Source organism: Schistocerca cancellata, chromosome 1 (genome assembly GCF_023864275.1).
Source record: "Schistocerca cancellata isolate TAMUIC-IGC-003103 chromosome 1, iqSchCanc2.1, whole genome shotgun sequence".
Classification (NCBI taxonomy): domain Eukaryota; kingdom Metazoa; phylum Arthropoda; class Insecta; order Orthoptera; family Acrididae; genus Schistocerca; species Schistocerca cancellata.
In genome coordinates this window covers 421,306,733-421,450,911 of record NC_064626.1, presented here as the reverse complement: position 1 = coordinate 421,450,911, position 144,179 = coordinate 421,306,733, and the positions used below count along the sequence as shown (strand labels likewise).

The 144,179-nt window shown below is 39.4% G+C and overlaps 1 protein-coding gene across 3 annotated transcripts; it reads right to left on the bottom strand.

Annotated features, from left to right (window-relative positions):
- Window positions 1-50,507: 50,507 nt before the first annotated feature.
- On the bottom strand, window positions 50,508-138,964 carry LOC126176019 (uncharacterized). 3 transcript variants are annotated; one of them, XM_049923152.1, is made up of 13 exons: window positions 138,839-138,950; window positions 136,528-136,651; window positions 135,729-135,816; window positions 128,656-128,731; window positions 128,390-128,482; window positions 122,173-122,274; window positions 121,985-122,080; window positions 103,236-103,344; window positions 74,614-78,962; window positions 71,090-71,213; window positions 70,778-70,930; window positions 59,805-59,960; window positions 50,508-51,700 (listed from the first exon to the last, which is right to left on the bottom strand). In XM_049923152.1, exons 5-13 carry the CDS (start codon window positions 128,465-128,467, stop codon window positions 51,501-51,503), a joined length of 5,367 nt encoding a protein of 1,788 aa, XP_049779109.1. In that variant the 5' UTR covers window positions 128,468-128,482; window positions 128,656-128,731; window positions 135,729-135,816; window positions 136,528-136,651; window positions 138,839-138,950; the 3' UTR covers window positions 50,508-51,500. The 3 variants fall into 3 exon arrangements, with proteins under 3 accessions (XP_049779109.1, XP_049779117.1, XP_049779102.1); XM_049923160.1 differs by lacking the exon at window positions 136,528-136,651 and having other exon boundaries at window positions 138,839-138,857; XM_049923145.1 differs by lacking the exons at window positions 135,729-135,816; window positions 136,528-136,651 and having other exon boundaries at window positions 138,839-138,964.
- Window positions 138,965-144,179: the final 5,215 nt, after the last annotated feature.

The following is a 144,179-nucleotide window of genomic DNA, read 5'->3' as shown; positions in this document are numbered from 1 at the left end:
TCTAGGACGATCATCTGTAGCTGAAAGCCACACAGCTCTTTTTATGCTGAAAGATATTCAAAGATCTTTGAAAAGTTGTATAGTATATTAACTTACTGCAGCCATCTAGAAGCACTCATTGTTCACATCATAAGTGAACTTCAGAATATTGGAGTAAAAGTAGCTTTCACCATATGTCATCAGAACTTTCAACAAAAGAATAATTGTATGAACAAAATTTGTCAAAGCACAGTATATTTAATTTTCTTGTAATTAATCAATCTATTGTTACTATTTTCAATATATCACATATGCACAAACACAACAAATGCTCTGATATATAATGAAATGTAATTTTGAACATTATAAGGAAGCAAAATTTGAGTACATTTGTACACTTTTCTTTTTGGGTAAAAACACAGTTCCTATACTACCTAAAATAAAATCACAACACTAACTGTCTTGATTCCTATGTCAAAATGAATGTACAAGTTTCTGCTACACAAGTGTGCCATAAAGTTGCAGCAGCAATTGACACACATGCATATATACAGATATGACTACCTCTGGCTATAAACAGCTAAGTGCACAGAAGAGACAGTCAGAAAATTTGCTGCACATAGGAATGTAGTATACCATACCGAAGGAAATAGGCAGCTGCCAAAATAGATTTTAAAACAGTGAGAAATAAGGCCTAAAATATTTGATTTTTGGCAGATTACATGAGAGTGTTATTTTTTTGTGGTTGAAGTACTTAAAGGCCTTGAATCAGGAAACTCTAGTAAATGTAGTTTTTTTTTGTATATGGTAATACAAATCCAACTTGTTTTCAGTTTATACCAGATGTTTCAAATCAGTTGGTTTTGCCTTTCAAAACTATCCATGGAAATGATGATTATACTCCAGTGCACATCTATCACTCTTTGGGAAGTAATGGTAATGCTAATAAGAAACATTTAAATTAAAGTGAACAGTATTATGAAACTGATGTGTTTCAATGAATTTTAATTCTTACTCAGATGATGTAAATGGGTCTGTAGAAGCAACTAGTCCTTAGCTTATGTTGCTTGCTACATACTGAAAAACTGGTGTACTAGACAATTGTGGAATGTTTAAAACCTGTTTCTCCTCATCTATTATGACTGATATGATTTATTTACATCATTTAAACAAATAGTGAAATATCCTCACTTGCAATATTCAAGCACAGCTACAATACATATGCAGCTGTGGGTTCATTTATACGCAAGCAAGCCCAATTCATGCTCAGAGATATGAGCCATACTTTCTAATGCACTACCAGTATATAACAAGTGGTTGGAGGAAGAAACGGATTTTAGACAAGCAGAGTTTAAAGAAAAAAATCTTCTTAAGATGTGTTTCTACCATTTAAGTAAATATGCTGGCTCACAGAAGGAACAAGTCCTCATGAAATTGCTGACAATATTTTAAGCTGATAGTGGGTGTACTGTTTATGCTGTATGTACTTTTGCAAAAGAATGTTTCTGTTATTGGCTTTCTGTTTCTCATGCAGCTATAAATACAACTCAATGATGGAAACATTATACAAGAGAAATTGCGAATCTAATGGCAGTAGCAGTGTTGGCACAATTTCATATGTTAATTTTCAGAATTGTACAGAACAAAGTTTTCATGTTACACTAGTGTTATTGTTTATAGTTATACCATAGTACTTATCCGTAGTGTAAGGTGACTGTAGGTTCCATGTGTGTGTGACATTATTTACTGTTTCATTCATAAATTAATTACCAAGTGAGGTTGTGCATTGTGTTTGCATTCAGGTAGTCTGTGGTTGAATCCTCATCTAGCGATCCTAACTCACGATATCATTGTGTTCCTGTGTCTCTAAGGTGAGTGAGGAGGGATTCCATTCAAAAGCCCATAGCGAAGTTCTTACGGTAAGCTTCAGAAGGCTTTTGGAAAGGAGGTTATGTCAAGAGCTCAAGTTTTTCGTTGGCATAAAATGTTTAGTGAAGGCAGAACGAATGTTGAAGATGAAGACCACAGTGGACGACTACCAACCTCACGGACAGATGTCAGCATGGCCAGGGTGCGTGAACTCATACAATCTGATCAAAGATCATCCGTGAAAATGATTGCAGAAGAACTGAAAATCAATCAAGAAACGGTTTGTCTAATAATAATTAAAGATCTTGGTATGAGAAAGATCTGTGCAAAAATGGTCCCCAAAAATCTCACATCACAACAGCGAGGAACATGGAAAAATGTGGCAGCCGATCTCTTAGAGCAAATGGAAATCATTCCAGAATTGTTGAGCCTTGTTATCACTGGTGATGAAAGTTGGTTTTTTCAGTATGATCCAGATACAAAATGCCAAAGTTCGCAATGGTGCTCAAAGGGATCACCCAGACCAAAAAAGCTTGCATGTCAAAGTCAAAAGTGAAATGCATGACTGTGTGCTTATTTTATTCCAAGGGAATTGTTCATAAAGAGTGGGTGCATCCTGGACAAACAGTTAACCAATATTACTACAAAGAAATTTTAGAAAGACTTCGTAAAAGAGGCTTTCGTGTCCATGCCAACATTGCTGATAATTGGATTCTGCATCACGATAATGCGCCATCCCATACTGCTCTGTCAGTACAGCAATTTTTAACCTCAAAACAAATTTCAGTCCTACCATAGCCACCTTACTCACCAAATATCGCTCTGTGCAACTTTTTTCTATTTCCAAGAATCAAAACGGCGATCAAGGGACACCATTTTCAAACAACACAAGATGTCCGAAAAGCTGTGATGAGGGTCTCGGAGGATGTTACAGAAGATGAGATCTAGAAATGTTACCATAAATGGCAGAAGCTCTGGAAAAAGTGGGTGCCATCAGAAGGGAACTACTTTGAAGGAGACAACACTACACTTGACTAAAACGGTAAGCAACATTTTTTTTCCCCATCAGTCTCATTACTTTATTGTCGCACCTCGTATACTAAAACTACGAGCTACTTATATAAGGATAACGAGGAAAAAGTTAGATTAATCTACAGAGCACACAAAGACATTTAAACAGCCATTCTTCCTGTGCTTCACACCTGAATGGAATGGGAAAAAATCCTAATAACTGATACAATGGTAAGTATCCTCTACCACACACTTCACAGAAGTTTGCAGACTGCCCTGTGGCAGGCTATTCATTAGCCTTCTCCAGAGATTGCACTGACCCTGTGAGTTGACACAGAAAAACCAGTTCTGTAAAAGGATGGCAAAAAGTTTTGTGAGTCTGAAGTATCTAGTTTATGTTTATGTAGCAGAATTTGATGATGTACAGTATCTCAGGCACACTAAACTTCCACTAATTCCACACCTATTATCTTACAGGACTTGAAATAACCTATTTATTGTGACAGCTCTATTATTTGAATTACACATTTCTTGCCTGAGCTAAAGCCAGTCTGTTAAAAGATTAGAAATAGCCCAATAAGAGCTGTAAGATGGGGTCAGGAGCACTCCTTTGACGATGTTACACTGATAATATAAGAAGCAGATTAGTCAAAGTTTCTTCAGACTATACGGTACCTTGCCAGGTCGAAGAATGCTTACTACTGTAATCTTTCTCCCTATTTTTGGAATGGTAAAGCATTTGAAACAGGCGCTGAAAAGTTCCAGTATCATACTTTTTCTGACTTTTCCAAGCCATTTGATCTTTTTTGTATGTGTCACTTCAACGTGATGCTTTTCCATTCTTAAACATTGTGCTGACATTTCTCAGCTCCTTCCTAACAAATGGCTGTAGCAGATCTCTGGTTCCCTGCCTGTTATATATTTGGAGGTCATGTGATATGTTATGGGCATTTCATTACTAAATGTTTGCTGAGTTACTTATGTATATCACCATTACATTATGTATACCAAGTTTGTTTGAATACATTTCATGACTCCCTATTGTCAACCACACCCCTGGGGTTAAATGTCATCTATATGTAACCAATTACCCTAACAACCTAAAAAGCTGTGAATTTGAAACTTAATATTGGTAGTTTTCAATTATTTTTAAATGGCATACTCCATTTACACCTCCACTCCCCTTCCAAGGATGTCTTACCCTAACAATACTGCTTCTCAGAGACATACATGGACAAAGTTTGGTTGAAATTGATCCAAGTGTTCCAATTATACTTCTAACCCCATAAATGGGTGCTAGAGATGTCTTAAACCCACAGCAATTGTCGCCTGGTATTAAGTATTACATGTAACATTACTGGCTAATAGAGGGAAACATTCCACATGGGAAAAATATATCTAAAAATAAAGATCATGTGACTTACCAAACAAAAGCACTGGCAAGTTGATAGACACACAAAATTCAAGCTTTCGCAACCAACAGTTGCTTCATCAGGAAAGAGGGAAAGACGAAAGGATGTGGGTTTTAAGGGAGAGGGTAAGGAGTCATTCCAATCCCGGGAGCGGAAAGACTTACCTTAGGGGGAAAAAAGGACAGGTATACACTCGCACACACACACACATCCATCTGCACATACACAGACACAAGCAAAATGTCTGCTTGTGTCTGTGTATGTGCAGACGGATATGTGTGTGTGTGTGTGTGTGTGTGTGTGTGTGTGTGTGTGTGTGTGTGTGTGTGCGCGCGCGCGCGAGTGTATACCTGTCATTTTTTCCCCCTAAGGTAAGTCTTTCCGCTCCCGGGATTGGAATGACTCCTTACCTGCTCCCTTAAAACCCACATCCTTTCATCTTTCCCTCTCCTTCCCTCTTTCCTGATGAAGCAACCGTTGGTTGCAAAAGCTTGAATTTTGTGTGTATGTTTGTGTTTGTTTGTGTGTCAATCAACCTGTCAGTGCTTTTGTTTGGTGTCACATCATCTTTGTTTATATATAGAAAGAAACATTCCACATGGGAAAAATATATTAAAAACAAAGATTCCATGACTTACCAAACGGGAAAGCTCTGGTAGATGGGCACAATAAAATAAACACACAAACACACACACAAAATTTCAAGCTTTCGCAACCCACGGTTGCTTCGTCAGGGAAGAGGGAAGGAGAGGGAAAGATGAAAGAATGAAGAAGTCATTCCAAACCCGGGAGCGGAAAGACTTACCTTAGGGGCATCCATCCTTCATGAAATCCTCCCCACTCCACCAAGAGTGTCTTTCTGCCGTCCATCTAACCTTCCTAATCTCTTGGTTCATCCCTATGAAATCCCCAAACCACCTTCCCTACCCTCTGGCTCCTACCCTTGTAACCACCCCCGATGTAAAACCTGTCCCATGCACCCTCCCACCACCACCTACTCCAGTCCTGTAACCCGGAAGGTGTACACGATCAAAGGCAGAGCCACGTGTGAAAGCACCCATGTGATTTACCAACTGACCTGCCTACACTGTGACGCTTTCTATGTGGGAATGACCAACAACAAACTGTCCATTCGCAAGAATGGACACAGGCAGACAGTGTTTGTTGGTAATGAGGATCACCCTGTGGCTAAACATGCCTTGGCGCACGGCCAGCACATCTTGGCACAGTGTTACACCGTCCGGGTTATCTGGATACTTCCCACTAAAACCAACCTATCCAAACTCTGGAGATGGGAACTTGCCCTTCAATATATCCTCTCTTCCCGTTATCCACCAGGCCTCAATCTCCGCTAATTTCAAGTTGCCGCCACTCATACCTCACCTGTCATTCAACATCATCTTTGCCTCTGCACTTCTGCCTCGACTGACATCTCTGCCCAAACTCTTTGCCTTTAAACATGTCTGCTTGTGTCTGTATATGTGTGTGCGTGTGTGTGCGAGTGTATACCTGTCCTTTTCCCCCCTAAGGTAAGTCTTTCCGCACCCGGGATTGGAATGACTCCTTACCCTCTCCCTTAAAACCCACATCCTTTCATATTTCCCTCTCCTTCCCTCTTTCCTGACGAAGCAACCATGGGTTGCGAAAGCTTGAAATTTTGTGTGTGTGTTTGTGTGTGTGTGTTTTTTTTTATTGTGCCTATCTACCAGCGCTTTCCCGTTTGGTATATACACTAAAAAAATGCTGTGACTTATTGCTTCATCAGGAAAGAGGGAAGGAGAGGGAAATCGTCTTTCGTCTTTCCCTCTCCTTCCCTCTTTCCTGATGAAACAACTGTGGGTTGCGAAAGCTTGAAATTTGTGTGTGTGTTTGTGTGTTTTTTATTGTGTCTATCTACCAGCGCTTTCTCGCTTGGTAAGTCACAGCATTTTTTTAATATATTTTTCCCATGTGGAATGTTTCTTTCTATTATATACATTCATTTATATCTACACAAGCAATTTGTAGGCAATCTGATAGGTGTCACATAAAAATTATAGGTCATGGGTGGTTTCAGTAGAACAATAATGTTCCCATACAAAAACTTTTAAAATGACAATAATGTTTCTTCTGAAGAGGAAGAAATTACAGCAATACGATGAAAAGAAGCTGGCTCCAGCACTTGCTGGAAAAAATGTTGAATCCTACAAGCATTAAAAGATCAAGTTGTTCAGTGGCTTACACAATTGTACAATGAATGCTCACTTTAAGGAAAATACCACAACATGGAAAATATTGATCACCATACCAAAAACAGTGAGAGGATAAAGGATTCAACCATAGCTAAATCATACTGTCCACTACGTCTCTTATTAAACTTAATTTTTAAAAAAACTTAAGAAAAACTTTTGTGTAAGTGACTCAAAACTCCCACGATTCTTACTGATGTAAACCTCAAACAATATGTACACAGGAAGGAAAAAACAATAAAAGATAACAGAAATATTTAGGAGACCTCTATAACTGTCTGAACAGATTACTACAGAGTCAGAAGAACCAACTTAGAGTTGTCACAGAAAACATTTTCTGAGAACTACTGAAAAGATGCATGCATGGCTCAATACGCGCCCAGTCTTTTGGGATGATGTGCTTTTGCCAGTGTAAGAAAAGCTGGGAGCTGCAAGAGAAGCAAGAAGTTGCACTGCTTATGCAGATTACTTACTACTGGTTACAACATGAGATTCAACAACATGCTAAGTATGTTGCAAGATCATTGTTGGGGGGGTGGGGGATGGGGCGGGGGGGGGGGGGGGGGGGGGGGGAGAACCACACACACATGATAGTTTACATACTGCTTAAAGAGAAGCTCTCATGAAAAATAAATATTTCAGTAACAAATTATGAGCAACTAAAAGGACTTACCTGTGGTTGTTGTTATATGAGGAAGAAAGTGTTTCCTCCAATATTCACCACAACCCTTGAAGGTCATTACATAATGATCAAATTAGCAAATGTAGGCAAGAAAAGGTGTGGACTTCTAGCACACAGGCTACAATATAATTATGAGAAATCAAATCTTTGAATGGGCCTATGAGGAATACTCAGATAATGCAATTGTGTAGCACACTGTTCACAAATGGCAGAATCTAAGTTTTAATTTTAGACTGCCACAGAGTAATAAATGTCATAAACACTTAAGTTCATGCCTGTCTGTAGCAACTGATCTTGTCTCATGCAGCAGAAGACAAAACACTTGCTAGAAAATTATTCCAAAATCCACAATGTCAGCAAGGAGGTGGATTTAATTTTACGTTTGGGACTTATTTGTGTTTGCCTAGAGGGCAATTCTGGTGTTACAGCACTTATTTACACGAGACAAACCAAACTAGTTTTTTTTATTATTTATTTATTTTTATTTTATATATATAGAAATTCACGTGGTTGACTTCATAGTTCTGCTGGCAGAATAAAATTATTAATACTCATGATATGGTGACCCATTCTTTGGCAGATCTTTGACAGCCTCAGTGTACAGATGAACACTTGACTGCATGGAGTCCAAATGGACTTACTGAACATCCATTCAAACAATGGAAAATCCACAATGGAATGTAAAAATGAAATGAGAAGTGTAGTTGCTACTCGCCATATAGTGGAGATGCTGAGTCACAGAAAGGCACGATAAAAAGACTGTCATAAGGCCTTTGGCAAGAATAGACAACTCACACACACACACACACACACACACACACACACACACACAACCACAGTCTCTGGCAGCTGGAGTTAAACTGCGAGCAGCAGTGCATTATGGGATAGGCAACCAGGTGGGGGTAAGGAGAAGGCTGGGGTAGGGAGGGGAGGGATAGCACAGTAAGGGTGAGGAAAGGTGAAGTGCTGCTGGGAGCATGCAGGGATGAGGTGGAGAGTAGGGCAGCTAGGTGCAGTTGGGATAGGGTTGCCTTACGTCGCGGACAGTGCGCGATTTTATGCTCGAAGACGGGTGTCCTGGACGAAGATGAAAATGTCCGCGAAAAAAGTGGCTAGTAAGTAAAAAAAATTTTTTTATGCAAGTTCTGCCACTGGCCACCGATCAAGTGTTTCATAACCCCTGCAATCTTGACGATAGCCGTTGAAACCTGTACTGATATTCCGTGTCACTTCAGAATCGCTCGGCTATTTTCAGAACAGACTGTGGAAGCAGTGCAATAATCGATTCTTTGCGATTGTTTCAGTTTTCCGCTGTTGGTTTACAGCGTCTCTGCTGTCGGTATCTGATATTCTTTGGTCATGTAAAGTTAACATTCAGCTGTGCGGAGTGTACTTCGGGTGTTGTTATTGCACAGAATTTGAAATATAAAATGTCGAGGCAAAAAGTACATTTTCGAGAAGAATATATTGATGTGTTTCCAAGTATTGAACGTGGAAGTAACGAACATGAGGTTATTTGCAAAGTGTGTGCAGAAAGGTGAAAGGACAGTGTGTGATTCCAGGTCTCAACCACATCTTCGTAATTACCACTGTAAAGTAATGATGAATATTCAACTGAAATGCAAACCAACGGTCACTTGCACAACATATCAGTCTTTGTTTCAACCAAATCTTTATAATAACCAAATTTTATCCTTGATTTTCGTCCTTGGATTATGGCAACCCTAAGTTGGGAGGTTAGAGGAAGGCTGGGAGAGAGGGGGAGGGCAGAGGAAAAGGAGAGAAGTAAAAAGACTGGGTGCATTGCTGGAATAGAGGGCTGTGTAGTGCTGGAATGGGAACAGGGAAGGGGCCAGATGGGTAATGACAAGGACTGATGAAAGTTGAGGCCAGGAGGGTTCCCACATGTGCAATTCAGAAAAGCTGGATTTCGTGGAAAGAGTCCAGATGGCACAGGCTTTGAAGGAGTCAATGAAATGAAGGACGCCATGTTGGGCAGCTTGCTCAGCAACAGGGTGGTTCAAGTTGTTTCTTGGCCACAGTTTGTCAGTGGCCATTCATGCAGACAGACAGCTTGTTGGTTGTCATGCCCACATAGAATGCAGCAGAGTGGTTCAGCTTAGCTTGTAGATCACATTATTGGTTTCAAAGGTAGCCCTGCCTGTGATGGGGTAGGTGATGTTCATGAACGGACTGGAGTAAGTGGTGGTGGGAGGATGTATGGGACAGATTTTGCATCTAGGTCTATTACAGGGATACGAGCCATGAGGCAAGTGGTTGGGATAAGGGGTTGTGTAGGGAAGGGGACGAGGATACTATGTAGGTTCGGTAGGAGGCAGAATACCACTGTGGGAGAGGTGGGAAGGATAGTGGATAAGTCATATCTCAGTTCAGGGACAATGAAGAGGTAGTCAAAATCCTGACAGAGAATGGAATTCAGTTGCTGCAGTCCTGAGTGGCACTGAGCACGAGGGGACTGCTCCTCTGTGGCTGAGCAGTGGGGCTTTGGAAGGTGTTGAATGACTGGGAGATCTGTTCTTGTACATGGTTGGGAAGGTAATTACAATCTGTAAAGGTCTCAGTGAGTGCCTTGGTGTATTTTAAGAGGGACTACCTGTCACTACAGATGCAATGGGCACGAGTGAGCCTGTATGGAAGAGACTTCTTGACATGGAATGGGTGACAGCTGTCGAAGCCGTGGTGGTATTGCTGGTGACAGGTAGGTGTGACATGGACAGACTTATTGATGTAGCCGTCTTTGAAGTGGAGGTCAAAATCGAGGAAAGTGGCTTGATAGGTCGAGTAGGACCAGGTGAAGCGAAAGGGGGAGATTTTCAGGTTCTGTAGGGATGTGGATAGGGTGTCCTCAAATTCGATCCAAATCACGAAGATGTCATCACTGAATCTGAAGCAGGTGATGGGTTTTGGATTCCGTGTGTTTAAGAAGGTTTCCTCTAGATGGTCAATGAGTAGGTTGGCATTCGATGGTGCCATGGAGGTGCCCATAGCCATACCTTGTATTTGTTTGTGGGTACTTCACAGGAGAAGTAATTGTGGGGGAGAATAAAGTTGGTTGAAGTGACTATGAAGGAAGTAGATAGTTTGGAATCCATTGGGCATTGGGAAAGGTAGTGTTCAATAGTGGTAAGGTCTTGCACATTAGGCACCGCTCCTCACTACTGATGTCACCCCCCCTTTACACTAACATCCGTAATCCCCTTGGCCTAACACTATTGAGCACTAACTTTCCCATTGCCTGATGGATTCCAAACCAACACCCTCCTTCCTAGTCGCCAGGACCAACTATACCCTCATCCACAATTAGTTCTCCTTTGAAGGAATTACCTACAAACAAATTCAGGGTATGGCTGTGGGCACCCACATGGTACCATCCCTTACCAACCTATACATGGGCCATCTAGAGGAATCCTTCCTAAACACCCGGAATCTCAAACCCCCCACATCGTTCAGATTCACTGATGACATCTTCATGTTCTGCATCAAGTGTGAGGACACCCAGTCCACATTCCTCCAGAATCTCAACAGCTTCTCCCCCATTTGCTTCACCTGGTCCTACTCAACCCATGAAACCACCTTCTTCAATGTTGACCTTCATCTCAACAATGGCTACATCATTACCCCCATCCATATCAAACATAACAACTTCGACAGCTACCACTCAGTCCATATCAAGAAGTCCCCTCCATTAAAGCCTCACCCATGGCCGTCACATCTATAGTGATGAACGGTCCCTCTGAAAATACACCAAGGATCTCACTGAGACCTTTACAGATTGTAATTCCCCCCCCCCCCCCCCCCCCCCCCCCCCCCCCCATCCTTGTACACAAACAGATCTTCCGGTCACCCAATACCTCCAAAAGTCCCACCATCCAGCCACAGAGGAGTATTCCCTCATAACTCAGTACCACCCAGGACTGCAGCAACTGAATTACATACCCCACCAGGCTTTCGACTACTTCTCGTAATGGCCTGAAATGAGGAATGTCCTACCCACTGTCCTTCCACCCGTCCCACATGGTATTCCACTGCCCACCGAACTTGCACAATATCCTCGTCTGTCCCTACACAACCCCTGCTCCCAACCACTTGACTCTTGGCTCATATTCCTGTAATAGACCTAGGTCCAAGATCTGTCCCATAAATCCTCCCACCATCACCTACTTCAGTCCAGTCATGAACTTCGCCTTTCCATCAAAGGCAGGGCTACCTGTGAAACCAGTCATGTGATCTATAAGCTAAGCTGCAACCACTCTGCTGCATTCAATGTGGGCATGACAACCAACAAGCTGTCTGTCCGCATGAATGGCCACCGACAAATTGTGGCCAAAAAACAACTGGACTGCCCTGTTGCTGAGCACACCGCCCAACAAGATGTCCCTCATTTCAATGACTGCTTCACAGCCTGTGCCGTCTGGATCCTTCCAACAACCACGAGCTTTTCTGAATTGCACAGGTGGGAACTCTTTCTGTAATATATCCTGCGATCCCTTAACCCTCCTGGCAAGAACCTTTGGTAGGCATTGTCCTTACCCATCTGGCCCCTTCCCTGTTCCCATTCCAGAACTACACAGTCATCTACTCTAACAATGCACCCAGTCTTTTTAATTCTCTCCTTTTTTGCTAACCAACTGCCCCCATCTAACCTATGGAATGCACTGCACTTAGCAGCCCTACACTCTATCTCGTCTCTGCGTGCTCCCAGCAGCAGTTTACCGTCCGTCACCCCTACTCTGCTAGGACTCCCCCCTCCCCACCCCAACTTCCTCCTTACCCCTAACGCTTGCCTCCAGCTGCCACAGACTGTGCTTTTTGTTTGTTTGTGTGTGTGTGTTTTGTCCTATTCTTGACAAAGGCCTTGTTGGCCAAAAGCCAACTTCCCAACAGTCTTTTTGTAGTGTGTTTCTGTGACTCAATGTCTCCACTACGTGATGAGTAGCAACTGTTCTCCTCATTGTACTGAACATCTATTCGGTGGCTTTAAATTCTATACTTCTTCAATACCTAGCAAATCAAGAAATGGTCCCTGAAACACATGTCTGGGTCAGATTAGAGGAGCGTAGAGGGAAGTCAGTTACTGAAGATACTTTTCTCCATCACCAGATACAAATTCTAACAAACTTACAGAAGTTTTATTTAGTATGGTTAGATTTTATCTGCAATGTATGAGAGTGGATTGAGAAATCCATGAATAAGAGTGGACTGAAAGGTCCAGCAAGCTTCTATATCACATTGTGAAATTTACTTCAACATAATTCTTGGAATGTTTTCATTTAAACTTGCAAACACATTTAACACACAGTTATTTATTGGTAGTTACATGAAGTGTGATCAAAAAGTAACGGGAATTTTTGTTTTCCTTAAGGAATCTTTATTTGCTCATAATATAAAAAAAAATGGCTCTGAGCACTATGGGACTTAACATCTATGGTCATCAGTCCCCTAGAACTTAGAACTACTTAAACCTAACTAACCTAAGGACATCACACAACACCCAGCCATCACGAGGCAGAGAAAATCCCTGACCCCGCCGGGAATCGAACCCGGGAACCCCGAGCGCGGGAAGCGAGAACGCTACCGCACGACCACGAGCTGCGGGCGTTCATAATACCAACTTTGTCCCCTTCAAAGTAGTCCCCCTCAGATATCAGGTATAAAACGCTTGTGCCAGCGCTTCTTCCAATCTCGGAATCATTTCTGGAACCCACTTTTCATTATGGTGTTCAGTACTCCTTCAGTGATTCTGTTTTTACCTCATCAATGACGGCAAAATGATGTTCTTTCATGGTTCTCTTCATCCTCAGGAATAGAGAGAAGTTGCAGGGACCCACATCTGGTGAATACAGTGGCTGAGAAATCAAATGTTTTGTTTTTCTGTCAGAAAATCACAAACAAGCATTGAGGTGTGAAGGAGCATTATGATGATGCTATTTCCATGAGTGGTTTTGCCACAATTCTGGTCATTTTCTTCAGATTGCTTCATGCAAATGGCACATACCTTCCAAGTAGTATTCCTTATTGACCGTATGACCACCATGAAGGAACTCATGATGCACTAACTCATAGTAGTTGAAGAAAACAGTGAGAAGGACCGTCCATATGTGATCAAACTTGTTGAATTTTTGTCTGTCTTGGCTTTTCCAGCAGTTTCCACTGGGACAACGGTGCCTTTGTTTCGACATCACACCCATGTACCCATGTTTTGGCATCTGGTATAACCTTCTATAGTAGTTCTGGATCCTTGTTGGCTTAATTCAGCAGTTCCTGAGCAATGTCTACATGACACCTTTCTTGGTCGAAATTCAGCAATTTCAGAACAAACTTTGTGCTACATGTTTGAAGCACAAAACATTAAAAAAAAAAAAATTCTTGTCGTGAGCAACCTCTCCAATGGCGATCTGGTGATTTTCCAAAATCATTTTCTTTTTGTCTTCCACACTGTCATCATTAATTGATGTGCTAAGGCGCCCAGCATGGTCAACGCCTTTAACATCTTCTCAACCCTCTTTGAAATGTTTATACCACTTGTAAACTTGTCTTTCTCACAGCAGATTCACCAAAACTCACAGTCAACCTTCTGAATGCGGTGCTGCGCTTCATTCCATTTTCCAAGCAAAATTTAAAGCAAATTCTTTGATCCATCTTTTTTTAAAGTAAAAAGTCACTGAGCACTTGAAAACATTAATAACCTTTTCGACTGTCAACAATAAACTAAATATTTAAAATGCTTAAAATTGGATTTATAAAGTCCTTAAAATTAAAAAATTCCCGTTACTTCTTGAGCACGTCTCTTAAATACTGGAGTCATTTATTCAGCAGAAACTGATGGTGTAGTGATCTTTATTTGAAAATGTTGACCACAGGCACAGGTACAGGTACAAACAAAATAGAAGGTTCGTCTCTACAGCACCACGCAAGATGTTTATCATTTGATCAGTGACATACACGATTATAAGTGCACTATACATTTTACATTCCTGTCATGAAACCGAGTTTCCTTTAAAGAATTGGTTGATCAAATTCATGCCATTGTGACAGAAGCCTATCAAATTACATTCTGTGAAACTGTTAAATTGTTAGGGATCTCTCGTGAGCAGATGCATAATATTACAAACGAAATTCGGAATATGGAGAAAATGTGCACAGTGCTTCGTATATTTGTTGATTGCACACTAACAATTCTCAAAAATTGATGTTTCAAAGTGTTTACGAAAGTTGTAGTTTAACCCACTGTGACTACACACCAGTACACACCAGAGGCATAACAGCAATCAAGCAATAGAATGGTGAAAGTGAAATTCACTGAAAATAGTAAAAACGATTTTATATGTAGGATAAGTAATAGGTTTTAGTTTGCATAGCAAGCTGAAACAGAAATGACCATAATTAGAGGGCAAAATGTCCTTGCTTAAACATCAGCGAATGATGGCAAAACTGCAAACGCTGGGCTTTAATAGTTTTCCACTGTTCCTATTCCCCCGATTTGGCACCAGGTGACATTTTCTGTTTCTTAATCTAAAGAACTTACTTGGGAAGAAGAATTTTTTGTTGAATGAACTGCCGTCTGTGTCACGTCTGCTGTGCAGTGAGCTATGTTAATTGAAGTATTAACTGTATTTTTCTTACTTGTCACTTCTTCCTTGTATTTTTGCTTTTAGGAAGCTTTAATTGTCGAGTACTAGTAATAGTATTCCATAGATTTCGTGTTTGTTTTGAATACAGTCAGAGAGAGTCCCTTTAGTCAGCCACAGTGCCAGTAGTGCTAGTGTTTGTTTTCAATACAGTCCATAGACAGGTAGTGCTATTTTCATTGTTTTCTACAAGAAGTGTCTAGAAACCACAGTTTAGTCAACTATCAGCCGCCTTTAGTGAATTAGTAGTCTAGTTAAAAGTTGATTAACACTCTACAGTAAATTGATTTCTTAGGATGGATAGGATGTGTGACTGCTGTGTACGGACGCAGGAGGAGCTGGCCACGGTCAGTCGTCTTCAGGCTGCTGCCTCGGTCTGTAGCGGCAGTGGGGAGTCTGGTGTGTCGCATGGTGCACCCCAGGTGTTACATGCTTCACCCACTGTCCCTGCTGTCGAGACATCTTTGCGGGTACCGGGCGCAATTGGGCCACCCTCTCCTCAAGGGGAGTGGCGGGTTCAGCGGCGTTCGCGGCGCACGAGGCGGAGGGTCAATGTCGAGGCTGGCCATGTGGCATCGCCCGCTCTGCCTGTGGTTGGACATGTGGCCGCTCCTTCAGCAAGGTCCTAGCAGGCACACGGGGGAAGGGGTTTATTAGTTATTGGGAGCTCCAACGTTAGGCGGGTGATAGAGCCCCTTAGGGAAATAGCGGAAAGGTCGGGGAAGAAGGCCAGTGTTCACTCTGTCTGCTTGCCGGGGGTCTCATCCGAGATGTGGAGGAGGCCCTGCCGGCAGCGATAGAGAGCACTGGGTGCATCCGACTGCAGATTGTTGCTCATGTCGGCACCAATGACTCCTGCCGTCTGGGTTCAGAGGTCATCCTCAGTTCATATGGGCAGTTGGTGAAGTTGGTGAAGGCGGAAAGCCTCGCTCGCAGGGTGGAATCTGAGCTAACTATTTGTAGTATCATTCCCAGAACCGATTGCGGTCCTCTGGTTTGGAGCCAAGTGGAAGGCTTAAACCAGAGGCTCAGACGATTCTGCGGAGACCTGGGGGTGCAAATTTCTCGACCTTCGCTATCGGGTGGAGAAATGTAGGGTCCCCCTGAATAGGTCAGGCGTGCACTACACCCAGGAAGCGGCTACAAGTGTAGTGAATATGTGTGGAGTGCACATGTGGGTTTTTTAGGTTAGAGAATTACCCCGCTAGGCCCGACAAGACGTCTCCTGAGACGCGGCAAGGTAGGAGTAGGCAAAATGCAACAACAATATTAATCTGCTAATAGTAAACTGCAGGAGCGTCTATAGAAAGGTCCCAGAACTGCTCTCAGTAATAAACGGTCACAATGCCCACATAGTACTAAGGACAGAAAGTTGGCTGAAACCAGATGTAAACAGTAATGAAATCCTAAACTCAGATTGGAATGTATACCGCAGAGACAGGCTGGACAATGAAGGGGGAGGCGTGTTTATAGCGATAGGAAATTGACGGAGATCCGAAATTGGGTGAAGGTCACGGTTAAAGCAGGCTCAGACATGGTAATTGGATGTCTCTATAGGCCCCCTGGCTCAGCAGCTGTTGTGGCTGAGCACTTGAAGGATAATTTGGAAAATATTTCGCGTAGATTTCCCCACCATGTTATAGTTCTGGGTGGAGATTTTAATTTGCCAGATATAGACTGGGAGACTCAAACATTCATAACGGGTGGCAGGGACAAAGAATCCAGTGAAATTTTTTTAAGTGCTTTATCTGAAAACTACCTTGAGCTGTCAAACAGAGAACCGATTCGTGGCAATAACATATTAGACCTTCTGGTGACAAACAGACCCGAACTATTTGAAACAGTTAACGCAGAACAGGGAATCAGTGATCATAAAGCGGTTATTGCATTGATGATTTCAGCCGTAAATAGAAATATTAAATAAGGTAGGAAGATTTTTCTGTTTAGCAAAAGTGACAAAAAGCAGATTTCAGAGTACTTGATGGCTCAAAACAAAAGTTTTTCTCAAGTACAGATAGTGTTGAGGATCAGTGGACAAAGTTCAAAACCATCATACAATATGCGTTAAATGAGTATGTGCCAAGCAAGATCGTAAGAGATGGAAAAGAGCCACCATGGTACAACAACCGAGTTAGAAAACTGCTGCAGAAGCAAAGGGAACTTGACAGCAAACATAAACATAGCTAAAGCCTTGCAGACAAACAAAAATTACGTGAGGCGAAATGTAGTGTGAGGAGGGCTATGCGAGAGGCGTTCAATGAATTCGAAAGTAATGTTCTATGTACTGACTTGGCAGAAAATGCTAAGAAATTTTGGTCTTATGTCAAAGCAGTACGTGGATCAAAACAAAATGTCCAGACACTCTGTGACCAAAATCGTACTGAAACAGAAGATGACAGACTAAAGGCCAAAACACTAAATGTCTTTTTCCAAAGCTGTTTCACAGAGGAAGACTGCACTGTAGTTCCTTCTCTAGATTGTCGCACAGATGACAAAATGGTAGATATCGAAATAGACGACAGAGGGATAGAGAAACAATTAAAATCGTTCAAAAGAGGAAAGGCCGCTGGACCTGATGGGATACCAGCTCGATTTTACACAGAGTACGCGAAGGAACTTGCCCCCCTTCTTGCAGCGGTGTACCGTAGGTCTCTAGAAGAGCGTAGCGTTCCAAAGGATTGGAAAAGGGCACAGGTCATCCCCATTTTCAAGAAGGGACGTCGAACAGATGTGCAGAACTATAGACCTATATCTCTAAGGTCGATCAGTTGTAGAATTTTGGAACACATATTATGTTCGAGTATAATGACTTTTCTGGAGACTAGAAATCTACTCTGTAGGAATCAGCATGGGTTTCGAAAAAGACGGTCGTGTGAAACCCAGCTCGCGCTATTCGTCCACGAGACTCAGAGGGCCATAGACACGGGTTCCCAGGTAGATGCTGTGTTTCTTGACTTCCGCAAGGCATTAGATACAGTTCCCCACAGTCGTTTAATGAACAAAGTAAGAGCATATGGACTATCAGACCAATTGTGTGATTGGATTGAAGAGTTCCTAGATAACAGAATGCAGCATGTCATTCTCAATGGAGAGAAGTCTTCCGAAGTAAGAGTGATTTCAGGTGTCCCGCAGGAGAGTGTCATAGGACCGTTGCTATTCACAACATACATAAATGACAAACGTCATCCACAAGTCACCTTATGGATGACACCACAAGTTCACTGAGGCTTTTTGCGGATGATGCTGTGGTATATCGAGAGGTTGTAACAATGGAAAATTGTACTGAAATGCAGGAGGATCTGCAGCGAATTGACACATGGTGCAGGGAATGGCAATTGAATCTCAATGTAAACAAGTGTAATGTGCTGCGAATACATAGAAAGAAAGATCCCTTATCATTTAGCTACAATATAGCAGGTCAGCAACTGGAAGCAGTTAATTCCATAAATTATCTGGGAGTACGCATTAAGGGTGATTTAAAATGGAATGATCATATAAAGTTGATCGTCGGTAAAGCAGATGCCAGACTGAGATTCATTGGAAGAATCCTAAGGAAATGCAATCCGAAAACAACGGAAGTCGGTTACCGTACACTTGTTTGCCCACTGCTTGAATACTGCTCAGCAGTGTGGGATCCTTACCAGATAGGGTTGATAGAAGAGATAGAGAAGATCCAACGGAGAGCAGCGCGCTTCGTTACAGGATCATTTAGTAATCACGTTGCGTTATGGAGATGATAGATAAACTCCAGTGGAAGACTCTGCAGGAGAAACGCTCAGTAGTTCGGTATGGGCTTTTGTTGACGTTTCGAGAACATACCTTCACCGAGGAGTCAAGCAGTATATTGCTCCCTCCTACGTATATCTCGCGAAGAAACCATGAGGATAAAATCAGAGAGATTAGAGCCCACACAGAGGCATACCGACAATCGTTCTTTCCACGAAGAATACGAGACTGGAATAAAAGGGAGAACCGATAGAGGTACTCAAGGTACCCTCCGCCACACACCGTCAGGTGGCTTGCGGAATATACATGTGGATGTAGATGTAAATGTAGATTATCTATGTTCTAAACAAGTACTGCATAGCACTGCAAATAAATTTCTTTTCTGAAGCATACAAATGAAACAAAAACCTCCCAGAAACAAATTAATAGTATGCTTTGGAGATTACACTGAGAAATAAATTTTTGTTACTGCATACAAAATAAAAAAATGTTATTTAACTCAAACAATGGAAAATCCATAAAATCCAGGATGGAATGTGACAATATTATGAAAAGGAAAGTAGCTACTCACTATATAGCGGAGATGCTGAGTTGCAAATAGGCACAACTAAAAGACTGTCACAATATAAGCTTACACACACACGTGCATTTGTGTGTGTGTGTGTGTGTGTGGGCGCGAGCACGTGTGTGTGTGGGCGCGTGCATGTGTGTGTGTCTGTCGTCTATTTTTGACAAATGCTTTGTTGGCTGTAAACTCATATTGTGACAGTCTTTTTGTTGTGCCTTAACTGCGACTCAGCATCTCTTTCCTTTTCATAATAAAATTATTTAACTTTTTTCAACACACACATCAGACAAGCACCAGGTGGGTGGGCAGCCAGCTATACTATATGAAGATTCTGAATGGAACACTGCCTCTAAGCTATCTTATATTCCTGTGATTCTCATCCTCCAGATTAGTCCTCTAATTATATCTGTTCTGAGGGCTTACTGAAAATCCCCTCCCCCCTTTCACATGCCCACACACACACACACACACACACACACACACACACACACACACACACACACACACGTATTTTGCTTGATGTTAACCTTTATCCATCAGGTAGTTACGTCTGCCTCAGTTTCATGCCTTGGACTGTGTGAAAGACAGATTTATCTCTTTCCAAACCTCACACATTACCTACAACTTATGACAAAACCTGCATCAAATTTCCTGCACCTTTAGTCTCGTCCAAGTACACTCTTTGACATAAAACTCGACCGGCGGCCGGCCGCTTCAGAGGCTAAGTCCGCGCCGATCGCGACATGGGACAAAAAAACTGGCCAACTCGCTAATTCTCTAAGTCCGGTTATCTGCACAATCTGGCAACACTGTAGACTGCGGCACTTCCTGGAGGAAAACTTGTCCCAAGATAGAGAGACTCTAGGCTGATTACGCCTGTGGTCTAGCGGTAGCGTGCGTTGTTTCTGTTCATAATGTCAGTGGATCGAGAGCAGCTGGCAAAAAATATTTTTATAGCCTCTTCTGTCTGAATGCTGAAGACGTGAATGTAATGGTAGCGCAGATTCAATCTATTTCGCTTTGTGACACACCGATATAAAAATTTTATCTAGTAACGATTTTGCGGCAGATTTCCTGCAGACTGTCCTCCTCTGGACGCCGTATGCGGCAAAGCTCCGGGATCCATTTGCTGGCTACTGGCAGCGGCCGTGGCGACAGCAGCGGCGCTGCACTCCCCCGTTCTTTATCGAAAGCGCTTGCTACCGCTCATCGCTTTTGATGATTTAAAACGCTTTATTATTAAATGTTGCTCCACAGAAAATTTCTACAATTTCCATTCACGCTCAAAAGCAACGGAGACAGACGCCCTGATTAGTAGGCGGGTAATCGGCAAGAGCTGAGTATGGCCCGAAATTAATTTTATAGACTGGGACGAAATTAAACCACCTCACTACATTCGATGAATTTATAAATGCTTCATACCTCGTTTCTTTTCCTTTCAAACTTAATTATTTGTGCAACTTTTGGTCAATGTTTGGATGTTTTCGTCAAGCCAGAGTGAGCGTCTGTGGTGTAAAGTGTATTACAGTTCTTGTTTCATTCCTTATGGTAAGTCTATGCGATAAACTGTGTGAATACCTTGCAATGCATGCTCTGTAGCAGTGCAGGCACACTGCACATTTGGAGTTCCATGTATGGGTTCATGAAGTATTTATTGTTGATCGGAAGTGATAATTAAGGTCATCAGATTTAAACCAGAAAAATTTGTCGTTTTGAAGGTTTCAGAGAACGGAAAGGAATTGCTAACGCCGGTGTTAGAAAACGTCTACAGTTAAATGCTATTGCAAAAATTTAGAAGATGGGAACTATATTAATGAACATGTGCACTTCATAAACAACCTTCTGACATGTTAGACCTATATGACGAACAAAGCTCAAATTTATATCGTTGACAGTCGGTTTGAATCTTTTCAGGACCTATTTTACAGTGAAGCACCTTGGAATTTGCAAAGCAGAAATCCATGATATTAACTTAATTTACTAAGTCGAAATCGGACGAAGATTGATGTTTAAAGGCATTCTTCAGATTTCGCATAAGAAATTTTTACTAGCAGTTTGCAAATCCATTAATTAAAATGGAAAATAAAAGGTTGTAGTCAGCGGCTTCTACCGTGATTCGAACTTATAGTACAAGCACTGCAACGCACAAGGGAACCTCTGAGCTAACGACACACTGGCGGCCAGAGGCGGACTATAGTCACTGCGATGTTGCCTGAGCCTCAAAACGCAACCTTAAACACACAAACAGAGGAGGTGGAGATTACTGTTTTAACGTCCCGTCGACAACGATGTCATTAGAGACGGAGCACAAGCTCGGATTAGGGAAGGATGCGGAAGGAAATCGGCCGTGCCCTTCCTAAGGAACCATCCCGGCATTTGCCTGAAGCGATTTAGGGAAATCATTGAAAACCTAAATCAGGATGGCCGGGCGCGGGATTGCACCGTCGTCCTCCCGAATGCACACACAAACAGGTGTTACTTATGTGAAGAACGCCGTTCTTGGAGTCCAGAAATTAAATATACTTTCTAATTGTGTCATCTTGCAGTGGATTATATCGTACGAGTCTTCGATGTGGAAAACGAATGTCAAGTGAATTTAGCGAGGTAACGCCGACCTACACCCGGAAGTAAATGCACTATCAGTGTGTTGACAAATACTTGCTACGGCGCTGCCATTTCTCGGCTCTCTGACGAGGCAGCTCTTCAGCGAAATGCTTGCCGTGATTCTCCGATACGGTTCTTCAGAGTGGAGACGCGCGCGCACGTTTGGTTTTTATGCGGCGTTCTCCCCTGATGGTTTCTGACGTCGCCTTGTGGGCTATGTATACATATGAGACATTCAATTATCATTAATCCAGAATGATACAAGTTTCAGCTTCCGGCGTGGAATAAGGCTGTTGACGCCGACATTATATCATTTCAACGTAGGGAAAGCAAAACGGATCATTCAACGTTTCTCATTCAACATAAAGCATGTGAGATAAATTTCCGTAACGTTCATAATCATCTAAAAATACAAACGAAGTAAAAATACACCGGAAGCTTATTCGAATTGAATATAATGTAAGATACCAAACGCTTTGCACCTCGATGTCGAATTTGTCCACTTGCAATCGTTTGCAGCATGCACATAGAATGTCATGATTACCACAAGAATGAAGAAATATGTTGGTAAGGATGGAAGCAAGAAGAGACGCAGTCAACAAATATTCTATTCCTCATGGCATTCATTTCATTTGACACGTAAGAAGAGGTAAAGCGGGAATTTACTTTCGTTAACACGAAAGATATGCCGCACATATTGATAACGAGGAAGTATGCGTCTTCATACGTTTCCTCCTTGAAATCTGTATGCTCTATTATGTACTAAGTAGCCCGATCATTGTTTTAGTAATGTTACCCTCTTGTTTGATCCCGTAACGATGAACAGATTCCAAATGCATGTCTGTGCGTGAAAGTAGCTGTTCGAACCCTTCCTGGGTTGTTTTTTGTGTTTTATTGCTTGGAATTTTGAAGCAGACCACTGTGCCTTCCCCCCTCGTGGGTTAGGTCTCAAAACTAAACCGCTTTGTATCCAATGGCATAATTTATTCATACTGCATCAGCATAAGACTCTTGCGAGTGAGAGAATGACAATAACAATCGTAACAAGAACAAGCAAATAATGAATGAGGTTTATTCCAACGCAGAACTAGAATGGCTTTAAATATAAAAATCTATATCTATATCCATATCTATTGATCTTTGAGTTGGCACAATGCAAATATATTCTTAGCATTTAGTTACTGAATTTAGTTCTGGATGTTTGCAGAGAAAAGGAAAAGTCGGTACTTCTCGCTAGTGTAATATAATGTGAACCAGCAACTACCCTTTCCTTAGAACACGACTCAAGCAGGTCCTCAAGTAGGCACTGCTGCATTCTGTTCCCTGACATTGCTCTGATGACGGTTAATGCAGATAGTTCCGATTATGAAATACAAAACGTATTGCAGGTTAGTTCCTAGGATAGTAACATTAAATTTGCGTTGTAGACGGCACATGAACGTGACGACTATCCATATTACTCATCAATATAAAAAGACAATATTTTGGGAATTTAGCAGGATTACTCAAAATGAATTCTGAAATTGGGTGACTGACCGCACAGGTGCTAAACGTCGGCAAGAGTATACGATGTCCTAATCGCATTAGGAATATGAAGATCGTCTTCGACAGCTCGCAACTTTCACATTGCTATCTCCACCCTACTCCAGACAGCTCTCGGTGGAGTTGCACTACGTTGCCGATGTTATGGAAGGCCTTCAAACCGACAACAGACCACATATTGAAAAATACAAGCGAATTCTCTTGCAGCGTAAGCTTATTGTAACTAATCTAAAAATTATTGGAGAGGAACATTGTCCTATTCAAAAAAAGTAAAATGTTACACACTGTTGACGTCAAACGGACATTATCTATGTCCTGTCTTGTGTCCTACTCAACTATAATATCAAGTGTACTATGAAAATGATTATATATAATGGATTATAAGGTAATGCATTGATACCAGATGGTGGGGGCCGGCCGATGTGGCCGTGTGGTTCTAGGCGCTTCAGTCTGGAACCGCGTGACCGCTACGGTCGCAGGTTCGAATCCTGCCTCGGGCATGGATGTGTGTGATGTCCTTAGGTTAGTTAGGTTTAAGTAGTTCTAAGTTCTAGGGGACTGATGACCTTAGAAGTTAAGTCCCATAGTGCTCAGAGCCATTTGAACCATTTGAACTATTTAACACAAAATGACATTAAAAATTTAAGTTATTCACGAGCAGCTAGTTGAGAATATGTATGAACATTAAATGACACGACGAACCGTCTTGTTCTGCATATGGATTCAAACCCAGCTCATACAGACTAAGCAAAGATTTCGTGACTGACGGAAACTAACAGTCATTCCTGATTAGGCATACAGAGAGTGATATACCTCGATTTTAGACAGTATCAGTTAGCAAATATCAACTTTAAATTGCATAACGCAAACAATTTTAACAGACGCGAATTCCTACCCAGCATCTATTGTCCCTGTTAACGAACTACGAGAGATGTTAAATATTGCTTCTTCACAAGTAACTTACTTGAAATGCCGTGAGGTAAAGCTGTGTGTTGGACACGGATTCGAACCCGGAACCTAATTGGATTGCTATCGAAGCACAGTCAAATGTGACATATCGGAATTTCGCGGCAGTAACTAGATGTTTTAACTGAAATGACGAGACGGAACATTAATTTTTTCCTTCTCAGGACTCCAACCCGGCACCTATCGCTGTTATATTCTAGAGAAAACTAACGTTAAATATGGGTTTGTTGCACCAGCAGTGACATGTGAGCATGTTTGAACTGAAATAATATGACGAAAAGTTCAGCGCTCACTGGGAATAGAGCCCCACACATATCGTTGTTGACTACACACAAAGAGACGTCAGCTACCGAAGTTTTCTCCACCAGCTGCTCAGAATAGCATCTTGAACTTACAGTCATCTCGCAAATAGTTCTGTGTCTCACTGGGAGTTAAAAACGTCGGATATCGTTACTGTTGACAGCGAATGAAAATACATTAAAAATCAAAATTATTATCCACCAGCAAATAGGTGTTCTCATGCTAGAGCTTGATAATACATAATTAAATCTTTGGTGCCGGGCCAGGATTCGATCCCATTCACGCATAATATGTGAAGGTGTTGAGGAATCTGCAGTTTTGAACAAACAACAAATTGTAGCCGAGCTGTATTGCCACGAAGGGATCAAATTCCGCGTTAAGGGCGGTCTGAGTTGCATTCCCAGTTCAGAACCAATTTTATCGATATACAGAAGCTCAAATAAAAGATGGAATAAGTGTCCTGTGACCATACATAGCGTTTGTGTCGTCACTTGAAATAAATAACTAGTATAAGAAAGGTTACTGGTGATAGAGTTTCTACATGTCGCCACTCCAGACTTTATTGTGGTTCAACCTACCATCTACTTGGTAAAGAAGGAATATCATCTTTAATGTGAATTTTCAGACCACGCAGCCATTATATCTCCTTCACTTGGTGTAGCCAGGAGAGAATGGAATCTGTCTCTCCCTATCTAAAATCATTGACAGAAGTGGGAATCGAACCCAGACCATAGGTATAACAACCTACCATCCGTCCAACAGACCACGAAATCCTCTTCTCTGCGAGTCATTTTTCTATCGTAACGCAGTTGCGCCACACTGGATGAGAATTCTGACACACAGGCTCCCTGTAGTAATTTGCAGCATGTTCAGTAAATTCATTTACTTGGTTGACCGAATCACCATGAACTAGCTGCCTCGGCTACCCAGTGCATACATTCGACTATTTTGTAATCACAGAAATAAAATCACGTTACTGCCACCTACACACAACTGCCAACATTGTAGGATGCAGAAGTTTAAATAGGAAGTGTTCCTTTCCACTTGAGCTATTCTATTGCGCTATCTGTTACTAGAAAACGTCGTTCAGTCCAAAAGAAAAGCTGTAACTGTTCTTTCAGAAGTCAAGACCTGGCCATATGCATAATCTCACAGTGCTGTGGAATCCAAAAGTTCTGGAGGAATAGTTGCCGAGCACTGGAGCTGTTGTAGCTACGTGTCAGCTTGTAGCATAGATAAGATGTCGTGAGTTCGAATACATTCAGTGCTACATTTTTTAAAACGCAATTCTGCTCTCTGCTGAAGTTATCAATCTAATGGAACTTTGAACATAATTCCCTTCACTTCTCAACCCAAAGTAGTCGCATGTGGAAAAAGGACTAACTACTGTGACATTTTGTTCTATTCAGGTTTAATAGACAGCAGGCAGCAGATGCATCTCGAAGATGTGCAGGGAGAGCGCATCGTGCCATAATATGTCAGAAAAGTATTTTCTACATTAGCCGTCGTGTGTTAGTGATATTTTATTCTTCTTCAAACTTTGATTGACAGCTTTAACTCAGAACAAATTTTCTACATGCATGTAATCAATAAACTGCATGTGCATTGTCAGACTGTCATAGGTAACATCAGAGAATTCGCATACATCGTTGATGATTAATTTCTCTCTCATGTTTACTATTGTTTTAACAACACTAAAGGAAACCTTACGAAAATTGTGCACTGTATTATAAGAAATGAAATAAAACTAACCATGATAACCTTACGACGAAAGTATCTGTACACAAGCATGCCTCTATCGACACGAATTAGTAAAATACTACTCACTTAGATTTTGATTGGGTCTGTGTTTAATTGGTATGCTGTGTCATACTCAAGAGGTATGCAAATGTGGCATTTCATAAATATAGTTACGTATTCCTAGAAACCCAAAATTCGCTTGTCAGCAGCGGAAACAGGCGTTACCTGTTGTGCAGCATTGTAAGTTTTTCAACATTGCACTATGAGCTGAAAGCATTTTCTTGCGATTTCCTTATTGATGTTTGATCTGACTGCTTGTAGCTCTTTCACAGAAGGGATAAAAACGTTTCAGTCAGTGAGACTGGAACTGCGAACCGTAACAGACGCTGTTTCACAGGTCAGCACGTTACCACAGAGCTGGCGAGGAGGTATGGGTCTCAGCTTCCTATTACGACGGCAATAGTAACTAGAACTCGTAAACCGCTATTTAAAGGTCGAGATTAGTTGCGATTTCCACCTGCAACGACTTTCCTGGGCTGAAAACCGTAAATTTTCAATCTTTTGTTACCCTTCAAGCTATAATAACTCAGATTATTCGATGGAAATGACAGGTAAAATCAAGTGAACTTTGAGGCTTAATTCCATGCACACCAGGAAGTAACTCGTCGATCACAGAGTTGCCAAACATACGTTGCCTTGTTGCCAAATCTCAGTTACAGTAGCAGCAGGAAGAAGACGAACCGATGTGATCCTACAGCGGTCTGGGAAGTGACCATAGCTGGTGTCTCCAAGTCGCGGCAGCTACGGCCTGGAATACGTAATGCGTCTGATTCGCTTTCTGTAACTAGGTTTAGGGACTGGAGCGTAGTTACTAATAATACTCAGAACTGACTGCAAACTGAGCATCATAAATCAGTAACTCTCATTGTTGTTTTTATATTTCTTTCGTAAGTGCACTCAAAACTAAGAAAGTCATTCACAGGCGTTTTCGTGCCTCGCCGATAGTCGAGCACAACATACAAATAAAAATAAAAAAGAATGTGTGTGTGTGTGTGTGTGTGTGTGTGTGTGTGTGTGTGTGTGAGAGAGAGAGAGAGAGAAATAAAAAGCAATGAGAGAGAGTGTAAAAAATTGTTGTAAAGAAATTGAATCATGGTATTTAAAGAAATCTTTCATTAAAATGACACGTTCCACATCATTACGAAATGTCGTATTCATGATCTATGGAACAAGAGTTAATCTAATGTAATCTAATCTAATCTAATCACATCATATTGATGATTAGCCATGAAGTCATGAATTACCGAAATTTTTGCCAATACCAGTAACCAAATCTAAACTTGAAAATAAAAGACGACAATTTTTGTAATAAACCGTGACTCCTATCAAGACCCTTTCATCCCTGTTATCTAACCACGAAGGATGTCTGATATACCTCCATTCTGAAGTAACAAAGTGTGCATGCATTTAAAGATGAAGTGCATGATGTGAAGTTCTGTGACGGAGATACGAACCCAACACGTAATCCGATTGTTAACTAAGAAAAGCCAAATGTTACGTATCGGTTTTTCTTACGAGCCGCTAGGTGTCTGAATCTAAAATAAGGATACAAACTTTTGTGCCTAAGCGACAATCGAACTGCACACCTACCGTGCATCCACGAATATAGCTTAAGTATCAGTTGCTTACTCATGAACAGTAAGATGTGTGCGTGTTTGACCAGAAATAACGACACCTGTTGCGATTGTTGGCAACACATGAACAGACATTGAAATTGCGCGTTAATTTTCACTAGCAGGTGGGTGTGCACTTGATAAAACTAGAAATGAAATTATGAATATTTTTGTACTGGATCAGGTTTCAGACCCACATACTCACCTTTGGAGTGGACCTAGAGAAGATTGCAGTCTTGGGAAAAGGAACGAAATGACTGAACTATACTGTTCCGAGAGATTCAGATCCTTGAAAGAGGAGATACGAATTCGAATCACAGTCCAGCACCAAATTTTTAAACGTCTCTAGTTCAATCAATTACAAGTAAAATAAGAGCCCTGTCCCTTTAAATGGCTATCGGTTCATCAAATAAAATAAAATTTTCTAATGTAAGTAAGCTTACTGGCGACTGTATTTCTTTTTACCATGACTTCCGCTGTGTCATTTCCCAACGTAAACCGTCTCTGCCCAGTTGGTAATGAAGGAATGCCTGAACCCACGCATTGCACCTGTGATAGCTCGTTCCACCAGACCATTGTGGCCACATTACCCAGCCCCAGGAGTGTGCTGTAACGGATGATGTGCTTAGCTTACAAAATTAGTCACGGTGGAAAAAATGCGAGTCTATTAAATGGTCAAGTAGAAGCAAGCTTCTGACGCAGAGATTATGCTATTCTCATGTCAGCAGGATGTAAAGACTCTTCTAGGCATCATAGGCTGGATGTGAAGCCATTTTGATTTTTCACAAATTCAGCAAATTTCTTAGTTCGAGAAAATCCACTGTGAAGTGTGAAGTTGCCGGATAATTCGATTATTACTGTTATTATTAATATCATTTTATTCATGCTGCTGCTGTAACACAATTGCTTGAACATCATTTAGTGTCTTTTGGTCACTATAGAAGTAGTTTCCCAAGAACAGGTTCTTTCCCTGTCTATGGAATCCTTTTCATGTTAATATCAAACACCATCAATTACTCGTAGATTACATTAAAACTAAAGTAATTGACGAAGACGTTACTTGGTAACAAAAACGCACTGCCTTTCTTCATTTACTTTCGCCTAGAAATGGCTATCGAGTACTGACAAACCAAAAGGCAAGAGACTTTACTGCCTTCCGATATACGTTGCTGTTAGTTCTTCCACATGATTTGGTCGACATAACCTGTTTCAAGTAGTGTATGACAGACAGTGTTTTAGAAAATCTATTGTTTCCCTTTGCAATAAACAGAACTATTTTCATTCTAAGCTGTCCAAGTACAAAATTTTCGCAATATTAGTGCAAATTTAATATTCGCTTCTATAATGTATAAAAGTATTTCACAGTCGCAAAACTCGCATCCGAAACGTTGACCTTACACTTAGTCGCTGACCATAGACTTAGTCGCTGACCATAAATTCTAGCTCAGAGTGACACCAGTTTAAATAACCTAATGTAGCGAAGACTGTTTGCCAGTGCTCTTTCTCACCGGAAAATACGCAATTGACTCATTTGGCTCCATAAGTACACTGTAACAGTAATTTCTGTGTGAAATTTGTCAGTAAGCTTTCGCCTTCCAACCGGCAAAATACGGAAGAGTACGGCCGGTAAACAATTCACAAACCACGATTTAGTGCCGATAAGACGGTTTCTTTAAACATTGTCGAAGCTGAGGGAATTTAGTTTCTGCTTAAATCGTCTTAAGCAGCAACGTTCACAGATATCTCAAATAGGAAAACGCTGAATATCCAGGTACGAAGGTTGTAAAACAAACTTCCCACAGTTTGTGTCAGGTTGATCTTTTCGTCTGATAACACTGCTAAAGTATTTTGTTTAAGAGGTATCACAAGTAGTATCCCTGTAGCTGTGGGAATCATTGGTTGAAAACGAGTTTAACACCAATGGGTACAGTGCTGCTATATTTTCAAAATTATTATCAACCTAAGTCTGAGTTCATCCACAAACTGAGGCGTATTTATAATATTGAAGCTAGACTGTGTATCCTTGTCTTTCTTGAGTGGTCATTGGAAGGCGTTTACACACACGTATACAATACTATGAATACTTCGAACGCTATGGTTAACGTTGCTCTCATAAACTACTTTTTTTTTTTTTTTAATTCTTCTGGGTCTTAAGCGTGCAATATGTGTTGTAGATACAGTCTCAGACCAAAAAATTGACGGCCGAGTCGTTCACGTAAGGTGGACAGTACAGTCATGCTCCTCTCAGAATTCTATGTCTGGCAATATGCTCGATCTAGCAACATGTAGACTGCGGCACTTCCCAGAGGAAGTCTTGACTCCAGTCTTAGTACATTACTCTTGACTACGACCGTAGTCTTGAGGTTAAACGCGAGACCAGCCAATATGATATTGTAGATTCGCTTGAATTACACTCATAGCTTCAGCACCGAGAGGAAAGGGGCGATAAAAATTTTGTCGATATGTGCTTTCGGTCGCCAGACGTCATATTAGCTGGTCTCGCGTTTTATCTCAAGACTACGGTCGTGCTCCATCAGCGGTATGAATAAAATGATAGTAATAATAACAGTAATAATCGAATTATCCGGCAACTTCACACTTCACAGTGGATTTTCTCGAACTAAGAAATTTGCTGAATTTGTGAAAAATCAAAATGGCTTCACATCCAGCCTATGATGCCTAGAAGAGTCTTTACATCCTGCTGACATGAGAATAGCATAATCTCTGCGTCAGAAGCTTGCTTCTACTTGACCATTTAATAGACTCGCATTTTTTCCACCGTGACTAATTTTGTAAGCTAAGCACATCATCCGTTACAGCACACTCCTAGGACTGGGTAATGTGGCCACAATGGTCTGGTGGAACGAGCTATCACAGGTGCAATGCGTGGGTTCAGGCATTTACTTTTAAGAGGCACAAACAGATTTATTTTACCTCTGGTAACCTCAAGAGAAAGACGTTATAATCCAGAATCCGCATTAAACATCACATTCCTTCATTACCAACTGGGCAGAGACGGTTTACGTTGGGAAATGACACAGCGGAAGTCATGGTAAAAAGAAATACAGTCGCCAGTAAGCTTACTTACATTAGAAAATTTTATTTTATTTGATGAACCGATGTGGTTCATGGTGTGGGTTCCTGTAGTCATGTCCTAGTTCATGAACCACGGGCAACGTATGAGTGGCCAAGTAAGTGGTCCCGACAGTCGGGATACCGGTTACTTCGGAATAAGGCTGGGCATCTCGGACATATTCTGAGTCGTGGTCACCTTTGTGCTCATACGGCAAAGACTACCAAATCCACCGGTTAGTCCCTCAGCCGTTAGGGGTAAAACCCAATGGGACTCGGGGCAAGTAAGGCTAGCAACCTGCTTCCCTGGTACTTTAAATATGATGCTGCAACAATCAGAGCAAAATGCCTCGGACCTTTTAAGGTGACGGAGTCCCACCTCTAACTGACAAACCAGGGACTCCTAAGATACGACTTGGCAAACAAATGGTAATGAGATGGGAAGCTATTAGTATCAATGGGGGCTACTCTGGGAAGAAAGTAGAGCTGGCAGAGGCTGCAAGTAAGATGGGACTGGATGTTTTAGCTGTTAGTGACATTCGGGTAAGGGGTGAGAAAGAAGAGGAAGTGGGAGAATACAAGGTCTACCTGTCAGGAGTCAAAGCAGGAATAGCACAATGGGGTGTAGGGCTTTACATCAGGAAAGAAATGGAACCCAGCGTAGTTGCAATAAGGTATGTAAACGAACGACTGATGTGGATAGATTTGACAGTGTCTAGCAATAAAATTAGGATTGTGTCAGTATATTCGCATTGTGAAGGGACAGATCAAGATAAGATGGATAGTTTTTATGAGGCACTCAGTGATGTAGTTGTTAGAGTAAAGGACAAGGACAGTGTTCTGCTCATGGGTGATTTTAACGCCAGGATTGGAAATCGAACAGAAGGGTATGAAAAGGTTATGGGTAAATTTTTAGAGGATATGGAGGCCAACAGGAACGGGAAACAACTCTTGGATTTCTGTGCCAGTATGGGCTTAATAATCACAAACTCCTTTTTTAAACATAAGAACATTCACCGGTATACTTGGGAAGGCAGGGGAACCAGATCTGTCATTGACTATATAATAACAGATCAGGAATTCAGGAAGGCTGTGAGGGACACACGTGTATTCAGGGCATTCTTTGATGACACTGATCATTATTTAATCTGCAGTGAAATTGGGATTGTGAGGCCGAAAGTGCAGGAGGTCAGGTCCATATGTAGGAGGATAAGAGTGGAGAAACTTCAGGATAAGGAAATCAGGCACAAGTACATAACAGCGATCTCAGAAAGGTACCAGTTAGTTGAATGTAGTCAATTACAGTCATTGGAAACGGAATGGACAAGGTACAGGGACACAGTACTAGAAGTGGCTAAAGAATGTCTTGGAACAGTAGTGTGTAAAAGTAGGATGAAGCAAACAGCTTGGTGGAATGATACAGTCAAGGCAGCCTGTAAAAGGAAAAAGAAGGCGTATCAAAAATGGCTACATACCAGAACCCAGGTAGACAGAGAAAGTTATGTTGAAGAAAGAAACAAAGCCAAACAGATAATTGCAGCATCCAAGTAGAAATCGTGGGAAGACTTTGGAAACAGGTTGGGGACTATGGGTCAAGCTGCTGGAAAACCATTCTGGAGTGTAATTAGCAGTCTTCGAAAGGGAGGTAAGAAGGAAATGACAAGTATTTTGGACAGGTCAGGAAAACTGCTGGTGAATCCTGTGGATGCCTTGGGCAGATGGAGGGAATATTTTGAAGAGTTGCTCAACGTAGGTGAAAATGCGATCAGAAATGTTTCAGATTTCAAGGTAGAATGGGATAGGAATGATGATGGAAATAGGATCACATTTGAGGAAGTGGAAAAAATGGTCAATAGATTGCAGTGCAATAAAGAGGCTGGGGTGGATGAAATTAAGTCGGAACTCATCAAATACAGTGGAATGTCAGGTCTTAAATGGCTACACAGGATAATTGAAATGGCCTGGGAGTCGGGACAGGTTCCATCAGACTGGACAAAAGCGGTAATCACACCAATCTTTAAACATGGAAACAGAAAAGATTGTAACAACTACAGAGGTATCTCTTTAATCAGCGTTGTGGGTAAAATCTTCTCAGGTATTGTTGAAAGGAAAGTGCGAGTATTAGTTGAGGACCAACTGGATGAAAATCAGTGTGGGTTTAGGCCTCTTAGAGGTTGTCAGGACCAGATCTTTAGTTTACGGCAAATAATGGAGAAGTGTTATGAGTGGAACAGGGAATTGTATCTATGCTTTATAGATCTAGAAAAGGCATATGACCGGGTTCCTAGGAGGAAGTTATTGTCTGTTCTACAAGATTATGGAATAGGAGGCAAACTTTTGCAAGCAATTAAAGGTCTTTACATGGATAGTCAGGCAGCAGTTAGAGTTGACGGTAAATTGAGTTCATGGTTCAGAGTAGTTTCAGGGGTAAGACAAGGCTGCAACCTGTCTCCACTGTTGTTCATATTATTTATGGATCATATGTTGAAAACAATAGACTGGCGGAGTGAGAGTAAGATATGTGAACACAAAATAAGCAGTCTTGCATATGCGGATGACTTAGTTGTGATGGCAGATTCGATTGAAAGTTTGCAAAGTAATATTTCAGAGCTAGATCAGAAATGTAAGGACTATGGTATGAAGATTAGCATCTCCAAAACGAAAGTAATGCCAGTGGGAAAGAAATATAAACAGATGGAGTGCCAAATAGGAGGAACAAAGTTAGAACAGGTGGACGGTTTCAAGTACTTAGGATGCATATTCTCACAGGATGGCAACATAGTGAAAGAACTGGAAGCAAGGTGTAGCAAAGCTAATGCAGTGAGTGCTCAGCTACGATCTACTCTCTTCTGCAAGAAGGAAGTCAGTACCAAGACTAAGTTATCTGTGCACCGTTCAATCTTTCGACCAACTTTGTTGTATGGGAGCGAAAGCTGGGTGGATTCAGGCTACCTTATCAACAAGGTTGAGGTTACGGATATGAAAGTAGCTAGGATGATTGCAGGTACTAGTAGATGGGAACAATGGCAGGAGGGTGTCCACAATAAAGAAATCAAAGAAAAACTGGGAATGAACTCTATAGATGTAGCAGTCAGGGCAAACAGGCTTAGATGGTGGGGTCATGTTACACGCATGGGAGAAGCAAGGTTACCCAAGAGACTCATGGATTCAGCAGTAGACGGTAGGAGGAGTTGGGGCAGACCGAGGAGAAGGTACCTGGATTCGGTTAAGAATGATTTTGAAGTAATAGGTTTAACATCAGAAGAGGCACCAAAGTTAGCACTGAGTAGGGGATCATGGAGGAACTGTATAAGGGGGGCTATGCTCCAGACTGAACGCTGAAAGGCATAATCAGTCTTAAATGATGATGATGATGATGATGATGATGATGATGATGATGATGATGATGATGATGAACCGATGGCCATTTAAAGGGACAGGGCTCTTATTTTACTTGTACTTGATTGAACTAGAGACATTTAAAAATTTGGTGCTGGACTGTGATTCGAATTCGTATCTCCTCTTTCGAGGATCTGAATCTCTCGGAACAGTATAGTTCAGTCATTTCGTTCCTTTTCCCAAGACTGCAATCTTCTCTAGGTCTCCTCCAAAGGTGAGTACGTGGGTCTGAAACCTGATCCAGCACAAAAATGTTCATAATTTCATTTCTAGCTTTATCAAGTGCACACCCACCTGCTAGTGAAAATTAACGCGCAATTTCAATGTCTGTTCATGTGTTGCCAACAATCACAACAGGTGTCGTTATTTCTGGTCAAACACGCACACATCTTACTGTTCATGAGTAAGCAACTGATACTTAAGCTATATTCGTGGATGCACGGTAGGTGTGCAGTTCGATTGTCGCTTAGGCACAAAAGTTTGTATCCTTATTTTAGATTCAGACACCTAGCGGCTCGTAAGAAAAACCGATACGTAACATTTGGCTTTTCTTAGTTAACAATCGGATTACGTGTTGGGTTCGTATCTCCGTCACAGAACTTCACATCATGCACTTCATCTTTAAATGCATGCACACTTTGTTACTTCAGAATGGAGGTATATCAGACATCCTTCGTGGTTAGATAACAGGGATGAAAGGGTCTTGATAGGAGTCACGGTTTATTACAAAAATTGTCGTCTTTTATTTTCAAGTTTAGATTTGGTTACTGGTATTGGCAAAAATTTCGGTAATTCATGACTTCATGGCTAATCATCAATATGATGTGATTAGATTAGATTAGATTACATTAGATTAACTCTTGTTCCATAGATCATGAATACGACATTTCGTAATGATGTGGAACGTGTCATTTTAATGAAAGATTTCTTTAAATACCATGATTCAATTTCTTTACAACAATTTTTTACACTCTCTCTCATTGCTTTTTATTTCTCTCTCTCTCTCTCTCTCTCTCTCTCTCTCTCTCTCTCACACACACACACACACACACGCATTCTTTTTTTTTTTTATTTGTATGTTGTGCTCGACTATCGGCGAGGCACGAAAACGCCTGTGAATGACTTTCTTAGTTTTGAGTGCACTTACGAAAGAAATATAAAAACAACAATGAGAGTTACTGATTTATGATGCTCAGTTTGCAGTCAGTTCTGAGTATTATTAGTAACTACGCTCCAGTCCCTAAACCTAGTTACAGAAAGCGAATCAGACGCATTACGTATTCCAGGCCGTAGCTGCCGCGACTTGGAGACACCAGCTATGGTCACTTCCCAGACCGCTGTAGGATCACATCGGTTCGTCTTCTTCCTGCTGCTACTGTAACTGAGATTTGGCAACAAGGCAACGTATGTTTGGCAACTCTGTGATCGACGAGTTACTTCCTGGTGTGCATGGAATTAAGCCTCAAAGTTCACTTGATTTTACCTGTCATTTCCATCGAATAATCTGAGTTATTATAGCTTGAAGGGTAACAAAAGATTGAAAATTTACGGTTTTCAGCCCAGGAAAGTCGTTGCAGGTGGAAATCGCAACTAATCTCGACCTTTAAATAGCGGTTTACGAGTTCTAGTTACTATTGCCGTCGTAATAGGAAGCTGAGACCCATACCTCCTCGCCAGCTCTGTGGTAACGTGCTGACCTGTGAAACAGCGTCTGTTACGGTTCGCAGTTCCAGTCTCACTGACTGAAACGTTTTTATCCCTTCTGTGAAAGAGCTACAAGCAGTCAGATCAAACATCAATAAGGAAATCGCAAGAAAATGCTTTCAGCTCATAGTGCAATGTTGAAAAACTTACAATGCTGCACAACAGGTAACGCCTGTTTCCGCTGCTGACAAGCGAATTTTGGGTTTCTAGGAATACGTAACTATATTTATGAAATGCCACATTTGCATACCTCTTGAGTATGACACAGCATACCAATTAAACACAGACCCAATCAAAATCTAAGTGAGTAGTATTTTACTAATTCGTGTCGATAGAGGCATGCTTGTGTACAGATACTTTCGTCGTAAGGTTATCATGGTTAGTTTTATTTCATTTCTTATAATACAGTGCACAATTTTCGTAAGGTTTCCTTTAGTGTTGTTAAAACAATAGTAAACATGAGAGAGAAATTAATCATCAACGATGTATGCGAATTCTCTGATGTTACCTATGACAGTCTGACAATGCACATGCAGTTTATTGATTACATGCATGTAGAAAATTTGTTCTGAGTTAAAGCTGTCAATCAAAGTTTGAAGAAGAATAAAATATCACTAACACACGACGGCTAATGTAGAAAATACTTTTCTGACATATTATGGCACGATGCGCTCTCCCTGCACATCTTCGAGATGCATCTGCTGCCTGCTGTCTATTAAACCTGAATAGAACAAAATGTCACAGTAGTTAGTCCTTTTTCCACATGCGACTACTTTGGGTTGAGAAGTGAAGGGAATTATGTTCAAAGTTCCATTAGATTGATAACTTCAGCAGAGAGCAGAATTGCGTTTTAAAAAATGTAGCACTGAATGTATTCGAACTCACGACATCTTATCTATGCTACAAGCTGACACGTAGCTACAACAGCTCCAGTGCTCGGCAACTATTCCTCCAGAACTTTTGGATTCCACAGCACTGTGAGATTATGCATATGGCCAGGTCTTGACTTCTGAGAGAACAGTTACAGCTTTTCTTTTGGACTGAACGACGTTTTCTAGTAACAGATAGCGCAATAGAATAGCTCAAGTGGAAAGGAACACTTCCTATTTAAACTTCTGCATCCTACAATGTTGGCAGTTGTGTGTAGGTGGCAGTAACGTGATTTTATTTCTGTGATTACAAAATAGTCGAATGTATGCACTGGGTAGCCGAGGCAGCTAGTTCATGGTGATTCGGTCAACCAAGTAAATGAATTTACTGAACATGCTGCAAATTACTACAGGGAGCCTGTGTGTCAGAATTCTCATCCAGTGTGGCGCAACTGCGTTACGATAGAAAAATGACTCGCAGAGAAGAGGATTTCGTGGTCTGTTGGACGGATGGTAGGTTGTTATACCTATGGTCTGGGTTCGATTCCCACTTCTGTCAATGATTTTAGATAGGGAGAGACAGATTCCATTCTCTCCTGGCTACACCAAGTGAAGGAGATATAATGGCTGCGTGGTCTGAAAATTCACATTAAAGATGATATTCCTTCTTTACCAAGTAGATGGTAGGTTGAACCACAATAAAGTCTGGAGTGGCGACATGTAGAAACTCTATCACCAGTAACCTTTCTTATACTAGTTATTTATTTCAAGTGACGACACAAACGCTATGTATGGTCACAGGACACTTATTCCATCTTTTATTTGAGCTTCTGTATATCGATAAAATTGGTTCTGAACTGGGAATGCAACTCAGACCGCCCTTAACGCGGAATTTGATCCCTTCGTGGCAATACAGCTCGGCTACAATTTGTTGTTTGTTCAAAACTGCAGATTCCTCAACACCTTCACATATTATGCGTGAATGGGATCGAATCCTGGCCCGGCACCAAAGATTTAATTATGTATTATCAAGCTCTAGCATGAGAACACCTATTTGCTGGTGGATAATAATTTTGATTTTTAATGTATTTTCATTCGCTGTCAACAGTAACGATATCCGACGTTTTTAACTCCCAGTGAGACACAGAACTATTTGCGAGATGACTGTAAGTTCAAGATGCTATTCTGAGCAGCTGGTGGAGAAAACTTCGGTAGCTGACGTCTCTTTGTGTGTAGTCAACAACGATATGTGTGGGGCTCTATTCCCAGTGAGCGCTGAACTTTTCGTCATATTATTTCAGTTCAAACATGCTCACATGTCACTGCTGGTGCAACAAACCCATATTTAACGTTAGTTTTCTCTAGAATATAACAGCGATAGGTGCCGGGTTGGAGTCCTGAGAAGGAAAAAATTAATGTTCCGTCTCGTCATTTCAGTTAAAACATCTAGTTACTGCCGCGAAATTCCGATATGTCACATTTGACTGTGCTTCGATAGCAATCCAATTAGGTTCCGGGTTCGAATCCGTGTCCAACACACAGCTTTACCTCACGGCATTTCAAGTAAGTTACTTGTGAAGAAGCAATATTTAACATCTCTCGTAGTTCGTTAACAGGGACAATAGATGCTGGGTAGGAATTCGCGTCTGTTAAAATTGTTTGCGTTATGCAATTTAAAGTTGATATTTGCTAACTGATACTGTCTAAAATCGAGGTATATCACTCTCTGTATGCCTAATCAGGAATGACTGTTAGTTTCCGTCAGTCACGAAATCTTTGCTTAGTCTGTATGAGCTGGGTTTGAATCCATATGCAGAACAAGACGGTTCGTCGTGTCATTTAATGTTCATACATATTCTCAACTAGCTGCTCGTGAATAACTTAAATTTTTAATGTCATTTTGTGTTAAATAGTTCAAATGGTTCAAATGGCTCTGAGCACTATGGGACTTAACTTCTAAGGTCATCAGTCCCCTAGAACTTAGAACTACTTAAACCTAACTAACCTAAGGACATCACACACATCCATGCCCGAGGCAGGATTCGAACCTGCGACCGTAGCGGTCACGCGGTTCCAGACTGAAGCGCCTAGAACCACACGGCCACATCGGCCGGCCCCCACCATCTGGTATCAATGCATTACCTTATAATCCATTATATATAATCATTTTCATAGTACACTTGATATTATAGTTGAGTAGGACACAAGACAGGACATAGATAATGTCCGTTTGACGTCAACAGTGTGTAACATTTTACTTTTTTTGAATAGGACAATGTTCCTCTCCAATAATTTTTAGATTAGTTACAATAAGCTTACGCTGCAAGAGAATTCGCTTGTATTTTTCAATATGTGGTCTGTTGTCGGTTTGAAGGCCTTCCATAACATCGGCAACGTAGTGCAACTCCACCGAGAGCTGTCTGGAGTAGGGTGGAGATAGCAATGTGAAAGTTGCGAGCTGTCGAAGACGATCTTCATATTCCTAATGCGATTAGGACATCGTATACTCTTGCCGACGTTTAGCACCTGTGCGGTCAGTCACCCAATTTCAGAATTCATTTTGAGTAATCCTGCTAAATTCCCAAAATATTGTCTTTTTATATTGATGAGTAATATGGATAGTCGTCACGTTCATGTGCCGTCTACAACGCAAATTTAATGTTACTATCCTAGGAACTAACCTGCAATACGTTTTGTATTTCATAATCGGAACTATCTGCATTAACCGTCATCAGAGCAATGTCAGGGAACAGAATGCAGCAGTGCCTACTTGAGGACCTGCTTGAGTCGTGTTCTAAGGAAAGGGTAGTTGCTGGTTCACATTATATTACACTAGCGAGAAGTACCGACTTTTCCTTTTCTCTGCAAACATCCAGAACTAAATTCAGTAACTAAATGCTAAGAATATATTTGCATTGTGCCAACTCAAAGATCAATAGATATGGATATAGATATAGATTTTTATATTTAAAGCCATTCTAGTTCTGCGTTGGAATAAACCTCATTCATTATTTGCTTGTTCTTGTTACGATTGTTATTGTCATTCTCTCACTCGCAAGAGTCTTATGCTGATGCAGTATGAATAAATTATGCCATTGGATACAAAGCGGTTTAGTTTTGAGACCTAACCCACGAGGGGGGAAGGCACAGTGGTCTGCTTCAAAATTCCAAGCAATAAAACACAAAAAACAACCCAGGAAGGGTTCGAACAGCTACTTTCACGCACAGACATGCATTTGGAATCTGTTCATCGTTACGGGATCAAACAAGAGGGTAACATTACTAAAACAATGATCGGGCTACTTAGTACATAATAGAGCATACAGATTTCAAGGAGGAAACGTATGAAGACGCATACTTCCTCGTTATCAATATGTGCGGCATATCTTTCGTGTTAACGAAAGTAAATTCCCGCTTTACCTCTTCTTACGTGTCAAATGAAATGAATGCCATGAGGAATAGAATATTTGTTGACTGCGTCTCTTCTTGCTTCCATCCTTACCAACATATTTCTTCATTCTTGTGGTAATCATGACATTCTATGTGCATGCTGCAAACGATTGCAAGTGGACAAATTCGACATCGAGGTGCAAAGCGTTTGGTATCTTACATTATATTCAATTCGAATAAGCTTCCGGTGTATTTTTACTTCGTTTGTATTTTTAGATGATTATGAACGTTACGGAAATTTATCTCACATGCTTTATGTTGAATGAGAAACGTTGAATGATCCGTTTTGCTTTCCCTACGTTGAAATGATATAATGTCGGCGTCAACAGCCTTATTCCACGCCGGAAGCTGAAACTTGTATCATTCTGGATTAATGATAATTGAATGTCTCATATGTATACATAGCCCACAAGGCGACGTCAGAAACCATCAGGGGAGAACGCCGCATAAAAACCAAACGTGCGCGCGCGTCTCCACTCTGAAGAACCGTATCGGAGAATCACGGCAAGCATTTCGCTGAAGAGCTGCCTCGTCAGAGAGCCGAGAAATGGCAGCGCCGTAGCAAGTATTTGTCAACACTCTGATAGTGCATTTACTTCCGGGTGTAGGTCGGCGTTACCTCGCTAAATTCACTTGACATTCGTTTTCCACATCGAAGAGTCGTACGATATAATCCACTGCAAGATGACACAATTAGAAAGTATATTTAATTTCTGGACTCCAAGAACGGCGTTCTTCACATAAGTAACACCTGTTTGTGTGTGCATTCGGGAGGACGACGGTGCAATCCCGCGCCCGGCCATCCTGATTTAGGTTTTCAATGATTTCCCTAAATCGCTTCAGGCAAATGCCGGGATGGTTCCTTAGGAAGGGCACGGCCGATTTCCTTCCGCATCCTTCCCTAATCCGAGCTTGTGCTCCGTCTCTAATGACATCGTTGTCGACGGGACGTTAAAACAGTAATCTCCACCTCCTCTGTTTGTGTGTTTAAGGTTGCGTTTTGAGGCTCAGGCAACATCGCAGTGACTATAGTCCGCCTCTGGCCGCCAGTGTGTCGTTAGCTCAGAGGTTCCCTTGTGCGTTGCAGTGCTTGTACTATAAGTTCGAATCACGGTAGAAGCCGCTGACTACAACCTTTTATTTTCCATTTTAATTAATGGATTTGCAAACTGCTAGTAAAAATTTCTTATGCGAAATCTGAAGAATGCCTTTAAACATCAATCTTCGTCCGATTTCGACTTAGTAAATTAAGTTAATATCATGGATTTCTGCTTTGCAAATTCCAAGGTGCTTCACTGTAAAATGGTCCTGAAAAGATTCAAACCGACTGTCAACGATATAAATTTGAGCTTTGTTCGTCATATAGGTCTAACATGTCAGAAGGTTGTTTATGAAGTGCACATGTTCATTAATATAGTTCCCATCTTCTAAATTTTTGCAATAGCATTTAACTGTAGACGTTTTCTAACACCGGCGTTAGCAATTCCTTTCCGTTCTCTGAAACCTTCAAAACGACAAATTTTTCTGGTTTAAATCTGATGACCTTAATTATCACTTCCGATCAACAATAAATACTTCATGAACCCATACATGGAACTCCAAATGTGCAGTGTGCCTGCACTGCTACAGAGCATGCATTGCAAGGTATTCACACAGTTTATCGCATAGACTTACCATAAGGAATGAAACAAGAACTGTAATACACTTTACACCACAGACGCTCACTCTGGCTTGACGAAAACATCCAAACATTGACCAAAAGTTGCACAAATAATTAAGTTTGAAAGGAAAAGAAACGAGGTATGAAGCATTTATAAATTCATCGAATGTAGTGAGGTGGTTTAATTTCGTCCCAGTCTATAAAATTAATTTCGGGCCATACTCAGCTCTTGCCGATTACCCGCCTACTAATCAGGGCGTCTGTCTCCGTTGCTTTTGAGCGTGAATGGAAATTGTAGAAATTTTCTGTGGAGCAACATTTAATAATAAAGCGTTTTAAATCATCAAAAGCGATGAGCGGTAGCAGGCGCTTTCGATAAAGAACGGGGGAGTGCAGCGCCGCTGCTGTCGCCACGGCCGCTGCCAGTAGCCAGCAAATGGATCCCGGAGCTTTGCCGCATTCGGCGTCCAGAGGAGGACAGTCTGCAGGAAATCTCCCGCAAAATCGTTACTAGATAAAATTTTTATATCGGTGTGTCACAAAGCGAAATAGATTGAATCTGCGCTACCATTACATTCACGTCTTCAGCATTCAGACAGAAGAGGCTATAAAAATATTTTATGCCAGCTGCTCTCGATCCACTGACATTATGAACAGAAACAACGCACGCTACCGCTAGACCACAGGCGTAATCAGCCTAGAGTCTCTCTATCTTGGGACAAGTTTTCCTCCAGGAAGTGCCGCAGTCTACAGTGTTGCCAGATTGTGCAGATAACCGGACTTAGAGAATTAGCGAGTTGGCCAGTTTTTTTGTCCCATGTCGCGATCGGCGCGGACTTAGCCTCTGAAGCGGCCGGCCGCCGGTCGAGTTTTATGTCAAAGAGTGTACACTGTTCTGCTGTAGAACTTGCATAGCATATGTCCAAGATCAACAATTCTAACTCCACTATTATGAAAATACAATTAACCAGGCAGAGGATGATCAGCGAGACCATGCAGTACAACCTGTATGCCGATCTGCATAGCATCCTGTGTTAACACTATACCGTCCGGCGACATCACAGCGGTGTCATGTTTTTTTTGTTTTTATAAGTACTTCTGCCCTTTCATAGTGGCAGATGAAAGAGAGGGTACAATTATTTATGATGAATATGCGGACGTCTTGTCTGACGTTCCGGATGACTTGGCCGATTGGGAGGAAGGCACTGGATATCAAAAAAATGAAAGTGAAGCAGAATCGACGGAAGATAATAAAATACGTCCAAGAAGAATTCGGTGAATGCTACGGTTGCCAACTGATTCGGATGAATCAGATAAAGAAGATAGTACACAGTGATCAGAATTTGATTTACCGAGGACCAATAATAAATTTGAAGGATCTCCTGGTCCAAACATATTTCCCAAAGATACACAGAGTGTCAAGGATATCGTAGAATTATATATTGGGAACGATCTACTTGAATATATTAGCAACGAAACTAACAAGTACTGCAGTCAAAATTGCAACAGAAGGAAACTGGATTAAAAAAAAGAAACGCCAAATTTGTTGGCGTTGTGGGACCTGAACTTAGAAAATGGTTTCAGCTTGCTATCCTTATGGGAATTGTAAAACAAGAACGGATTGATGATTATTGGTTAACGAGTCCATTGATAGATACATCGATATTTCGCAAAACTATGTCCCGCAACCGCTTCAGACAAATATTATCATTTTTGCATTTTACCGTCAACAATAAACCGGATAGTGCCAACTGGCTTTACAAAGTGCAATTTTTAAGTGATAATTTTTTTCAAAAGTTTAAAGAAACTTTTAATCTAAATCAAAACATCTCAACTGATGAAGGAATGATAACGTGGCATGGACGGTTAAATTTTAAAGTTTACAGTCCGTCGAAAATTACGAAATATGGCATACTCTTTCGGATGGTGTGCGATTCGAGTATGGGATACATTTCCTCATTCAAGATATATTCCAGCTCTGGACAGCCTTTAGCAAAAACAGTGATGGAACTACTGACACCTTCTTATGGAAAGTGGCATCACCTCTGCATGGATAATTATTATAAGAGTGCATAACTTGCAAGAAGCTACTTGAAAATTAAATTCGAGATTGTGGAACGATACGGCAAAATAGAAGATTTCCAGAAAAATTAAAGCACGTAAAAGTCAATGTGTTTGAGGCTTATCGTCAACAGAGAGGTGAAGTACTCGCACAGGTATGGAGAACTTCGAAAACTAAAATGATACGAATGATCTCTACAACATGTAATGCCACTTTGACTGACACTCACAGAGCGAGGGGGGAAAAAAAAAATACACACAATAAAAAAACCTGAAAGTGTATTACACTGCAACAAATACATGACTGGAGTGGATCGAGCAGAACAATATTTGAGTTATTACCCTATGTACAGAAAAACGATAAAATGGTCAAAAAAGATTTGCATGTACCTCTATCATTGCGCATTATTTAATATGTCAATATTTCAATACGGAACACAAGAGTCTCAGATTTCACAATTTTTTATTGAAAGTGTCTGATTCATGGATAAAAGACCGTGTACCTGCTTCTGAGCAAAACTTGGAGGTTGCAACTACAACGAGTACGTCTCATCATGTTCTGGTTGACAGACTTTCCGGTCACATAAGTCAACACCAACCAATACTTATTTCCAAAACGAATCAATTAAAATGATGAAACTGCCATGTACATTCCAAAAACAAAAAAAGAAGAACAACCAAACTTGATGTGTAAGTCTTGTGGAGTTGCATTACACCTTGGAGACTGTTTTGCTGCATACCATATGAAAGAGATAATAGTAAGTACCAAAGACAATGCAAATAAATGAAACAAAACAAATTTTGTATATATTTATGTGCGTATATCTTTGTCATTTCAAGAAAGTAGGGGAAGAGGGTTGAGAACTTATGAGAACTAACAATGAGATTAGTAAAACTTAACAATTTATAATCTCCCGATAAAGTCAAGAACGGCCGGCAACAAGCCAAGAATCCGAATTTGCGCTGCTGGCGCCAAGCAAATACATTTGTACGAGACATGCGGACGGCAAAGTGTTAAATATGATTATGACCAAACTCTCAGAAAAAATGTATGTCAATTAACTGTTTGCAGAAGAAATGGTAAGAGTTACAATTGTGAAACAGAAGCAAACTTGACAAAAAATATAATCCCCCCCCGCCGCCCCTCTACCCGTAAACATCACGTTAATGCTGTGCAACAATAATTTTCTTCTGGTATGCAAAATGCAACTGAAGTCACTTATCGATGATTAGGTCTCACAGAGCTACCAGACTGTGAGGATGTTGATTGCTATGTCTCACCTGCTATTCCAAATAATCACAGAAATTTTCTATGGGATCAAGTTTGAATAGTCTAGACGGCAAATTGAGGTGCAATACAGTGTCTGAGGGGTAAGTCCAAATACGAAAGTGCCTTGCATTCTGTCATGTCTAAAATCTTATTGCAACTCATTCCATACAACCAACTGCCACATACAGATCTGGGGAGGTTCACCTGAACACCTGGTATGCGTTCTGCACCATCCACAGTGCTTTAAAGCAACCACTGTGTCCCCTCAGGGGTGGTAACTAATATTTTTTCCAGTGCCTTAGTTGCACAAAGGTACTTAGCTTAGCACTGGGCTCGTTTGAACCCCTCTCCTACTGCATCTGCTTTTAAACAAACTTCTGATGTGGAACCTCTCTCTTGGCTTCACTATCTCTGCCACTTTCTCTCTATTTTCATAAATTATCTATTACATATTTATTGTCACCATTTTCTCCCATCTGCCCTCCCCCTCTGTATTTTTTTGTATACATTTGAATACACTGACTGCTTTAGTTCTTTTGGTTTTCACCATTGACATATTAAATGTGGCACATAAATAAATAATAAATCAAGTGCCAAAAAACTGATTTAGAGATTATCAACAAAATGTATATAGCACTTACACAAAAGCATTATAAAAGTTAGGGATCACAACCCGAACCCAAAAACTACACGTGTTTTTTTCCCTAGATTAGTAGGTTTAAGAACAAAATGATACAAAATTTGAAGAAAATTATACGTTCTAGACTCCTGGAAATGGAAAAAAGAACACATTGACACCGGTGTGTCAGACCCACCATACTTGCTCCGGACACTGCGAGAGGACTGTACAAGCAATGATCACACGCACGGCACAGCGGACACACCAGGAACCGCGGTGTTGGCCGTCGAATGGCGCAAGCTGCGCAGCATTTGTGCACCGCCGCCGTCAGTGTCAGCCAGTTTGCCGTGGCATACGGAGCTCCATCGCAGTTTTTACACTGGTAGCATGCCGCGACAGCGTGGACGTGAACCGTATGTGCAGTTGACGGACTTTGAGTGAGGGCGTATAGTGGGCATGCTGGAGGCCGGGTGGACGTACCGCCGAATTGCTCAACACGTGGGGCATGAGTTCTCCACAGTACATTGATGTTGTCGCCAGTGGTCGGCGGAAGGTGCACGTGCCCGTCGACCTGGGACCGGACCGCAGTGACGCACGGATGCACGCCAAGACCGTAGGATCCCACGCATTGCCGTAGGGGACCGCACCCCCACTTCCCAGCAAATTAGGGACACTGTTGCTCCTGGGGTATCGGCGAGGACCATTCGCAACCGTCTCCATGAAGCTGGGCTACGGTCCCGCACACCGTTAGGCCGTCTACCGCTCACGCCCCAACATCGTGCAGCCCGCCTCCAGTGGTGTCGCGACAGGCCTGAATGGAGGGACGAATGGAGACGTGTCGTCTTCAGCGATGATGGTCGTATGCGTGTTTGGCGCCGTGCAGGTGAGCGCCACAATCAGGACTGCATACGACCGAGGCACACAGGGCCAACACCCGGCATCATGGTGTGGGGAGCGATCTCCTACACTGGCCGTACACCACTGGTGATCGTCGAGGGGACACTGAATAGTGCACGGTACATCCAAACCGTCATCGAACCCATCGTTCTACCATTCCTAGACCGGCAAGGGAACTTGCTGTTCCAACAGGACAATGCACGTCCGCATGTATCCCGTGCCACCCAACGTGCTCTAGAAGGTGTAAGTCAACTACCCTGGCCAGCAAGATCTCCAGATCTGTCCCCCATTGAGCATGTTTGGGACTGGATGAAGCGTCGTCTCACGCGGTCTGCACGTCCAGCACGAACGCTGGTCCAACTGAGGCGCCAGGTGGAAATGGCATGGCAAGCCGTTTCACAGGACTACATCCAGCATCTCTACGATCGTCTCCATGGGAGAATAGCAGCCTGCATTGCTGCGAAAGGTGGATATACACTGTACTAGTGCCGACATTGTGCATGCTCTGTTGCCTGTGGTTCTGTCAGTGTGATCATGTGATGTATCTGACCCCAGGAATGTGTCAATAAAGTTTTCCCTTCCTGGGACAATGAATTCACGGTGTTCTTATTTCAATTTCCAGGAGTGTATATACGATGGGCTTAAACATACATAACGATGGAAGTGCCATCGTGTCCATTTTCACTCACTTCACAAGGTTCTCATAAAACCACTTATTCTCACCTTTCACAAACTGAATCAGTTTAGCTAAATCCCTACCCTTTTTTTCAGACAACTTATATTCATAATACAGTGTTTCCAGGTGCATGTATTGAAGATCAGAAGGCTTCACAATTCTCTTCAAGATGCAATGTTTTTTGAACTCTTTCAATCACATTAAGAGACGACCAAACTTGCAGTATGCCTAGCCATTCAGCAGTCAGTTTGGTCCACTGTGCCTTTTAAACTACACATTGGTGAAATTCATAACAATCACTATTAATGATGTGCATAGCTTCAATCATGAGGCAAACTAAATCTTTTGAAACCTCACACACAGTTAGCCTCTTTTGTTTCTCAATATGAGTAAAATCATGACCGCAAGACATAAAAGCGCGTCCTTCCACAAAAAAACTTGTGTTCTGTTTTGGTAAAGTAACCCTTTCTTCTTACGTAAACCCAGAGAAAAATCATTATCCTGTTTTTATTCTGCCCACAGCAGTTGTTACTTCACATTATTAGTTTCTTTTACAAGTAAAGTTTTGATGTAAAGGCTTTATGCCACAAGAAACAATTCCATTCCCATTCCTAACACATATGGCTCATACCAGAGAATTTGGAGCTGCCATAAATAGTACAATGCACTGTACCTTAACTAAGGAAGAGATATCACTTTTTGTAAATACATTGCTGCTGTACATACTTCCAAGACAGGACCTTGACCCTTGATTGTGTCAATTTTCATGGAATCCATAGCTTTCTTTGCTTTTGGTGATGGAGTTATAGATGCAGTTTATTGTCTTTATTATTGGGATTACAGATCAATGGCTTCAAGATTACATTTAAATAGTGTGCCACATGACAAACGATGAAATTTTAGTTTGGGAAATCTGTCTTTAAAGACTTTAGCATAGGAATAGTCCATGATTTTAGTGTCGTCACATTGCTTTTGAAATTCCTTGAATAAACGAAAAACAATTAGGTCTTCACTTACATATTCTTTGTCGGGTGATACTTTCTCTCGAATAGCAGGGTTATTGCCTTGGTATGGCATTAATATGGACAACAACCAGCTTTTAATCTTCTTCTGCATAATTCCAGTGGTTTTTTTCCTTATTTCCTTGCTTTACTTCACAGACGGATCTCACCACTCTGCTTCAGTTGAGTTTATGTCTGAACTCTTCTTTTGGTCAAACCAGGAGCCTCACAATGTATCCCTTTACATTCTCTTATTACATATCCCTCACCATTAGGCAATGTGTAGCATATAGTTATACAGTTATTTCTTTGTTTCTTAGATTTTACCTGTTATTCAACTCCTTACTCAGAACACAGCTGAGCAGTTTCATTACTATCATTTATTTCTGATCTTCACCTCACTTTGCAAACACACACATCAGACATTGCATAGGTATTTTGCTTCACTATATCTTTTACTGAGTAGAAATTATTAAAAAAACTTAAGTTTCTGGTCTTATGAAAGCTGTCTGCATTTAAATTGACATTTACAGAAAACCTGAAAGAGTGAAACAGTATATACAATAACATTTTTAAATCACCATACCTAGGACTTTGCAAGTGAGTAAATAATTCCATGAAAGTTGTTGACTATAACCTCATAATTAGAACAATAATTTTTGCCAATACGAAATTAGTATCAATAATAAATTAAATGCATTAAAATACTTAACATTACTTATGTTGATTCCAAGCCTTACAATAAATGTTCAAACAACAGTCAAGACCTACCTTGTGCTTGGGAGCCTCTTTAGTTGGACCCACAATATTGTCTTTTCAAGTATATTCCTTTTCTTCACTGTGTAGTTTCTTCCTTTCACTTTGAGCACTACCTTCACCTCTCTTCCTCCATTTTGGTCCCGTTTTCCTTTCTGTTTTGCAAAACTGTATATTATGTATCTGTAATAATTACTTCAGCAATGCTCTATTGTTGCAAACAAACCGCAGACCTACTTCAGTCATCAGCAATTCACACAAGAGCAAGATGCTAACAGAGAACGGAGAGTTGGCACACGACTGATTATTTTAACACTGATGTTGGAGTTAGACCTTAATGCCATCTTGTGTCAGCTGTAAATGGTTTCCTTATGTTCTGGCATTTGTATCAAAACATAAATTACTGGCCTTGGCATTTACAGTTGAATTTCACCAACAACTCAAGTTTTCATTTTTTGGCACTTGCCTCATTATTTACTTATGGTTACAAATCCAAATTAGGATCTTTTGATATTCTTTTCATCATACTGAAAAGCAAGAATGAGGAAAGGCAACCATTCACATGGAGATCAATGATGTGTGGTGCATTAAGAAACATGACAAGCTTTTTTTTTTTTTTTTGCTGGCTGTATGTGACTGCCTTCACAGGATATTAATTATTCACAATGATACAGACACTTAAATTTCAGTTTTTCTCCTTTTTTCTCATTTTTTGCACTTCTACATTGGTCTAGTTACATCCACATCAAAAAGTATAAGAGACACTCCTCGTTTGTAGAGTGCAAGTTAAACAAAGGCTGCATTTTGTGGTAAGAGAGTGGATCAGATTGGTATAAATAAGACAAAACTTACTACGAAATCTGCATAAAAGACACTCAACATGTCATATGAGACCTTTTTTTTTTTTTCCTCCTGGGATTGCAACAAACTACTTTATCTAATGATCTGCATGCATAAAACTGTGATCTTTCAACTTGACACAGAGTGAAACTTCAACTGCCTGCCAACAGATTTTAAAGTCATCCAACCTGAAGCTGATTATCTTCACTTGATCTCAGAATGAGAGCAATTGCTAATTGTAAAGAAGAATGCAACAAATTTTTGTTAGTAATAAAACACAGATGCATAAGATAAATATGTATTACAAAAATATATCTTTCTCACTGTACAAATGGGAAACTACAAGATTTCAAAGAAATGTGATGTTTTTGTATCTCACTACAAAAGCAAATATGTACATAAACATGCCTTGTGGCTGCTTCTGTTACTTGATTTACAAAGCTTTCTATTGATAAAATTCTATCAAGTTTCCAGATATAGTGGCACTACTGCCTGTGATGTTATTGGCGCCCATTTCAGTGCCGTATAAGGTAAAGTTTCAGTTGCAAGACCGCCACAAATGCTTCAGTCTTCTAACAGTCTGTTTCCAAGCTAAGCTTAACTGCAGACTACCGTCGTTATTGAGGTGTTTTCAGACATTCTTATATCAGTCACTTCTTTCATGAGGCTGAAACAGAAACCATTTGTCTTATCATTATACGGACACACGGTTTCTGGCACGGCATCATAAAAGACGCGAGTGAGAAAAAAATTTCTGAAAATACCCTCAATAGAGATTGAAGTTAAGCACATCTTGGAACCCGGCCATAGGAAGGATGAAGCGGGTGTGTCTGTCTTGCAATCAAAACATTGTGTTATATGGCACTGGACTAGGCACTAGTGACATCACAGCCAGCAGCATCACAATGTCATGTGGCTGCTGCTGCCATCCTTACAGCAACCACTTGACAATGGCTGAGAAGTACTATGTCGAAAGCTTGTGGTATCTAAACAACTTGATGTGGCTGGAAGCCTGAGAGACTTTTATCAATGTATATCACCCTGAAAACTTGCGTTCCTATAAAGCTTTCTATTTTACACATAAAAATATGTGTATATAACAATGAATATTGTCAGCTTATAAGAAAATATAAAAACGAGCTGCACTGAATGACATCCCACATATGATACTCAAATCATTACTCATTAACAAATACATCAGTAAGAGTACAGAGAGAATACAATAAAAAAGTACTATTATATATACATAGGTGTACATGCAAGTTACCAAGTAGTGCTCATATGAGAAGGTAAGTATTCAAATTTAACTTCTGTTGCAAAACTCCCAAGAGTAAAGTTTCAGCTCCAACGACAGGCGACCCAAGCTTCTTTAATTTAGGCCACATATGCTTGTCTTCACTGCAGGATACTATGAAAGAATTTGTTGGAAGGTTCTTCATGGCTTCTATAAATGTACCTCCACAACTTTCAACTATACCTGAAATATTTGGTAACAATGCAGATCTCTAATATTTGCAGCAAGAACAACAACTGGTTTTAAAATTATTGCATATGCTTAGGTGTAAATATGGTTACAAAAAGCCCTTGGTAAAAATCAAAACACACACACACGAGAGAGAGAGAGAGAGAGAGAGAGAGAGAGAGAGAGAGAGAGAGAGGGAGAGAGCAGTCTGCATCTAAAGCTCTATGTTTTACAGCTTCTGTGAAGTATGAGATAATGTATTTATGGGATGACGCAGTTTTCACTTTTTATCCTTTGCTCCTACAAGCTTGATGTGACATGCGGTACTTTTTCAGCATAACCCTCTTTTTTTTTTCACAGTAAAAAGAAAAATCTACCATAGCCTCTTTAGTTGCTTATATTCCTTGTCAAGACTCCAGCACGATGAGTCAACAACAGCTGTGTAGTACATTTCATTAACACGTTTGTTTCCTGACACCAGCAGCAGTCTGCCTTCATTGACACACACAACTGTTGACACTCCATATTTTCTCTTTTGTTTCTCCCATATTCTGCAACTCACACTGATACCTTTATTCTGGCAGATACCCTAGTGACACTAATTCAGATACAGTTAGCTCCCAATTATCCGGGTGGAGATTATCCAGATTGCAGATTATCTGTCCACAGTTACGTAATTTTTGAAAAATAAAAAACAAATGTAAATACATAAAACTGCAACTTTTTTGAATAGTTATTTATTGCTCCAAGAACAAGTTATCGAACTTGGAAGTTACATTAGTATTTCTAGCATAATGCTGGTTGCTGGCTCTGTTACAATAAGATGGAACATTTAATGTATTGCCATGACTACTGTTTTTTTGTCGAAATGGATGCAAAATTTAAATTTTTTACTTACTGTGGCAGTATGGGCAGATTTTTTTCGTTTGTGTCCATCTTTCTGCTTCAATTTTTGATAGCCAGTTGGTACATCACTTTACACACTTTTACACAATCTGTATTCATTTACACTGTGACAGCAAAACTTGGCCAGCGTCCGGCATGTGCTTCACAACTGTTGCTTGTAACAAAGATCTTGACAAAAAGATATGGTGTAGGCCTATTTTGCTCAGAGATGTAACTTGTTCTTGTTTACATGTGTTAAAGTCAATATACGGACAAATATTTTTATCAGACTCGTGTTAACATGAGAGCACAAAATAATATAAATAAATAAATGAATTACTACATGAACAAACTTCAAGTGATTTGATGTCTTATTTCTATTTGTATATTAAAAACAAAGATGATGTGACTTACCAAATGAAAGTGCTGGCAGGTCGACAGACACACAAACGAACACAAACATACACACAAAATTCAAGCTTTCGCAACAAACTGTTGCCTCATCAGGAAAGAGGGAAGGAGAGGGAAAGACGAAAGGATGTGGGTTTTAAGGGAGAGGGTAAGGAGTCATTCCAGTCCCGGGAGCGGAAAGACTTACCATAGGGGGAAAAAAGGACGGGTATACACTCGCATACACACACATATCCATCCACACATATACAGACACAAGCAGAAGGTAAGTCTTTCCGCTCCCGGGACTGGAATGACTCCTTACCCTCTCCCTTAAAACCCACATCGTTTCGTCTTTCCCTCTCCTTCCCTCTTTCCTGATGAGGCAACAGTTTGTTGCGAAAGCTTGAATTTTGTGTGTATGTTTGTGTTCGTTTGTGTGTCTGTCGACCTGCCAGCACTTTCATTTGGTAAGTCACATCATCTTTGTTTTTAGGTATATTTTTCCTTCGTGGAATGTTTCCTTCTATTATAACCATATTTGTATATTAATGTATAATACGGTCAATTTATGAGCAAATACTGTAATCGAGATTGACATTAACATGAATGTACAGGAATAAAATAATACAGAGTTGTAGTATTACTAATGAGGTACAGCTGTTTGTATGACCATGACCTTTATATTTAAACTTAAAACAATAACAAACCTTCAAATGAACTGCTATCTTATTTCTATTCTTGCAGTAACAAGATCTGGAATGTTACTAAGGATAGAGTCCGTCTATTTTAGCTAAAGGTATGTATAAAAGTTATAGTGTTTGTAATGAACTAAAGCTGTTTGTAAGGCCATACACTTTACATTTAAAATCAAGACGAAAATATCAAATAAACTGTTGACTTATTTCTATTCTCATGTTAATGTGATCTGGAATATCAGTAAAGGAATATACTGTTTGTTTCAGTTACAGGTAATACATATAAAAGTACTGATTAATGTTAACAGTAATGGGCTTTACCATTTAGAAATATATTGCAGGTTTTATTGTGTGGTTGGATACTTACATTGACATCAGTGTAGTTAGAATGTAAGGAGAGGGATTTTTTCTTTTTTTGGGGGGTGGGGGGGTGGGGGGGGGGGGTGGAAGCAGTGTACGGTTGGTTGATTGGTTACTTGTTATGAACTAGTAATTCTTTGAAGTTCTGAAGGAAAAATTTGTTTCTATGTTCAGTCTGGTCACTGAGTAAGTAGTCAGCTGCTGTATTTTTGTAAGTAATTATTTCAATTTCTTCAAGAAGACTAAGTAACATGCCTCTGCTGACAGAATGGAGTATTTGGAGATTTTGTTATATGTTGTTTGCAGAAAGATTCTGTTAGGCAAGATGTGAGGCAAAGTTGGATTTGTTGAGGTTGTTAGGATGGAGTGCATCTATGTGGTTCTAATGGGTCTGAGCACTATGGGACTTAACATCTGAGGTCATCAGTCCCCTAGAACTTAGAACTACTTAAACCTAACTAACGAAGGACATCACGCACATCCATGCCCGAGGCAGGATTCGAACATGCGACTGTAGCGGTCTTGTGGTTCCGAACTGAAGCGCCTAGAACAGCTCAGCCACAACGGCCGGCGCATCTATGTGTTCTTTAAATCTTATCGTGAAGCTTCTGCCAGTTTGTCTAATGTAGAAGCTTCGACATCAGTTGCAAATGAGCTTGTACACACCTGACTTTTGATACTGTTGTATAGCGGTTTTGGTGTTGTGTAAGATTTTATTTTGTATTTTGTTGTTGGTGAAGAAGCTTATTTTTATGTTGTATGTCTTGAAGAGGTTGGCAATTCAGTGAGAAATCTTCAACTAGGGAAGGCATGCTTATAAATGTGGTCTTCTTATTTGTGGGTGGTTGTTCAGCAGTTGGTTTACTTGATTTTGCTGTATGGATTAGTTTATCTATTATTGCAGGATTGTACCCACTGCTGGGGGCAATTGATTTAATAATTTCTGTTTCATATTTTCTTTAACTTGTGTGCATTAGGATTTTAAGCGTGTGATTAATCATTGTTCTGAAGAATGCTTTTTTATGTTGGTCTGGATGGAAAGAGGACTTATGTACGATAAAACTGGTGCTGGCTTTCTGAAAATTTGAAATTAATGATTTTGAACTGAGCCATAAACTTGTTGCTCATGTATTCATGATCTTTCTACACTATGTCAATTACATATTATTTTATACCTGGACATTCATGTTAACGCCAATCTTGATTACAATATTTGCTCATAAATTGACTTTATTATACATTAATACATGAATAGAAATACGACATCAGATCACTTGAAGTTTGTTCTTGTAGTAATTCATTTATTTGTTCATACGATTTTGTGCTCTCATGTTAACACCAGTCTGATTAAAATATTTATCCTTATATCGACTTTAACACATGTAAACAAGAGCAAATTACATATCCGAGCGAAATAGGCCTACACCATGTCTTTTTGTCAAGATCTTTGTTACAAGCAACAGTTGTGTAGCACATGCTGGATGCTGGCAAAGAGTTTCACTGTCACAGTGTACATGAATACAGATTGTGTAAAAGTGTGTATAGTGATGTACCAACTGGCTATCAAAAATGGAAGCAGAAAGATGGACACTAACAAAAAAAGGTGCCCATACTACCACAGTAAGTAAAAATTTAAATTTTGTATCCATTTTGACAAAAAAACAATAGTCATGGCGATACATTAAAGGTTCCATCTTCTTGTCACAGAGCCAGCAACCAGCATTATGCTAGAAACAGTAATGTAACTTCCAGAAAACCATCTGAGGATGAACCTTAAAAGGTTCAAAAACCAGTTCATGGAACAATAAATAACTATTCAAAAAAGTGACTGGTTGCAGTGTTATGTATTTACACTCAATTAATAGTCACAGGTTCTAAAATATCCATATTGGATAAGATTAACAACAAACAATGTCTGAAGGTCTGTGTTATAATTAGAATAAATATTCATTCACAATACACTATGATGCATTTGCTTTATGTTTCACTGCCAGAAGCAACGTGGGCTCCAATCCCACACTTCAATATGCCTGAAATATTTTTTTTTTATCTTCAGGTAAATTCAGGTGCTCTACCCTTGTAACATGTCCACAGCTATTTACTGTCTACATGTTTGCCTAGCCAGTCCCTAAGAACAGAAGGTCAATAATTTCCAAAGCAAATGAAAATTATTTCACTTTTCTTCTGGGACAGTTCCCTTCAAATCCTTGATCCAGGAGGTATGCACTGCTGATCACACTTTTGTAACAGCTGAGAGGTGTCAATAACACCATAGCTTCTACAATGGGAGAATTGGGTAAATTTCTACAATGATATTTTTGTGTATGAAACAGTTTTGTAACTTCTTGTGAGATCAATAATTCTTGTATCTCACCCAGATAACGATTCCATGACAGTAGACATTGTTGATACTGAGCCAAAGAGGTTGTTGGGCATGGCAACGCAGGATCTACATTTACGTAGGTGGCACTCCTGGCGACCCTCCTGCTCCTGCCCGCCAGTAGCACCACTGGCATACAGTTCACTGACCGATGACTGTGACATCATCCTCGTGATGCACTACTGGAGCCTGGCTGCTCTCTACTGTATTGGACTATTAATTACTGTGCTGATAACAACTGTGTGAGGACTTACATACTTTTTTGGAATTATTCTTCCACCATCAAGTTTGCTTGTTCATCCTGACGTAGCTCATTAAGGTTTTATGAACTTTAACTTTGTTCTGTGGCTGCACATAAATAATCTACACTGTATTTGTGGTATACACATGAATGTGTGAGTAATAAATGTTTGTTTCATCACAATATCTTAATATACCTCGATTGTAGCTCACCACAAATCAACACTGTTACTATAATATTACTAGCAAACCTGTTGATGCTTTGCAACTGGTAAATACGTATGGAAATTGGATATACGCCATATCTCTCCTTCCCCCTCTCTGTCCATCACCTCCTCCCTACTTTCTCTGTCCATCTCCTCCTCCCCCTATGCAAATCTGTCAATGCTTTGCAATTGTTAAATATGTATGGGAACTGGATATATGTCCTAATCTTCTTCTCCCCCTTCTCTCTGTCCATCAACTCCCTTCCCTCTCTTTGTCCATATACTCCTCCTTCCCATTCTGTCCATCTCCTCTTTCCTCCTCTCTCTACTCCCCCCTCCCCTGCCCATCCCCTCATCCCTCTCTCTCTCTGACCTTGAGCGTTGTTTGTTGTTACTGCAAACAGGACCTCAATTGGGAACTGAAGTCTCTTAAAATGGATGAGTAAATCAATTGGGACTATTGGAATATGGGGTATAAGAGACCTCTCCTGTCCGCCGCTCGTGGTCTCGCGGTAGCGTTCTCGCTTCCCGAGCACGGGGTCCCGGGTTCGATTCCCGGCGGGGTCAGGGATTTTCACCTGCCTCGAGATGACTGGGTGTTTGTGCTGTCCTTATCATTTCATCATCATCCAGGAAAGTGGCGAAATTGGACTGAGCAAAGGTTGGGAAATTGTACGGGCGCTGATAACCACGCAGTTGAGCGCCCCACAAACCAAACATCATCATCACCATCAAGAGACCTCTCCTGTTGCTGGATCTGCGAGTGTAGTAGCTTCAATGATAGTATTTTGCATATTGTTATTTGGCAACGGGTAGGATTACAAAGTATTGGACAATTCAGATTCTGTGGTAATATTCTAATAATACTCCATAAATACAGCTTCCCTGTTTTCTGTTAAAAACACTGTAATGAAGAAAACAAAACAGCACATATTTGTGTATACACTTTTTGTTTAAAATTATGTATAAGGAGAAAGACTATATATTTAAGTGCCTTGTTATTGTAGTTAAAAATGACAGAGGAAGACAATGAAACCACAACTGTCACAAAGCATGCTGTCCGGCATGAGCAATGTGTCACTGTTATGTTCAACAGCTGGCACTACAATAGGTATATAAAAGCATGTGCATATTAGCATGCAACATTGTGTCAAATTTTCAAAGCAATCAGTGAAGAACTGCAAGCAATCAGTGAAAAACATTCAGAGACATAAGATATGAACGAATGAACATTACATTTTTATTTATATAGATTATCATCAACATTATTTTTCAAAGAAACACGATTTGCTGTAGTGATACAGTATTTGATGGAAGATTGGGAGCAGGAGGGCTGGTGAGAATGTGACTAACCCAGTACATGCTGATTTCTGGTTTGCCAATTTATGTCCGTTGTGCTTACATTACTGCTCGACCGTCAGAGCTTTCATACAATACTTAACAGGATCGTCAAACTCCGAACCTTGATTTTTCCAAGATGCTCATAAAGAGTATCATACTACATCATCTGTTACATCTGAGCATGTACTACAACTGTGAAAAAGATGAGCAAAGCTATCCTTATTAAATGTTTTCCATGCAGTAGTAGATCCGCATACTGAACACTTATAACCTGTGTTATAAACTTTATAGCTTCCTGTGTGACCTGTATATAGATTATTTATATCCAATACTGACAAGTGCAGAGTCAGCTGAATTGGTCCGCATCGGCAGTTTAACTGCACAGGCTGTTGAGCTATAGGAACAAACGATGGTTATATGCGAGAGTATGCAGGCTGGAGGAGGAGGAGGGGAATTTGGTGGTATGCTATGTAATTTATTAAATTATGAATAATAAACAATAAATAATTATTTTTATTCATAGAAAGGAATAATCTCCTTCCCCCAAATAAAATGTTTTGAATGATTGCCTAGATAGAAATTTATCCTAATAATGCCCATCTCTTCCTACTCTATTAATATGCTGTCATGCATATCCTGCATATTCTTTTACTTGTTATATCAGGATTAGCAATTTATGCTAAATCGTTCTCCCTCGCTCTCTCTCTCTTCTTCACAACAAATGATTACATGGTGTCAGTGTTTTGTTACGGTTTGTCATTTATGAAACTTTTTTAAAGGGAGTATCTCCCCCAAGTCTCCCATGTTTGAACCTGTTAGTGGCATAATCCTCCACTGGGAATGGGATCATTTGAACTGAGAAAGTCATTTCTGGCTTCACAATTTTCTACAGGTAACGTATTCAGATGATTACTTCAAGAAGAGCCCCTATACCTGAGCAAGTCTTGCGCAAGTGGAATATTGCTGAGGTTGTTTGCTAGCAAGTGTTTTGCCTCACTATACACTCACCACCTCACTTTCAGATTCAGGTTTGTTTTCAATGTGCTTTCTTCTCTTACCCAGAAACTAAACTATGGGTGGGCATTTGGACATGACCAAGGCTTTTGCTATTTTAACAGTTTGTGGCACTGAGTAGTTCTGATGAAAGGGTATCACATCAATAGCAAACATGAATCCTAATTATGTAGTTGGCTCAGCTTCCTGAAATGCTATCTGAAATCATCCAAAGGGCATTTATTGTCTTCAAATTTGATTGCAAGCTAAATTAAAACAGTGATAGTAGCTAAAAAAATCTCACTCTTAAAACAGCTGAATAATTATAGAACAATCAGAATATGTAATTACAGAACCAAATATTCTACTACACATTCTTTTTCTTTATTCTTAAACTGAGATTAAGATTCTACTTACAGCAAGCTTAACTGGGAAGAGTAAACAGAAAATTTGATTTGTTTCATAACTGTCATGTTCTTTTTGGTGGTTTGAGGAAATAGGTCACTGAAATTAACATTGGTAATAGAGATTTCCAGTTCTTACAATTATCAATGAACTTCTCTACATTCATATGGTCTATGTTTGCAAAATAACAGTGGCATATATGACGAAACAAGCACAACTACCTTTCATTTCCTGTGGTGGTGGTTTCACACTTGGTGTGACTGCCACATTAAAACCGGTGAGAAGCTTTGCTTTGCCACACTGCAGCAATGATTTCTTTAAACTGAATTTGAACTTTGTTTCATTTTCTTTATCATTAAGAAGAAATTCCCATGGATCTGAAATGAAACATTTGCTATAGTGGAACAGCAGGGAATCTGTATATCATATTATAATTAGTTGTAATTGAATGACTAACAATCTCTCAAATATTAATGCCAGAAATTACCATTACATTCTGGTCACTTTACACAAATTAGAGCACAGCTTCAGTGAGATAAGTCATACATTAACAAGAATAAGACACTGCTAACTATTGTGTTTCTCTATGCCACTACTGATGATAACAGGTAAATATGCTCAAAAATCACTTTAAATTATCTATGAAAATGTAACAGTGGCAGAAGAACACACATATAAAGGTATTAAAGTAAGTGCGAAAATCTTATAGTTGTGCCTCTCTATGACTCAGCATCTCCCCTATATCGTGAGTGGCAACTTTCTCTCTCACAATATTGTTACATTCCATCCTGAATTTTCCATTGTTTGATTTGGTATTAAAGTCTGCAAGTTTTTGGAGCCAGTGACTGCTCCTTCTGGCAGAAAGATTGAAGGGGAAGAAAGAGGGGTGAAGGAAAAGGATTCATGAGGTAGGAAAAGGGATAGAGTCAACCACAACCCTGGGTGCGTGTAGACTTAACAGGCAGATGAGAAGGAAAGTCTTTCCTTCTCTCCTCTTCCTTCCTCTTCAAAGCTTCTGTCAGAAGAAGGAGCCATTGGCTCCGAATGCCTCCTGCAAACTTCAGTACCTTTATAAGTGTGTTCTCCTGCTACCACTTAGTGAGAAGATTTTTTTTCTACTGAATTACTTTATATTATCTCACTGATAAGCAATTTTTATACAGCTATAGAAATTTCTTATCATCTGTTGGGTTACTGTAACCAGTCACATTTTTTATATTACAGTTTCAACTGATATTTATAACAGTCATGGTGTAGCCTAACATAAAGTATTTTGCTAAAAATGACTGATAACAAACTATTGAAAAACTTTGTCTTACTTTAAATTAATAAAAGGGAATACTGACTGGCAAAATGACCAGGGATACAAAAGAAGTGCTGAAAACATAAACAAGAACTCTGTTCCATTACTTGATATACCTTACCAATGCTTCACTGTATTGCTTTGTGATCATATGGGCATCAGTGATGCCTAGTCTCCGAGACATCCACAGCATATTAGCACAGTCACCAAAACTTAAGATGATGTACTAGATGACACCTGTGCGTAATCCACAATATAATAGAAATTGTAAACATCTCAAGTGATTCGATAAAAAACATGAACATTTGGATTTGGGGGAGATATCAGCAAGATGAACAATCTGAGTGCCCATGTGTTAATCAGTGTGGTACTGTGTGACATTATGACAGCAAAATGTGCGCAAAGTGCAGGTGACTTGTTGTCCATAATGGCTGATAAGGCTTGGTTCCATTAAACCTAGTCTCAGAGCAATGAAGAATAAAAGTACTGTTTTTCTTCATGAGTATACACCACTGAAGGTACACAATACTGCATTAACCCATCACCTCACGAAGGGAGGGGAAAAAGCCTCTAAGTCTGACCGTTACTCAATATCCAGTCATTGAAATAAAGTGTGAACTAATACAACACAAAATACGTGTTTGTGTGTATAACTGTATATAAAATGTAAGTTACTAAATCAAACAATGGAAAATCCAGGATGGAATATCAAGCTAACCTGCAGCCACTGTGCTGCATGGCAACCAACACGCTATCTATCCGCATCAATGGCCACTGACAAACTGCGGCCAAGAAACAACAGGACTGCACTGTTGCTGAGCATGCCACCCAACAAAACATTCTTTATTTCAATAACTGCTTGCCAGCCTGTGCCATATGAATCCTTCCCACCAACACCAGCTTTTCTGAAATGCACAGTTGGGAATTCTCCCAGCAACATATCCCACATTCCTGTAACCCTCCTGGCCTCAACCTTCATTAGACATTGTCTGCAACTGTCTAGCCCTTTCTCTTTTCCCATTCCAGCACTACACAGCCCTCTTGTCTACCAACACACTCAGTCTTTTTACATTTCTCCTTTTCCACTACCCTCCTCCCATCTCTCCCCCACCCTCTGTCTAACCACCTGACTGCACCTACCTGCCCTACTGTCTTTCCGCTTTGTCCCTGCATGTACCCTGCTATCCCTCCCCCTCCCCACCACAGCCTCCTCCTTATCCCCACTCAGTTGCCCTTCCCATAATGTGCTGCTGATACTGCTCATTGTCTGGCTTCAGCTGCCACAGACTGTGTGTGTGTGTGTGTGTGTGTGTGTGTGTGTGTGTGTGTGTGTGTGTTGTCTATTTCTGACAAGGGCTTTGTTGGCTGAAAGCTTATTTGGTGACAATCTTTTTGTTGTGCATATGGTCAGTGACTGCCACAATTAACATTAGCACAAGTTCTGCTGAAACATTGAGCCTGGAGGGCATACACTTTTAAGTGATAAGAGCATGTCACCTGACCACATGTCACAGGAAAACAACAGTCTCATGTCCAGAGAAAATGAACAATTTTCTTTTCAAACCATGGACCACTGTGTACTCCACGGACGCAACAAAACTGGCAAATGAAAAGGTGTCCAATTAATGCCTGTAAGCATTGGTCAGGGGCTCATGTTAAGCTTGTTCCACACAATCCATGGCTCACAGAAATGGAATCCAGAAAACACATATGTTGAGAGCCGTCATTCAGCTCACACTGCCATTGTTTTTTTGCTAACTTGTGCATATGTGTGGCAGACTGTTGCCAGAATTTTGCCAACTGGTAAGTGTGCTCACAGGCGCATACCTGACACAGCTAGCTTGTACTTGCTGTGACCAGCTCTGGCCCTTTCATGCATTTCCATGGTATGGGTGCCATAACACTACTAAAGCTTGAAATTTTACATCACATCAAGCAAATATGCATAAGTTACACGCTTGAGTGGCTTGTGAAGACATCTGCCACTGGGCATAAACTTGGTTCAATTTCAATTTACCTTGCTGAAGTAGCTCTCAGAAAACAGAGGAAACACATATCTATAAGATTTGAGCATTTTTGAACACACACACACACACACAGCGAGCGAGAAAGAGAGAGAGAGAGAGAGAGAGAGAGAGAGAGAGGGGGGAGTGAGAGAGAGAGAGGGGGAGGGGGGTCCTAGACTTGTTCTGACTCGCCACATACTGCCTACAAGGCAAGGCATGATCTAAGATTGTGGGACATGTGATCGGCATGTCACCAGCACCTCCAGTCATTACCGACAGTAGGTAAATTCGGATGGTGCCGCTGCTTCCTTATTCAAGCAGCTCCTCATTAGGTCTCATGAAGCTGAGTCGACCCCATTAAGACCTTCCTACTTCGTAAAAATTCTGAGGAGGTACCAGGAATGAAACCCATGTCTTTCTGCACTGAAGGCAGAGGTGCTAACCATTCAGCTACAGAGGCGGTCAAGTAGCGCTTTCAACACTGCAATTTCCCTACAAAGTTAATTTAACTATACTTCTGTCACAGCTGTATCTGTTTCAACAATCTCAGCTTCAGTCATTGATAAGAACACATAGGCATATCAATAGCTGGCCAGCAAAGTGCTACTTCACTGCAGATTAAGAAAAATCCACTTATGGAACAGCAAGTGGCTGGTTCGTAAGTGTAGTAAAACACACATTCATACACGCATGACTTCTGTCTCTGGCCACAGCGTGTGTGTAGCTGGTGTTGGGGGAGGGGGGTGGGGCGCACAGGCACTCTATTTCGTTCTATTTTGGAAGAAGGCCTTCTGACTCAAAGCTCTGTCAGGCACTTAACTGTGAATTGCAGAGTAATAATGTAGATGTAAAGGTGTAGCAGTCTCTTTGTTATTACTGACTGTGACTCAATGCCTCTCGCACATGGTGAGTAGCAATCTATCCTTTTCATAATATTGATGTTATTCCATCCTTGGCTTTCCACTGTGTACTTACAATGATGATTTTACAACAATATTTTCATTTTTTGACAATTTCACATCATTCCACATTTACCTTTGCTTATTTTAATTTAGGATTCTTTATTTCTTACTTTGGGCTTTAGCAGTCACCCACAGGAATTTAAATACTACATTGCCAGAAAAAAATTAGTACACACTTTTAGAGGTTTCCAATTCACTCAGGATTTATTATTGCAACAGTATATGGAGCACATGAGTGACTGCCTTTACAGATCAGTAGCACAAGCCGTTCTGGGTACCAGGTATCAGCCCATGCTGAAAAACCCATATTTGTATGCAGTGTAGCCTCCATGAGCAGCAATGCCAGCACTGACTGGCATCCAATCGATCACACAAATGGCAAATACCACCCTGGAATATGTTATGCCACACCTGCTCAACTTGTTAATATAGTTCTGTACGACTTGGTGGCTGATGAGTAACACAAGTTGCTTCTTGTCCTGTCATATCCGACATGTGCTCAATTGAAGACAAACCTGGAGATCATGCTGGCCAGGGAAGCTGCTGCACGTCTTGCAGAACACACTGAGTGTCACTGGCAGTATGTGGGTGGGCATTATTCTGTTGGAACAACACATGACCACTGATACCAGCATTGTTACCAACTGATACAACACATCCAACACACAATAGTTCTCTGAAAGCATCACCCCACCACTCAAAAAATGGTTCAAATGGCTCTGAGCACTAAGGGACTTAACTACTGAGGTCATCAGTAACTTAGAACTAGTTAAATATAACCAACCTAAGGACATCACACACACCCATGCCCGAGGCAGGGTTCGAACCTGCGACCATAGCGGTCGAGCGGTTCCAGATTGTAGCGCCTAGAACCCCACCACTCAGAAGGCCACAATTTGACCCCTTTTAATCTCACTCAACAAACTGTTGGAAGCAAGAGTGCATCTCCGTGGCATGGTGCCTGCTTTCTTCACATATCTGCACTACACTGAGCCTTCTGGCTGTGAGCATTCCTTGTGAAAAAGTAGAGACAGAGAGTGCTCTTGTAGCTATGCCAATACACCATCTCTTGGTGAATAACACTGAATCCATTTCCAGTACACCTACTATCCCCCAGATGGTGTATGCCGTTATCGAATAAAAATCGACATCATCTTTCCATGTGTACTAATTTTTTTTCTAGCAGTGTGATTAGTATGATCATTCTTCCAGAAATTTTAATTTCTTTTTCAAAATTAACGTAATTTTTGAAAATTACATGAATTATGTGATTCTCCAGCCACAGTGGTAGGAGACAGTAGTAACATGGGTGCGAGTTGTGCCTAAGTGAGGAACTGTACTTATCCTGCAAGTCTTAACAAAGACGTAAATGATATGTTGACTGTCAAAAAGTTACAAAGAGTGATCACAATTGCAACAGCAAGGTTGTTCAGTCAGTGTGTGAGTCAGCCTCAGTTCAGTGGTAGTACAGGATCAGTTCAGTTTGTGTATTACAAAGAGTTATTATCAAATAATGAAGAATGTTAAAAAACTGAATTGTCACAGCAAAATTATCATAATCACAAAAGAATATGTTTTCACCTCAGGACTTCTGCAGCGAACAACCACGATTATTAAATATTTCCAACAGTTATTGTTACACCCAATTCAGTTAAGCAACCAATTATTCATGTATCATTTTCCTGTTCCATTTTTTTATCATTTTGAGAACCGTAATATTACTGTTGTTGTAGTCTTCAGTCCAAAGACTGGTTTGATGCAGCACTCCATGCTATTTTATCCTGTGCAAGCATCTTCATTCTGAATAACTACTGCATATCAAGCAATCCCTTCTTCTGATCAGGTTGTACCACGAATTTCCTTTCTCACCAATTCTATTCAACGCCTCCTTGTAAGATATGTGATCCTCCCACCTAATCTTCAGCATTCTTCTGTACCACCACATTTCAAAAGCTTCTATTCTCTACTTGTCTAAAATGTTTATCATCCATGTTTCACTTCCATACATGGCTACACTCCATGCAAATACTTTCAGAAAAAGACTTCTCAACACTTAAATCTACATTCGATGTTAACAAATTTCTATTCTCCAGAAACGTTTTCCTTGCCATTTGTCAGTCTACATTTTATATCCACTCTTCTTTGGCCATCATTAGTTATGATACTGCCCAAAGAAAAAAATCCATCTACTACTTTAAGTGCCTTGCTTCTTAATGTAATCCCCACAGCATCATCTGATTTAATTTATCCTTGTTTTGCTTTTGTTGATGTTCATCATGCATCATCCTTTCAAGACACTGTCCATTCCATTCAACTGCCTTCCACGTCCTTTGCTGTCTCTGATGGAATTACAATGTCATCGGCAAACCTCAAAATTTTTATTTCTTCTCCCTGAACTTCAACTCCTGCTTCAATTTTTTCTTTTGTTTCCTTTACTGCTTGCTCAATGTACAGATTGAAAACATTGGTGATAGGCCACCATCCTGCCTCACTCCCTTCTCAACCACTGCTCCCTTTCATGCCCAAGCAACTCTAGTTACGGTACAAGTTGTAAATAGCCGTTCATACCCTGTATTTTATCCCTGCTATCTTCAAAATTTCAAAGACTGTGTTCCAGTCAACACTGTCAAAAGCTTTATCTAAGTCTGCAAATGCTATATAAAAGTAGGTTTGCCTTGCCTTAACCTATCTTCTAAGGTAAGTTGTAGGGTCGGTATTGACTCACGTGTTCCTACATTCCTCTGGACTCCAAGCTTGTCTTCCCTGAGGTAAGTTTCTACCAGTTTTTCCATTCTTCTATGTAGAATTCATGTTAGTATTTTGCAAACATGGCTTATTAAATTAATATTTTGGTAATATTCACAGCATCAGCACCTGTTTTCTTTTGAAGTGGACTTACTACATTCTTCTTGATGTCTGAGGGTATTTCGCCTGTCTCTTACATCTCAAATACCAAATGGAATACCTTTGTTATTGCTGTCTCTCCCAAGGCTGTCAGTAGGTTCTGATGGAATGTCGTCTACTCCAGGAGCCTTGTTTCGACTTAGGTCTTTCAGTGCTCTGTCAAATTCTTCTTGCAGTATCGATCCCCCACCTCATCTTCCTCTACATTCTCTTACGTACCTGCAATATTGCCTTCACATTCACCTCCCTTGTATAGCACCTCTGTATACTCCTTCCACCTCTCAGTTTTCCCTTCTTTGCTTAGGACTAGTTTTCCATCTAAACTCTGGATATTCGTACATCTACTTCTCTTTTCTCCAAACGCCTCTTTAATTTTCCTGTAAGCAGTATCCATCTTTCCCTTAGTGAAAAATGCTTCCAAATCCTTACATCTGTCCCTAGCAATTCCTGCTTAGCCATTTTGCATTTCCTACCAATTTCATTTTTTAGACATTTGTATTCCCTTTCGTTTGCTTCATATGCTGCAGTTTTATATGTTCTCCTTTCATCAGTTAAATTCAATATCTGCTGTTTTAACCAAGTATTTCTATTAGGTTTTGTCTTTTTACTTATTTGATCCTGTATTGCCTACCCAATTTCATCTCTCAAAGCCACCCATTCATCTACTGCTGCATTCCTTTCCCCCTGTTCTAGTCAATCTTTGCCTAACGCTCCCTCTGAAACTCTCAACAACCGCTGGTTCTTTCCACCTATGCAGTTTCCATCTCATTTATTTCCTACCTTTTGCAATTTCTTCAGTTTTGATCTATAGTTCATAAACAGTAAACTGTGGTCAATGTCCACATCTATCACTGAAAATGTCTTACAACTTAAAATTGGGTTATGAAATCTCTGTCTTATGATTACACAATAAATCTGAAACTTTTTGGTGTCTCCAAGTCTCTTCCGTGTGTACAACCAGCTCCCTCTCTCCTTCTTTTCTCCAGTTCATATTCACATAAAATTTTTACTTCTCTTCCTTTTCCTATTATCGAATTCCAGTCCCCTATTACAATTAAATTTTTATCTCCTTTAACCACCTGAATAATTTCTTTCATCTCACTGTACATTTCTTCAACCTCTTCCTCATCTGTAGAGCGATTTGGTATCTAAACTTGTACTACTGTGATGGGTGTTGGCTTTGTGTTTGCCTTGGCTACAATAATGCATTCACTGTACTGTCCCAGTAGCTTACCCACATTCAAATTTTTTTATTCATTATTAAACATACTGCTGCATTATTCCAATTTGATTTTGTATTTATCACCCTGTATTTACCTTAGCAGAAGTCCTCATCCTCCTGCAGCTGAACTTCACTAATGCTCACCATATCTAACTTCAACCTATCCATTTCCTTTTTTAATGACAGCATTATGAAAAGGATAGATTGCTACTCGCCATATAGTGGAGATGTTGAGTCACAGACAGGTGCAACACAAAGACAGTTAAACAAGTAAGCTTTTGGTCATAAGGCTTTCTTTTGAATCAGACAACATGCACACGCACATTCCAGCAAACACAACTCATGTGCATGCCCCCCCCCCCCCCCCCCTCCCACACACACACACGACCACTGCCTCTGGCTGCCAAGGCCAAACATGTAAATGTGCATGTATATGTTGTCCAGTTCAGAAGAAGGTCTTCTGTCCGAAAGCTTACTTGTTTAGCAGTCCTTTTGTTAGGCCTGTCAACGACTCAACATCTGCACTATATCATGAGTAGCAGTTTCTCCTTTTCATAATATTGTTATTATTCCATTCTGGATTTCCCATTGTTTGATTTTGCTTAATGGCTTTTCCTCCACCCTGTAACCCAGTGCTGTTTTCCTTTGTTACTATTTTCGAATGCATTACTAAACTCAGTGTCCATCCTTTTCTTTGTCTCCTTTCCTGTGTTATACATTTCTCTTTTTAAATATTTAATATTATGTTGTGGATATTCCAAATAATTAATTCTTGAACTAAAATTTTTACTTTATTTTCATCTAGACTGTGAGCACCTGTGTTACATCGTAGAGCTTTGCAGGTGGTACCACAATGTTTACTCTGATGGCCAGCGGCAGTGAGAAGATGGAATCCACATTGTTAAGAGCCTCATTGCACTTAAAAAATCATTGAAATCAAAAGCTTTGTAATCGTAATTAACACAATGAAAATGTTTAATCTCACTTAATAGTTGGTTGGCAGTGGAAGTGATCCATTCACACTGATATTTGTGTTGTACATAGTATAATACATAAATTAACTCATCTCTCTGCGATTTAACAACAATTACATTTACTGAATGCAAATTTTATTCACAGAAACCAATCAACATAAGAGCATCTCATAACTGAATGATAGTCCTTTTTGATTTTATAATTATGAAGTTTTACTCTGCAAGTGAAAATAAGTAACATTGAAACAGTATGCTGTTCTCTAATAAAGATGTTGAGATAAACCAGCAAATTTATGATAAAAAATACTTTACCATTAAAAGAGAGGTAATAATAATACTACTACAAAATAAGGATAAATTCAGATATGTGGTGTTTCACTGAGTTTCCTAAGACGTCAAATGCAGAAGAATTAATAAAACTAAAGTAGAAACGTTAACACTAAAACTTTAAAAAAATTGAAATTTCATGTGAAAGTTTTCAATGCATATGTCTTTCGTATACCTAAGCAAACGACAATACCTCTGAATTGTTTTGTGCAAATTTTAGTCATCAGTCACCTTCAAAGAAGCAATGATTTCAAATAACTTTGATTAATTCTGTTAACTTTGACCACAATCAGTTGCAGTTGAAAAAACCGCCACATAGCAGTATACTTTGATTAATCAATGACCGCAAAAGATTTTGCATGAACATTTAGCTGTGTATAAAAACTTTTGCTGACAGATTCCACACAATTGAACTGAAGCTTTAACAACAGTTCATGCCATCTGGTGTACGGAAATTCCCATAAAATTAAGCCAACGAATGCAGAATCCCTTGGGTGTATTCATATGACCTGGAAACTAAGTAACAATCAACTGTTTGAATGTTCAAAGGTGAACTGAAACCAAAAATTGAATTGTTCATGAAAATGATTGCTTATTTGTTTGGATAGACTGCATATTTCGGGAGTGCAGCTTAAGAGGTTTGAAGAAAAGTTAATGCTGAATGGCACACAACAATTTGTTTGACACAAATCATAAGTGAAATCAAGAAAAACAATTGAAAATGTTGCGTCATGACAATGCCAGCTTTCATACAGCACCTCAAACAATTGTGACAAATGAATTTTCCATTGTTGAACTTAAAACAATTGATCATTTAATGGAAAAAGGCAACATAAAATTCATGCCTCATTGCAAGTAATCACCCAATTTATCACCTAATGACTTCTTTTTCCATTATGTCACAGAAGTAATGCATGGATATAGATTACCATCACATTAGCAATATGCTCATACACACCATCTATCGTCCACTTACCTGCAGTCATTTCCCTCTTTTTCAACTCCCCCCCCCCCCCCCCCCACTTCCCCCACTCCGACCAGCAAAACTCTCCCAACGCTGCACCTAACAGCCCACCATCTTATACCTGCCATGCCCCTGTGTTATTCCACAAGCACCACTACAGCATCTTTCCCACCACTATTCTGTTACCTCTCCCTCTCCCCAGTACCCACCCCAACTGAGATCACTACTCGCCCCAGTGGGGACACAGAACACTGCATACCAACAGTCTAATTTTAAATGCGCCTTCAGTCGCAACACATTTTGTATTTGTCTATGGAGAAGAAGTACATGAATCTGACTTTTGCTATTAACATTAGGACTGTTAAAATGATCTTAGTGTAGTAAACACTTCATTCTCCTACAAGAATAATAAGAATCATCTGGTTACTGAAGTGCAAATATTTGGCACGGAAGAGAGAGAAAGAGGAAGAAGGCAAATGTGACAATGAGCTCCAATGTTTAAGATGTGTAAAAGTTCAAATCAGTTACAAACCTAAAAATCTGCCACTTTTCTGTGATTTGAGCAGCCAGTCTGGTGACACAATTGGTTTCCCTTGCCCCATAACACACAAAAATTTGTAAGTTCGGCGTACTTTATCAGTCACAAGTACATTACAATCTTCAGGTTTCTCCATTATCTTCCCACCTGAAACAGAAATAGCCAAATTTTTCTTCTTTCTTCATTACAGAAAAGTGATTGTTCACAGATACATTAGAGCTCACAATAACATAAAAATAACAACTTATCTTTAAATTAAAAGTAGTAAACAGGTCACCTTCATTCCACCCCTTATATTTCTCTTACCTAGATTCTGGACTGTAGTCTGGAGCCTAGGATCATTCAGGCCCGTAAACAGTACTTGATGAGTTGTTTTTGTAGGGCGTGCTGACAGACGATGAGATGCTCTAGGTGACTTCTCATTGTTTTCCTTGAAATTATGATTTTAAAATGTATGCAAGTGACTGAGCATTCAAAAATGAAGTAAATTGGATAGGTAAAAAAATCTACTCACCAAGCAGTGGCAGGACAAAACACATATAACATTTAAGGAAATATGTAAGCTTTTGGAGCCAGGAGCTCCTTCCTCTGGAAGAAGGGTTGAAGGGAAAGGAAGAGGGACGAAGGAAAAGGACTGCCAAGGTTTAGGAAATGGGGTGAGTTGCAGAAAAGTCACCCAGAGCCCTGAATCACATATGACTTACCGGACGAGAGTTTAATGTTGGTGGAAGATAGGGCAATAAACAAAACAGACTTTACTGATAAAACATCATGCAAGAGTTAATAAGAGCGGAAAGCTAAGTGCATTATACGCAGTAGACATATGATGGGGGGAGGGGGGAGAGGAATAGAAGATATAGAAAACTACACGGGAGAAAATAAAGGAATAGTTACTGAAATGAAATGTTGAGACTGAAGAAATTAATGTTAGGACATGTTGTAATGCCAGTTCCCACCTGCATAGTTCTGAGAAACTGGTGGCAGGGGGGAAGAATCCAGATGGTATATGGTGGTGAAATAGGCACTGAGATGAAGTCTTTCAGGTTGGTTTGTGTTGTGTGGGGGTTTATTATACTTCACCTCATGTTCGAAACACTTAAATACGTTGCCACCTGAACACCCCTTTTATATAAAATGAAAGGTGCTTACTGAATATTCGGTCGCTGTAAAGTATTATTAATCTGGGTCAAGCTACTCTGTGCCCTGAATTTGTGTGCCTTCTTCCTCTAACTGGGCTCAGACTTTGCATCCTTAAAGGCTGCAGATAAAGCTGCTGGAAATTAACTTCTCTTTCTCCTTCTCTCCATCATATAAATAAGAAGTGAGATGCAATTCACCTTCTTAAATTATCTTCAAAATTACAACTCAATACCTGACAAATGATGACAGCTACCAACTTGTACACTGTCTCTCTGTACTATGTACATAACAGATCTGATATTCAACTTGTTAATTAACAATTTCAATACATTTATTATCTTTGACATTTCATGTTCTTAGATTTTGTGGAGCTCTTTCTTAAATACTGCACACTCCAAGGAACACATATCTCCACCTCAGCAGGTACCCACTTCTATACAGTCACTGGATTGTAAGCTCTGGTATCAGCACCTACGATTTAAAACACCTCCCCAACAGTGGGGTGCTCACAAACATCTTTTCTCTGACATATACATTTAAGGATGTGATACATTTCATTCAAGGAATGGGATGTATCACTACACAGATCATGACTGTCATATTTTAGAGCAATCTCTGCAACAAGACATTGTGTATTGAAAGTATACACAGTTTGTCTGCATACACTCATCCTAAGTTAGTCATGAGGCACCTCACATGTTTACCACTTATAATGCATTTAGCCTTCTGTTCACAGTAACTCATGCACGATGTTTTGTCAGTAATGTCTGTCTTACTTATTAACCTATCTTCGATCTTTAAGCTCTCAGGTTTTCAAATCTCGTCCGGTGCAGTCCCTAACATCCAGTCCTTTATTCTCATCCTATCCGGGGGGTCTTCCCTGAGCCCGTGTGACTTTTCTGTAACTTCCCCTATTTCCTAAACCTTGCCATTCCTTTCCATTCATCCCCTTCCTTCCCCTTCAGCCCTCCTGCCAGAAGAAGTAAAAACTGATTATTTTCAAAAATAAAGTATTCATCTCATGAATCAACATAATATGCCATAACATTATAGTGTTAGAACTTTGCCTCAAAATCAGAAATTGAATTGGATGATATACGAGAAAACAATATGCATCATTACTGACACCTTGCACCAAAAATAGTCTCTCAACAATTACACCCTTTTTTCAAAAATTTTTCCAAGGAGGTGCAAAATGTAACAAAAAACAAAAGCCAGCAGACCTAATTATAACCAACAGAAAACATTGCATATAGCTAATAATAAATAAAATAAGTCATCATCATTATCTACATTCATGGATTTAGATCGAGGAACCCATTCCGGTTTCAAGCTCCATCATATCCTCGACCGACTTCTGTCGAGTATCCCTTTGGATATATATTGCAAAACTTTTTTTGCATTCTGTTTATACATTCCTTTCATTTCTGCATAAAACAAATAACTTACAAAATTACTGGCAACATTCCAAGTAGATGAACTGAAAAATTTCAAGATAAGGCTGGTAACAGATATGTGTCACAAATTATTTGCTCACATATAGCATACAAAATTAAGATTATTATCATTATGTTGTTATTGTAACTATGATTACTAAAATGGAAAGGGCATTTGCACTGAATAAAAGAATCTATGTGGTCAGTAAACTGGAAGAGCAGGAGCTACCAACATTTGTTTCTGACAAACAACATGTACAGGAATGCTGACTCGAGGTTAGTTTAACAAGTGCTCCACTTATATAAATAAATGAACAATGTTAAAAACCTACTAAAGATACAATAAATGTTGCACAGTAGGAATAATGTAAAATAAGTAACTGTAACATGCATGCATAAAATAAAACCAGAAGTATGTCTCCTGCCATCATTTTTCAAGCCTGCATACATGTCTAGATCAGTGCAGTATTTCTTATTTGAATCTGTGTGAATCAATACCAAATTTGTGACCTACCCCATGAACCAAGGACCATGTCGTGGTGGGGAGGCTTGCATGCCTCAATAAGACATCTGTACTGCTGGTGCAACTACATAGGAGGGGTATCTGTGGGCTGGCCAGTGTAACAAATGCTTCCTAAAGAAAGGCAATGGCCTTTTCAATTTTCAGCATGACTGACTGATCTGATCTTTTTAGCCAATACAGCCTTGCTTTGTTGATACTGAAGCATGGATGAAGCAAGGGGAAACTGTAGCTGCTACATTTTCTGAGGACATGCAGCGCTACAACATTGTTTAATGATGGCATCCTCCAGCATAAAATATCGTTTCAGATCTCTGGGCAGGGACTACTCAGTGGGGCGCAGTCACTGAAGAAGCTTTATCTCACAATGGTCCTATTTTCTGCCTGCTGTTCCCTTACCTCTGACCTACTCTGTCTCTTCTAGCTCCATTTCCTCCCTCCCATCCCATCCCACTGTTTCGCAAAACAAAAGAAGTTCTGTTTCCAAAATCTAGAAATTCTCCCTCTTCCCATTTGTGTCTGTATGTTGTCATTTGGTAAACAGAAATCACTTTATCTATACCTCACGGCAGTTTCATTTTGGTCATTTTTCTTGTGCATATTTAAATTTTCCAGTTGATTAACTTACTTTTCTTGCCCATAACTTACTTTTCTTGCCCATGCTAGCGAAGAATTCAAATATGCTTATTTCAGTGTTTCAACATTAAGAGAGCTAAGTGAAATAATGAACTTACCACAGAGTTATCAGAGGGGTCTTTATGTTGCGCAGATTTCACCTGTTCACTCGATGACAAAGGTAGTGACGTCTTTGTCTTCTTAACAGGGCTGTCACATTTAGCTGTTTTTCCATGTTCAGAAACAAATTTCTCCTGCCCAGCACTGGGATTTGAAAGTTCATTTTCATTAACAGCATGGGTTTTCTCACTAACAGTTCTTCGCTTCCTGGTTGTTGCTGGGACATTTTTGTACTCCCGTGATTTTGGTGAATCTGTTTTTGTAACGTCTGGAACACTTTTCAATTGTTCTGTGCCTGTCTTTCTACCTCGAGGCATCTTGACACTTTTAACAGCATGTTCTTCACTTCTACAACAATTTTCTTCCAACGTGTCTTTATTCAGTGACTCACTGTCCTCTGCGCTAGACTGAGTCACTTTTCGTTTCTTCTTTGGTGGTTGAGCCTCCTTTACTTCATCTGTATCCAAGGGAATAGTATGGTTGTCAATGGGGCTAACAGAGCTTAGACTTGTACGTTTCGAATTATGACTTCTACGTGAGCTTATTTCATCCTGTTTCCTTTTGGAAGTTCTCCTCTCCGCTCTTGAATTTTCTTCAACATTCTCTGGAACCACGCCAGTACTCCCCTTTTCGCCAATCTCTGGAAATGGTACCCTATTTTTCTGAGATTCTTCTTGATGATCAAATAGTCTAACACATGATTCATCATCTTCATTACTATTTATTTTCCCTGTAACACGTTTGCTTGTTACCTGCTTGTGGTTTCTGGATTTGACACTGCCTTCCGATGTATCTGCTCTACTATCAAGTTTTGATTTTCTAGTTTTAGGTCGAATGTTTTCAACTTCTAGAGAATTTTCATCTGAGCTCTTTCGTTTACCACTAATTGGATTTCCCAATTGTGTTGCACGGGATTTTTTAACATTTTGCAATAGATCTCCTCTTTGAAACCTATTTTCCTCCGATATATTACTAACAGATGTAATTCTGCTTCTTCTTGTGTGTCCTGATGCCTGTTTGCTTTCTTCCAATGGCTCCTTAAACTTAGAAGCACTTCTGGATTCTGATTGTTGGAAATCAACTGACACTGAACTGTCATTTTTGTCACAATTTGTTGTTTGTTCTTGATTTGACTCTTCAGAATTCTTTTCTAGCTGGTTGTCGTTTGGAACAGATGGCTTGCTATCTTCTGTACCAATATTTTTAAGAGAACGCTTCTTACTACTACCTTTAATTTCCAAGTCAGATACAGTGTTACATTCCGCAGTTATGACAGCTTTTTTAAGCTGAGAATGTCTTTTTCCTGGGGCTTTTCCTGTACTGTTTTCAGGTACTGAATCAAGGAATTTATTCTGAGAGGTTCTTCGGTAAGATGTTTCATTAGCAGCACTTTCTACTATCTTTTTATGTCCTGGGGATGTATTGTCAGTTGTTTCTGTGAGCTTCCATGTTTTCTTCTTTTCTCTGACTGATCTTCTACTTCCCGAGTTTTTGCTATCAGGTAAATTATTAATATTTTGTGCACTCACTTCTGCAGACAAAGAAGCTATATCAGTAGACTGAATAGCATCTAAGTTATGGCTCTCTTTTATATGTTCATCTTTCCATTGTCTCTTAACTTTTCTTTTCCCACTAGAATTTGCTTCCAAGTCACGTACCAAATTACTGGAAGCAGATACTGGAGTTTCAGACAGTAATATAATATTTTCTGATACTCGTGACTCCTGAATTGTATCAAGTTTTCTTTCACCAGCTGCTTTACTTTTTCTTTTTCTTAGAATTACAGGACTAGAAAAATTGTTTCCCATATTACCACTACTATCATGAGAAGTGATTTTCACAGTTGCTTTACTTTCTAATTCCTTTAACGCAGCTAAAACTTCTTGTGATTGGGGCAGATGTAGCTCCACTTCCAGTGAACCTTCATCTTCTTCTCTACATTCAGTAGTGCTACTTACAATATTTTTCAAATGAATGCCTGCAGTACTGGATTCATTACCTTGCTTGGCAGTATTTCTTGTATGTTTTTCTGACTCACAATCTGGGACTTCCTTGTGGACTAAGTCTTTCGAAAATATTTTAATAACCTCCTCATCTTCCCCAGATAAAGAATTATCTTGATCATCCATTCCTCCCTTTGTAGACAGCTGTAAATATGCTGCCTTTTTGTCACACTCACTCAGTGAGTTCAGTTTCCTCCCAGATTCTGTTTTCTGTGGAAAATCCTGTGTGTCAGCTGAGAATATATCCTTTTCGTATTTATTGTAAACAGCTGGCCGCTGATCAGCCAGAACAGAATAATTTTTTTCAGTCGAACTTGCATCCAGTTTCTGAGTGGGGCAAGAAAATATATCACCAGTATCATGGGTGTCTCTAATATGTGCAGTATCATTCACATCTGAAGAACCCTCTATTACATTTTCAAAAACTAGCACACTTGGACTAGCATTTCCAGATTTGTTTTCACAAGTTTCCTTACTTGCTCCCTTTGGCAATCTTCTTACATCAGTTTCCTGTACAGGACATTTTTGTTTATCTGTCATTTTATCTTTTGTACTTGATCCACAAAACCTCTGTGTTGGTTGAGAAAACAGTTCTTGTAGGTCTGTTTCCTTCTGCAAACTTATTTTGGACCTGTTACACACTGCACTTCTATTGCCCTGGAAACATTGTTCTTCATTCCATTCCCCTAATCTCTGGGTGGGTTGTGAGTAAATGTCACTACAGATATCTAGTCCAGTAGCTACTTTCACTACACTGCTCTGCAACGATTCCTTCATTGATTCTGGTGGTCCTTTGCTTTTATCTTCAGCAACTAATTTTGGATGTTCCTCACATTCTCCTTTCTCACTGTGAGCTTTAGTTTTGTCTGTCTTATTAGCTTCGCTCAAATCACAGAAATTCTCTATTTTCTGAGTTGGAGCATTAAATAATTCATCATCATTCACGTCTGACTGTATACTGTTCTTTTCATTTTTCTGGTTCTTTGACATATCTTCTGCACTTGTGCCTTCCTCAACAACTGACTTTCTTCCACCGTGACCTCTGACAAGCACATCTCTTTCAGGTGTCTCAGCAATTTCGATTTCAGTAGCCATTCTCCTGCTTTCCTGTGTTCCTGGACAAATTACATCTTCTAGAGTAGTGTCAGAGAGCTCCGTTTCCATTTCATTTATCTGTTCACTTTGTTTGCATACAGTTAGTTCCACTTGTTTACGCGAAGTGCACAATTTTGGAGGCTGACACACTGTTTCACTTTGGGGGATATTTAGAAGACTGTCATGGTCTTTTTTGCTGTCAATACTCACAAATTTTTGAGTTGGAGCACCACATAGTTCTTCCAGATCATTTTCATCTGTCTTATCTGAAGATAGCTTCCCTCTATTAGCACAATATTTCTGAGTTGGTGCACAGAAAAGATCTTCAGGATCAGTTTCATCACCAGATGCAACTTCCTTATTTGAAAAGTCTGACTCTTGCTTCTTTTTATTTTCTTGTAGCACTACAGTTGACACAGCATTTTCTGTGAAACTTTTGGAAAAGTTACTTTGGACAAAATTTTCTTCCACTCTCTGTTCATTAGTTGAGGTGTCTTGCATTAAACGAACACTAGTGTTCTCTGCTTTCTTATCTTCTACAACTGATTTATCTAAACCTTTCAATTTGTCTGTGCCAGGTGAAACTGTCTGTCTACTAATTACTGTGTCACCCATTTTTTTTGTTCCCAAATTATTTTTTGACACTGGAAATTGTTGCGTCTGTGCACAAAAAATATCTTCTGGGTCAGTTTCATCTCCTGAAGATAAATCAAGTGCGAATGACTTTTCAGCACATGGTGCATCATCTTGTACAGCTGTATGTACCAGAGTAGATCCTGATTGCTGGCAATCAGATTTTTTTTTCTGCTCTTGCTGGTTGCAGGTGAGCTCACTGCCCTCAGCCTCTCCTTTCCCTGCATCTTTAATTTCACCTGATCCAGAAACAGACATCTGGAACATATCCTCATCACCCTCCAGTAATGAACGATCATAAGACTGATCTTTGAGAACAGTACTGCTCTCACTTTCATTAATAGTTGATCTATTTGTGTCATTTGAAAGCAAGGGAGAAACACTTGTTTTCAGAACAGAAGTAGTGAGAGAAGTCACAATTTTTCCCGACTCATTTAAGATATCACATTCAAAATCTTCACACTGTGTCGGTGCATCATAAATATTATCTGCAAAAATATTGTTTGTTACAGTGGGTTTTAGTTTTCCATCTTCATAATGGCACTCCATCTGGGTATCCAAATCGTTTACAGTGTCTTCCAGGTCTTCAGTAGGTGTGCTTTTACTGTCATCCACAGCTGTTAAGAGAGAGAGAAAAAAAATTGCTCATTGCTAAATATATTGCTCATAATCAAATATGATGAAACAAAGATTTTTTATACAACTAGTTCTAAAAGTCTGTCTAATTTTTACACTGAACAACTTACATAAAAGTTTGTGACATTTCAAGAACTGTTGAGAGAGACAACTCAGAGAAGAAACCACATGTATTATTGTGGTTCAAATAGTATAATTGCAATGATCGAGCATAAATTAACAATAGAACAACTTACAGCTCATGTGGTAGTATGTTTAGCTTGAAGTTTTCTAGACATAACAAGTATTCCATGAGACAGTTGAAACAGCTATTAGGAAAACAAAACATTACAACTTGGACAAAGCCACGGATACTTTTTAAAAAATGTATTTAAAGCCTTCCATCAAAATATCAAAAGCATCATTAATAAAAATGATGAACTCATTTCCTTACAGGAAAATGAAGGGATAGACAGAATTTCAGCAGACTAATTTTGCATATCAGAACATTACATGGAAATATCTAAAATTGAACAGATTCATCTTGATGGATATAAGTTACTATCATAATAGTGTAGAACCAATAGGAATAAATGGAGCAGTTGAGCAGGGTGATCCCGAACTCTCAGACAAAAGTTTAGAGGTTGTTCTGGAATATTTTCTGAGTATTGTGACAGAAGGAACTTCTTGTTTCCTATGGTTTATTAAAAAGTAGCAGCATTTCATATGATTTCTTACACCCTATATCATAGTTTTTGTACTGAACTTTAAATATCACACAACAGTGCAAATGTCAATGGTATGCATAGTGTGTCTTGTTTGGAAATAAACTTGTTCCTCTAACTCATGGCACTTCCTGTCGATAACATTAATGCCTACTTCACTCTTTGCTCTACAGTTTCCATTCAGAAATGCCGCATTCTGTCTTGGGTTTGTTTTTCTGGCAGTGCAACTGGTACATTAACAAGAAAACTATATTTTTGCTCTGTATGGCACCGCTGGACACCACAGGTGCATTAGACCAAAATATTAAGACAATATACCTGAACAACTTGCAAAATTTTGTTGGTGGAATTTGGGATCACCATGTACGTGCAAAAAATGGAGTTAAATCCCGGGCCGTTCAGGTAAATGAATATTGTGATGGACAGCTTTTCATTGCTGTACCACAATAGTGGATCGTGAACCAAACAAGCTTGTAGAACTGGCAGTTTACAGGCCACCAAAAGGAAGTATCTTACACTTCTTAAAGCAGCTGGAAACAGTTTTAATAAGGCTACGTAAATTTAAAAGGAGACTCATTGTTTGTATATAGTTTAGAATTGATTTTCTGTCTGGCAATTTTCACCAACATTACCTACTGTTGTTTATGCCCAATTTGGCATTATTTTTCACACTAAAATTTCCTATTACAATTGAATGATATAGTACAATAGCCACAGACAATTCATTTTAAGAGTGGTTTTCCATAAATTAGCTGGTAACAAACAGTCAATACTTTACCTGACCATGTTGATCAAATGTTAACAATAAAGTATACTGGCCAGTTAGGTACAGATCACAGAAGAAATGTATTACATTGAAGAATTATAAGCAATGGTTTGATCATAGTATTTAAAGAGAAATTACAGAAGGAATACTGGGAGTAAATTAACAAAGCTCTCAGTGTCTATCGAAAACTTAACTCATTCTTAAACATATTCCTAGAGCAATTTGGATATTTGTTTTCTCCTAAAATAAATAAGGCTAGAATCGAACAGAAGCCAGATTCTCACGCAGCAGCACCACAGGACAGCACAACATTCATTTGAGTAGTACTTTACAAACTTCTAAATAGAAATGACTTACTGTGATTTACTTGTGTGCTTTGTAGCCTAATTCTGAAATTTCTTGTGTGTTTGTGTATTTACTACACATAGTCCAGTATTTAAACAACTCTGTAGTGCCGAGTTCAACTGTCTTGGTAAGGATATGGACATTAATTGTTGTGATCAGATGCAGGCTGAGTTAGTGACCCTACACTCACAGCTACAGGCAGTGCCAGATTCAGTCATGCAGCTTGAGGCTGTAGCCAATGGGCCTCACAATGCGGGGAAGGTTGTGAGGATCCAAGCGACATCCAGCATATCCCATGTGTTCCTCCAGTTGGTTTTCTAATGTAGCAATCTGAATAGGATTTTATAACATAACTCTGAACATTATGGAGGACCTTGAAGAAAATTATCTATTGACACATGGTCAGCACAGATTCAAATAATATTGTTCTTGTCAAACACAACCGGTTATTTATTCACACACAGTAATGAGTACTAGCCACTGGGTATCTCAAACAGATTCCGCATATCTAGATTTCTAGAAGCCTTTTGTCTTTGTTTCTCACAAGCAGCCTCTAATCAAATCACATGTCTACAGAGTATCATCTCGTTTGTGTGAATGGATTCCCTGTCAGAAAGGTAACAGTTCAAAGTAACTGACAGAAAATAACTGAGTAGACAGAAGTGATATCTGGTGTTTCCCTAGGAAGTGTTACAGGCCTCCCATTGTTCCTGATTTAAGAACAATATGAGCAGCCCTCTTAAGGCTGTTTGCAGATGATGCTGTCATTTAGCATCTAGTAAAGTCAACAGAAAATCAAAACCAGTTGACTCTAAACAAAAAAAGTGAGGTCATCCACATGACTACTAAGAGGGATCTGTTATATTTTGGTTTCTTGATATATAACACCAATCTGAAGGCTGTCAATTCAATTACATACCTAGGGATTATATTATGAAAAGGAAAGATGCTACTCACCATAAAGTGGAGACGCTGAGTCGCAGAGAGGCGCAACAAAAAGACAGTCACAAATAAAGTTTTCACCCATTAAGGCCTTCGTCAACACACACACACACACACACACACACACACACACACACACACACACACTGCAGCAGTCTCAGGCAACTGAACTGAAAGTGTACTTTCAGACCTTAATGGCCGAAAACTTTGTTTGTGACAGTCTTTTTGTTGTGCCTATCTGTGACTCAGCATCTCTGCTATATGCTGAGTAGGAACTTTCCTTTTCATAATATTGTTACATTCCATCCTGGATTTCCCATTGTTTGATACCTAGGGATTACTATTATGAACAATTTAAATTGGAATGATCACATACAAAATGTTGTGGGAGATCAAAGACTGTTTTATTGGAGAGCACTTAGAATATGCAACAGGTCTACCAAAAGGTATTCTAAAAACAAAGATGATGAGACTTACCAAACAAAAGCGCTGGCAGGTCGATAGACACACAAACAAACACAAACATACACACAAAATTCAAGCTTTCGCAATAAACGGTTGCTTTGTCAGGAAAGAGGGAAGGAGAGGGAAAGACGAAAGGATGTGGGTTTTAAGGGAGAGGGTAAGGAGTCATTCCAATCCCGGGAGCGGAAAGACTTACCTTAGGGGGAAAAAAGGACATGTATACACTCGCACACACACACATATCCATCCGCACATACACAGTCACAAGCAGACATTTGTAAAGGCGAAGAGTTTGCACACAGATGTCAGTCGAGGCAGAAGTACAGAGGCAAAGATGTTGCTGAAAGACAAGTGAGGTATGAGCGGCGGCAAATTGAAATTAGAAATTAGCAGAGATTGAGGCCTGGCGGATAGCGAGAAGAGAGGATATGCTGCAGGGCAAGTTCCCATCTCCAGAGTTCTGACAGGTTGGTGTTAGTGGGAACTATCCAGATAACCCGGACGGTGTAACCCTGTGCCAAGATGTGCTGGCCGTGCACCAAGGCATGTTTAGCCACAGGGTGATCCTCATTACCAACAAACACTGTCTGCCTGTGTCCATTCATGCGAATGGACAGTTTGTTGCTGGTCATTCCCACATAGAAGGCTTCACAGTGTAGGCATGTCAGTTGGTAAATCACGTGGGTGCTTTCACACGTGGCTCTGCCTTTGATTGTGTACACCTTCCGGGTCACAGGACTGGAGTAGGTGGTGGTGGGAGGGTGCATGGGACAGGTATTCTAATATACAAGGTATTCTAATATACTGCTGTGGGGTACTGGATCTTTATCAGATACGAGTGACAGAGGACCTTGCAAAAGTTCAAAGGAAGGCAACTTGTTTTGTATTATCGCTAACTGGAGAGAGAGTGTCAGAGATATGATATGCGAATTGGAGTATCATCGTTAAAACAAAAGCATTTATCATTACGGCAAGATCTTTTTATTAAATTTCAATCAGCAACATCCTCATCCAAATGTGAGAATATTTTGTTCATACTTATCTACAAAGTAAGAAATGATTATTGTAATAAAATAAGAGAGATCAGAGCTTGCACAGAAAGATTTACGCGTTTGTTTTTCCCATGAGCTGTTTGGCAGTGGAACAGTAGAGAAATAGTCTGAAGGTGGTTTGATGAGCCCCCTGCCAGTCACTTAAATGTAAAATCCTCCATTCTGTTACTAATAAAGAGAAACTTGTACTGTGTTTGAAATGAAACATTCCCACAATCAAGTAAAAAATACTTAAATATTATTAAACAAGAAATAAACAAAAATAACGACTCAAAGAAAAATGAAACTAAACAAAATAGCTCGTGCAAAAATTGTAACACTTCCAAATCAATGATCATCAAATCCACTGATTACTTTCTCACAGTGCAGTAAACACTGTACATCCTAATAAGTACAGGTGCATCAGACTTATTCATACCAACATCGCATGCACCATCAAAAGACATTAATTCTAAAAATACAACTACTTTGGAGATTACAATATTTATAAGATTACTAAAAAGTAATAAATTAATTATGGTGTTTAATGAAAAATATTAAAATCTTGTGCTGGCCTAAGCTACCTCAGTCATCAAAATATTACTCATGGCATTTTTCCTGACAGACAAATACACCAATCTATAACACTGGAGCTAAGCAAAATCATTCCTAATTAAAGACCTCTTTCATTCCTTCCTGTCTTTTCAAAAGTGTTTCAGAAAGTTGATTATGACAACATACTGATTCATTTAACTGAGCATAACTGGTTGCATGCTTTTCATTGTGCCTTCTGGAACAGTTCTCCACAAAGAAAACGACACAAGACTTCATGTAAATGAATTGTTGGAAGAGAAAAAGCAAGAACTTCTGGAACAGTTCTCCACAAAGAAAACGACACAAGACTTCGTGTAAATGAATTGTTGGAAGAGAAAAAGCAAGAAAAATTATCTTATTGTTCTGTGAACTTGTCAAGGCCTTTGATTGTGTGCAAAATAAAGTATTGTGGCACTAATGACATCTCAACTTCACAGTGGGATGGAGTCTTACCTTCGTTACAGAAGTCAGAGGGTTTCGTTAGCAGACTGTGTCTCAGCTATCAACTACTTCGCAACAGGGGTGACACGACACGTAGGGTCCCACAAGGATCGTAAATGGGCCCAATTTTGTTATTGTTGTTGTTGCTGCTGCTACTACTACTGTGGTCTTCAGCTGAAGACTGGTTTTATGCAGCTTTCCTCATTATTATTTTTTGAGGCTTTACATCTCTGTGTAATTATTGCTACATACAACCACTCAAAGCTGCTAACTATATTCATGCATTGGTCACCCTCTATAATTCTTACTCCCCGCCACAAATTTCCCGTTATTACCAATGTGATGATTCCTTCATTTCTCAAGATGTGCCCTATCAACTGATCCTTCCTTTTACTCAAGTAGTGACACAAATTTCTTTTCTCCTCTATCGATTCAGTACCTTCTCATCAGTTATCCGATTTACCCATCTATTTTTCATCATTATTCTACAGCACCATGATCCAATCTCCTTTTGTCGAACTGTTTATCATCCATGTTTCACTTCTATACAAAGCTACACTCCAGACTGCGAGCTACCATCCAAGATTACAATACAATTAAACTATCCTCTGGAATATGTTTGAATTGGAATGCAAACACAATACTGTTAATGGTCTACTTTGTCTAGGAGGTTGGCTGTATCCACTACTTTCAGTTCATTAATAAACCAACTGCATCTAATTTCCTTAAAGTGTACAATAAATAAATTGTGAAGTAGCAAATTATCATCAATAGCTGAGATGAATTGTTTGTAATTAAAGCACCTTTCAAACACCTTTCACTGGTGCCAACTGTGAGCCAGAACTGGTATTATTAGTAGAAGTCCTTCACCAAGAGGGTTTAAAACAGAATATTTAATCTGTTGAGCTACCAGTGAACACCAATACAGTGTAGATAACACTGAAAATTTTCTGAGTTCCAAGCACTGATGCTCAAAGTAAATCACTGCTCTGCTAACATAGAATTAATACAATTCTAGACAGTTCCTTGAATAAAAAGGTACTTCCAAACTGACTAACACAAATACTTACACGTACCAGTTAATCCACCAGCCACAAATAAATATGAGTTCCAACTGTGGCTAATTAGCAGAAAATTCAAATACTCCACCAGCATCCACAACCGGAAATGTTCTAAGTTCTCACATAAGTGCAATAAAAACCTCAGCAAAATCCGAAAAATCGCCAAATCGATTCACAGTCCAAATTGGGAATTTTTTAAAAGTGGTGAGGATACATCGATGATTTATTGTAAATTTCAACTAAAACAGTTGACCAATTTGCTGCTCAGACTAACACATGTCCTGCTTCTGGTATGGCTGAAAACTAAGTCCCCAATCCAGCATCTGGTTGGTTCTTACATACCCCCACAGTGGACTTCCTGAACTACCTGTCACCAGGCTCAAATTTGCAGTTTATATATCCTTTGTGCTATCTAAAATTGTAATGGAAGATGCACACTTCCATGCTGATTAATTAGAGATTTTACAGGAAGTCGTGTGATACATAGTTCACCCACAATTAATGAAATACAAATCATGTGTTCCATTGCTTTACTAATTATAAATAGTGCATCAAATTTATTACTGACAAAGTGGAATATTTTCCTAGTAGAAAATTACCTCCCCTTTCTGCTGGAGCGGTCAATATTCTCATAACTTTAGTAGAATTTAACCCTTTTAGTGCCAAATACGATCTGATCGTGATCCAGATTTTCGGCGAAAAATGCCAGTAACGATCTGATCGTGATGCCTTTCTCATTCATTTTTTCTGCGCTTGAAGGCAAAGTTGTTAGTATTTCCTAGCGAATGAGAAAGGCATCACGATCAGATCGTATTTGGCACTAAAAGGGTTAAATTACAGGTGATTTTAATAACTAAAACCTTAATTGCCTGAAAATATCCTAATAAATCACTTATCTACGGGAAGTTCCATTTATCTGATGACCGCCTGCCCAGGATATTGCAGGTCGGCCATGGAAGCCACGCCTGCCTTTTGACTGGGTCCCATGGTGGGTTTTAGACTGAAGGCCGTACAGACATGCGTGCCTTGTTGGCCAGTGTCATTCTAGTAGTGAAACAGGCATCACGAGTTTAACAGTGGAGTTTGCGAATGCAACAATGGCAAGAGCGAATTATTCACTTCCACAACAAGTGTTTATTTATGATCCGTATGTGCATACAAAGTCCGCTCGTACTGTTCGGAGATTCTCTGAACAGGAGTTCCCAGGTGTGAGTTCTGAGTCATGATGCAGTTCACAAATTAGTGAACAAATTTCGTGAAGCAGGAAGTGTTCAAAACAAGAAGTTTAAATGATGATGTACAGTGCTCACAGAAGTTCGTCTTGATGACAGTACATACTGCCTGGACAATTCCCCTAAAAAGTCTCTTAGACATCTTTTGCAGCAAACACACACATAATGCACCTCTGTGCAAAGACATGCTAAGCTACTTGGGCTAAGGCCCTATAACATATCAGTAGTACAAGAACTTTGACCTGGTGATTCCGCGCACAAGATTAAGTTTTGTGAATGGGTTTTAAAACAAGTGCATTACGGTGAAACGGATCCTTACCTCACACTGTTTTCAGACAAGGCTTGGTTCCATTTACACGGGCATGTTAATTCCCAAAACTGTCGACACTGGAGCACAGACAGAGTTGTTGTGGTTCATGAGGAACCCCTTCACAATCAGAAAATAAGGGTGTTGTGCGCAGTTAGTGGTGACAGAATAATAGGCCCTTATTTTTAATGACACAGTACAAGTGAAAGATATGCGCAAAACATTTTGCAATCATTTTTTAATGAACTGACTGAAAGAGAAGGAAGCTTCGCATTTTTTCAACAGGATTCAGCAAGGGCTCATACGGCCAATGTTTCTTTGCATGCAATTCATGATGTGTTCAATGAAGGGGTCCACTGAAGGATGAAGTGTACACAGCAAGTCCTCATACGATAGAGGAACTCAAGGATAATATCCGTGAATCAATTAATTCAAGATCTCAAATAGAATTAATCGTGTGATTAATAATGTCTTGAGCAGAAGTCAGAAATGTGTGGAAAATAATGGCAGGCAGTTCCAGCATATCCTTGCATGACATGGGTGAGTACAAAATTTAATTGCTTATATTTTAAATGTAGTCATGTCGTATCGCAGTAGTAGACGGGCGACATTGTAGTGTTTCGAGAATTCCCGCGTAACTTTGTGACCTGTGTGATAGGACAGAAGAGAACAGGAATTTTGAGACGAAAACATGATAAGAAGAAATGTGTTGCCATAGCAACCGAGTATAACAAGGCGAGAGAACCATTATGAGAAACTGGACTAAGCCTAAAAATCAAATGGAGAAAATTAGTAAATGCAACTAAACGGAAGACGTAAGAAAGTCATAACGTTATACGAAAAGAGAGATGATGTTGACATATTAGACTAAGAAGAGATACGCCAAGAACAATTCGACTAAGAAGCTCCAGTGTGGGGAGTAGACAGCTCTCACACGCATCATCATGAGGACGCAGACATGGGAAACAACATCCATGCTGCCGGCACCAGTTGCTGTTCATCGATGCTGACCTACTTCCACATCCGCTCACTGATGTCAACGCGGAAACCTACATCCAATGCCACCGGCACCAGTTGCTACTCACCGGAGCTGATTCCACATCCACTCGCCGATGCAGCCTAAACTCTACACCGGGTGAGCATAAAACAGTACTTTATTGTTTGAGTGTAAAGTTGGATAAACTACTGAGTGAATTTTATTCGTGTAGTTGTTACACTTAGAGTGAAGTTTTTAAATGCTTGCTAGATCTAAAGCTCATAAGAATATGGATAATGTGAAACAAATCAAAGAACCAAAAGAACCAGCTATGGCTATGAGGGTCAGTAGAGAAATGCCAGACTGGACTGAGTTAGCAAATTTAATCAAAGCACAAAGTGCAGCTTCAAATGCTCAAATTGTGGCTTTAAGTGAAAACTAGAAGCCCAGAGTTTACAATAAATGAAACTTAAAATTCTAGATTAAAGGCTCAGGATGAAACTCTAAGGAAAGAAATAAGTTTGGTACATTCTAGTTTAAATGCTCAAAGTGAAGTTCTAAATGTCCAGAGTGAAACCTTGAATAGTCAAGCAACAAATATAGGTTTACTAAAGACTGAATTTGACACACTAAATAGTAAAGTTGAAAATTTGAAATTAGATTTAAAGAATGAAGTAACTAGTTCTTTGAACATTCACATAAATCAGTTGTTCACTGACTTTAGTCAGAAACAGAACGATCAAATTCAGGACTTGATAAAAAAAAGTTAGAATTTGATATTGAAGATAAATATAATAATGTGGAATCTGAACTTAGTGGAAAGTTAGGATCATTTGAAAATGTATGTAATGTTAAGTTTGATGCTGTGAAGCAGAGACTGCATACTTTACAAGGGAGCATCGGTAAGAATAGCGAATTAATACCAATTTTCCAATCGCAAATTACAGGCATGAATACAAGAGTAGATACTGTGGAAAGAAACTTCAGAGAGAAACTAGCGAACTCTGACAATATAAATATAAATAGTTTGGAGGAACAGGTGGAAGAACTTATAGATCGAAAAGTTTCCGAGAAAGTAACATCTGGGAACGTATCTCCTATTTTATCTTCTGAACTTAATGATACCAAGAGAGATATGGATGACCTATGGAGACAATTCAAACTTATCTGAGATAAAGTAGACAAGAGGACGACTTCCCCTAAGGTGGTATTGACTAGTGAAGTGATGACTGATCTACAATGGGGGACCAATTCAGGATTATCCAGGAAATTCCCAAAGTTTAAGCCAGACAAGGATGTACACCCAACACATTTCTTGTAAAGATTTAACCAAGTTGTGAAAATTCTAAAAAGATTTAATTTTCTGTGGGTTATCTTCTAGGAGAAGCCTCCGAATGGGGAACCGTAGATATCGAGAACTTTTCCTCTTGGGAAGATTGTCAAAAGAAGTTTAAAGAGAAGTATTAGTCTGCAAGTGCCCAGTAAAAACTAATATCACATCTGTGGGACCCGGAATACTACAATAATACTCGGGGTACCATGAGAAAGTATTTCGACTGGCATCTAACATGGGCGAAATACTTAGATAAACCAATGGGAGAAGAAAGGTTAGTGAGAATTTTAATGAGACAAATACCCATTTATGCGAGGAAAGATATCTTATGTAGCGGTTGGAAAACAGGAGAAGAATTACTGTCCTTTGTAGATACACTGGATGCATTAAATAAGGACCGCAATGAAAACTTGCACCAAAGTGATAGCCCAAACTACAAAAAGAACAGTGGTAATAATTTTAAAAAACATGAGGCCAACCTAGCTAGAGGACACCAGTGCAACAGAAAAAATAGTAACAACAGTAATTAGAAAAGCATCCACCTTTGAATTTAGGTCCAGTAACTTTGCAGGAATTTGTACCAAGTAATAGCAGAACACAAAGTGGTAACGTAGTATCTCGATTCACTAACCAACCTGTGATTACTGAAAATGAGGAAAACATAGTGCGATCTGGATCCAGGGCTGGGGCCCAGGTCGTAGAGAGACACTAGGAGGCCTGGTTCATAATAAGTATGTTAATTTCATGCACAAAATACCTACAAAAGAATGGTTACAGCTAGAAGAGCAAAACTTTGTTATCAGTAATCGACACCCAATAATAGCAAGGACCATGAAAACTTCTGAAGTTAACATCTTTACAGACTCAGGGAGTGAAGTATCACTCATATCTAGTGAATTCTTTAACTCATTACAGACTAAATAACACCTACCGCTGTTACCAGTAACTCCGTTGGAAATATTTTATTTCGTCAAACACTGTTAATAGTAGAGAATATAAATAGAGATGTTTTGTTTGGTTTAGATTGGCTATTAGAATTTAAAATCATCTTAAACTTTGGGGAAAATCTTCTCTGTTTTGGAAAAGGGGGCAGTACATGCCAGATACCATTTGTGACAGACAGCTACATTGGTAAACAAACAACTGAGTGTCAATGTCTGCGATTAACAGCTAGAGCACAACTGTCACCAGAGATTGATAGTGTAGATCATGTATCACATTGAATTGACATACAAGACAAGATTAACGAATCTCTAATATCAACTAGCATACGAAAACGAGATTTATATAGAATTCTAATGGAATATGAAGTAGTATTTTCCAATGGTCCAGGTAATATCAGCAAATACATATGTAAGTTCAAAATCAAAGATGACATCCCGTTTTTCTGTAAGCCATATCCAATACCTGTAAGTTTGAAAGAAGCAGTTAAGGAGGAAATCAACAAAATTATTGATAACAATACAACAGAATGTAGTTCTAGCGTAATGAATAACCCATTGGTAGTGGTAAAAAAACCTACAGGGGGGGCGGGGCGGGGGGGGGGGGGGGGGGTACAATTAGTGTTAGACACGTGTACATTGAATAAGCATATAGAAACAGAAAGATACAGACTGATTAACACGGATGAATTGTTATCCAAATTTGAGAAAGCAAGGTTTCTTAGCACAACGGACCTGAATGTGGGATATTGGCAAACTATGTTACATCCAGAATCAAAGAAGTATATCAGCTTCTTGGGAAGAACATTCTCTAACCTTGAGTAAGACTCTGAAAAGATTTAAAGAGAAAGGTATTACAGTGAAGCTATCTAAATCATATTTTGCACGTCAAGAGCTTAAGTTTTTAGGGCATTTTGTAGGGGCGCAGGGAATTACACCAGACCTCGAATGCATCAAGGCAATTAAAGAATGTCCACATACTAGAAATGTAAGGCAGTTGAAGGGATTTATAGGAATGGCCAGATACTATCAACGGTACATACGAAAATTTTACATTTACTAAGAAAGAGAACACCATGGGTTTGGGATCAAGAGACAAATGATGCATTCGAAAACATCAAAAGGGCACTTGTTTAATCACCCATATTACATCATGCAGTTATGGGTGAACAATTTAAAATTTCAACAGATGCATCTGATTATGGTATCGCTGCAGAACTTTTCCAAGGAGAGTGGGATCTAGATAATGTAAAACACCAAACCATAGCTTTTGCCATCCATAGTCTAAATAAACATGAATTAATATATTTAAAAACAAAGATGATGTGACTTACCAAATGAAAGTGCTGGCAGGTCGACAGACACACAAACAAACACAAAATCCAAGCTTTCGCAACCAACGGTTGCCTCATCAGGAAAGTGAGGCAACCGTTGGTTGCGAAAGCTTGGATTTTTTGTGTTTGTTTGTGTGTCTGTCGACCTGCCAGCACTTTCATTTGGTAAGTCACATCATCTTTGTTTTTAAATATATTTTTCCTTCGTGGAATGTTTCCTTCTATTATAAACATGAATTAAGCTATACAGCTACTGAGAAAGAACTGTTAGCAGTAGTATGGAGTATCTACAAATTTCAAACACTAATATGGGGTTCAGAAATCAATATTTATACAGATCATCAAGCTCTGTCTTTTTTAATGAGTAGTCAATTGTTACACAGTAGATTAATGCGATGGATGCTTTTCTTACAGGAATATGATATTAGGATACAATATATAAAAGGTTTCAAGAATATTGTACCGGATGCTTTGTCTAGATTACCCATAGGAATGGAAGAATTAAAACGTACAGAAGGACCCGGCATTATTTTTTCAATTAATTTTATGTCAGTAGAATATCCAAACATCAGGGTACAGGAGATGACTCAAAGAATAACACAAAATGTCCATAATGATTCCTATTTTACAGAAATGTTTGTTATGTTCATTACGAATTCCTTACCTCCTAATCGAGTAGGAAAATGGAAAATTATAGGTCACAGTTTGTTTTGGAGAGAGAGCATGATATCGCAATGTTGGCGCTTATGCATCCCTAAGGTAATGGAAGATGCACTTGTGTGGTATGTTCATACAGGATATGGACAACTTGGAATCAAAAAGTGTATAGCTCATATGAATGAGTTTTATTATTTTAAGAAGCTAGGGCACAAGGTAGCATCTTTAATTAGAACCTGTGAGAGCTGTCAGAAGGTGAAAGAGAATAATACTCATGTTAAATACAAAATGTATCCGATTATTCCTAAGTCATTACATGATCTCACAGCAGCAGATTTTTTTGGGCCAGTTCTGAAAGGAAAGGAAGGAAGGAGTGTCATACATTTTGGTCATCATTGAGTGCTGGTCAAAATATGTTAAGCTACATCCCATTAATAAAGCAAATATGCCGACAGTTATACACTGTTTACAACAATACTTTCTGGAGGTAGGTAAACCGAAACAGTTCCTCACCGATAATGGTCCACAGTTTGTGAGTAACGAATTTAAAGAATTTCTAGTGTGGGAAGGTATTCGTCATGTGTTAATATCCAACTATAACCTGTCCTCAAATCCATGCGAACAAGTAATGAAGGAAAATGGAAAACTATGCCGTACTTACTGCTACAAAAAACATCCTTTATGGGCAACAAAAATTAAATACTTTGAACTTATTCTAAATGAATTACCACATTTGTCGACTGGGCTAACAGCATTAGAAGTAATAGGTAAACCCTTTGTAGGAGAACCTCTCATTAAATGTTTCAGTTGGCCTGAACAACCAAGTGTCAAATACGAAATGAACCAGGAAAGAGTTTCTAAGGATTTAGTTGGAAAGGCCCAACAAAGGGTGAATAAGCATAAGCTGTAGAACCTCACTACAAGGTCAATGACCTAGTTCTCGTCAAACATCTTCAAACCTGTGCCCTGAAGAAAGAGAGACATAAGTTTTTCCAAAAATATGAAGGACCATACCAGGTACAGACAGTAGTCCACCCTAAGAGATTATTTTTAGTATATCCTACAACTGGATCAGATAAAGGGAAGTACAATGTGAAAGACGTAAAGTTGTATATCCCCCAGGGACGTTAACATTCTGAGTTAACGGGCGGAGTGACGACTGTCAGATCCCGAGTTGTTTTCGATGTTTCTTCGAAAATAGTTTTCCCACACCAAACTCACTTCAAATCTAAAACTATTCAGTCATATATTCCAAAATCCTAAACTATCCTATAATCTTATTACCTAGAAAACTGGATATGAACACAACTTAGGAGAATCACAAAATAAGAAAGGGAGTGATCTCTAGACATGAAATAAAATGAGTACAATATTATATTAGCAAAACTGTAATATTATAGTACTATATAAACAGTGAGATCTAGACAACATAAACTGAATGGGATATTATATTTCTGGAAAAATATAATATCAGGTGAATATCTGAACAACCGTTATACTGTAGTGTATAGATTATCTATTTTGTATAGAATATTTTATACCTTTTATGAGATGTGATGAAAATGGGAGGGTTTGTATCAAATTTGGAAAGGGGTGGGTATTGTGGATAAAAGCATGGTAGTGTTTCGAATTTTTGCGTAAATTCTAGAACCACTCGGCCTTCTACCGTCTCGAACACACGATATTTTAAATATAAGTGTGAGAGAGCCTATCTACTGCACGCCACCTGCCTGTGTGTGCAGGTCTGAGGTATGTAGTAAGAAGACTGTAGACACAGTGGTCGAACGGCACTGACACGTGTTTGCCGGTCGCGCCATGGAAGTTTAATGAAAGAACACGGCAGACTCAAGGAACTTCTGTGTTATTCCGTGCTGTTTTATAACTTTGACTATTGTAGTGAAAAAAGGAAGAACAGTTGAAATATTGTTAATTAATGCTCATCTTGGACTTGGAGAGGATAAGACGTGTATTCAGATTCAGGATGAGAATGGACTTGGGTTTTAAGCCAACTTTCTCTTATGTGTAAATGAACTTTGTTTCTAACCTTTGGATATGTGAGGAGACTTACTTGACAAAGTTTGTTTATGTGGAGAATGAGATTTGTAAAAGTTTGATGTTTAAATATACATAGTTCAGTGAAGCAAAAGAAACTGCGTAAGTCTGGTTATTTTTATAAGTAGAAAGAGTCTTGAGAAATCCCTGTTCCTAGCAAATATACTTCGGAGAAGAAGAGAAAAGAAGGTTGCGGCAGCAAGATAACCAGCAAGGAAAGTCGACTGACAGTCTCAAGTAAGTCATATCGTTAAAGAAGTGAGAGTGTACACATATACTTCACCATTTTAAGTTGTCCAAAGCATTAGAACAAGGCATCTGATCACCGGGCAACAGAAAGCTCACTGCTCAGCATCTACTGCACTGCATGGGTAGTCATCAGATAAATGGAACACCCTAAATTATACAAATAGCGTGTTGTGTGTATGACAGTAACCTAGTAGATGACACATTGCTATTACATGTAGTAGCTTTCTTTCATTAATTAAATGGGCTTTTGATTAAATTTATATAAAATGTGTATTATATAAATGATATATTCTAGAAAAGTATAAGAAGTAAATCAGCAGATGTGTCTCTCCAAGCTCTTCAACTCTTCCGTTTCAAATCAAAACTGAAGAATTTCCTCGTGGGTCACTCCTTCTATTCTGTCGAGGAGTTCCTTGAAAAATTAAGCTGATTCTTATTGCACTGTTGATCGAGTTTACTTAAACTTATAGACTGACTTTTTCCGGGTCCATAAACATTTATTTTTATCTGTTATTACTTTTATATAAGATGAACATCAACAGAAGCAAAATGAGGATAATGGAATGTACTCGAATTAAGTCGGGTGATGCTGAGGGAATTAGATTAGGAAATGAGACACTTAAAGTAGTAAAGGAGTTTTGCTATTTGGGGAGCAAAATAACTGATGATGGTCGAAGTAGAGAGGATATAAAATGTAGACTGGCAATGGCAAGGAAAGCGTTTCTGAATAAGAGAAATTTGTTAACATCGAGCATAGATTTAAGTGTCAGGAAGTAGTTTTTGAAAGTATTTGTATGGAGTGTAGCCATGTATGGAATTGAAATGTGGACGATAAATAATTTGGACAAGAACAGAATAGAGTAGATCACATAACTAATGAGAAGGTATTGAATAGAATTGGGGAGAAGAGAAATTTGTGGCACAACTTGGACTAGAAGAAGGGATCGGTTGGTAGGACATGTTCTGAGGCATCAAGGGATCACCAATTTAGTACTGGAGGGCACCGCGGAGGATAAAAATCATAGAGGGAGACCAAGAGATGAATACACTAAGCAGATTCAGAAGAATGTAGGTTACAGTAAGTACTGGGAGATAAGAATCTTGCACAGGATAGAGTAGCATGGAGAGCTGCATCAAACCAGTCTCAGGACTGAAGACCAAACAACAACACATTACTTTTATCTTGTAATTTCATGTACTGACACATTCCAAGACCTTCGAGACTTGCTCCTCAATTTTGTCCTACGGAACTTGACATGTAAATGAATAAATAAAAGCCATTGCATTTATCATCTTGGTTAAATAGTTATTAATTTTACAAGAATGTGTCTTTACCTTTTTCTATTACCTAATGAATTCCAATTTACATATTTAATGTCGAAGGTCTGTCAACCATCAATTGTCATTAATATTATATTAATGATTTTTAGATTAGGACTGTCTGTATACAACTTAATAAAGACAATATTTGTTATGCTAGACATGTTTTGCCTCGATTTTTTAGGCCCATCAATGGCCTGATATAAATATACATTTTAATTTGTATACAGCACTTTCAACTTACATATTCAGTTATTGTATCTGTAAGTTACAATCAGTATCAATGCATTCAGAATAATTTCACATGAAACTTGTCTATACCATCCTTGTTGCTGCCCCATTCTACAGCTTTCAAAAACAAAAAAATCTCTCTCTATTATAACAGAAATAGCAGGAAATTTACCCATGATATTTTCCAAGTTTTTTTCTGAAATGTTCTGCCACTAGACAGGTGGTCAATAAAAGCATCTGTTTACCACATTTGACCCACTTTTCATTCTTACCTTACCCCACATTATTTTGCAACCAGAAATTACATAACATCTGTAGGTATTTTACCTTATCTCATATTATTTTGTATCCAAAAATTATATAACATCTCTAGGTATTATTGAGTTCTTTCCTGTCATGAATATGTTGCCACTGTTATCATCTAGCCTATCCTTACGTTATATATTCTAATATGAATTTCGGATTTTACCATTATTTGTTCCTTGTTTCAGCCAGTTTTCTGATCCCAGTACTATGTGAGCATTATTACCTTTAATAAGCAAGATCAAAACTGGAACCTTATCGTGGATGCTCCTGCAGATGGCTAATACCCTACTTACATTTCTAGTGCACAAACGACTTACTGAGAGGGCTGGGGAGAGGGGGTGTACAATTCTCTAACAGTGGAGGTCAAAGAATTCACCTCTGAGACTTTCACAGAATGGCCGACAAATCATAGAATTTAATACTGTGAACAGACAGACATTGTCTACAACAATGAAATAATTTAGTGTCCCAGAAAAACTGATGCAGCTTGCAACAATGTGCACTTAAAACTAAAATTTTAGAGTTATAGCTCAAAATAAGCTCTCAGAAATGTTCTTTGTTGCATCTATAGTGAAACAGTTTTCAACTAGTTACAGAGAAGACTATCAGGAAAATAAAGTTATCACATCTTGAAACTGAATTAGAGCTCAGATGTGATGTGCGTATGCACATGCACATGATGTATTACAATATACAACAGCTTACTTGAAACAGTGCTGGAAATTAATATCAACTAAATCAAATACTTTGTTATGGCATTGCAAACCAATACAGAATGGCTTGAAAAATTAATACAGAAGAATTTGAAAGAGTAAAACAGTTCACTCATCTTAGAATGATTTTAACTGCAGACAATGATGTCAAAGAAGAAATACACTGCAGAACACAAAAAGCAAGTATGAATCATTATTCATTGCTGGTACTAATAAAAAGAAACCTCATGTCAAGAAATTCAAAGATATACATCTATAAAATTCTTATCTTACCTGTTCTAACATACGATTGTGGCACTTAAACATTAATCAAATCTGAACAGGCAAAACTGAACTCTGCGACAGCACAATTTTGAGGAAAAAAGGAAATTCATGACTGTAAAAATACATAAAACAAGGAAAGGCAACCACTTATCTACAGAAGATTGGTACATAGTGCACAGAAAAACATAATAAAAAACGTTTAACACTAGCTTTCGAGCTCTTGCTCTTTTACTAGTATGAGTACACACATTCACATAAAACCTCAGAGACACCAAAATGTATACGCTGGGAGTAGTGGCGAGCATGTAAGTTTGGGTGTCTGTGGTTGTGAGCGTGAATGTGTGCACTCTTACTAGAAAAAGAGGAAGAGCTTGAAGCATAGTTCAGGCTGAACTTTTGTTAAAACGACCACACCCAAGTATAGGTCGGGCTCTGATTTTCTCGACATACGAGTCACCTACTGCTCGAAAACTGGACTCATTTCATATTAAGACAATGTACAGACATATTACAACCTGTCCCTTGACTGGTGTTGCCTTTTGCTGTCAATTTCTAGAATTATTTCGAAAGAAACATTGGCGAATGGAACAGATGCTGTTGTGGATGATTGAGCCAATATGATCACACTGATGTAGTATCATGAGTGTAAACTTATGTTTTACAGTTTGCTGTAATTCTGCTGCAATTACATCATGTATGTTGAGTGATCAAAAAATTTTGGAAATTCAAGAGGAAGAAATTGCTCAATAATTCACCTTGCATTTTTTTCTCACGAGGATAATTATATTTTCTGCCATCATTATTTTAAAATGTGTAATCCATCAGACCACCCATGAACCATGGACTTTGCCGTTGCTGGGGACTCTTGCGGGCCTCAGCGATACAGAGAGCCGTACTGTAGGTGCAACCACAACGAAGGAGTATTTGTCAAGACATCAGACAAACTTGTGGTTTCTCATGAGGGCATCATTCTTTTCAGTAGTAGCAGGGGCAACTGTCTGGATGTTTGACCGATCTGGCCTCGTAACATCAACCAAAATGGCCTTGCTTTGCTGGTACTATGAAAAGGCTCAAAACAAGGGGAAACTACAGCCAATGATGACATCCTCTTGGGTAACATATTCTGGAGATGAAATAGTCCCCCATTCGGATCTCTGTACAGCGACTACTCAGGAGTACATCGTCGTCATGAGAAACAAAACTGGCTTCTACAGATTGGAGCATGGAATGTCAGATCCCTTAGTCAGGCAGGCAGGTTAAATTTAAAAAGAGAAATGGATAGGTTGAAGTTAGATATTGTGATTAGTCTATTTCCGTGGCACGAGGAACAAGCCTTCTGGTCAGGTGAATACAGAGTTATAAATGCAAAGCCAAATAACTATAATGCTGGAGTAGGTTTAATAATAAAATTAAAAAAAAATAGGAACACGGATATGCTACTATGAACAGCATATTAAACGCATTATTGTAGCCAAGACCGACACAAAGCCCAAACCTACCACAGTAGTACAAGTTTATATGCCATCTAGCTCAGCAGATTATGATGATATTGAAGAAATGTATGATTCGATAAAAGAAATTATTCAGACAGTTAAGGGAAACGAAAATTTAATAATCATGAGGGCCAGAATCCGATAGTAGGAAAAGGAAGAGAAGGAAAAGTATTGGTTAATATGGACGAGGGTAAGGAATGAAAGAGGAAGCCGCCTGGTAGAATTTTGCACAGAGCATAACTACTTTATCATAGGTAGAACTTAGTTTAAGAATCATGAAAGAAGGTTGCATATGTGGAAGAGGCCTGGAGATATTGGAAGATTTCAGATAGATTACATAGTGGTAAGACAGAGATTTTGGAACCAGGTTTTAAATTGTTAGACATTTCCAGGGGCAGATGTTGGCTCTGACCACAGTTTATTGGTTATGAAGTGTAGATTAAAACTGACAAAAATGCAAAAAGGTAGGAATTTATCGAGATGAGACCCGGATAAACTGAAAGAACCAGATGTTGTAGAGAGTTTGAAAGAGAGCATTAGGGAATGGCTGACAAGAACAGAGGAAAGAAATAAAATAGAAGAAAAATGGGTAACTTTGAGAGATGATATAGTGAAGGCAGCAGAGGCTCAAGTATGGAAATCCTAGTAGAAATCCTTGGGTAACAGAAGAGATATTGAATATAATTAATGAAATGAGAAATATAAAAATGCAGTAAATGAAGCAGGCAAAAAGGAATATAAACATCTCAAAAATGAGATCGACAGGAAGTGCAAAATGGCTATGCAGGGATGGCTAGAGGACAAACGTAAGGATGTAGAAGCATTATGGGTAAGATAGATACTGCCTACAGACCTTGGGAGAAAAGAGAACCACCTGTATGAATATTGAGAGCACAGAAGGAAAACCAGTCCTAAGCAAAGAAGGGAAAGCAGAAAGTTGGAAGGAGTAAACAGTGGGCCTATACAAGGGTGATGTGCTTGAGGGCAATATTATGGAAATGGAAGAGGACCTAGATGAAGATGAAATGGGGGATATGACACTACGTGAAGAATATGACAGAGCACTGAAAGACCTAAGTCGAAACAAGATCCCGGGAGTAGACAACATTCCATTGGAACTACTGACGGCCTTGGGAGAGCCAGTCCTGACAAAACTCTACCATCTGGTGAGCAAGATGTATGAAACAGGCAAAATACCCTCAGACTTCAAGAAGAATATAATTATTCCAATCCCAAAGAAAGCAGGTGTTGACAGATGTGAAAATTACCAAACTATCAGTTTAATAAGTCACAGCTGCAAAATACTAATGCGAATTCTTTACAGACGAATGGAAAAACTGATAGAAGCCAACATCGGGGAAGATCAGTTTGGATTCCTTAGAAATGTTGAGTGAGGAAACACTGACCCTACAACTTATCTTAGAAGATAGGGTAAGGAAAGGCAAACCTACATTTCTAGTATTTGTAGACTTAGAAAAAGCTTTTGACAATGCTGACTGGAATACTCTCTTTCAAATTCTGAAAGTGGCAGGTGTAAGATACAGGGAGCGAAAGGCTATTTACAATTTGTACAGAAACTAGATGGCAGTTATAAGAGTCAAGGGGCATGAAAGAGAAGCAGTGATTGAGAAGGGAGTGAAACAGAGTTGATCCTATCCCAGATGTTATTCATCTGTATAATGAGCAAGCAGTAAAGGAAACAAAAGAAAAAATTGGAGTAGGAATCAAAATCCCTGAAGAAGAAATAAAAACTTTGAGATTTGCCAAAGACATTGTAAATCTATCAGAGACAGCAAAGGACTTGGAAGAGCTGTTTAACGGAATGGACAATGTCTTCAAAGGAGGATATATGAGGTGTGACTGGAAAGTTTTAAGAATGGATCCGCTACTGCTTATTGGTTTGGCGGGCAGGCACACGGAGGGTGGGGAGTGAATCATTGCCGTGTCCTTGAACGCCCTCTGACAGGAAACTGTGTTTCCTTTATTCAATTCATTGTGGCAGCTGGTTGAGTGCGGGTCTATTAGGGCTTGTTGCCAGATTCTGTCTGCGCGAAAATGGACGTAAAAATAGAGCAATGAGTTTGTGTGAAATTTTGTTTTAAAACCAGGAAATCAGCTTCTGAGACTTACGAACTATTAAAAACAGCTTTTGGAGTAATTGTCTTAGCCAGTCAAATGTTTTTGTCTGATTCAACAGTGTTAAAAATGGCTGTGAATCATTTGAAGATGATCCTCAAAAAAAAATGAAAATGTTGTGAAAGTTCGCGACTTAGAGTGCTCCGATCGTAAACTTACAATTAGGAAGATGGCTGATGAACTTAATTTAGTTTCTATACAGTTCAGCCAATTTTAACTGAAGATCTGAACATGCGTCAAGTGTCCGCAGAATTCATTCCAAACATGTTGTCTCAAGTGACCAAAGACAATACCCACTTGAAGTGTGCCAAGATCTGATTAGTCAGACTAAAAATGACCCAGATTTGTTAAATAGGGTAATTACAGGTGACGAATCATGGGTATATGGATACGATCCTGAAACCAAAGTGCAGTCTTTACAGTGGAAGACTCCAGTTCACAACAACCAAAAAAAGCACGAAAAAGTCGTCGAAGGTGAAGACAATGTTGGTGATTTTTTCCGATTCTACCGGTATTGTGCATCACAAATTTACCCCTGGAGGACAGACAATTAACAAGGAATACTAAAAATGTGCCCTTGAGCATTTATGTGAAAAGGTGCGGAAGAAAAGGCCTGCATTGTGGAGAGACTGGAGTTGGGTGCTGCACCATGACAATGCTCCGGCTCATCGTGCCTTCACCATCGTTGAAGTTTTGACCAAATTCAAAATTCCTGTGCTTCCATAACTCCCATATTCCCCTGATTTGGCCCCTGCGGATTTATACCTGTTTCCTAAACTGAAATTTTCACTAAAAGGAAAGCGATTTGACTCGATTGAAGACATCCTTGCAAATACGGAGAGTGTCCTTAACACACTTCAGGAAAAAAATTTCCAGGAAGTCGATGTGCTCAGTCAGAAGAGGACTGTTTTGAAGGAGAGGCTTCACAGTAGCCTGTAAGTACCACCACTGTACAATTACAAGCCCATTCTTAAAACTTTCCAATCACACCTAGTAAGATGAACATCAACAAAAGCAAAATGAGGATAATGGAAATAAGACGAATTACGCAAAGTTATTTGAAGGTACAAAATTATGTTCATTAGTATTAAAAATCACAAAAAAGCAATGTTGGAGTTTCCAATAATAATATTTTGTCCAATGAGTCAGATATAAACGATCTTTCACAAATGACATTTAACGAAGAGTTTGATTTAATTGCAGATGATGCTGACATACAGGAGTTAGATGAGGATGGGTGTCCTGTACATCATTACATAAGTGGCTGCTGCTCATATTGAATCATTAAGAAAAATAAATGTTATTATTGTAAAATGTATCTTACAGCAGATGATGAGTACATAAAAGGTGACCAAAATCCTTCCCAATAGAGGTGGACTGTGTTGCCCTAGTAAGGATGTTGTAATATTTTGTTTCATATGCATATGCTACTGCAAAGAAATTGCTTACTGACAAAGAAGAGTTGTTTGTTTGGAAAAGATACCACAGAACTGTGTTGTTTTGTGTATGTTGTAGCAACTTCCCTGATCATTTATTTGTTGAGTTTGATTGTACTGCAAATCACACTGTACATAAAATCATTGACTGTATACCTGGTCTTGTGGTCAATATTCTTTTGAATAATTATACCAAAAGAGTCAATGAGATTATAAATACAAATAGTATTGCAACACTCAGGAGAGAGAGAACTTAACTGAAAATTTGGTTCTGTGAAGGTTTTTGTATTTTTAAGCACAAAAAATAATTAAATAATTATGTAAATAAAAATATTAGTTCCTTGCTTACTGAATTTCCTAACCTTTCCTTGATTCCCCGAAGCCAGTTTTTGTACAGATAATACAAAATTTCACTTACCTGCAAATTAAGTTTCAATATGATATTACAAAAAAAGGAAATGTATCGTAAAAATAAGAGAACATATATTCATTATTTAAGGTAACAGAATTTCCTTTTTATTTTAGATAAGAATTTAATAAACGTTAAGTTCAATATAGGCTAGCAGCTCAAACCATCGCGCACAGTAGTATAACGACTCTAGATGACATGATATACGGAGTGTTGAGGCCTTTTTTTCTAGGTGGCACTGTGTGAACCCGATCCCAGACAACAATAGATTTATAAAAGAAAGGGCACGAGTGTCGGCAAAATTTTCCAGTTGTCTGGAAAGTAGCATAACTCACACAATAAAAGCTACCAAAACCATTGGGTTCATTTAAATGAACTTTAAATATAAAAAACATCATTAAGTACAAACAGAGGTTGTGTACTTGTTGCAGTAGAGAAGCAAACTTCAATCACTGATTTAGAAACTTAGACAGAACTAATTATCAGGTCAGTATAAAATTTGTGTATTGTACTTACCAGTAATATCACCACTTTCACTGCATTTGTGATATGTGGCATTGATATCAGCAAACATTATTGTAGCTTGGTCCTGGATGTTGTAGCGAATGAATGGCTGAAGCACGAGCTACAAAGATTTCGAACAGTATGAGGTACAATTTACTCAATTCTTATTGTGTACCTCATAAAGAAATAGAAATTAATGTAAGCAACAATTTTCAAATAAACTTCTTTTGTGGAAATTCCTAAGCTTGCCTAAGTCTAAAGAAATATAAAGATACAATTTTTAAATCACATCTAAAGCAGTCAGGTACTTATTGCCTTTACATTGCTGACCAACATTAAATAGCTGCATCAGGTATCTAACAACAGACAGCACCATGCCTTTCTTGTTCCAATTGCTAAAATGAGTAAAGTACACACTGATCATCAGTTAGATGTCAAAACTGTTCCAAGGATGCCAAGTCACCAACAATCAAGCTATCCAGAAGATATGTGAATGGAACAATTGTTGCCAGCTTGTATGTAACACAATCACTGATGATGATGTAACAAGTGATACCTGATTTACAGACACCTGAGCAAGTTGTCTTTATGTGGTGTGTGGTAGCTGTGAGCCCCCCCCCCCACCGCCGCACCCTCTTTGCCACAGTTCCATTTAGGCTGCATTTGGTGTACATCAGCTGAGTCAAAGTTCTATTAATTACCCTTTTTTATGCAACTACTGTTTTTCTTCGATTGAATTTTCCACATAGTTCAAAAATTTTCAGATCAGTTTTTAAATGTAGTTGTAGCACAGCCATCAAACAATTGCAATAGTCACTACACCCTACTTAGGCCAACCCAGGACATAATTTTTAAATTGCTTGGAAATCTTAACAATTTACTGAAACACTAAACTTTATTTATTCAGTTGTATTTTTTACTGGTCCTGACTTCACACTACTAAACTTGTTACTGTTATTAGCAGTAAAGCAAACCAACTTTTTCTTCATGTTTGCATTTTTTCACACTGCAAAAGATACTGTGACAAAATTTGTGCAGTTTTATCTGGTACATCATCAAAATTTAAAAGTTTAAATGAAATTCCCCTGCCCCAGATTGAAATATCTTACAACAATTGGAACAAGTAATACTTACTTATGTTTGAGCACTCCATCTTTATTGTAATGTAATTAATGTTTTCCAAAGAACGCAACACATTAATAAACATACATGGCGAAATAATGTTAACATTAACTGACTTGGTATTAGTTCTGAGAGATTTTGGATCACATTATTTCTAACCATTTCAGATGTGCAGTCTCATGTCTTGAAACTGAGATCGTGTCTAACAGTTGTTATTGTTGTTGTTGTGGTCTTTAGTCCAGAGACTGGTTTGATACAGCTCTCCATGCTAATCTATCCTGTACAAGCTGCTTCATCTCCCAGTACCTACTGCAACCTACATCCTTCTGAATCTGTTTAGTGTATTCATCTCTTGGTCTCCCTCTGCGATTTTTACCCTCCACGCTGCCCTCCAATACTAAATTGGTGATCCCTTGATGCCTCAGAACATGTCCTACCAACAGATCCCTTCTTCTAGTCAAGTTGTGCCACAAATTTCTTTCTCTCCAATTCTATTCAATAACTCCTCATTAGTTATGTGATCTACCCATCTAATCTTCAGCATTCTTCCGTACAACCACATTCCGAAAGCTTCTATTCTTGTGTCTAACAGTATGGTGTGAAAATACAGCATCCTTAGCAGCACCTTCCAGAGCACTGTTATTCCCATCTTTGGCTTTAAAAAATCTCTTATGTTTAGTAAAGCAGTAGCATTAATAGTACTCCTCTGTTTAGCTGGTTCTACATGGTCTTTAATATCACACTTTTTTACATGTGCAACATACAATTATTCCGTAAAAAGCGTGCAATAAACATGTCCATTGTTACTGTCACTAAACGATTTCTTAAATTTGTATTTTTGTTGCAGGTTTAACATTAACACACACACTTTTCTTGCCCACAGCTAAACGATGACGTAAAAAATGAATAGAGATAAAATTACCAAAAATGCGTAGACAAGTTACTTCACATAAAAAAAACCACCATATGCGTACACAAGTTACTTCACATACAAAAATAACATAAACACATTGTCCCTGCTGTGTTACCAAATGATTAAATAACCTGTTGACACATGCACAGAGCTGAAAACTGGCTGAAGATAGAATGGTTAAAAAACATGGTTACAAGGAAAAGAAATACCCACAAATAATAATGGCTTTCTGTGCTGTAGAAAATTTATGGGACTTAGGAGACAAAATAATGGATTTCATAGTTGTGCTTGCAAAATGGTATGCATATTTTATGTAATATAATATTGAAATTGGCTGTACAAAAAAAAAAATCTCTACACTCAGTCCCAAGTTGATTTCCAACAACCTTTAAATTACTTCTGGAACTGGCCTCGAGAGGTCACAGTGAACTCATTTCATTTATAACACTTCACCCTACTTAGTAAGTAAGTGAAGATGTGTAAAGATGGCTGGATGTGGCAGAGTACTTAAATCATTGTAATGTCACCTGCTAAAGAGTGGTGGAAAATCACATGTAAACAAAAACTGTGCACCATAAACAGAGAGACAAAAATATGAATAATGTTCCAGAATGCAAAGAATTCAGCCCAGATTGGCATACATGTCAAAGTGCTGCTTCCAGGATGGGTAGGAGCACTGGCCCAAAATTGAATCTGCCCGGGCAGTCAGCCTGAACACGTGTTTTAGGCAGTATCCTACAACCCACTACAGAAATGCCAGGCTGATGCCTAAGTATCATCTCAGTTATTTGACTCACAAACTTTTAAAAAATTTTGCTCACTTTCACATGAGTGATATTACATGCAGACAGTTAGGGTACACACATTCTGTCCCAAAGGGTGGCAACTGGAAGGGCATCCGGCCACCTCTTAAATTACCCATCCAACATCTGTTAAAACCAAAGAATATCAAGAGAATGGCTGAGACAAGGATTAAGAATTAATATAAACTATAAAAAGATGTTGCAGAAATCTCAAATGCAAAACCAAATTCTGATAATTTAAATGAATCCTGTTGGCATAGAGACAGTGGATAAACACTGATCAGCATCACCTGGCAAAGAATGACTGTTGGTCACACACACACACACACACACACACACACACACACACACACACAGTGCATGTAGTATCAGTGAGCACACTGTCTGTGTGTAGAATGGGAAAGGCGCCAGTCTGAGTTTGACTGAGGACAGATTGTGATAGCCTGGAGGCTCGGCACGAGCACTTCGGAAACTGCTGGGTGTTTGAGAAGTGTTGGGGCAAGTGTCTTCAACACATGATGAAATCATGGTGAAACCATGTCCAGACACCATGGGATTCAGCAGCCACCCCTCATTACTGATGTTGGACATTGTAGAATGGGCAGACCAGTAAAAGAGGACAGGCAGCAAACTGTGGCAGAACTAACATCAGACTTTAATGCTGGACAGAATACAAGTGTGTCCGAGCAAACAATGCACTGAACACTCCTAACGATGGGCCTCTTCAGCCAACGACCAATACACGTGCCAATGTTAACACCATGACATCAGCATTTACGGCTAAAATGGGCACGTGACCATCGGCACCGTACGTTGGCGCAGAGGCAGAGAGTTGCATGGTCTGATGAATCCTAATACTTTCATCATCGTGCCAATGGAAGGGCACAAATCAATTGTCTTCCAGGGGAACAGCTACCTGACACCAGTACTGTGGGACAGAGACAAGCAGGTGGTGGCTCCATTATGGTCTTGGAGACATTCATGTGGCTATCCACGAGTCCAGAGGAGCCTGCACAAAGCTTCATGATGGCCAAGGGGTATTGCATACTAGTTGCAGACCACCTACACCCCTTTCCCAATGGCAGTGGCATTTTTCAACAAGATAATGCGCCATGTCACAAGGCCAGAAATGTAATGTAGTGGTTTGAGGCGTTCCAACTGGCGTGCTGGCCCCCCCAACTTGCCAGATCTGAACCCAATCAAATATATCAGGGCAGCCACTGAACACGGCACTAGAGCACATAAACCCCCTCCTGGAATTAACAGGAATTAGGTGACCGGTGTGCAGGTATGGTGCCAACTCCCTCCAGCAAACTACCAAGACCTCATTGCTTCCATGCCCTGACCTGTCACTGCTGTTACCTGTGCCAAAGGGGGACATACCAGCTATTATGTAGGTGGTTATAATATTCTGGCTGATCACTGTAATCTGCATGGGCATCTGTGACTACTTGTTTATGGTAACCTAACACTTTAGGGATAAAAATCGGTCTTCAAGGCTCCATGAGGAGGATGGAAGGTTAGAGTTTAATGTCCTGTAGACAATGAAGTCATTAAAAGTGAAATGACAGCAAAAATATTTTCATTCAATGTCCCATCGCAATCACGGTCATTAAAAATGGAGCGCAAACTTGAACCAGGGAAGGAAATTGGCCATGTGCACTAAAGCAGCTATTAAAAATGAATATTTAGCAACACAACCATACAAGACGAGGTAGAGTAGAGAATAATTAAAGAAATATATAGTATAGTAAATACAGCACAATGAACCAAAAAATAAACCAAAATTCATTGGAATTCATAACAAGTACTACCACAGCCGAAAATTACAATCGGACAATGTACGTATCACTGCAAAGGTAGTAACCTAAAGCTCAAATCAAAAGTGCAGGTACTTTTAGAGAATAGATTTAAGGTTTTCAAGGAGAGGAATTAACACTACCAACTGTTTGGCAAGTGTAGTAGAGACATATTGGCACAGACTGGATAAACAAGATTATTTCTGACTGGTATGTCATTGCCTTTTGCAGCATTTGGTTCCTAAATGTGTGTTGTTGCAACACAGGGAAAAATGAAGTTTCTTAGATTACTGTACAGCGACCTTGACACAGCCTTAAATTCAGTCTCAACTTTGAAAACTATAAATGTGTTCTACTAAACTTTGGGTGACTGGAATTCGAGTGTAGGAAAGGGGAGAGAAGGAAACGTAGTAGGTGAATATGGATTGGGGCTAAGAAATGAAAGAGGAAGCCGCCAGGTAGAATTTTGCACAGAGCACAACTTAATCATAGCTAACACTTGGTTTAAGAATCATGATAGAAGGTTGTATACATGGAAGAACCCTGGAGATACTAGAAGGTATCAGATAGATTATATAATGGTAAGACAGAGATTTAGGAACCAGGTTTTAAATTGTAAGACATTTCCAGGGGCAGATGTGGACTCTGACCACAATCTATTGGTTATGACCTGTAGATTAAAACTGAAGAAACTGCAAAAAGGTGGGAATTTAAGGAGATAGGACCTGGATAAACTGAAAGAACCAGAGGTTGTACAGAGTTTCAGGGAGAGCATAAGGGAACAATTGACAGGAATGGGGGAAAGAAATACAGTAGAAGAAGAATGGGTAGCTTTGAGGGATGAAATAGTGAAGGCAGCAGAGGATCAAGTAGGTAAAAAGACGAGGGCTAGTAGAAATCCTTGGGTAACAGAAGAAATATTGAATTTAATTGATGAAAGGAGAAAATATAAAAATGCAGTAAATGAAGCAGGCAAAAAGGAATACAAACGTCTCAAAAATGAGATCGATAGGAAGTGCAAAATGGCTAAGCAGGGATGGCTAGAGGACAAATGTAAGGATGTAGAGGCTTATCTCACTAGGGTATGATAGATACTGCCTACAGGAAAATTAAAGAGACCTTTGGAGATAAGAGAACCACTTGTATGAATATCAAGAGCTCAGATGGAATCCCAGTTCTAAGCAAAGAAGGGAAAGTAGAAAGGTGGAAGGAGTATATAGAGGGTCTATACAAGGGCAATGTACTTGAGCACAATATTATGGAAATGGAAGAGGATGTAGATGAAGATGAAATGGGAGATACAATACTGCGTGAAGAGTTTGACAGAGCACTGAAAGACCTGAGCCGAAACAAGGCCCCCGGAGTAGACAACATTCCATTGGAACTACTGACGGCCTTGGGAGAGCCAGTCCTGACAAAACTCTACCATCTGGTGAGCAAGATGTATGAAACAGACGAAATACCCTCAGACTTCAAGAAGAATATAATAATTCCAATCCCAAAGAAAGCAGGTGTTGACAGATGTGAAAATTACCGAACAATCAGTTTAATAAGCCACAGCTGCAAAATACTAACGCGTATTCTTTACAGACGAATGGAAAAACTAGTAGAAGCCGACCTCGGGGAAGATCAGTTTGGATTCCGTAGAAATACTGGAACACGTGAGGCAATACTGACCTTACGACTTATCTTAGAAGAAAGATTAAGGAAAGGCAAACCTACGTTTCTAGCATTTGTAGACTTAGAGAAAGCTTTTGACAATGTTGACTGGAATACTCTCTTTCAAATTCTAAAGGTGTCAGGGGTAAAATACAGGGAGCGAAAGGCTATTTACAATTTGTACAGAAACCAGATGGCAGTTATAAGAGTCGAGGGACATGAAAGGGAAGCAGTTGTTGGGAAGGGAGTAAGACAGGGTTGTAGCCTCTCCCCGATGTTATTCAATCTCTATATTGAGCAAGCAGTAAAGGAAACAAAAGAAAAATTCGGAGTAGGTATTAAAATCCATGGAGAAGAAATAAATACTTTGAGATTCGCCGATGACATTGTAATTCTGTCAGAGACAGCAAAGGATTTGGAAGAGCAGTTGAATGGAATGGATAGTGTCTTGAAAGGAGGATATAAGATGAACATCAACAAAAGCAAAATGAGGATAATGGAATGTAGTCGAATTAAGTCGGGTGATGCTGAGGGAGTTAAATTAGGAAATGAGACACTTAAAGTAGTAAAGGAGTTTTGCTATTTGGGGAGCAAAATAACTGATGATGGTCGAAGTAGAGAAGATATAAAATGTAGACTGGCAATGGCAAGGAAAGCGTTTCTGAAGAAGAGAAATTTGTTAACATCGAGTATAGATTTAAGTGTCAGGAAGTCATTTCTGAAAGTATTTGTATGGAGTGTAGCCATGTATGGAAGTGAAACATGGACGGTAAACAGTTTGGACAAGAAGAGAATAGAAGCTTTCGAAATGTGGTGCTACAGAAGAATGCTGAAGATTAGATGGGTAGATCACATAACTAATGAGGAAGTATTGAATAGGATTGGGGAGAAGAGAAGTTTGCGGCACAACTTGACCAGAAGAAGGGATCGGCTGGTAGGACATGTTCTGAGGCATCAAGGGATCACCAATTTAATATTGGAGGGCAGCGTGGAGGGTAAAAATCATAGAGGGAGACCAAGAGATGAATACACTAAGCAGATTCAGAAGGATGTAGGTTGCAGTAGGTACTGGGAGATGAAGAAGCTTGCACAGGATAGAGTAGCATGGAGAGCTGCATCAAACCAGTCTCAGGACTGAAGACTACAACAACAACAACAACAACAACAACAACAACTAAACTTTTCAGCACCACTACTATGCCTAATAACTCCAGGGGAGCACAGTTAACATAGTGCTCAAAAAGAGAGGTAGCAAAACTTTTTAAATATAATGGCAACAACAATAAATCTTAAACTGAAATATCCAGGGTAGGAAACTCAACAATTACGGAAAAATAGATTGCTACTCACACGTTGCACTGCAAACAGGCACAGTGAAAACACTGTTGCACATTAAGCTTTCATCAGGAAACAAAAACATGCATTCACACAAGCAAGGACACCTCACATATATATGACTACTATCTGTCAGAAAGACAGAATAGACACCATAGCAGAGGAAGTGTTCATTGCAGTTCACAAAAATATTGTCTCTACTGAGGTCAAAGTTGAGTGTGACAGTGTGAAGTTATCTGGTCACATATGACAGGTCTAGGTGAATCAGAGTTATTTGTTGGATGTATTTTACCAACCACTCAATTCTGCTGTGACAGGTCTAGGGTCATTCAAAGAATGTCTATGGTCTGCAGCATTTAAAAACTCAGATAATGCAATACCAGTTGTAGGTGACTTTAACCCATCGAGGTGACTATAACCTACTGCAGGTGTGGGGGAGGGGAGGAGGGGGGGCCGTTCAGAGGCAGGCTTGCAAAGGAGTTTTGAACACATTTTTCATCAACTTTCTTGAACAGCTAGTCTGGCAGCCTAAAAGCAACAGAAATACCTTAGACCTTGTAGCTACAAACAGGACGGACCTTATCAATGACATCACTACACAGACAGGGATTAGGAATCGTGATATCATAGAGACTATGGTTACAAAAGTTAATAAATAAGCCAATAAACCTAGGAGAATGCTTCTGCTAGAAAGAGCAGGTAAGCAGCTGTTGACATCTCATTTAGACAATGAACTGACATCACTTAGTTACAATAAGACAGATGTAGAGGAATTATGGGCAAAGTTTAAACAGATCATAAATCGTGGTCTGGAGAACTATGTGCTTATCAAGTGGATTAAGGGTGGAAAAAGCCCCCGATGGTTTAACAACGAAATTCGGAAAATGTTGAAGAAACAAAGGCTGTTGCACTCTTAGTTCAAAAGAGAATGCTCAAACGTTCACAGACAAAGGTTAGTAGAGACTCCTGAATCTGTGAAAATATCTGTGCATTAAGCATACAACTACCACTATCACATCTTAACAAAAGATATGGCCAGGAACATGAGAAAACTCTATTCCTATATAAAACCGCTGAGCATATCTAAGGCTTCTATCCAGTTACTTGTTGAACAGTCTGGAGTGACAGTTGAAAATAGCAAAAAGAAAGATGTTTAAATTTTATGTTTAAGAAATCATTCACACGGGACATTCATACCACCATACCGTTGTTTGACAATCACACACAGTCCCATACGGACAACATAATAATAATCATCCTGGCACTGTGAAAAAGCTGAAGAGTTAAAAACAAATAAGTCGTCAGGGAAACCCAATTCGGTTTTACAAAGAGTACTCTATGGCACTGGCCCCTTACTTAGCTTGCATTTGTCACAATTCTCTCACCCAGTGCAAAGTTCCAAGTGACTGGAGAAGAACATAGATGACTCCTGTATATAATAAGGGTAAAATAACAGACCCACAAAATTACAGACCAATATCCTTAATATCAGTTTGCTGCAGAATTCTTGAACATATTCTAGGTCCAAATACAATAAATTTCCTTGATGCCAAGAAGCTTATGTCCACGAATTAACCTGCTTTTGAAAAGAATACAGGGTGTCTACACGGACAAGGAAAAAAATAACCCGGATTTATCAGTTGAAAATACACTTTCTCACGGGTGAAAACACAGTTTTTCCGTGTTAAATAACAGTATAATTTTCGTCGGCAGTGTAAAATTTATCAATCCTTGGAATGCTTTTGGTTTTATACATCGACATAGAATTTCCCGACACTTCAGAAAACAAAACTTAGGGAAAAAAAACACATTTTGGAAAGATCTTTGATATGCAGCAACAGGTCCACCGCATATTTTCGAGCTGGAAATGTATAAATTTGAATACCAGCAAACACCGCATGTTACTTTCTGAAGCATTGGAATCGAGATTGCGACGCGCTTTTGTAAGCAAGTCATAGCTCATATAACGTGATCTCGCCAGCTGATGACAGCATAGGAGACGTGATGTAGTCAGCCAATAGCAAGATCACTCTTAAGTACCAGAAACACACAAATAAGAAAAGTTAATGGTTTGAATTAATATACATAGTGTTGCTACAAGAAATGAAAAGCTTTCACATATAATATACTAAGATGGTATCTGTTCTTTCGGACATGTCCGAAAGAACAGATACCATTGGTGACCATGCAGCTCATTAGAATGAAATTACAATGAAATGAACACCCTTAGCTGCTTACAGGCGTTGACATACGTCAACAGGGACAGATGAAAATGTGTGCCCCGACCGACATGTCCAAAAGAACAGATACCATCTTAGTATATATATAGTTAAGGCTCACCGGCCACTTGACCATCTTCTTCTTCTGTGCGAATGCACAAACAGTGCCCGAACTCTTACGGGAATCGGCAATGCGCCGCGAGTAATGAGTATAACGGGCGTGGGCACTACAAATGTAGTGCAGGACAATACGTTGAGAATGTGGGTTTCGCAGGAGGCGTGCCAGAGATCAATCCCTGCAGTCGCGCTATCCTCTGTGTCCTTGGTGGCTCAGATGGATACAGCATCTGCCATGTAAGCAGAAGATCCCGGGTTCAAGTCCCAGTCGGGGCACACATTCTCATCTGTCCCCGTTGACGTACGTCAATGCCTGTAAGCAGCTAAGGGTGTTCATTTCATAGTAATTTCACATATAAAATTGGTCTCTAAGATTAATAAGCTGCAAGAGAAGCTAAGCTTCCACATATAATATCAATCTTTCTTGCGCATGTTACACTTTAGGATTCATCACACAAGTGTGCCAGTAAAATTTTTAATAACGATGTAAATATCTGATCTTCTGGGCGCGAAATTCTTCTAGATGGTCATCCTTTTAGAGTTGATTTTTAAATGAGAGTCAAACGCTCTGTGGTTTAAGAAATTTATCTTACATTTTTGCACATAGTTCATCTTGCGTAAAAGGAAATTTACTTTGAAAGTAACGCTTTTCAAACTACCATTCACAATATTTTCCCGTGACCTGTTAGAAATTGGTTCGTTTCAGAATTGCCAGAGAGTGCCCAGATAACAGGTGTCACTATGCATGCGCGGCTACGATGACACAGGAAGCCCGTATATTCGTACGTGCAAAAAATTAAAAGATCTTGCATTATGTCATAAAAGAAAAAAGACATCAGAGGATACTTCAAGAGCATCTGAATTTCGTGAACCATTCTGAAATGTATGATTCGGCTTAAGTGCAAATTCATATGTCCAGATTCGGATGTAAATTTTCTTGAATTATCTCATGTTTGGTTCTTTATTATGGCATAATGCCATACGAGGTAGAAGATGGAAAATGTGCACTTGAAATGCAGCAAACATTTGAAACTAGCCAACAGTGTGAAATTCAGCACTTTGTTTCAAATAAGTTGACTGCTCAGCGGAAGAGATTAATAAAAGCCAAATCTCTTTAGCAAACTGACAAAAACAACTTCATTGTTTTGCAAGGCGATTAACACTTGACTGTCAGAAAGGTTAAAATAAAACCTGAAACTAATAACATATTTTAGCCTTCTGTAATTATGCGGAGTTGGAGTGTTGGAGGGAAGAGACCAAACAGCGAGGCCGTCGGTTAGGGAAGGACAGGGAAGGAAGTCAGCCGTGCCCTTTTAAAAGAACCATGCTGGCATTTGCCTGAAGTGATTTAGGGCGTAATTATGCAAACGTATTTTAATTCATTTGATAGCTCCGGGCCACAGAAATCCGTTTTCTTTTCATTTAATGTGAGAGCAATAAATGAAGAGGAAACAGCAAAATCACTAGACATAAACACAGGTCACATGGAGACTACCCACCTCCCCACTACAACTCAGACTGCTCTGTGCATCAGCCCCGGATCTACAATATTTCCGAACTGCGGCAATACTAGATAGAGGCGCCCAGCCACACATCTGTAGCCAGAAGCGGGAGAAGGTACTACTCATGCGCGACTCAACTGCACATGCACAAGAGCCCGCCCGCAACTGCTCAAAAGAATCTAATGTAAAGAGCTGTCACGTCACGCTCATCAGAGGCAATTTGTTGTTAGGAAGCATTGCATAGTCTTCCTGAAGCGTTTGACACACTTTGCTGTTGGCAGACGGTTGTATGAGCACTGTGTTTTTTTTAGTATATGGAGCATTTCCTTTGCGACTTAAGTTTTATTCATTTATTTATATTTTTCTCTCTTGTTCATGTTTTGTTGCTGCAGTATTATTCTGCAGATGCGGGATACAGTAATATCCTTTGTTGGAATATTGGTTCTTACCTCTCAAAATCACAAAAATTTAACTGAAAACTAAAACAATGAAAAATTCCCAGAATTCTAAACAATTCACGGGTTTTTCCCAGTTTTCTCTCGGATGAAAAAATTCCCGGGTTTTTCCTGGATCTCCCGGTTGTCCCGGGTCGTATACACCCTGAGAATAGCTCTTGCAAAACTAGCTTGCCCTTTTCTCATGTAATATACTGCAAACTATGGATAAAGGGAAACAGGCAAATTCCATATTCCTAGGTTTCCGAAAAGCATTTGACATAGTGCCCCACTGCAGACTCTTAAAGAAGGTACGAGCATATGGAATAGGTTCCCAGATGAGTGAGTGACTCAAAGACTTCTTATGAAATAGAACCCAGTATGCTGCCCTGGAAGCCTAGTGTACATCAGAGACAAGGGTTTCATCAAGAGTGCCCCAGGGAAGTGTGATAGGGCCACTATTATTTTCTGTACACATAAATGATGTGATGGGCAGGACGGGCAGCAATCTGCTCCTGTTTGCTGATGATGCTGTGGTGTATGGGAAGATGTCGAAGTTGAGTGACAACAGGAGGATATAATAAAATGACTTAGACAAAATTTGTAGTTGGTGTGATGAATCGCAGCTTGCTCTAAATGTAGAAAAATGTAAGTTAATGCAGATGAGTAGAAAAAAAGAAAACCGCAATGTTCGGATACAGCATTAATAGTGTCCTGCTTGACACAGTCATGCTGTTTAAATAACTGGACGTATGAAATGGAACATGCATGTGAGGACTGTGATGGAGAAGGTGATTGTCGACTTCAATTTATTGAGCGAATTTTGGGGAAGTATGATTCATCTGTAAAGAAGATCACATATAGGAAGCTAGGGCAACCTATTCTGGAGTGCTGCTCCAGTGTTTGGTATCTGTGCTGGGTCAGATTAAAGGAAGACATCTATAGCTGCTCAGGCCAGCCTGCAAGGTAGGAATGTGATACAGTGGTCTTATGAGTGCAGCCAAGCAAACAAGTAAACTAAGCAGTTCCCATTCACTTGCCTGTTATTTTATTATTCTTCCTAAGAATCAGCTGTATTAGATTTACCATCACACCTTTTTTGGATAGCTTAAAAGAAAATTTCTTGCATGTAAATGAAGTTGTTGATGACTGAATTCTGTTCAACAATGCACCATTTGATGTAGCATCAACTATTATTAAATACTCTAATCCAGAACATTAGTGAACAACACTGTAAATGTCCACAGCCTTGAATGCATGTACCTTTCCCCCCCCCCCCCCCCCCCACTTCCCCTCCGCCCCCCCCCCCCCGAGAAAATAAATGACATGCTGTTAATTGTCAGATCATTAGTTCATTGCAGTGAGAAAACATTCAAATCTGTAAATACTCAGCTGAATTGAGCCCAAGCTTCTGGCTAAATTAGCAAGAGTGGGGCGATGTCTGTATCTTACAAAGTTTGCGGACCTGAATCTAGAAATTTGAGGGAATACCACTTCAACATGTGTCATCGATTAAAGAAGAAGAAGAAGAAAAGCAGCATAAAGAGTGGGGCGATGTCTGTAACTTACAAAGTTTGCGGACCTGAATCTAGAAATTTGAGGGAATACCACTTCAACATGTGTCATCGATTAAAGAAGAAGAAAAGCAGCATAAATTGGAGTTGTTCCACCAATAACACAATTTGTTGAAAAAGTAGTCTGACAAGTGGGACTGAGACCAATTCCTAAAATGATAAGGAAAATGAAGAGATAGGAAACTGGATGTTACCTGATTCTGGCATCTGAGTCATGAAATAAGGTAGAGGAAAGGAGCGAAAGTCAACCACGTGAACATAATTTGTCCACCATTATATTCCATACAATTCCACATTATTCTTGTTCACTGTACATCCCTGCCAACTGAGAGTTTGAGTTAAACAGCCTTTCTCTACTACACCAATGAGTGACAATTGGAATCAATAAACTCATATAAACTCTTGGGTGTAATAAATTTTGGAGATATGATTGTAATGATCTCATATGCACAGTCATAGGGAAAGCAGGTGGCAGATGCCAATTTACTGGTACGATATAAGGAAGTTCAGTCAGTCTACAAAGGAGACTGCTTACACAAAACTTTTCAATCCGTCCTAGAAAATTGCCCCAAATGTGTGGGATCAATAAGAAATTGAACTGACAGGGAATATTGACTGTACACAAGATGCAGCATTTATCTCAAGGGAGAGTGCAGCAGAAATGCTGAAAAACCGGAACTGGTTGATGCTTAAAGAAAAAAGTCAACTATCTCAAAAAAGACTACAAACATAGAGACTTCAAAAATTACATTAGACATGTCATCCCACACTACGACCATTGCACAATAGTGGCACACTGTCAGAAGAGAGTACATATTCCTGATCTCCTGCAGACACAGATCTTCTGTGGTACAGGTACCAGATATGCATTACAGTACGTGACTGAAATGCCATGGCAATTGAAAGATATTCCAAATTTGAAGTGTGCAGGACAGTACAATTCTAGGTGGCAAAATGTCTAATCTGCACACAGATTCACAGTAAAATTCTTGCAGTATCTGGACAAATGCAATGTCGCATCCAGTGAGGCCATGCTGATGTAGGTGATGCTGATTGGGAAGATCAGATACTGCACCGTGTGACTTCCATCTTTCTGGCGAGATGGAAGAACATCTAGGCAGAAAGATATTTTCCAACGATGAAGACATTCACACTGTGGTTCCCGAAAGGCTCCGTGACCAATGAGCAGATTTCTATCGCCGAGGAATATCACAATTGGTAAAACATTCGGACTGTTGTTTACAGAGACTTGCTAACTATGCTGACAAAGAGTGTTTTGCATCTGTGTCACTCTGAAATGGCCTTTGTCAACATGCAAACATACACTCCTGCAAACGCAACTCACACACACACATGACCACAGGCTGCAGCAGCTAAAACCAGCACAAGTCTGGCTTCAGCTGACAGAGACTGTGGTCATGTGTGTGTGAGTTGCGTTTGCATGAATGAGTATGTGTATGTTGTCTATCTTTGACAAAGGTCTTGTTGGCTGAAAGCTCACTTTCTGACGGTCTTTTTGTTGTGCCTACCTGCAACTCAGCATCTCTGCTATATGGTGAATAGCAACTATACTATCCTTTTCCTAATATTGATACATTCCATCCTGGATTTGCCATTATTCAGTAGTTTAGAATTTATATTTGCAATGAAAAATGGATTTTATGCTGAGCATCTAAGTAGAAATAAGAAAATATGCATTTCTCATAAAAATGCCAATCAGATATCTGTTACTTATATATTTAAATGGCATCGTTATTCGAACTGAATAGAGAGAAAACAGAAAAATAGACTGATATGAGACTTGAACAAGTGATTACCAGTCTTGAATGCTGCTCATTTTTTTCTGTCTTTATGTATTTTACATTTCACGGAAATGCTAGTAGAACATGCACCTCTGTCTAGAAATCTGCAGTGGCAAGGGAATCAAACATAAGACCCCTACACTGCAGGTGTACATTCTACCAGAGAGCCACACTGCCTTGAGAAAATCAACTTTACTTTAGAGTATTAAAAATATAGGAAAACTTCAGATCTTATTTTCTCAAGAATTTTTGAGAGTTGCATTGATCTGCTTTGGGCAGTAATATTTGAGTTCTCCGACGCGCAAGTCACTCAATGTGGCATCGACTGTAATAAGTACTTGCCCTCCACGGCCGAACTTCACCGAATGGGGGACTCCCGACCCACAATGCCATACGCTCATTTCCATTTCTGAACATAATGTACCATAAATATAAATAATTACAAAAATCTGAGTGCTGTGTGGGCTCCTTACATGTCAAATGCGTTTTGGAAGCCAAGAAACATTGCACTTACTTGATGTTTTTGATGCATAGCTTTCGGGACGTCCTGTGAGAAAAGCTTAAGTTCAATTTCACATGCTGAGGTCATTATGTTTGATATATTTCGTGTGTGTGTGTGTGTGTGTGTGTGTGTGTGTGTGTGTGTGGTTTGGGGATCTTATGGGCACCCAACGGTGAGGTTATCAGCACCCTAACGATGATTAAAATAAACAAATGTGGATAAGAACGAATGACCACATAATTACTCTAATTACTCTATCGCACAGGCACTTACACATGCACTAAAACCAATGAGGAGGCAAGATAGCTAATCAAGAAATTAAAACAGAGGGAAAAAACACAGAAGAGCTAAAAGAACAGCACAGGGAAATGTGACTGGCTGACCACTTACAAAAAACTTGAGTGAGCCAGCCACCCTGTTGACACATTAAAAACATCTCCCCAAAATATTGTTAAAAACATGGGACAATTCACAAAACTTTAAAATGCGAATCACATTCATTTGATCATTGCATAAAATAGATCTGCCGGCAAATCCACTGCAGTCCACTGGTCAGCAAATAAAATGCAGTCCAATAAAATGTGGTGCACCGTGATCTGCACGCCACAAGCATCACACCTCAGAGGGTCCTCTCGCCGGAGTAAAAATCCATGCGTCATTGGCCTGTGGCCAATGTGAAGACGAGTAAGGATGACCTCGGCCCGTCGACGCGGCTGGATGGAAGTACGCCACGGCCGAGTTGTGGGCTTCACGACACGGAGCTTGTTGTCTGTCACTTCCGGCCAGTCATGTTCCCAGAGACACAGTACTTTATACCACAATAGTGAGGTGAGGGCATGCAGGGGGATAGCACACTGAAAGACCTGACAGTCACGACACACCTCCTTGGCTGCTCAATCAGCCCTTTCATTCCTCAGAATTCCCATGTGATATACCTCATTATCCTCATTTAGTTATCTATCCTACACCAGAATAAGGCCAGAATGTTATTCTGGAGGTGGTACTTCCATACCAAGAAAGGGAACTTGATTTGTACATTCTGTATAATCACGTTAGAGATACGAAATATGAAACAATGTGATACTGTCACAGGCTGAATTAATACAGTAGCTATGAGACACGCCCCCCCTGCCCCCTCCCCTCTCTCTCTCTCTCTCTCTCTCTCTCTCTCTCTGTGTGTGTGTGTGTGTGTGTGTGTGTGTGTGTGTGTGTGTGTCAGTATCTAGTACAGCCAATAACAACAGACATGATACACTGTTCGGAGGCTTGAGAAGTACAGGTGTAGATGAATCCCCCCCTCCCCGACACTGCTATCAAACAATGAAAAATGAAGTAGGGGGAAATCTCAAAAGAACATTTTTATCATTTAAAGCATGAGTGTCCTTATAATTCATTTTTATCTGGCAGCCAAATGAGACCTCAAGAGGTATAAAGAGCTTCATGCTTTGGAAAAGTATCTATATTCATGTGATACACCAGATAATAAACCAGATGTACAATACCTAATACTGTGACAAACTGAAAGAAAATTTGTGAACTACTCATGTCTATTCTACTCGAAATTATTTATCACACAAGCACATAAATATTTCGATGGAAACTGAATAAAGCTTGAAATGATTGAAAGCAAACTGGCATGCATCATAAATATGTTGCAATTTGAGATACTGTCCACAGTTTAAAAAAAACACAGGTTGGATAAAGTACTGATTTTCCCCACTCTGACAACAAAACTTTCACTATAAAGAGAAAAGAAGTAAGAGCTACAGACACCTCTACTCAGTGCATTCTCTAAGGAAACATCAAATGTCTGAAAATTGCAATGATTGAGGTACATTGACAGAAATAATTTTGAAAAGTGTTCTTTAAATTTCATTACAGAAGGACCTCCTGTCAGACAACTATAATATTTGCTAGTAACTTTAGTGACAATTTTTAAGCGAATAATAATTGTCTCAGACAAGCTGGTTGTGTAGTGTAACAAATAGAGTATTTATCTGTGAGCGGGAGGTGGGCCAAACCTGGACTGAATCGAAGAGTCAGACATACCTCTACGTCTAGTATAATAAGTGTGGTTACAGGCAGTTTCTCAAATCAGTCTGGGCATATACTGTACCGCTTTCCCAAGTCCACCTCAAAAATACAACACACAAACAGGTCAAAAATGAAAAGATACCACAACAACATGATATGCAGGCAGATGGTATGTAGACAATATTCAAGATATCACTCAGAGTAGAAAAATAGGAAGATAAAGGCTTGACACCCTGTCACGGTGAAGTCATTAAAGGCCAAGCACAAGCTCAGACTGTGGAAGAAAATCTGTTATGTCTGACTGAAGAGAAGAATGTAATTTGTATGCACAGCTTCGATTATTTCATTCTTGTTTATGTGCCCATCTAATGCTCAACACCAACCTCCTCTGTATTGTAAGTGGTTACCATTAATAATTCAATTGTTGTACTGGAACACCTACTTTTGCAGTACTGTACTGTCAGTGAACATATAATCTTAGGACAAATTAGATGTATGTGCTCTAGGTAAAATTCAGTATTCCAGTGGTGTTTTAAGAAGTCTGGAACATCTTATTAGATTTGAATATACTGTCAGCAGACCGTAACAAAACAAGCGAGAACTATCACACTTTTCTGATGAAAGAGATTAAGGAAACAAGCCATTGTTGTGATGGAAGTGTCATCCTAATGTGTGTACTATGCAAGATACATTCAGAATGGTCTGAAAGGTTCAATACTAACTACTTCTGAGGACAGTCTCATACTTTGCAGGCTGTAGCCTGTGTTCATTATACTACTTCAAAGCAAGTATTCCATAATTATTATTTTTAATAATCTTAGCACCATGGGATCTGTTTATATTACAGGTATTTTCACCAGTCACTTGAGGCAGTTATAAAACACAGCCCATCATTCTTCAGTTGGATGTAAATGTCAATCAAAAAATTTCTCTGCTGGAAACTCACCTTCCCCATACGTGTTTTATTTGTACTGCTCAGATCATACAGATGATGATTGTCGACATCAGCAACATCAATCACTGCATGTTCCTTTGATAATGCCTGAAAATCAAAGTTGTCGAATTGCTACAATAATTAAAATTATTTTTGGGCTAATCAATATTTTATTGTGAATTGTGTTTCAGCAGTGTTACCTTGCTGTCAATAACAACTGAACATGCTTCAGAATCTCTGCCAATACGATTCTCTCCTTTGTATATTGGGTAACTCTTGCCACCAATTTCCAAACTTCCAAACTGAAACCCAACAAAACATTAATCCAATAAAATTGTTAATAAGTAATAAGTAAAATAATAATAATAATAATAATAATAATAATAACAATAATAATAATAATAATAATACAAGAAAATGATTTGGAATAAGCAGCTATAGAAGACAGGATACATAAAATGGGAAGAGCATATGGTGTAACTAAAGACCTTTACAATAAAAAGTGCCTATCTAACAGTGGAAAAATAAGACATTAGAACAAAGTAGACAAACCAGAACATCAATAAGACAAGCAAATGCCCAGTATTAGACTATAATCTAGATAAATTAGAAATAGTAGGAAGGCGAATCGTTAGGAAAATATTAGGCCCATGAAAACTATGGAAGATTGGAAATTATGAAGTAACGACAAAATTTACCAAAACATAAAAATATCAGAAGTAATGAGAAAAAGAAGACTGATGATTTTTGCACATTTATATAGAATGCAACAGTCGATTAACCAAAAAATATTTGTGGGATAACAAATCAACAAGTGGTACATGTGAAGGAAAAAAGGATTAAAAATTATGAAATCAAAAATGATCTCAAGTAATCAGAAAACAGGAAGAAAAACTGTAGTGAACAGATGAAAGAGTACTGGAAGAAAAGAAAAGAACAAAAAATAAGGAATGTAAACTAGTACCTGGTCTTTAGTTGGCCCGTCCAAAAAAAAAGGAAAGAAAGAAATAAGAATAACAATAGTAATAATAACAAAAGTTGAAACTGATGATACTAAGATCATGCAGGCTTTGTGCTGTTCAAAGGACATTTGTTGTGGGTAATGATACAGTTGGTAGCTTAAAGCTACATGGCACCTTCATATATCAACCTGTTTAAATGCCAACAACCAAAATCCTTCCAAAACAAACAAGATACTCTAATGGTTCAGGTTCACTGATGGTCTTCAGATTTGGCCCCTGGGCCAAGAAATTCTATTGTCATTCTTTTACAGCCATAACACCTTTTCGGTAAATGTCTAGAATATAGTGCCAGTGGGTACTTACATGCTTTGTGCAGGAATGCTGTCAGGCATGATGGGAACAAAAGAATGTGTGTCAGCCATTTGTGTTACACAGCCAATGAGAGATCAGCAGGCGGAGTACGTGTTTCAAAGTAATATATTCAGAAGAAAGGATGAAACACTACTGTAAACAAGGATTACAAATGCTATTGGTTTTTATTTGAGTCACAGTTATTTGAACTGTGCTAGTATCTGCAAACCAAAGACAGCATCACAACCCATGATATATTCGAAAAAGCAGAGAAATTTTTCTCTGCTCTGTGTTGTTACAATCAGCACGAGCACACTGAATAATGGATCAGTGTTTTTGAATTAAATCATGGAAGAAGGTATGTGGATCAATGTTTATTAATATATAAAATGTGCAACCCTATTGTCAGTAAAAATTGAGCCCCCTACCTTCTTCCATGATTGAATGAAAAAACATTGATCCACTTACTTAAAGTAGTGGCTTTTGCGGCAATTCCAGTTGATTCCATCCACACAAACCTTTGACTCTTTAAGAGTCATTTCACCACCACATTTGATAAATTTTCATGTCTCTGCAAGTAATCCAGGAAACATGCACTAACGGAAAATGTTGACGTGCAGAACTAAATTACATAAATCAGTCCACTTTGTAGCACTCACTGCCATAATCCCTAAATATTTCTCTTGAAAGTCACTAATACACCGAAAAATAAGAAACATGACAATGATTTCAATTTTGGTGCTAGAAATATATTGCCTCTATTTTGGTTATGTCAAAGGATCATCCCACTGGCTACATAAAACAGATGCATTGCCAATTTATGAGCAGTAGATAAGCACAGCTCTGACTGCCACCGGCTCTGACCTAGACTTTAGCCCAATTTTTCTCCTCTTTGTTTCATCTGGTCCCCATCAGTACAGTGTGTGTGTGTGTGTGTGTCACTTTTTAAGACACTGAGCAACACTACTCTGACGTGGGGGAAAAAAAAAATCTATTCATATAAAAGGACAACCACCAACAGCATCTAGACTTCAATGGCATTCAGCAGTACCCCTCCCTTCTGCATCAAAATCTCTCACAAAAAGGTGCTACTCCTCCAAATCTTGTAAGTCATATCCTCATATGCTTTTAATGCTCCAACTCCTAATATTCAGATGCAAAGGAGCACCCCCGTTTTATTATCCCTATTACAAGCCTATTCTACACCATCAAAGTTAGTACCAGTAGTTTGTAGTATATCCACTTCACAGAAACTTCTGCACAGCCCTTTACACTAGCAGGCCACCAACCATCCATCTAAATGCATGGTCACTGCGAAATTGTGGTCAATACTGAACTTGACAGCGCCAGACCAGGAACACAATAAGTGAATTGTTTACTTAACTAACTGCAGTTTGTTGACTTCCAACCCCCACTACTTCTGATCCCACTGATGTATGATCCTGACACCCAATAGCTAGTGGACTCGCTAACAAGAGGAACATTATACCACACAATTCTTAATTGGTTGTGTGATTTCAGTCACCTGAATTTCTGCTATATTTGCACCCACCAAAATAATACTTCATTTCTCTGGATTATTTGGGCTTGCCTATCAACTGGATACTTGTGAGACAATGTGAAGAGCACATAGGGAGTATGAGGAATTCACTGGCTCAATTATAACTCATCTGCTCTAGTGCCCTCAAGATCAAAAACAGTTCTACACTGAACACAGTATTGCTGTGGAAGTGGTTCTTGAGAACACTTTCAGGATATACTACAAAGCAGCCAATAGAGTTCTCTTTCTTAGGGCAATCATTACAAATTACGACAGATTTGCAGTGTTCTGATACAATTTTGTAAAACTTGGACTTAAAAACATGATCAGGGGGACAATTCTTTCTGTAAACTCTTAATTCCTAAATAATTCTGAGCCTTCATATCAATTATGATGGTGAATGACATCATATTCAGTTACATGCACCACAAAAATCTGCACGTGGTGCCATCAGTTTCTGCTTAGTGCGAATGCCAAATGGCCTTGCTGCTCATGATTGATCCATGAATGACTGCTCCACCCTAATCTCAGCACACAGACTGGGAATCAGTTTAGTTACATTATCCTGTTGGAAGCCTACACCCATCTAGGCAAACAGCATCAATGATTTAATGACGTAACACCCAAGCAGAAGTGTAAACTGTGCATCAAAATTTTACTCGAAACCACAAAAAGCCTGGTAAAACAACCAGAGCAGATGTAAATGGTCTGCTCCATATGACCTGTGACTGAGGCACTTTAGTGCTTCATGACTTTCGTCTTTCGGTCCTATGCACTCAACTCATCGAAGGTTATACTTAAAAAATTAAACTTTTAAAATTTAGACTAGAAAAAGAGGCAATGAGAATGAATAAAATCGATACAAACATTGCTGTAATGAAAATTTAAAAACCCGTCCTACCCGAACCATCCTCCAGTCACCTGACTGTCAATTGTGAGCAGTCACTGCCACATTAGGAAAGAAACAAAATTACTACAGCCATCCACAAACAACAAACACAGGACAGAAGACTGAACTATGGATACAATATCATTTACAGCCATAGCAAACAAAATCAGGTTAAAAAATGCGCCTAAGGGAGACCATTCTCTTTCTCAAAGCTCTACAACATAATCATCAACCCAATATCCAACATATCATCTACACATGATGAGCTGTAAAAATATATGCTGTACCTGCACATGGCAGTCAGCTGATAGGTATACCTGCTTAAAGGAAGTCCCTCTCACTAAGGGCTCACTTTCAGAGGATGTCACGTTTCCAAGTAGAGAAGGAATTAGCATATTTCATCAAAATATAAGAGGTATTAGAGATAAAGTTAATGAACTGCTTACAGATGTTGACTCTGAAATTATTGGTATATCGGACCACCACTTAAATAATTTGACAATTCAGAGGCTTCCTTTACCAGTATACATTATTAGCTAGCTGTTTTTCAAGGAGTTCCTTGCAGGGTGGGGGAGTGAACATGTAGGCAAAAAGCACTATTCCATTTGAGTCCATAGAAGTATGACAGCATTGCACTGAACAGATATTTGAATGTTGTGCAGAGGCAGTTGAATTTAATGAAACTAAACTTCTGATTGTTGTTGTTATATGTCCCCTAATTCTGATTCACTTTGTAGGAAGTACCAGAAATTAGTTATATGTGGTGACTTCAATATAAATTTTGTATATGATGGTGCAAGAAAAAGGATGTTGGTAGATCTCCTCAATTCATACGATCTGATGCAGACTGTGTTTTTTTCCAACTAGGGTGCAAGGGAACAGTTGCACAGCCATAGGCGACGTCTTTACTCATTCTTCTTTACTAGACAGGCATTCTGTTAGTAAAAGGGTGAACAGCCTTTCAGACCATAATGCAAAAAATTTTAACACTAAAAGGCTTTTGTACTCAAACAAATGCCACATATAATTACAAACTATGTAGGAAAGTTAATCCAACAGCAAAAGAGTTTTTTTTAAAAACCTTGTTAAGGAACAAGAGTGGCAGGATGTTTATAGTGCCGATAACATAGATGATAAATATAATGCTTTCCTTAACACATTTCTCATGCTCTTTGAGAGTTGCTTTCCATTAGAACATTCTGAATGGGGTACTAGCAGTAACAGGCAGCCCAGGTGGCTGACTAGTGGTATAAGGATATCATGTAGAACAAAGTGGGAATTATATCAAGTTGTTAGAAGTAGTCACAACAAACAGTATCAAAAAGTGCTTAAAAATGTTATTAGGAAGGCAAAGAGTATGTGGTATGCAAATAAAATAGCTAATCCACAGGATAAAATTAAAACCATATGGTCAGTTGTAAAGGAAGTGTCTGGTCAGCAGCACCTGACGTTTTAATTTCACAGAATGGGCATAAGATTAGTGAAACTTAACAGTTCAAATTTCTAGGTTTTCAGATAGATAGTAAATTGGCATGGAAAGTCCACATTCAGGATCTTCTTCAAATACTTAGTGCTGCCATTTTTACTATTCAAATGGCATCTGAAGTGAATGATCGTTTGACACAGAAATTAGTCTACTTTGCTTATTTTCATTCGCTTGTGTCATATGGTATTATGTTTTGGACTAACTCTTCCCATTGTAAAAGGATATTTTTGACTCAGAAATAGGCGATTTGGGCAATAAGTGGTGTAAGTTCACGAACCTCTTGTCGACCCCTGTTAACAAGTCTGGGTATTTTGACATTGGCCTCTCAATATATATATTTCTTACTGTCATTTCTTGTTACCAATATTTAGCTTACTGTCATTTCTTGTCAACAATATTAGCTTATTCCCAAGAACAAGCAGCTTTCACCCAGTTAATACTCGGCAGAAATCAAACCTGCACTTGGATCAGACTTCCTCAACTCTTGTGCAGAAATGTGTGCAGTATACTGCCGCATCCATCTTCAATAAGCTACCACTTGAATTCAAAAATCTTAGCAGTAATCCATGTGCTTTCAAATCAAAACTGAAGAGTTTCCTCATGGGTCACGCCTTCTATTCTGCTGAGGAGTTTCTTGAAAAATTAAGCCAATTCTTGTTGTATTGCTGATTACGTTTACTTAAACTTATGGACTGACTTTTTTCGGGTTCATAAACATTTTATTTTTATCTGTTATTACTTTTATGTTGTAATTTCGTGTACTGGAACATTCCATGACTTTGGAGATTTGTTCCTCAATTTGGTCCTAAGGAATTTGATGTGTAAATAAAATAAAAATAAAAAATATCCCCAAAAGCTTAATTTGTGGACCTGCCAGACATTATTATTCTTCCAAGTAGTGCCTTAGACCCTTTCAAGATTGAAGAATATATTATTCTGTCATTGTGATACAATTTTAAGTTTAGTTTATGTTTACACCATGAGTTTATCAGCAAAGTACACATACTTATAAAAATTTCTTTTCAGTGATTGCTAAACCTCTATACAGTAGTTTCAATCAGCTTTTTTTCCCTATGACAAACAAATATACATAAATAAGCAGTAATCTTTATTTTTCTGTGAATTAAAAACAAAAGATCACTGAAGCAACAATAGGAGCACTAATAACCAATAATCTGGCATTTCATACCTGTATTTTTTTGTCATCTTTGGTCTCTTTCAGCTCTTCAAATGCGAGATCATCCAAAATTTGAGTGCAGTCCATCATGTCTCTTATGTCGGGCTGCAAAGTTCAATAAAGTTAATATTTTGCTTTAATCAATAATTTCATTCAAATAAAATAAATAAATACCACAAAAATTTACTTAGTAAAAATAATTTATGTAACAATTTGAAAAAATTATAAATTAGTTGTACAACTGCATACTTCAGTAAACACAATGATGCATACAATACCTTTTTATCAAAAGAGTCTGAGTTATGTGGAGTTATGTGGAGTTCTGTGAGCGTTAATCCTTGAATAGCTGGTTACCTGTAACAAACAAAAAGGATGTGCTTCTGGTACATAATCATATATCGAACAATATGTTATAATCCAGTAATAACTTCATATGGACTTGAAGCTAAAAGCCTTTAAATCAGAATCTGGAAATAATGTTTAATGTTTCATAATAGGTGAGCTAATCTCATGGCTCAGAGATTGTGATAAGTACCTGTCACTATCACCTTAAAATGTGGACTGTTCAACAGGCAGAACTAAGATTTCATAGTTACAGAAGTGCATACTTGAGGTTCAGAAGATCACACACATTTCAATGTGGGATTGTCAACGAGCACCTGCTTGTATGATCTACCATTTGTTATCCCTTCCTACAGCCTTTGGCAGCCTATTAATCAGTCACTAGTAGCTGAACGACTTTGGACCATAGTGCTGTGTTTCCACCCACAGTCAACCATAGCAATCAAACAATAATAATGTATGCAACAGCAGTGTAGAAGCTGTTATGCACACTATCTGATCCTGTTACTTATTAATGGGTATTAATATGGGGTGCATCCAGCCTTCGTCTTTGTGACAGTTTGAAGTCTGTTAGGGACATTTTCAGTGAGGTGTCTGAATGTCTGTAGACAAATGGCAGCTCATTCTTCCTCAAGTGCCAAAACCAGACACTGTAGTATTCTGGGGTCTGGAGCGAACTTGACATTCTAAGTCATCCCAAAAGTGTTCCATTGGCTCCATGTCAGAAATCTGGGCTGTCAGTCCATTTCAGGCATGTTACTGTTACAAACCATTGCCTCACAGACACTGCTCATTGTCTCTGAACCATTCCTCCCTTCCGCATTTACAGTTTTCTTAAGCACAAGAAGAAAACCACACCCTAACTATGAAAAACACCCACCGTACTTCACTGACGGCAATTAAGTCCTCCAGGCATTTGCCAAACCCTTCCACCAGATTGCCACAGGGTACAGTGCGAATCATCACCTCAATTCACACGTTTCCAGTTGTTCGCTGCCCATTGGCAGCACTCTTTACATCACATGAAACTTCGCTTAGCATTTACGACAAAAATCTGTGGCTTTCGAGCAGCTGCTCGGCCATTTTACACCTTTCTTCTGAACTCCATATGCACAATCACTGGGCTAGCTGGATTACCGGTAGCACTTTGGAACTCATGAGTGATTCCTTCAACTGATTTCTTACAATTCTTTTACAATCACCCTCCACAATACTCAACAGTCCCTCTCCACCACTACATGAGCTCTTCGTTTAGTTGTTGCTGTTCCTTTGCATTTCCACTTCACAACCATCTTACTAACAGTCAACTTGGCAAACTTTAGAAAGGTTGGAGCAAGCAATATCACACTCAATTATTTCTTTATTAAAATGTACAAACAAATTCAGACAACTCGCCTCAGTTACACAGTGAAGCCTTGTGCAAACTGAAACCTTCAATAAGTCCACAATCTGAAATCCTTCTACACAATACTGTCATAAATACTGATTGTTTTACAGCTTTCCTAAATTTGTACTGCACAATGTAGAAATGTCTCAAATGCAAATTCTTATACAACTCTATTCTGATCCATAAAATAGCATTCCCAGACACACCTAAGTAAATAAAGGCACTGCTGCATGACATATTCCACTGGAAACATTTGATCATTAAACATTTACTCCACATTGAGAGTCATGCAATTTTCTCTTTTTTCCCCACAAAGAAAGATTACAGTGTGACAAATCACGGATGAGGAGATATTCAAGGTCATTTTCATGGGCTGATGGAAGGCAGAGCAAGGGTTGAGGGGGGAGGAGCTTTGCGGACCACAGATACTGAGGCTGTTCAGGGTAACAATATAGAGAACGATATGAAAGCAAGTGGCAAATGGTGTGTACTCCTTTTTTGTAGTACTGTTAACAGCTATCATTTCATGCTGTTTGCACTGGATATATGGAATTAAACTTTTTCATGCAACAGAAAAATAGCTGTACTCAGAAGTCCAAGTTATTTACTTTTCTTCATACAGAGCATTTGTCACTGTTGCTCCCTTGCCCCAGTAGCATTCCAAAATAACATCTCTTTCATCACAAAGTAGCATGAGTATAAGACCCCTGATAATGTTTGGTGGAACTTATAGATTACAGAAATGTGCTACAGCAGTATTCTTTGTCCCTACTCTTGATGGCAACACACTCAGGTATCATCTTCCGTGAAAAATCTTCCTGGGAATTCATCATCAAGATGTGTGAAAGGTCCTCACTGGTTAGTCATTCCATTCTGTACTAAATTGTCAAGGTACACATTTTGTAGTAACTGTATGGACTGGTTAGCACAACAAAAAGATTTCAGATGAGCTGGATTCAAATCTCCATTTGGCCATTCAAATTTTAGTTTTCTGTGGTTTCCTTCAATCAATTAATGTGAACACAAATGATTTCTTCGTAAAGAACATAGCCCAATTCCTTCCCCATCTTTGCAGTCCATCTCAGTTTGATCTCCATCTCTAATGAACTTGTTGTTATTGGGACATTCATTCTTAAGCTTCCTTTCTTATCTTCTAAAGGAGTTGCAATACATCATGGACAATTTGGGATACATACAAGCTCTTTCTGATAAAGTATTTTACAATTGCAATGCTTCCTGGCAACTGTACTGAGGAATACAAGATGAGAAACATAGAAGTAGATATCCTCTGAGTAACGAAGCAGCTTAAGTCAATTAATGAAGGCAAGGCCTCCGGTCCAGATTGTATACCAGTCAGGTTCCTCTCAGAATATGTCGATAAAATAGTTCCATATTTAGTAATTATATACAACCACTTGCTCATGGAAAGATCCGTACCTAAAGACTGGAAAATTGCTCAAGTCACACCAATACCCAAAAACGGAAGTAGGAGTAATCCGCTGAATTACAGGCCTATATCACTAACGTCGATTTGCAGCAGGGTTTTGGAACATATACTGTATTCAAATATTATGAAGTACCTTGAAGAAAATGATTTATTGACACATAGTCAGAACAGCTTCAGAAAATATCACTCTTGTGATACACAACTAGCTCTTTATACTCATGAGTAATACGTGCTATCGACAGGGGATGTCAAATTGATTCCATATTTTTAGATTTCCAGAAGGCTTTCGACAACGTTCCTCACAAGCATCTTCTAACCAAACTGCGTTCCTACGGAGTATTGCCTCAGTTGTGCGACTGGATTTGTGATTTCCTGTCAGAAAGGTCACAGTTCGTAGTAATAGATCGAAAGTCATCGAGTAAAACAGAAGTAATATCCGGCGTTCCCCAAGGAACTGTTATAGGCCCTCTGTTGTTCCTAATCTATATTAAGAACATACGAGACAATCTTAGTAGCCGTCTTAGATTGTTTGCAGACGATGCTGTCATTTACCGTCTTGTAAAGTCATCAGATGATCAAAACGACTTGCAAAATGATTTAGATAAGAAATCTGTATGGTGCAAAAAGTGGCAATTGACCCTGAATAAGGAAAAGTGTGAAGTTAGCACGTGAGTACTAAAGGAAATCAGCTAAATTTCGATTACACGATAGGTCACACAAATCTGATGGCTGTAAATTCAACTACATACTTAGGGATTACAATTACAAATAACCTAAATTGGAACGATCACATACATAATATTGTTCGTAGAGCAAACCAAAGACTGTGATTCATTGTTAGAACACTTAGAAGGTGCAACTGGCCTACTAAAGGGACTGCTTACACCATGCTTGTCCACCCTATTCTGGAGTATTGCTGTGCGGTGTGGGATCCGCATCAAGTGGGACCAACGGATGACATCGAAAAAGTACAAAGAAGGGCAGCATGTTTTGTATTATTGCGAAATAGGGGAGATAGTGTCACACACATGATATGTGAATTGGAGTGGCAATCATTAAAATAAAGGTGTTTTTCGTTAAGGCGTTTGTCATTGCGACGGGATCTTCTCATGAAATTTCAATCACCAGTTTTTTCCTCTGATTGCAAAAACATTCTGTTGGCACCCACCTACATATGGAGAAATGATCATCATGGTAAAATAAGAGAAATCAGGGCTCACAGAGAAAAATTTAAGTGCTCGTTTTTCCCATGTGCCATTCGAGAGTGGAACGGTAGAGAGACAGCTTGAAAGTGGTTCATAGAACCCTCTGTCAGGCACTTTATTGTGAACAGCAGAGTAATCACGTAGATGTAGAATAAGGGAGGAGGGAGGAAGACAGCAGATGAGATGGGAGAAGAAAAATGGGGGAGGGCGGAGGGGAGAAGAGGAGAAGCTAAGAGACTCAGTTTAATAACATATAGACATATCTCTAGCTTATGTGTCGCCACTTCCCCCAACCTCTGGCTATGAACTTTGTTGGTGATGATATGTGGATCTGTAGTGCAGATTAAGTTGTGAGTAACAATCTGGTTGACAAAGCCAACAAGTATGTAAGAAATAAAGCTTGCGGTAACGAAGTTTTCCAGACTCTGGGACAAGGTTTACATTCATCATCCTCCTTAGTTAAAATGATTCATTATAATGTTATAACAAAGCTTTTGGAGCCAATGGCTCCTTGTTCTGACAGAAGAGTTAAAGGGGAAGGAAGAGGGGTGAAAGAAAATGACTGGAAAGGTTTACGGAAATGGGTACAGTTCAGAAAAGTCACCCAGAACCCAAAGTCAGGGAAGACTTACCATACAGGATAAGAAGGAAAGACTGATTGTTGGGGACTGCCAAGATGAGAGGCTGAGAACATTGTACTGTTGTGACTGGTTCTTGTGATTATGAGTTATTACTGGTCTGGGTGGCAGTGGTGAAGGCAGTGGGATCTTAAGGTGGTTGGCCAATCTCAATTTGTACGAGAGGAGTGGTGGTTCATGGTGTGGCTGTTTGAGAGCTGCAGAGGGACAGGTAGGGAAACAGTACTGTTGAGGTAGTTTAGGAGAAGGTGAGATAGCTTTTTGAAGAAATGTCTGGCATGTTGTTGATGTCTGAAGTTGGCTTGGCAGATGATACCAACAATCAGTCTTTTCTTCTCATCCCATCCAGTAAGTCTCCTCTGACCCAGGGTTCTGGATGACTTTTCTGAGCTCTAACCCTTTCCATAAACCTCTCAAGTCCTTTTCCTTCACCCCTCTTCCTTCCCTTTCAACTCTTCTGATACAAGAAGGAGCCACTGGCTCCGAAAGCTTCTAAAAGTTAAACCTTTGTGTGTGTGTGTGTGTGTGTGTGTGTGTGTGTGTGTTTTTTTTTTTTCTACTGCTGCTGCTTGGTTAGAAGATTTTTTTTTTTTTTTATCTACCCATTTTCGTTATATATGTACACACTCATTTTTGGAAATAGTTCACCAATTCCAATGGAAAAAGTTCAATGCTGACAACATTTACACCATATTAACCAGAATTTTCTCCATAGGTAATTAAGCTTTATATGGTAAAATCAAAAGTGTTGTATTAATATCATAAGGAAATCTCTGACAAGTATTTTGGTATATATTTTGTGCTCATTTTATACATCAAGTATAAAAACACAAGGAAGGAGAGCTCTGAATAAAATAACTTTTACTTAAATTCCATATATCTGACAAAAGTGTAACTATGAACAAATGTGACAAAATGCATCTTATGTGTCATGAATTTTATCTTCTAAGCAATCATCATGACTTGTATCTACTAAGTAATCACATCTGAATAATGCCTATAACACACAGACACCAGTACAGACACCATTACATGTACAAATAAATCGCTGCTGAAAATGTTGAATTCACAGCACTTTGTACTTTGTTAGTACCCTTTAAATAAAAAATATGTGAAACACACAAGTCCTCGTACCTCCAGTTCACCCATATAAACTACTATCAGAGTTATCTCAATATAAAATGAACTTAACACCATGCTTATTAACTGTGGGACAAGACATTGTATTTAATTCAAAGCATAAGGTATTTCGAGATCAGTAAACAACATGACACCATACCAAAAACTGAAGGTGCCATTAACATAGCAGCAACACAGGCCTCAGTCAACAACCAAATGATGTCTCCAACAACATAAATAAACTAGCAAAGCAAAAATCCACAAATCGACCGGACTTCAAACAGGTACAATTGATTTTGAATGTGTATATTCTTATTAACACCTTCCATCATATTACAACATGAAAATATTGGACCAGATAATAAAGTTTTCATCAGGGATGTTAATGTAATTATCGACTGTGCAATGCATTACTCACAAACTCAATTGAGCTGTCACCTTCCAACCTAACCTTGGCCTCAATCTGCACTACAGATCAATCTGTCACAATAATATTCATGAAAAAAGCTAGTTTTCTGCTGTGGCACATTTGTAGGTTTCTGCAAGCCACCAACAAACTATCATCTTTCAACCTAACTTACTCCTCCAGGTTAAGTTAAAGCTCAGCCTCTCACCACAAAAAGATTGTGGTGTTGGTGATGTCACTGGTCAAAGCCAAATGGCAGCATCACACATTTCAAAATATGTAGAGCTAGTAAACATGATCCAAGCCACCATCCACAAGATCCACATAATATACTGTAATCAACACACACAAGTGATATATACAGCTTAAATACTCAAACAAAAGTGAAAAGCATTGCAAATGCTACAAACATATGATGCTGTGTTTTCTAATGTATAGCAATGGATTACTTTGTTCACTAGGCATGGTATTTCAGTAAATAATTTAAAGAAAATGTGGTTGAAGTATTAATCACTGTAAAACTCTCACATTCTTTACTTACAATACAAATGCTTCTTGATTCTGAAGTTGCCTTTTCTGACACTAGACTAGAATAAGCTACTCTCAATTATTAAATCTTCCAATTAACTATTAAATTCTTCATAGTTAAGGGCTGCCTAGCTATAGTGTCCATACAACCAATTTATCATTTAAAGGATGATTGTCAAATGGTTAAAAGTGAGATAAAACCCAAAATGAGGTACAGAAAATGAAGACTGCATAGATTACAACGCTAATTATCACAGCAGTTAGATAAATGAAGCTCACCCACTGTTCTGTGGCAGAGAAATGTTCAGTATACGACAAGTTAAGGCAGGTATGTCCACAGAGGTCTGTGCTGATCCCTTTCGTGGTCCTGAAATAATTAATGACCTTGCCTCATTTATTAGATCCGAGACACTACTATACACAAACAACACAACTTTTCATAATGGTCGTAATGATCTCAGTACCTTTACAACCAGTGTTGAAACTACACTTGCTAAGTATATAATGCAATGAACACAACACTCAGGCAATGATTTGTACTTTAAAGGACAAGCTTCCCTCAAATGATCCTAGTTGTGTTAAGTTCTTGGAAATATAATTATATGATAAATTATCCCAGGTTACCACATAAAATATATTAGTGGTAATTTGTCTAGATTAATTCGTCTGTTAAGCCAACTTCGGAATTGTGTAGGTCCTATCTGAAATTCTAGTTTGGATTTTTTCACAAAGCATAACATTATATGTTATTACTGGATGATGATGGGTTTAAAGGGCCTAAATATCTTTTTTATCAGTCCCTCATTTCACTGGAAATTCACATAAAAGATCTGAAATGAGAGAAGAAGGACCGTCAGCTCCACAGTCTGCAACTTTTTTAAGGTTGAAAATGAGCATGACACTAATTTTGTCGAATGGTTAAAAGTGAGATAAAAGCCAGACTGCTAAAAACTGGTCACTGTGGCACAACAATAAGGTTCATCATAGTTAGCACGACTAAAATGAGGTAAAGAAAATGGATTCTGCATGGTTGCTCTTTACCTAGTTTGTCACTGAGTTCATCTGCTGGAATACTCACGTGGATAGGCATCCAGATGGTAGGTCCGGAGCTGTGGAGGTCAGCTAATAGGTCTTGGATGTTAGCAATCCAAAAGTTTGGCGCATAGCCCTGTGTTATGCCTTGTAAGCACCTCACGGAGTCACTACAAACCAGGAAAACCTTTTTTGCAAGAGTTTCAATGTATTACAGAGTCCAAAAAAGGTAGATTAAAGTTTAATGCCCCTTCAACTGAACAGTCATTAGAGATGGAGCACAAGCTGTGACTGCAAAAGGAGGGGGAAGAAAATTAATTGTGCCATAAAAAAAAAAAAAATAAAAAAAAATAAAAATAAAAAAAAAACAACTTCCTGGAATGATTTTGGAAATGACAGAAAAAAACTAAATATGGAAGGCTGCATGGGAATTTGAACTGTCATCCTCCTGAAAACAAGTCCAGTGTGTGCAGATCCCATTCTCCTTTGTGAATGTAAACTGATAAAGAACCCTATTCTTCATTTTCAATGCATCTGTGTAGACGCATGTCAAAGTGTAATAGGCTAGTTGTGGAGGACCGAACACAACAGATGTCTGAGAATGGCAGGGTCAGCATGTCACTTACGTCCATAGAAGAAGCCTATCTGAATCGCAGGATTGGGTATGCACCTTGGGCAGTACCGACAGGGAACTTTATGTACACAGGCAAGAGGGGGCAATTGGAGGTTCTTGCACAGAGTCCAATCACATCCCAATTGTTCTATCCATTTTTAGCATTTCATTGTCTGAACTGTTGGATATAAAAGAGTTGAATAATATGGATGGACTGGCATCTCACAGATAGTTGTTCATACTGACACTCAGTGGTGAGAGAATCATAATGTAACACTGGATTGTGTTCAATACCACTTCATCCACTCCCGATCAAACTGTCACTATACAAAGTAACCAGACCTCTGGCTACACTACAAATCAGTATGTAACCACAACTAAGATTTTGTGTTCACATCCGTCAGCTTCATCAACTCACAATACAACTGCAACCCACCAACTCACCATAGACTTTGGGTTACACTACAGTTCAGCGTGTCTACACAATCTACGTTCCATAAACTAGTACAGATGCAAAAGAAATATTGTCACTGCTCCGTTCTCTTTCTTTTACCACATATGACTTCTGATGCTACATTTTCATTGTGTTATTAAGGGACAAAGATGACAATCGGTATAGAAGGAAATCTAGCTGACCTGAGATTTACTTTACAGGGAAATTCTGGCCAGTGTGCATGACATTTTAATATTGTGAATTACGTCTTCAGGGTAATTACAGATTCATCATATGACGCACTCTATAAACCTTTGTTTTCTAAATAAAAAATTCTCATGATAGCAAACTTGGGTGTAAACTATGCACTAATTTACAAGTTGAAGAAACTACCAGTATTAACTAGGCAGAAAACGCACATTGTTACAACAAAAGAAGCTATGGACACATTTATACATAATGCCACAGACTGTCAAAATCAATTAACAGCTATGAAATCATGGACCACATATTATGTAACAATTTCTGAATCTGTAGAAAATATTTCTGCAGAACTATTTAAACACCACATGACTGGTCAGTTGCCCACCCTCTTACAATATAAAGGAATTTATTATTAATACAAAGTTGTAATGACAGGAGCTAACATATTGTACTACTAATTGTATTGTGTGTGTTGCTGTAATGGCTAACGACAGTAAAATTATCATACTGTCGTATTTAAAATGCTACAAATGTCAGTTACGGTTGCGAAACGTCTGTTAGTGTGAAACAATTGCTCCTACTAGGTTTTCACAGGTTTTTTCTTTGTGGGGTTAAAAAAAAAAAGTTATCCAACATAATGATAGTGTTCGTGACCATGGTAGCTGTGTGATTCACTAGCTTCCAAACATCGAAATACATGTAATAAATACACCTAAATCTCAACATCAACAACCTATAATTCAGTCAGCATGGAGTTGCGAACAGGAAAGCCGGAGAAGCGCGCGTTTATATCATATGTGGAATTTACACGACGTAGATGTAAACACGAGTATAAAAACTGAACGTTAATTCAGCAACAATTATGACATTAAAGACAACTATGATAGCAGCGTACTTCGACTACCATAGAAAGAAAATGTGATATAAGGACCGATGACTTTACCAACGTAAAAAAACATTTCTCTTTCTCACTGAAGCCTTTACATTAGTTACTCATTCGTCAGACTACTCCAACCTACATGTTCAATAATATTTCGAATATCAATTTACGCGGCATCACAACAGTTGATAAGCTGTAACATGAGACTGCCGTCGAAATTTAGATACCTTTCAACTGCCCACAATGGTATTTAAAATATTACTATTCATTACTTGAGGATTCAGATGAGTCACTAAACACAAAAACCAGGTAAACAATCCTCACCACCTTTCCATAACAAACATATACGCGCCATACGACGATTTTCAAAGATTTTACGTTATTATTATGACAGTCTGTCACAGTGTACGCACAAGATATACTTAATTACGTCTGTCCTCAATTGATAATTGTGTGTAGTCAACAGAAGGAATGCGATAATCAATATGCTGGAAATAATGAAAGAGTATGTTCTATATACTAATATGAATAAAACCCGAGACATAATGTGCACAAATGCATCGTAAAGAGAACGCGATTGACACTTACAATCGATGTTTTCTTTTTGATTATTGATTAATCCATCTATAAACAACTTCCATCGCATGTATTTAGTCAGGACATAGAGAATTTAAGTTATATTTCTATACATGTAATGTATTACAGATATACCTAATGTAATTAACACATAATTTATTCGTCGTTAAATTACTACCCAACAACAAACCAAGATTTCCTTAACATTAGCTGGACAAGATAAAAACATGAACAGTCACACTTTGACGTCCACACGCATTCTCACTCTCATCTTCACAATTTCACAATTTACACTTTTACCATTTCACATTTGCATGTAGGCTCACACCAAGTACTCACTAAAAAATGGTTCTGAGCACTATGGGACTTAATATCTGTGGTCATCAGTCCTCTAGAACTTAGAACTACTTAAACCTAACTAACCTAAGGACACAACACACATCCATGCCCAAGGCAGGATTCGACCCTGCAACCGTAGCAGCCGCGTGGTTCCGGACTGAGCGCCTAGAACCGCTAGACCACCGCGGCCGGCAAAGTACTCACTAATCTACATCTACATCTACATCCATACTCCGCAAGCCACCTGACGGTGTGTGGCGGACGGTACCTTGAGTACCTCTATCGGTTCTCCATTCTATTCCAGTCTCGTATTGTTCGTGGAAAGGATTGTCGGTATGCCTCTGTGTGGGCTCTAATCTCTCTGATTTTATCCTCATGGTCTCTTCGCGAGATATACGTAGGAGGGAGCAAAATACTGCTTGACTCTTCGGTGAAGGTATGTTCTCGAAACTTTAACAAAAGCCCGTACCGAGCTACTGAGCGTCTCTCCTGCAGAGTCTTCCACTGGAGTTTATCTATCACCTCCGTAACGTTTTCGCGATTACTAAATGATCCTGTAACGAACGTCAGTCAAGTATCTGGATGTGACTATTCGAAATGATCTCAAATGCTATGATCAGATTACACAACTAACGAGTAAGGCGAACGCTAGATTGCGGTTTATTGGTAGAATCCTGAAGCGATGCAGTCCTTCAACAAAGGAAATAGCTTACAATACATTAGTTCGTCTAGTATTAGAGTATTGTTCGTTTGTATGGAACCCTTACCAGTTGGGTCTGATTCAAGAGATTGAGAAGGTCCAAAGAAGAGCAGCAAGATTCGTGACTGGTACCTTTAGCTATCGCGAGAGCGTTACAAATCTCATAGAAAGTTTGAGGTGGGACACACTTGCAGATAGACGACGCACTAAACAGAAGGGGCTGCTCACTAAATTCCAAAATCCAATCTTCACTGAGGATGTAGAGCATATATTATTACCACCAACTTTCAAATTGCGTAGTGATCATCATTCAAAGATAAGGGAAATAAGAGCTCGTACTCAGGCGTTCAGACAGTCGTTTTTCCCATTCGCGATCTGCGAGTGGAAGAGTGGAACAGGGGGGGGGGGGGGGGGGGAATATGACTTTGGCGCGAATTGTACCCTCCGCCACATACCATTTGGTGGCTAGCGGAGTATATATGTAGATGTAGATGAATTTTTCCATGAGTGACCCCACCACCACCACCACCACCCACTACACTGTCACCTATAAGCTTAGCCAGCCTGACCTTCCCAAACCTATTGAGGTGCATGTCATGCTGAGTGAAAGCCGATCTACTGATATACCCAACTGGCACCACTGACATGTTACCCACGCCCTCTGTCGGCCCGAGTGGCCGTGCAGTTCTAGGCGCTGCAGTCTGGAACCAAGCGACCGTTATGGTCGCAGGTTCGAATCCTGCCTTGGGCATGGATGTGTGTGATGTCCTTAGGTTAGTTAGGTTTAATTAGTTCTAAGCTCTAGGCAACTGATGACCTCAGAAGTTAAGTTGCATAGTGCTCAGAGCCAGTTGAACCATTTTTGAACCCACGCCCTCTGCCATCAGCGCCCTGCCCCACCCCATGTTAACACGCCTAACAGCCACATTAAGGTGAGGCCAATCATGACGCCGAAACAGTTGCAAGAAACGCACATTATTGCCACCAGATTTAGTAGCTATCTTTACCAGGTCACCACCTATATCATATTCCCCGTCCCTGCTCCACCCACTGTCACTACCCGATCCTCCTTCGTAAATTCCTACATAACTCTACATAACTCCCCTGTGCTGTCAGTCAGTTGAGCCAACCATGCACTACATGGAGACCTGGTACTAATTCCCCAACACTTCCTGTAACTGCTGGCCCACACCTCTATTGTGAGAACTACCTAGCAGCAGAACCTTCTTCTTTCTGCTAGACTTTGCAACCAACCTAGGCCTCCTAATTGCTGAGGTCTGATATTACTTTGGGCACCAGGTAGTTTTACGTAAAACGTTCTGTTCTGTAGAATGGATGCCAGAACGCGAATGATGTGTTTGGAGCAGCCTTGAAAATTAAGCTTTTAGATAAGGCCCAGGTGCCAGATCTTATCAAATGTCTTCTCTACGTCAAGGAAGACTGCCCCTGTACTATGTATGATGGTGCGAGCTCTGCATATCTCCTCAGTCAGTCTCACGGATTGGTGGATGGTACTATCCTCATTCCTAAAGCCGAATTGCTCCTTTATGATAATTTTGTTTCCTGTGGTGAATTTCTGTAGTATATTGAATATGATCTTTTCCTGCACTTTCCCCAGAAAACTCAATAGGGAGATTGACCTTGTGAGTCTAGGAAAAGAGGTGGACCTTGTTTGGCTTTGGTATTGTTATGACTTTTGTCTGTTTCCAAGCCAGAGGAAAGTACAGAAGAGTTAGAAAAGCGTTGTATATGGCTGTGAGAAATTCAATTGCGTTCTGTGGTAGGTGTTTTAGTTGGGGAGGTGGGATGTTGTCTGGGCCAGGAGCCGTTTTGTTGTCCATGTAGCTGAAGCATGTGCTGACTGTATCTGAGTCCACTGGTGGAAATATGGTGTCGCTTGGGGTTCACTGTTCACTTGCCTTATGACGTGTCCCTCGTGATCGTCACTCTCGTCATCCACAGCTGCTGGAGTGGTGAACTGCAGTTCGAGAGTGTCTGCCATTGCTTCAGACTTGTCCTCAGCTTCGTAAACGGTCCCTTTTCTACCTTGGAGCGGCTTAATGACGGCTTGTTTCTCCTTTCTGGTTTTGAAAAGCTTTCATAATTTTTCCGCGTTACTTTCTGTGCCAGAAAGAACTTATCCCCATGTGGTTTCTCTGTGGGCCTGGAGTTCGCGTCTGCCTTTTCTGACGAGTCTGTCGGCCCTGGCTCGATTTGCTGAGTCCCGATAGGTTTGCCATCTCTGGCGGCAGTGTTTCTTCTCTTGAAGCAAATCTTGAATACGCTGCGGTAGAGCCCTTCTGGAGGTGGTGCGGATTATAGTAGTGGTGGCTTGTTTCCCGCGTTCTAGTATGATTTCACTGATGTTTGCAACTGCTGCATTGGCTGCTCTCCTTGTAGGTAGTATGTAATCTCCGGTTTTTTCGTCTGAACAAGGTTACTGAACATTTCCCATTTGGTATGCGATGTCTTAATAGTTCTAGTGTCATATTGCCTTCCTGGGTCGTTGTCTTGTGACAGTAGTACCCAATTATGATCCGAGTCCAGATCATTTACTACAGTTATTGTGGTCTGGTGTCTCAGATTTTCGCGGACAAATATGTCTAATATATCTGGTCTCTGAGCTGAATAGTATGGGAAGTGCGTCCGTGTGTCCAGTGCTATGACTGTAATGCTCTGTGTGCTTCTAGGTATTTACGTAAGATTCTTCCGTTGGTGTTGGTGGCTCTGCAATTCCAAGCACCATGTTTGGAGTTAAGGTCACCACCTATTATCACATATTCGGCCGTGTTTGTCAAGTCGGCTAGGTCATCAGGATGTAGGTTTGGCCTCCGTGGAGGGTTGTAAACAGCGATTATGGCGACTGTTCTCCCTTCTATTACTGTTTTTATTGATTTGGCTTCTGCTCTTCTGAGGTGTGGTGTGTTTAGTTGCCTGTGCGGCAGTCTGTTCTTGACTAACACGGCTGTACCGCCCCCTTACTGGTTCTGACTGTTCAGTCCTATATGTTATGTAATTTCGGACGTTAAAGTTGTCATCTGGTGTTAGATGCGTCTCTGTGATTAACAACACGTCGACTTTATATGAGTCAAGGAACTCTTGGAGAGCGTTCCTTTGAAACAGAATGCCATTGGCATTTCAGGTCATGATCGTGCTTCTTCGATTAAGACCCGAGAAGGCTGAAAACTGCATTGCATATTGTCGCAAATTTCGTGATCGGATCAGCTGGGCTGCTGTGTTCTGAATTGTTTACAGAATTTTCGGGACGTTGAACTGGCTGATAAGATTGAGAATTTCTTTTACGTATGTGGCAGGCTACTTCAAAGCATCCGATGCGACTGTCTGAGACTATAGAATCTTGAGTTCTTCCATCCCAGCCCGCCTCTGTGCCCATTAGGGCTCCCGCGGCCGCACATCATCCGACAGCACCCACAAATCACACAGAACAAAATACAGACTATGCACTGCACACACTAGGCGACATAGCGGAGGACGATCAGAAATCCAAATAGAAAAACAAGCGCAAAAACGACACAAATCAGGCAGAGGGATCTTCCGATTCGATGCGGAACATCGAACATCCGAACAGACGCCCATCGCTGACGGAAACATGGAAGCGGAAACAGTAGAGCCACAAGTGCTTCAGCGAATTATTATACCATGACCCAGGGCACACCCCAGCCGCTTCCAGCAAGGGAAAGACAAAGATCAACGTGCCACCAATAATGGTTTATGATACCAACAACTGCATCAAACTCCTACAGGTGATTAAACCGGCCCTCATTGGGGCACTAAAGACTCACTCCAGGGGAGAGAGAATAACGTACCAGTTATCTGAAGCGAAGGATTTCAACACACTATGCGCACTACACACACGAAATAAATCACAAGAAACTACTAAGAGTGGTGATTAAGAAACTCTTAGTAACCATGAAAACACAGTTAGTACACGA

What these genes read in the sequence shown, in the direction of transcription:
- LOC126176019 (XM_049923145.1), bottom strand. Translation starts at nt 128,467, where the DNA reads ATGATGGACTGCACTCAAATTTTGGATGATCTCGCATTTGAAGAGCTG. An exon ending in AAGATGACAAAAAAATACAG is followed by an intron (nt 122,275 to 128,389) that starts GTATGAAATGCC and finishes GTTGGGTTTCAG; the next exon opens with TTTGGAAGTTTGGAAATTGG. An exon ending in GACTACAGTCCAGAATCTAG is followed by an intron (nt 70,931 to 71,089) that starts GTAAGAGAAATA and finishes TTTCTGTTTCAG; the next exon opens with GTGGGAAGATAATGGAGAAA.